This window comes from Camelus bactrianus, chromosome 8 (genome assembly GCF_048773025.1).
Source record: "Camelus bactrianus isolate YW-2024 breed Bactrian camel chromosome 8, ASM4877302v1, whole genome shotgun sequence".
Classification (NCBI taxonomy): Eukaryota; Metazoa; Chordata; class Mammalia; order Artiodactyla; family Camelidae; genus Camelus; species Camelus bactrianus.
In genome coordinates, this window is record NC_133546.1 from 39,314,060 (window position 1) to 39,446,203 (window position 132,144).

General features: G+C 39.3%; 5 protein-coding genes across 6 annotated transcripts; 1 reads left to right on the forward strand and 4 right to left on the reverse strand.

Moving 5' to 3' along the window:
• Window positions 1–8,102: 8,102 nt before the first annotated feature.
• RWDD1 (RWD domain containing 1) lies at window positions 8,103–24,089 on the reverse strand. Its single transcript, XM_074368458.1, has 7 exons — window positions 23,798–24,089; window positions 17,929–17,994; window positions 15,619–15,749; window positions 12,153–12,296; window positions 11,314–11,446; window positions 10,739–10,801; window positions 8,103–8,384 (listed from the first exon to the last, which is right to left on the reverse strand). Exons 1-7 carry the CDS (start codon window positions 23,868–23,870, stop codon window positions 8,263–8,265), a joined length of 732 nt encoding a protein of 243 aa, XP_074224559.1. The 5' UTR covers window positions 23,871–24,089; the 3' UTR covers window positions 8,103–8,262.
• A 1,823-nt stretch (window positions 24,090–25,912) lies between these two features.
• Window positions 25,913–38,735, reverse strand: CALHM4 (calcium homeostasis modulator family member 4). The gene is made up of 2 exons (XM_010965460.3): window positions 36,985–38,735; window positions 25,913–33,780 (listed from the first exon to the last, which is right to left on the reverse strand). Exons 1-2 carry the CDS (start codon window positions 37,537–37,539, stop codon window positions 33,394–33,396), a joined length of 942 nt encoding a protein of 313 aa, XP_010963762.1. The 5' UTR covers window positions 37,540–38,735; the 3' UTR covers window positions 25,913–33,393.
• Window positions 38,736–45,260: 6,525 nt separating this feature from the next.
• On the forward strand, window positions 45,261–87,633 carry TRAPPC3L (trafficking protein particle complex subunit 3L). The gene is made up of 5 exons (XM_010965459.3): window positions 45,261–45,598; window positions 49,313–49,410; window positions 52,217–52,316; window positions 80,469–80,654; window positions 83,981–87,633. The coding sequence occupies exons 1-5, from the start codon at window positions 45,557–45,559 to the stop codon at window positions 84,098–84,100; spliced, it is 546 nt and encodes a 181-aa protein (XP_010963761.2). The 5' UTR covers window positions 45,261–45,556; the 3' UTR covers window positions 84,101–87,633.
• On the reverse strand, window positions 69,087–78,226 carry CALHM5 (calcium homeostasis modulator family member 5). Its single transcript, XM_010965457.3, has 2 exons — window positions 77,122–78,226; window positions 69,087–73,580 (listed from the first exon to the last, which is right to left on the reverse strand). Exons 1-2 carry the CDS (start codon window positions 77,659–77,661, stop codon window positions 73,191–73,193), a joined length of 930 nt encoding a protein of 309 aa, XP_010963759.1. The 5' UTR covers window positions 77,662–78,226; the 3' UTR covers window positions 69,087–73,190.
• A 19,039-nt stretch (window positions 87,634–106,672) lies between the features above and the next one.
• Window positions 106,673–109,747, reverse strand: CALHM6 (calcium homeostasis modulator family member 6). Of its 2 annotated transcripts, none has more exons than XM_074368930.1 (2): window positions 109,176–109,747; window positions 106,673–107,169 (listed from the first exon to the last, which is right to left on the reverse strand). In XM_074368930.1, exons 1-2 carry the CDS (start codon window positions 109,257–109,259, stop codon window positions 106,747–106,749), a joined length of 507 nt encoding a protein of 168 aa, XP_074225031.1. In that variant the 5' UTR covers window positions 109,260–109,747; the 3' UTR covers window positions 106,673–106,746. The 2 variants fall into 2 exon arrangements, with proteins under 2 accessions (XP_074225031.1, XP_045380515.2); XM_045524559.2 differs by lacking the exon at window positions 109,176–109,747 and adding an exon at window positions 107,870–109,151.
• Between the last annotated feature and the right edge of the window lie 22,397 nt (window positions 109,748–132,144).

Here is a 132,144-nt window from a genome sequence, read left to right on the forward strand (position 1 = left end):
AGATGACCAGTTATAGCGGGAACTGACATCAGGTTGACACATCAGTTACCAGGGAAACCAGCAGAGGAGGATGCCGCTCACTACCCCTTTGATAAGCTACCATAGTAGAGATGTTCTGATCTAAAGATTAGAACAATCACCAGCTGGGGCTAGCATGTAGGCACTTACTGCATTTACTGACTAGGCTCTATGATAAGAGGAAAAGTCAGTCATGTGAGGAGGATGAAGATGAAGCCCGGGCTGTGGAGCAGGGAATGTACAGAGAGCAAGAGAACAGCCATCTTGGGGGGGCCTGATGATACACTTGGGTAATCATGTTTTAAGCTCCAGAGGGGCTTGTAGCTATATATATATATATATATATATATATATATATATATATATATATATATATATATATATATATAATGCTTCTAAATTACTCTCATCCTTCTGACTTAGAATCATTGACAACTAACTGCCTTTTTCTTGAAGTCAGGCAAGATAAAGATAGACATCTGCATATAAACTTCAGAGAAATCACCATAACAGCACATATATGGAAAGTCTTCATGCCTGATGTTATACAGCCACCCAGAAATATCATGAGACATTTAAAATGCAATGCAGGAAAACCTAACAGATAGCCACTGCCAGCCCTCATTTCATCTGAAGATGCTTGGAATCTGACACCTAGAAATATTCTCAACCAGCTACCTTCAGGACTCAGAAAGGGTATTACAGTTTGCGCCAAACAGTAACCATTAGTTTTCTTTTGTTTTCATAAAAATATGCCTTGTTAAATACCTGATTACCTGAGCAATATAGACCCAACTTGGTGAGCCCGCCTACACCACCACTTCCTGAAATGCCTGTACTAAATGAGCAGATTGCCAGGACTGTGAGTCTGGTTCAGCGAGACGAAGCAACCTACCCACTTAACTTTTGGCTGTGAAACTTCTTGGGAAAGTTTTCAAAGATATGGCCAAGGGGATCTCAGAATAACACCCACTTCTCCACAGCTCAGGATGGTATATAAACCTCAACTGCCAGGCTGTCTTTGAGTCTTCATGTCTCTGTAGGGCTCCCATACGTATGTAATTAAACTTGTTTCTCTCCTATTACTCTCTCCTATGTCAATGGAATTATTAGACCAGCCAAGAACCTAGAAGGAAAAAAGGGAAAAATTTTTCACCCCTACACAGAAATGAGATTATTCACCATAAGAGTCAGTAGAAATGAAAACTTACCTTCTGATACAATGCAAGTGAGAATAATTGTGCTGCTGCCAATGGAGAAAGATATGTATGAAAGTTAAATATTTCACAAGGATATTTGATGATTGACAAATTAGCAGTGTTCCCAGAAACAACACTCCACTCAAGAGGAGGGATTAGGCTGATGCTGGTAGTGGAACTTCCAACAGCCTGGTGTAAATGATGAATCCATTCACCACAAATCATGGGTGGCAAATAGATCAACCAGCTCAATGCTACTCAGGGGTGCAGGGAAAGGTTCAAAGTCTGTGCTTTAGACTAACTCCAGAAAGTTAGGATGGTTTTGCTTGCTGTCCCACTCATGATCCTCTCTGTCCATAAATCACGAGTACAACAGATTGAGTTGTTTCTACTTTAATAGCCCTACTATTGGAGCCTTTAAATCTTTGTGCTGTTTTCTATTAAAAGGATTGAGACTAAGGGTAATGTGAAAAACTGAGGAGATTAGAAAAGATAGCCATGTCTGCAAAGAGTTATAGGCTTACTTTGAAGGACTGGGCATTTTTCCAAATTCTACAATAAGCTTGACACAAATATAATACACAGTGTTCTGTGCTGTGCAGTTCCTTTGCTGAAGGATTGCCATTTTCTTCTTGTGATACTGTATTGCTGTAGTATTTCATTACATGTGACAAAAGGTGCCTTTACCATCTCATTTGAAGTGGCAAACACCTTTCTTATTTAAGGAAGGCTTTGTTTGCTTTGATTCAACAGTTCAAGAGATTGCAATTAGAAACCTTTCTTTTGTTTCCCAGAAGCTGGCTCTTAGGATAAATGTTAGATTTCTCTTACTGGGGCTGACTTGTGACTAAAGTTGGGAATGACCCAAAAAGCATGGCATAAAGTCAAGCTGGTGGCAGTGGGGGAGGTGTGCACACAGTACCTGGGAATCTGGGTGTACACGCAGCCCCGTAGGGTATCTCAAGTCCCATGGGTCTGTGGGTCGTCTTCTTGCTGAAATCATGGCATGGACAGCAGGAAATGTAATCCTTCTATTCTCTTTGTCTGTCTCTTCTCTTGCTTTTCCCTCCCCCAAGTTGCAGAGTCACTTCACAGAAATCCAGGTTTCCCCAGATTAACTGAGGAGCCAGGAAGATTTTCACTAAACACTATGCCTTTCCACCTCCTTTGATAGGGAGGCCACCACTCTGCCCCGACAGCAGCCATGAATCCCTCAGCTCCTGTCTCCTCTGGGGTCCATTCCACCCACTTACAGAGGCACAAATGGATGGATCTCTCAGATGCCCTGGTGTGCTGTACAGAGACAGTTTTCTTTGGTTATGGATGTCCAATTAATTATAAATCAAAGGAGAGGGGACAGGGAGTATCATATGCTACCAAGATGCTGGGTCATTCTGTATTTCTCTTATTCCAATGAGTGTGGTCGAGAAAGAAAAAAAAAAAATCTTGTCTTTCTGAAATTTTTTCTAAATGGGGGCTGAAGTAAAGTTTAAATGCAGTACAATTGTTTCCTGGAAAAGCAGGGATGGAGGAAAACTTAGGCAGGGAACTAAGACAGACCACATTCCAAAGAACAACTACAGGTGCCTGTTTTTCTGTACAGAAATATTATACATACGAGAATAGAGAGAGAATCCTATCTGGGAGTCAAAATTTTGTCTGAGATCAATCCAATCTAGAGTAGCTTAAAGCCCATCATGGTTACTCAAAGCTCCATAAAATTCTATAATCAAAACCCTATCACTCAAGTTCTGTCTCCAGGACAGTGGCATAACCCCCTTCAGCCCATCTTTCAAAAATATACAAACTCTCTGGACAAGTGAATTGAAAACCCACAACTAGATGACGATACCAAAGAGGAAACAAACCCTTTGTGGAGGGGACACAAAGCCTTAATAAATGGCCATGACAAGGTATATTTTCCCGGGTTTTGTTTGTTTAGTTTTGATTTTTGCCCTGGAGCCAGCCACTGTTGTCCAACAGTACTGGTGATTATAACGCAGTAGATTCTTTAACCACTAGGTGGCACTTGTGAACCCAGCATTTTTAAGACTACTCAATTTTGTTGCTAAATGGAGATACTGTCCTTTTCATGCTCAAAAGAGGTATTTAAATTTAACATCATTTATACACTCACTAGAACAGGCAGTCTTAGGAATACACCTTGTGCTTAGCAAAAGGGGCTCTATTATGAACAAAAAGTTTCTTACGAAATGGCAATAAGGTATTTGTATCCTGTGGTAATTCAGAATAAAATTCTCACAAATTTCATTTCTCCCATTCACAACCCTGTCACATAAGTGTGGGCATGTGCTTATCTTTGCTTATTTTTTCCATCATAAAAAATATGAATAACTAACTAATAAATAACTAATAAAAGAAGTTCATCTCACTTGCTCCAATGCAAGCACTGCTATCTTTTTGACTAACTCTTAATATTCTTGAAGCATAACTCCAGGACCTGAATGATTTCCATACCCACAGGGATTTTTAAGAGTATTATGCTTGTTTATTAGCTTGTTTATTAGCTAAGGGACTTGCACCCTTGAAGCTACCTCCTAGCACTGATTCAAATTCAAGACTAGGCTTTAATCATATTATCTCAATTTAATTCTCCTACAACAAAATAAATAAATTGCACTCCATGCCTTAAGCCCTGTGTGAAAAAAATTATTTTCTATTTTCTATACTAATTCATCTTATTCTATACTTTTCTTCCCATTAACAAGAAAAATAAATAAATAGTAAACTATAAATTAAGATCATGTAACTCCTCCAGTGTTAAGCGTGGACTTGAGGTGAAGTTAATTAAGGCATTTTACACCCTCTGTTAGGCTGTTTCTCTTGTCCTAGCAGATAGTCCCTCCTTCCCAAAAGGACGTATGACACGGGAGAAGCTTAGAGTCTGCATAATGGTGGAGGGAGGTTCTAGTCTGGCCTATGTTCTGTCTCCTTGAGCTTTGCAGACCTCCAGGAAGCTGTTTCTCATTCCACTTGGGCGTCCAGCCCTGGGGTCTGTTGCATGAAACTGGCAGCCATTGCTGGTGACCACGGACCTTGCTGTGCTAAGGTCTCAAGTCCCTCCTACTCAGGAGCCTCCTTCTATTACTGGATTATGAAGGTGAAAGACGGTGGAGTGGGAAAGGTGAGAGGGATTTGTAGACAAGGCCCCGTGAAGAAGTTCACTGGTAACTGACCAATTTTGATCATGGTCACTAATGTTCCTTTTTTAATAACTTCTTCATGTTAAGAAAGTATAATAATTGAGGATCAGAGGTTATGCTATTTTTTTTCAAACTTCCACAATTAGCACACGAGCCCATTATTCCAATTCACACTCTTTTTTCACCAGAACCATCTCAGATATTTTCATACCAAGCAACACGTTATATTTCAGTGGTGAACAAAAATACTAAGTATTAAATATTAAATCCTCACTGTTTCCCTTTCATGCGCAAGCTCCCTGGGGCTGGCTCAAAGTGTGCTTGCTTTATTATCAATTGAGCACCGAGGTCTGGAAGAGAGAAATCTTAACCTCCCTATGTAAAAAAATACATATGCACAGACACATTTCTGATCTCAAAACAGAATCCCATAATATCAGAGACACAAGATAGTAAATGCATGCCTTTATTAGCATCAGTATTCACCTTTTAAAACAAATACCTTTAGTAACAGATCCTAATGTCTTAAAGTCCTTTAAATAGAAATGAATCAGTCTGATACTTTAAAAACAAAATTTAAATGTCACTAGATACATCCTGATTAATATCAATAAGTTTATTTCAAAAGTATAGGTGGAAAATATTCTAGATCTATATTTTCAAAATGGTCAAAGGAGTTCCACAAAAATCAATCTATTAAAAATACCACCGTATTTGGAGTATAATTTATTTTTATCTGATGACTATATCATATTGAAGTAAGTTTGGACTGATGTGATTAAGGCCAATGACCTGTTTTTTAAAGTCTTGGGCACGTGGTTGCAGCCCACACTCCTGTGATTTCATGCCCTTCACTACTTTACCTTAACCATCTGCTTGGGGCTGGTAACAACATGGCTTCATTTTGTTCATCCACTGAGCACTTTCATTTATGCCAAGAAGCCCATTTGACCTGAAAGCTCTACATCGTTTCTCTTCCTGGTCTTTCTACCTAATATTCTTGGGGATGGAGACCAGGAAACCCTGAGAGCCTTTTTGAAATACCAAGGATGACGGTAAAGTGAGTGAGGCACTTAACCTCAGGTGCAAGATTTAAGGAGATGCATAAAACTCTGTAAGTAAGATAAATAATATTTTAATGCAGTATTTTTGAAAACGAAAATTAATTAATATCCATGAAAAATGAAATATCTAAACTTTAAATAATTGCTGATTTTTCCTTTTACCTCAGGTGCCATTATAGTTCTGCATAGCACTGTTATTTGAATTTTTGGTTTGATGACCCTTTATAGTCTTGAACCTTCACCAGCATTTTCCCATCTTTTACTAACGAAGGGGATTCAGTGCATCCAACTTACCTCCTTTCTTTCCAAGTCCTTTGATGAGTTTGCCCAACAAAGGTAACATGAAATAGAAGCCTACAAACTTCACAATACACGTTTTCGGCAGCATTCTGCCAGTTGTTACCCTGATACAGGGCCTAAAGCAGCTAACAAACTAGTATCATTCACATTTACATATTTATATGAACTCACACTTCTTCTGTGAAAAACTTCCCATCACTTTAGACTCAATGGCATCTCTCAAATTACTCCATACAATTCTGAACTTCGTGACTCATTCTGACCTATAATCATACGATGCCTCCCTTTGTTGCCTGTCACGTATACTCTCTGAAAGACAAACACTGAGCTACTTGTAGTTCACCTACATTCTGTTCGCACCTCAATAACACCTAACAATGGGCTAGCACATAAATATTGAACACCCACAATCTCCTTTCTTCTTGAATCCAAGAATGCATCTCTTTACCTCTTGGCACATGTATCTCTGGAGGTTGTGACAGTACAACTGATGATCTCATCCTCTTCACTGGTAAGAGATGTTACTGGTATCTCTCTCGGTTTTACCTCAACTAGGAAATGTTCATGTAACCTTTCAGATGTGTTGCCTTAGATTAGTTTTTAGCCACTTTTTCCCTAAGGCATCCTTGCTGGCAGAACGTGAAGTAACAGAATCTAGAGCATTGTTCAAAGCTGCAGATGGCCGATAGAACATTTTTTTGAACTTTCATATTCTATTTTTAAAATGCATGAGATTTTTGTATTCTATTCCGTAATTCATTCATTCAACAATTAGGTACCTCTTCAGTGCCATTGTTCCAAGGATACAACAATTAATACACATATTTGTGTTTGTTTTTAACCTCGTGATACTGTATACAACTCAGTAAGAGCAGAAAAACCAAAACAAAAATTTCCCCAAATCCAAGAGCAAAACTGATCATCCAAGATGGGCCAATTATTGCGCCAAATACCGCTAGTCATGCTATTATACATCCTGGGATTATGTGTACTCTGGTTTGAGAAGCCGAGTCCTTGGTTAATTCCCAGAATACAGAGCCAACAGGAAAGTTCATATTTACTCTGGATGAAAATATTTGGGAGTATTATTAGAACAGGTTGTCTTCATTTCTATTTCATTAGATTCTGCCTACATTCTGAAATGACAAAGGTGGAAATTCAATTCCCCGAAGAAAATGTATAAAATGTAGACTTTAAAAATTTACGTGAGCCGCAAGTGGAATCATTCTTGACATTTCAAGGTCAAGTCCTCATTGACCTCAGTGCTATGTTGCTCACCATTGCTTTTCTTAACCTTAACTGAGTCATTCTTTCAGGTTCTTATGCAACTCCTGACCAACTGCAGAAAGCATCTCTCCTTACAAAAAGCAAAATCTCACATAACAAACTTTTGGACTTCTCTCTGCACAAAAATATTTAAAATTACTGCTATTCCTTTTTGTTAGCCATGATCAACACTGGTGAAGGTACTGAATTTCTCAATGATAGTTTTGTCTTAACTACATTTTGATCATAAGGTCTGACTCCAAAACTAAACGTGGGATTGACATTACTGCATTTGTGGGTATACAGCATATGCATTTTTGAATGGAGGCAGCTATTTGCAATAGTACAAGTGATTTCCTATGAGGGTTAAGATTCATTTCTCCAAAACTGCAGTGACTGGATAACTTGCATGAAGCCTAGTTTTCCTACTTGAAGCCCCCAGGTCAATCATTTCAAACTATTACGAAGGTTACATGAAAATGGATGTGTGCTACCCTTGCAGGCAGTGTAAACCCCAAGAATTCAGATCACTTCCACCTGGTCAATTAGAAGTCAGGGAACATCGTACTTCACAGACAACTGTAGGATAGCGGTTCTTAACCAGGGGTGACCATCACAATCACCTGTGTCACTGGCAGATTTCAGTTTTAAAATTCTGATTGAGGTTTAGTTTATTAATTTAAACTGAGAAAGGCCTAGGAGTACACACTTTATAATAATTCCACAAATGATTCTGATTCAAATATTACTATAGGACTAAAGTCCATTTTATTCCTGACTATAATATGGGCTTCTGGTTTTGTTAAGACTTAAATTTATCATGCCCTAAGGCTAGAACTCAGAAGGTTCACTATTCTGTTCACCGCAGTCTTCTATCTTATATGAATGACAACCCTTAGAATCCAAAGCCACCACGGTCCCCGGTATAGAAGCTCCAAGTTGGTCCAGCCCCTGTATGTAAACCCACACCTGTGCACAGCAGCAGCCAATCTTCTGGTCTTGGTGTTACAGGCAGGATCTCTCTCCAACATTAAATGACTTTCAATATGTGACCTTCTTCCCACCAATAAGAGGAATGGAAGATTTTAATATTTGAAATTTTAAGATCAGTTTATTAAGTTCAATGATGAAAGCTATCAGAAGAATATTCTCCTGAAAATTATTTTTTCTTAGAAAAAAGAAAGGAAAATCAACACCCTCTCAGCATAGCCACAGATGCTGTGGCAGTCAAGCCTCTCCGGGGACAGTTCATTAGTCAGTCAGGTCACTCTCCGGGTCAGCAGGATTGTAGTCTGGATCATCCTCGTCATCCTCCAGATCCAAGTCATCCATCTCCTGGAACAAAGACTCATCTACCTCCACATTGTTTCCAGCTGCAAAAGATGGAAGATTTCACCTTCAGTCATACTCAGAAATAAAAGATACAACTCACTGCCAGTGCCAGAGACCTCCCAACGTGCACGTGAGGTGCAAGGAATGAAACCCCAAACTACTGCTGTAATCACACCAACGGCCATCTGTACTGGCCAGCAAACACTCACACACTTCAAAAGCAACTTCATGCTTCCAGTTTAGAGTCTAAAAATCCAGCTATTAAAAAAAAAAAAAACCTTTCTAGAACAAATTATTTATGATCTGGCATGTTATGTAAGTTGAAGACGACTATGACACACCCTGGTTGCACAGAGTTGATTATCACTGACCATAAGACCTGTACCTGGAGTTTCTCTCTTCCAATACTGGAGATAACACACATCATTAAAGCTCAATTACACTTATAATTAATTGACACATCTAACTTGGTCTTCACTCTCACCCATTCCCCTGCAACCAATGGTATGTCTTTCCTAGATTCCAAATGTCTAAGCCCTACAAGAAACAACACCCTGGCTTTGCATTAAACATCTTCACTCTTCAGTTTGTCTGTAGCACATAAAAGCAGGATATTACAGTACTCTTAAGTCACCAAAAATTTTGTTCACCCTCTTTCCTTCCCAGACTCTAGCCCTCTGACATTCAACTCAATAAGGAGTCCTAAGAACAGTTCAGTAATAAAAACACAATTTGTTAAGTCCAAGCCAAAGAATAACTGACGCTATCTGGGAGAAGTAGTGAAGGGGCGCAAAGAGCAGATGACATCTGAAATATTTTCATGATAAATTTGAATCCACCAAGAAAAGGAGCCAGGATGAAGTGATTTTAGGTAGAAGGTTATGCAGAGGCCGAGAGAAAACCTAAGATGCTGAATACCTCCAACTGGAACAAGAGATTCTTGAGGAAAGACATCTGGTGATAACACAGATGGAGGCCAAACTAAAAGATTATGGAGGTCAACCTTTGCCTCTAAAGAGCAGAAAGACATCACAAAGCATTTTCAAGAGAGAAATGTCACGATTACACATGGGTTTTAGAAATGCTGCCTTAGAGGTAGTGAGTGACAACAGGGTAGATAAAGACCCTGGGAGGAAGAGATTGAAGCAGGGAGCTCATTTATGAAGCTATTACAAAAGTCCAGTTGAAGAACAATAAAACTTTCAAATCAGGAAAAGAGAGTTGAAAAGACATTTCAGAGGCAGAATCAACAGAGAACTTTTGGTAAGTTATTGGATATGAAAAAATAATCCATTAGACAGGGAAAAACGTCAAAAATGATTAGACAGTAAAACTTTTCAAGTTCAAGAGAGAATGAGCCTAAGCTTTCCGGATTCAGAATTTCTCAACAAAACAAAGTAAAATAACCTCCTAAAATGAGAGGGAGGACAGATAAGGACATCCCTGTTTTTTGTTTTGGGGTTTTGTTTGTTTGTTTGGTTCGTTGGTTTTTTTGAGACTAAAAACTTCAGAGCAAGAATGTAATAAGGTATTAAAAAAAAAAAAGCTGAGTGTCAGTAAGAGCCCAGCTCAGGTTAAGAGGCATGATTCAGCAGTGGGCCCCATCAACAGTTGATTTATAATCTTCTCCAGAAGACAGTCCAGGAACGAGGCTGAAAGGCAAGATGCTACAGGACCCCCAACTGGCATGACAGGCGTGACAGAAGGATGACGGAGTGGAGACCCCAGGGTGCTGCTGGAGTGCTGACCGAGTATGGAGCCCAGTTTAAGAAACACATACAGGCTTCAAGATCTGTGAGGACAGGGAATTTGTCTAGTTGTTCTCTGCTGTATCCTCAGCAGCCAGGACAATGCCTGGCTTATAGCAGGGGTGCAGTAAGTATTTGTGGATGGATGGACATGGATGAATGAAGATTAAAAGAGGGTAAGTAAGGGTTAGGATGAAAAAGAGAAGAAAAGCATAAGGGACTAGACGTCCAAAGACAGTAGAGTGGTATGAAATGTAAGATTTCTGGTTAGACAGCATGCTAGGAGTTCTGGGATTGAGATTTTTATACAGCTCCAAGACAGATTATGCATTACAGTTTCCATAGATCCGTGATACTAGAAATTTGAGGAAACCAAGTCACCTGAGTCACAGTGAGTTGATTTATGACCAGTTGTTAGAGGCTAATGTGACCACACTGTTTACCCAGTGCTATCTTTGATAAAATATACTTTAAAAAATATATTGCTATAGTTTCATGTATAATCACACATTAGAATTTATTCTTCAAAATATATTTCTTTACAGCCCTGGGAGGAAAAATTATATATTAAGTAACCACTCCAGTTTTCCTGGTTTAATATTAAAAATAGCACATTATGTACATGTGGAATTCTAATATTATCTTACCATCTTCCAAGAACTGGATATCAGATGTGTCGAGATTATGATCTGTTTCAAACAGCTGTCTCCCTATAAGAAATAAATATATTTCAATTTGAATGGCAGAGTTTCCTTCCATCTTCCCTACAACTTTTTCAAAGGTACAATAATTAAAGAAAACAAGTCTGAAAACCTATTTTTCTGGGAATTTCAATAAATTTATGAACTTAGTAAGGAGCTAAGAAGCATACAAAATGCATCTGCATTAAAATGAACAAGTTAAAACTTAGCCTACCTTAGAGTCCTAGAAAACAAGTGGGTTTGACTCTAGCACTCCTAAGGCTTATGATACTAAAAGTCATGCTAGCTGTATCTTGAGATCTATCCATTGCAATATTTAAATGAAAGATAAGCCAAAAATTAATTATAATTATGTGTGAAGAAACATCATCTTACAGAGAGAATGCTTTCTATTTCTGTCCTAGATGCCTAAGTATATTATTTTCTTATGAGAATCTGTCCAAATTATCCTCTTGCTATATAAGAAGTAATATAAGAGGGTTTAAGGGGAACAGGAAATGGGGAGGGGGTGCAGGTCATACCACTTAATTTATTTTTTCCTGCTTGTTCTTCTTCTTTCATTCGTTTCTTTTTAATTTCCAAGAGTTCTGCATCAAACTTGGCCTTCCAATTTAAGAAATTCTCAATTGTAACTGGAGTGCCATGAAATAATTGCTTAGAAAAGAAGAAAGACATGTCACCAAAAAACGAGATTAACAGTTTAGAAAATAAAGCCTAATGACCTTCTAGACAAGTGAATATAGCCACTTGTAGGAAAAACACAGAAAAATGGCTTCAAGTTTTAAAACATTTAGTCTGATTTCTGCTTGCACTGGCTAGTCTCATTAGTTTTGGCAACTTACTCTGGAAAAGTCATTTTTATTTTTATTACAAAAAACAAAGATAATATACTATGTATCCCCATTGCTATTCACTGTTATGAAGAAAGCTGCTGCTGTCGGTTATTAATGTTTTAAATATACACCAATTCACAGCACTAACAACATAGCTTATATTTTTCACTTCATTGCAGAATCTAAGGTTTTCTTTACATTAAGTAACTATTTAAATCACTTTGGTGAGGGCTTTACAGTTCTAAACTCTATACTGTAAGTAAAATAGTTTATATTCCTTGATTTTACCTGCATGAGCTTTTCTTTACTGATTATTAATCATTACTGTGCCATGCCACCTACTAAATGAGGGACCTTCTAAAATTTTACTTAGTAAAGCTTTGCTAAAATTTACTTGTTTATTTCTGTGATTCCCCAAAAAATTACTGAAATTTCCAAAGGCAAAAACAAACAAAAACAAAAAACCAAACAACCAAAAAAAAAAAACAGATTTGAAGAATGAAAGAAAACATGCCTTTTAAATATACCTTTTCAGCTTCTTCTGCTTCTTTTTCTTTTTGTTTCTTTTCTTCTTCTCTTCTAGTTTTCATTTGATCCACTATTTCATTTAATTTTTCTTGCACAGCTGTCACTAAAGTAAAGATCATCACCATACCAAGGTTTTCTTCTGCCTATGTAACCAGAAAAACAAAGTTGTAGTAAGAAACATAATTCTCAGAAAAATAAAAACAACTAACCAATGGGAAAAAAAGACCTTTCAGCATAATCACTAAACTCCATATGTTTATAATATGATTACTGATTATGATTTTATCATTATATATCAGTTATACCATAAGTTCAGACACCTGGATCATTTAACAATTGAGTATATAAATAATAGTATCTCACATTTTTAAAGTCTTATAATTTGCTATATTCAACTTAAAATATGTATTTCAATAAATTCTACTTAATAAGCATAAATGTAAGAAGAATTCAGAAAACGTTTTCCTACAATAGCTAACAATATTGGTTCTCCAGCATGTTTTCATTATTTTAGTTCTTTGGGGGTATTTTAAGAGCTGAGACAATGAACTGAATTTTGAAGGCAAAGTGATTTCCTAATATAATAATAAAGAATGTAGATACTTTTATGATTTATCTTTATGTACCTTTTTTTCTTTCTATTTGAAATGGTTTAAAACCAAATATAAAAGCATCTCCAACTCATCATAAGCTCTATCACTACCTCTTATCTATTCTTAAATGTCATTTAAATCCACCTACTGTTCTCCGTCAACGCTGTTATTATTCCCTAACCCAGGGTACCATCCCCTTCAGTTTGTAATATTACAAGAAACTCTTAACCAGTCTTCTTAAAATCTCTGGTCTTGTCACCTCTGACATCAACAGAGTTCTCTGACATTTCAGTACACACAGAACTCATCTATTCAGTCTCTTGCTTAAAAATCCCTCATTAGCTTCCCAAACCTGTAAGGAGCAAGACCATACATTTTAAACAGTTTAGAAAATCCTTTGGGAATTAACCTTTTTAGTTCTAACACATGTTACCACCAATCTCAAATTCTAAGATCAAGTAATTTTAGAATGACCGGAAGTTCCAGAAGGAAATAATCTCGATCTCTCTCTCTGTCTCCCATGCCTCGTAACAAGCTTACTCCTCCACCTTCAAACTCTTCTACTCTCTTTATTGCCTGAAAACTTTTCCTTCAGTCCCAGCTTCACCTTGGAAGCTTCTCCAGTGCCTCAAATCTATGCCCACTCATCCAATCTTTTACTTCACCCATCAGAGCATTTTTCACAGAGAATCATGATTTCCAGTTTGCTGGTCCATGTCCTCACCAGAGTATAAAGTCTGTGAGAGGGGGAATGGTATCTGGCCACCTAACTTAACCCTGATACATTTCAAAGACAAATCCCAGTAGGATCTCTTTTTAAAAAGTTAAGTATTCCAATAGAAAAGCAAAAAAAGCAGCATTCATATGAAAACTAGACAACTAGAAGTTATATGAAGACTTCCACATCACTAGTAATTAAAGAACTTCCGATTATAATTATGTACTATTTCCATCTTACCATCATTTTTTCTTTCTAAATGAAAATACCTAGTGCTAGCAAAAGTAGGCAGACACCTCAATGGCTACAGTGAGAGGATAACTTGGTACAACCACTTTAAGGGTCGACTTGGCAGTATGTATTGAAAGCCTGCATAACCTTTAATCTGGCAATCCTACTTCTAGAAAGCACCAGTATACTCATCAGTAATTCATTCTTTTCATTTATTCAAAAAATATTTGAGTGTCTACTATGTGCCAGGGACTAGCGATTCAATAGACACCCCGCTCTAAAGATTTACAAATGGTGATATATATAAGAATGTTCAAAGAATTATGTATTAAATCAGGCAAAAATGAGAAATAAATTCAAGGTGTTTCAAAAAGCACATGTGTAATTACACATACATCCAGTGAAATGCTATGAAGTTATCAAAAATGACAATCCATATATATGTTTACTAAAATGGGAAGATGCTGATATATATTGTTATGTGAAAAAAAGAATGTCACAAAATACTACGTATAGGCTGACCTAACCTGGGGTGGGGGAGGGAGACTATAAATATAAGCATAAGTAAAAAAGTCTGGAACTATATCACACCAAAGTGTTACTAAGCAGTTACACCTGGGTTACTGAGATTAAGAGGAATCTTTATTTTCTTCTTCAGATTTTATGTATTTTCTGAGTTTTTTGTAATATAAATTAATTATTCTGATAACTAAAAATTAATACAACTATTTTTAGAGAAAAAATACAAATATATTCCCTCAATACATCAGATCTCAGTTAAGTATCAGAAAGAAATCAAAATTTCCTTTTTGAAAGGAAGGAGCTTGAGTATAAATAAAATATAAAATGTATATTTAAAAAAATCACTCAGCTCAAATAACTTACATTAACACATGACTGACTGAATATAGTATATTGTCCCACACTGTCTCCACCGTTTTTAAATGAAGCATGTTAAACCAAATGATATAACTTCATACTGGGTAATGGAGTGAACAAGGCCCAGGATCAGCATAAATTAACATTTGAGAAATCATGTTTCCCTCTGCATTCTCCAACAGCTCCAGATATTTCTAAAATATCAGTATTCAGAGCACCTCTACTCCTTGAAATATACAAGTCACATTTAAGGCGGAGACATGTTTTCTGTCAGCTCTTCTTAGAAAAACGAACAAAACCAGGATTCCTGCTTTTAAGATGGTGGAGTAAGATTTTAGTTGCCCTCCCTACTCCCTGCTCTGAAGAATCCATAAAAATTCTCTACCTAAACAAGAGAGAGCTTCACATATCTGCCATGCCCAGAGTAAGGAGCCATCCCAACAGAGAACTAGCCAGGAAGGAACTTTCCAATACCCATTCTTTTTTTCCACACAACATCTTCTTTTGGAGGAGTTATAAACCACTGCTGCTGTTTGGAAGCTTAGGGAGAAGGGGAGATAGGAAAGAAAAATGTATCAGTCACCACCCCTCTTACCAGATTGTAGGCAGCTAGCCTGCAGCAGGTCAGAGGGGTTGGGAGTTTTAGGGTTTTTTTAAGAGCTGGAATTTTTAAATGCACATGGGACTAGACATTCTGAGAACCAAATCAAAACTGTGTTTATAATTTATAGTACCTAACTGGACTTTTTATCACCTTTTTATCACAAAAATCACAGGGCTGACTGAATTTCAAACAAGGGTATAGGGAGAACTTCTCTTACTCAAATTTTAAAGTGGAGAACAAAAATAAAAATGCTTTGTAAACACACACACACACACACACACACACACACACACACACACACACACACTCTCATATCCTGAATTCTGCTTGTTTAATATATGGGCTATACATATTTAATACCATTTTCTGACTCTTATAATTAATATATAATATTTAAGGCCAATAAAATAATGCCATTACAAAACTTGTTATTTCCTTACCTGTAATGCTAATAATTTCAAAATGTCTGAGACATCAGTATCTTCTAGATTTAACTGGGAGAATATTTCATAAAGGGGGGCTTCATCTGGGTATTTTTCACTGTATGTAAACTTGAGGGTAGCCTGGACAGCTGAAGACACAAGGTAAGAGCTTGATATGAATACCATAAAATGTAAAGTACAGAGAGGTCAACATATTTGTTGAACCAATAATTATTTTATGACGTGTCAACGAACAATTTTCCTACAAAATAACAAGGTTACTATGAGACCAGATAGGTAATCACTAATTCAAACAACACATACCACAAAGATAAGTGAAAACAAATCACAGGAACACTAAAAGTCACTTCTAACATGAAGTACATTCACTACGCGTGAGTATTTCACCGATTTCACCATACTGCTTGTCTGAGAAAGAGAATGAGAGACAGATGAACAAAAGGCACTGAGTATGACACACAGAAAAAGTACTTCCTTAGGCTCATTTTCAGGTCCCTACCAGAGACAGTTTCCAGAGCATATCTGACTTCAGCCCTGGAGTCCATGTTTCTATCTGTACAATGACAGCAGGCATTGCTAGAGGACACGGTTTTCAATGGACAGTTTGAGAGGTTATCTGAGAAACTTTTACCCTGACTCATCCATACGTTCTCCCTCAGGCTTTTGGCCTGTGCCAGTTTACAGATCTGACACTTGTAGAGGTGTGAGATTTTCACAGGCACATTAGTGCAAAGTATCTCTCTGCTACCTGGCCTGATGAATTCTCAATTTCGCCAGGCAATGTGCAACTGAGTAGAAGTGCTAAACATTTTCGGTTAAAACTTATTAGTCACAATGACCCTTTGTCTAGATTTCGCCGTTCCTGTAACTCATACTTTAATTATTAAAACCTCCTGATTTTGGTGATTTTAACTGAAATCTAGGTTTTTCTCTCCTTGGGAAGGGGGAAAAAAACACCTTAAAATGTGCCAGTTTGATATTTTGTTTTAATTTTGTGTATGATGAACAAAGAATTTCATGTGTATGATGATTAAAGAATTTTATGAATCAACGGATATAAGAAAGAGTGTTAGGTCAGTAAGAAATACAATGTCTTTAAGGCATTTTTCTTCTTTTTTTTATTTAGTACATTTCTAATTTTATTGCTAGAACATTCAGAAGGTTTTTTTTTTTAAATTTATTGATTCTACTATATGATGTAATAGACACTATAGAAAACTTAGGAATATATTAAGGGAAAAATAAACTCAATAATAATCCCATCTTCAGGGAGAGACCACTGTTCTCATTTTGGTATATTTAAAGTATCTTAAAAGTATTTCTTAAAGATTACTTTAAAGTATCTTTCTATGCATATATTCACATTTTAAACAAAATGTAAAAGGATGCTCATGTTATAGCTGAGATTTTATATACATATTTATAAATAATATCCATCTATAAAAACATATGTAAATAACTGTATCCAACATCTTTTTAATTCAGAGCTCAGTAATATCTCAATGCTAACCTCATTTTCAATTGTACAAGACAGATTGAGAGTTATCAAGTGATACCACTAATATTGGTATTACTGACTGCTCATGGCAGAATTTCAGTTGGCTAGCTTAACAGGGGAAAAAAAAAATCCTTGGGTTAACACCAACTTAATATAATGTCTATCAAATTACAACATTAACTGAACTGGACTAAAGGTGGAAACAAACTTCAGACATTCCTCCCCTGACGTGCCAAATTTAAATTAATTTACTTAATTTTTTTATTAGTTTTACAGCTGCTTTATTTCAGTTTGTATAATTGTCTTAGTTCCACAGTTATGTTAATACTGGCTTTTATCTGGTTTTATGTATATACGTATTTAAATAACAATAGAATATCCATCCCTAAAGAAAGGAAAACATGCAGATTGGTATTTATCCAGCCCAATTTATAACAGCAAATATCCAGTAGACACTTCAAATATCCAAACAGGAAAAAATCCATGGTATTCAATGGACTACCACACAACTACTAAATTACGTGTGTGTCCAAACTCTTGTTTTGGACAAAAATCTCCTGCACTTTCTCTATCTGCTGTATTGTTATGTTTGTTTCACTTTTAAAAATTAAGTTTACTGTGTCAATACACCTCTTGACTTCCTCTCTATTATTACATAGTAAATACTGACTAGAAACCCGTAACATTCACACTAGATTCTCAACAGCACCTTAGCATTCCACATGTGCAAGGCCCAGCACAATGGCTGCAGGATGAATAAAATTCCTGAGAGGCTTAGGAAAACTGCAAATATTTTTGATTAGACTTACTTTCATCATTTTCTCCGGCCTCAGATGTCACGGTAATGGTGAAGCTGGGTGGATTTTCTGATAATACTGCAAGAAAATATACACAGAGATAAAGTTATTAAGATGCTTCCCAAGGCACATGCTTTTGTTTATGAGCAAAATATCAATATCCAGTCCTGGAAACGGATCCCTAGCCTGTATTTCCCCTTCCACAAATACAGACTGAACAGAACAATCAAGTGATAAAACGTCCATCAATTTCTATTTAAATCTACAGTTTTCTTTAATCCGAAAAGAACTCTCTATACTAGACACTCTTGTAGTTATACCAAATCAATTAAAATAACTAAGTAATTTACTTTTTAATCCAAAATTTCCACCTATATATAGAAAACTACATTCTAAAAAAATTCCCAAATGGAATGGCAAAAAAAAAGTTTGATGTTTCTCATTAGAAACTACCCACTGATAAATACTCAGTATTGCCATTAATTTTTAAGCTTATATATTCTGAAGCATAATTCAGAATCTCCATGACAAAGGTGAATATTAAGTTGTCAGAGTTTGTGTCTTCTAGCTATCTCTTTCTCCCACGTCATCTCTAGAACCAAATTTCATAGTTCATACTTACAAATTATTGAGCCTCTACCATGTTTCACAGAATTATAAAATTATCTGTGAATCCAAACATCAAATTGCTTACAGTTTGTTAAGTGAGACATGTAAGTCAACATTTACATAAATAAGAAAGCTGTATATACCATTTTACAGCTTGATGTCTATTTGATACTATACATCTGTTTATGATCTGTTCCCCCACAAGAGTACTGTACTAACTCTGAGAACTCCTAGGTTAGTGCCTGGCAGTATTGAGAAACTCAGTAAATTTTGGCTGAATGAAAGAGCTAATAAGCTAATGGAATGAAAGGAGAAAGACAGTAACAAAGAAAACTCGTACTTAGAACCATTACAAGAGTAAACAAGGAAAACTCAAGCCACTCGTGATTGTGGCTGAGCCCACGAGAAAACTCTGTGCTTCGTTCCAGGCCAAGGAAGCACTGGCCCCGTCAAGGTTGGGAGCAGCTCAGCGGCCTCTTTCTGAAATGAAAGAGCACAGGGATCCCTGAAGAAGTCGCCACGGAAACTACTCAGCTTTTCCTACTTGAGAATTTCTGAAGTCTTCGTAAATATTCATTATCAATCAGATTTTCAAGAGATACGCCCTCATTTTAATGGAAGTTTAAAAGTACTTGAATCAATGACGAACATCTAAGATTAGTAGAAAGGTGTTTGTCAGGAAGATAAAAGACTCACTGCACTCATATTTTAATTGGCCTCAGCAGTCCAGCCGATGCTGAAAAAGTAATTATACCTAAGAGGCAATTATAATAAAGCTTTTAAATATGACTGGCCCTACCCTTTTTCTAACAAATGTGTGTAAATATATTTCATTCTTATTTCTTTTCATGACCAACGTTAGCATTTACATGTCATAAACTGCAAACATTGCAACTATAAACATAAGGGTTCAACCCAGTGACATTCCAACTTATTATTTTTTAGGGCTCCATGAGGCTGTAAGTTAGGGGTCACCTACACCCAACAACAGCTAACATTTATTGGGCATTACTCTGCACCTGTACTGTTCTATGCATTTATACAAAGATCCTTTATTTCTCACACTAAAACCATTAATTTTATACTGTTACCGTATTTCACCAAATTTAAGACGCCATCAAGTATGTGATGCACCCTACCTTATGTACCAATAAGAAAGAAAAAGGAAAACGCCAACTAAACTATGATATGCAATCGATTATAAGATAACATCATATTTCAGAGATGTTTAAATGTAAAAAATATCTTAGAATCAGCTAAATATAGTATCATTCCAATTTTATAGATGTGGAAACTGAGATAAAGAGCTTTTAAATAATGTGTCCAAAGCTATACAGGCTAGTAACTAGCAGAACTGAATAAATTTACTGTATAGAATTTCATTTAAAAGGAAAAAAATTTTTTTTCAGCTGAGAAATTCCAGGGAAGTCATTTGAGCTAGGCAGTGAATTAAGGCATACCGGTAAGTATAGATGGAGAAAAGGACTGTAGGTCGGAGAAACATGGCAGCAAGGGACAAGCTTAAGGAATACACAAGGAATTAGAAATTATTCCATTGGTGGATGTATGCGTGGTAAAGAAAACAAGTTGAAAATACAATTGAAAGTTTAGCGTGGACAGTGATAGCTTTTTTTAGCAGCAGTAATAAGGTCAGAATTCTATTTCTAAACATAGAGGATAAATCTAGCAACAGTGCATAAAATGGAAAGAGAAAAACAAGGCTAGAGGCAGGATGAAACTAGGTAGCCACCGAAATCATCTCGGCAAAGTTAATTAGGTTCTGAACTAGGCTGGTAGCAAAGGGAATAGCAGGGAACAGGGAAAAAATCTAATATGCTGATGGATGCCAACTTGAATTTGCAGGCAGAGAATGTGCCACAAACAAAAACAAGAAACAGAAAAGAAAACCCATATATATTTGAAGGACACAGAGTACTTTCAGTTAAAGGTATCAAGTACGCATTCAGAAATGGGCAAATGGAATTAAAGAGAGTTGGGCCTGATTTTAATTTGGGAGTCATTAGACTAAATGAAGTCGCCAGAGAAAATAAAGAGAAATAAGGGCCAATTTCAGCCATGTAAGGCATTCTGAATTGGGGGAAAAAAGTAGGAAGAGGAAAAAGTGCCAGATATTAAAAGAAAAGCAGCAACCACAAAGGTAGTAACAAACTCAAGAGAAGCCACCTGAGTACTGAGATCCAGGTCTGACATGGCAGTGTCTACAACATGCCCTGTGTGTCTGTGTAGCTGGGGGACGGGGCAGGGGGTGGGGAGGAAAGGGCCTGTAAGATCACATCTCAGTCGCTAACAGCGCCCTCTGTGATCTGGCCCCTGCTTACTGATTTGTCAGGTCTCATTTTCCATGACTCTCACTTCTCACTTTAAACTCTAGCCATACCCAGCTACTGGTCCTTTGAACACACTTTGCTCTCTCAGTCACCCTTCTGCACACTTGCCCCTTCCCCCAGTCTCATTCACACAACTCCTCATCACCCCTCAGTCCTCCAAAACAGTCCTCAGATTGTCCCTTCTCCCTTTGCTCAGGCTGCATTCTACACATATCTCCATAAAGCAATCATCCGCTGTGCTGTAAATTACTTATCTGATGTCTTTCCCCAAGAGACTGAGCTCCTAACAATAAATACAGAAAATATTTAGTAAATAAGGAAACCATATAGTAAATGAGGGCATGGGAATGCTAGTAAGAACATCACTGAACTGCCTAACCTTGGAAGCCAGACAGGACAGGGAGGCAAGATGAACAGGAAAGAGTCTGATAAAATATCAGTCTGTGAGAATTCATGATGAGAGGCGTGTTCAGTAAAAGCATGGAAATGAAAGAACTGTAGGGCTACAAAGTTTATAGACTAAAGAGAAATTTCAGAGGCCAAAATTTTAAAGATGGCATTTCTAAGGTGTGGCTGTAGCCCCATGCAGTTGTAGAAAATGGACTATGGTCGGCTGGATTGTGTCTCTTCAGCATCCACAAGTGGGTCACGATACACTTAACAAAGGATTCTTTGTCAGCACTCAGCCATTTATTTAAAAAAAAAAAAAAGTATCTACATCCTTCATCAACAGCATTGGGCATTTACCAAATCTACTGTTAAATGTGATTCAAAATGAGATACAAAAACTACCAATTAGTGTTCCTTGGCAAACTGACACAAGCAAGCTCTCGTTCTTAAAGTTGCTATGAAAATATTAAAGTATGAAATCATCAGCATGAAAGAAGGCTGTAAACCAGTAAACCTTGCAAATCCTCAAGATTTCAAAAGACCAAACATGAAAGTATGTTATTCCAAAGCCCCCTGCCTCTTCCTTGAGGTTTCATAAAGAATCTGATTGTAAGTAATGCAAAGTTTCTAAAGTATTATAAATCAAGACTTCTCACTTTAATTTGTTTATTGCAATTGTAGGAATGCTGATAGGAATCAGAGGCAGATGGACTCAGCTGATACTGCAGATTACTTGATGTGTCAAAGATTCACAAATTGTCTTTTGTTACCCTGGCTCAGAATCCTCAAGCACTTTCCATCTGACAAGAATTTCACATACTGAACTATATCAGAGCCTGGTACAATTTGAAAGAACCACACAATTTGAAAGAAAAAAAATTTTAGGGTTAAAAATGTATCACTTTTATAAATGTTTACGTGCACAGTATATAATGAGTGATACCTTACGTCCAAAGAAATGAAAAGAATAGCACATCTTACGCTTTCTTAACTCTGCCTACCCTGTGTTCATGCCTGTAACATTTCCAGTGTTCTAGAAATAACCAAATGTCTCGGTTAAGAATACAATAACTGACCCTATATTCTATTTTATTTAGACATTGATATGTAAGCAAGGATAGAGAAGGGAGCCAGACTCCATACACACTCACCCAGTTAATGACACTCTCAAACCCCGCTTCACTCATCCCCTTAACATCCTCACAGCATAGCTGTACTGCTGGTGAGAGAGAACATGAACAGGACTGGAGCTATACAGGGATAGCTGAGAGACATCTGCCTGTTGGCAAAGCAGAACAAAATTTGCTACTGTTGCAAGCAGTGATCAAAAGGTGGAGCTAAGAAAACTAAGCTAAGCAATGTAAAGGGAGAGGGGTTGGAGTTATGAGTTAAAATAACATACCTTACACTCTGAATTCTGACAATCAATGATGGACAGCACTCAAAGGAAGGGATAGGGAATGTAAATCCCACAAACCTAGGCAATCCTCACTCATATTGGCTTTATTACATCACCTCTCAACAACTGCGTGTAATGTGAGAAACCATATTGATATGGTTATCTTGCAGCGTCTTCAGAAATTATCTGAAGAATGGTTTAATACAGAAAAATTCTCTTCCTTTAAAATATACCTAATAAACTTCTCAATAACATTTTATATTAGCCCAATTTACCAAGTAATCTTCTGCTCCCCCACATCCCGGCTGCAGCTAGATCCCAAGTCCCAAATCTCTGAGTACTAGTCCTGCCACTAACTTGCTGGCCAACCCATAGCAAAGCCACTTACCTTTCCTGAGCCTCCATTACCTTGCTTGTAGCAAGAGGAAGCCAGGTTAGGTGATAATCTGATATTCTAGCATTTGTCTAATTACGCATGGTCTTACAGTGAAACTGAAATTTGGGCCACCTCATTCATTGGGCATTCTGCAGAATGTAAGGATGTTTAAAAAAAAAAAAAAAAAGAAGAAGAAGAAGAAGAAGAAGAAGAAGAAGAAAGAAAGAAAGAAAAGAAAAAAACGACAAACTTCAGAAACAACGCTACTCTCAAAACTGATTCTGGGTAACTCCGAGAACTCTGAATCCCATAAACTTTTAAAACACCACCGTACGAAAAATAGCTTTCTACCTGAATAAAGGTGAAAATGTGAAAACTGACACTTCTGCGGTTCTGCAAAGACTACTTCCACTTGGGGTATCTATTTTCGTGTAATTCTCTAAACCTCGCGCTGCCGTTAAGTGGCACGGAAACCAAAGTGCCCCCGACTGAATTACAAGCCTGACACTCCAGGGCCCTCGCAGCCTCGCCCAGACTTCCAGATTTCAGGGAACAAACGGAGAAGGGGAAACAGCCGTGGAGTTACTAGTAAGTGCCTGAACACTCTGCGAGAACTAGAGGAAAGAGTGGCGGGCGAAGAGGCCATGCGGCCCCGCTGTTCGCTTCTCCATCCTGGTCCGGGACGCCGAGGGCCGTAGCGACTGCGGCCGGTCCCACTCCACCCCTGGGTAGCTGCGGGCCGGCGGCCGCGGAAGTCACCTGTGAAGGAGTCAGGGTAGATGGACTCCAGAGCCTCCAGTTCGTTGCGCTGCTCCTCGCCGTAATCTGTCATCGCGGCCCTCGCTGCAGCCCATGGATGGCCCAGACACCCAGGCGGCGCGCAGCAGCCGGGACCGCGGCCGCGCCGGGAGAGCTGGCAGCGGCCAGGCGGGCGCAGGCGCAGAGTCCCTGGCTGGGAGGCCCGGGACCCAAAGCCAGGCCAGGCCTGCTGAGCAACAGCCCGGCGCCGGCCTCCACCTGCTCCCTAGTTCCGCGTTCGACTGATTGGGCCTGGCCAGTGGGCCGCCTGTCCCACGCCCGCTCGGGATTTGCTGATTTGCTCGGATGATGAAGGCGCCCGGTCTGGCATTTGCCACGGACACCTAAGGATCGGTTTCTGGGCTTTGCAGGGCCTGAGCCGGAGAAGCCCCTCAGCGCCGTATCCTCGCTCGATGTGTCTGGGCTTAAGGCCGGCCTCACGTGCCAGGACGTGACGGTGTAGCGGGTGGCTGGACGCTGGGGGCGAAGTTCGTCATTTCCGGTTTCCGAGTTTCGACCCTGTAGTGGCGGCCGGGTGGTCAGATACGCTGAGCCAAAGGCTCAGAAATGTGCCTTTGCCTTAGTGCTGGCTAGTGGTGGGGTCCTGGTGAAGCTTCTCGAGCCTTCGCGTTCTTGGGGCCCCACGGGAGTGTGAAGGCCAGTGGGTCCGGAAGGGTCTGTTCTGCTGAATAGCCAGAGTGAATCCGGGGAGAAATCAGATGGGAGTCCGGAAGTCTGGGTTCTAGATTCAGATCGCTAGGCTTCCGTTTTGAGTCTGTAAAATGAACGCGGCTGGACATAGATTTAAATAGGTCTGTGATTGCGTATTTTCTGTGAATGATGTAACAATTTTGATGAGCAATGTAAAAGTAGCAGTTCTCCGAGAAATACTTCAGAACCTTTGGTTTGGCAGAATGAAACTGAGGAAGTGAATCTCAGTACTACAAGCCTCACTGACCTCCACTCCTTGCTTATCTCCTACAGTCTACTCTGACTCAGCACAGCAGCTAGAGTTAACCTGCTACAATGTAAATCAGGTCATGTCACTCTTTTGCTCATAACTGACCCCCCCCCCCGCCCCTTAAAGACCCTTGTATTTAACAGTATAAGCGCTATGGAATCTGACTCCCTGACCATCACCTGCATCTCCTGTGATCTCTTAACCTTATTTCCTACTACCCTGCCACCTATTCCGTGCTTCAGCCACACTATCCTCCTCGCTGTTCTTTAAAAATGGAAGGCAGGTTCTCCCCCTAAGGAGGGGCTTGCTGTTCCCTCTGCCTGGAATGCTCTCCCCACCCCACCCCCCGCCATGCCCATGTCTTTCTTTAGCTGTAACTTGTTCAACGAGACTACCCCAATCACCCTACTTAAAATTAAAACCACTTCCTTCTCAGTACTTCCTTTTCCCTTTACCCCATGATATTTTTCTCATGACACTTTAAAATTACACTGGGATTATTTATAATGTTTATTCTTTCTCTCCCTCTACTAGACTGTGAGTTCCATGGGGTCAGGGATTTTATATACAGTTGTACTTTAGTACATAGGGCAGAGCAGGACAGAATAAGCACTCAAAAAATATATATTCTCTGAATAAATGAGTGAATCCAATGGAGTACTAACATGATATGATTCTAAACGCACTGGACCAGGGAGTTATAAAACTAGTTTAAAGCCCTTCTTTATAGTTGACTTACCAAATGCATTTGTATAAGATGCATCCTCTATGGGTCTCAGCTTCCAAATCTATGAAATGGGGGAGTTAGGCAAAAATGATCGAGATAATTTCTAGATTTAAGAATCTATGATTCCTCAAGATCTTGCTTACATTGGTGATAGCTGTGTACTAGACTTCAAAGACAGTGGTTAACACCTCTGATCCAAGGTGTTAACCACAAGAGTGGTGTCTGTGAGCGGAGTTGTTACTCCCCTAACAGTCTTGATGCTAATGTTCTTGAACCGTTTGGCAAGATGGTGACCTCAATTCTGAGCAACCACAAAGTAGGGACAACATTGAGTTTTAAGTAGGCTACACTTCCACATTACCTTGCATCCAAGGATGAAGTATAAGGTGGACAGACTTGAAATAGCATTTGTACATGTTCCTTTTCTCTCACCCTAGTAATGATCATTTTGATCATTTGTTTTCTTTTACTTTTTCTTCTCTTCCTCCTCTTCCCTCTCCTCTCTCTCTCCTCTGTCTCTCTCTGTCTCTCCCTCTTCTCTGCATACCGCCTCCCTCTCTGACATCTGCCTTTGCTTTGGATTTGAAAGGGACTAGGTGGGGAAGGAGGAGAGAAAATGAAGGAGCAAAAGAGTTATGGAAGAAGATAGGGTTAGTGAAATGCAGTATGAATTTTATTAAATGTGTGGAAGGAAAATAAACTTGAGAGTTAAAGTGGAAAATTAAAATTTAAGTCAAATCACCCTTTCAGCTTCCTGAAAAAAAAATATAGTGACAGTTGAGTCAGGGATGACCCTAAGGGTGTGCAGGGTTCTGGAAAAACATTTTGTGGGGTTGAGGGGCAGGGGAGATTCCTTATCTATATAAACAATTTTATTAAAGGATGTATTTTAAAACTTCGTGGGCTCATGTGAGATACAGTGATTTAGTGATGGAGGTTTAGAATAATAGATACACTTGCACATTTGTTTACTGTTTAATCAGTGTTCATGGAGATACTCTACCATGTCCATGCACAGTCTCTTCCTGGTCAGATGGAAGAACAGTATCATCTCTATGTTCTTTATTGTCAAATGCATTGTTGCTATCTAAATTCATATCTCCCACAATGACTAAACAAAAACAAAAACAAAACAAAAAGTAGCACTGTTGTTACTACTCTCAATGCCACAGCTCTTTGTAGTTTCTATTGAAACAATATAGTTCTTGCCTCTGCAGGATTCTAATACCATTTATGTAATGCTGACGACATCAGTACTCATTAAGCTCCATCAGCAGCATGCCGCTCCTGAACACTGGCTTCCAATGATTTTCTCCAAGAATGTGCTCTCTAGGTGAAGTCCATCCATGCAGTTCTTACCCAAAACATGCAACAAAATGGGAATGGTCATTTTTCTAGTCACTATCTTCCAGAAACGTATTTTCTTGATTTCTGTGGCACATAATCACTGTATTCCTAGACGGGGATCTCTTTGGGTGCTGCCTGCACCCTGTCTTCCACACAGAGCCACAAGTTGGGAGGACCGACCAGGCGCCTTTGGGCGGAGCCAGAAGAGCCACCCAGTTAGTGTGCCGGAATGCGCTTGACCCACCCGGCAGAGCACAGCGTCACCGCACAGTCAGCAGCCAGAGAGGACAGGGACCCGAAGGGCGAGCTGTAAGCCTCCGAGGGCTTGATAACGCCCCGCTCCACTACCACCCACCCCCAGGCTGATCAGGGGCGGACACCCCGCGCACAGCCTACCCTGGATGCCCGCGGCGCGGCGCGGTGAATAAGGACCTGCCGCCATCCCGCCAGCTGGGATGCTGTAGACGGAGATGGGCTTCTCTGGTCGGAAAACAACGGGCCCTCAGCGCGCCGAGGGCAAAGGGTCCGGAGGTGCGCGGAAGCAAAGAAACCCGCCCACGCTGTCGGGCCCTAGAAAATTTTCAAGAATGAGCTCAAAACGCAGAGCACCCTAACCGCAGGCAGAACGGAACTGTATTCTTAACTACATTTTATTATTCTAGCTCTGCCACTAGTAACTAATGGTTTTTGCTGTTGGATTTATCTTTCCCGCAAAATATACACCTTTCTCACGGTATTCTTACGACCTATTTAATCGTTAATGGAGAAAATGTACTTATTTTGTAGGCAGCTTTCTCAAATTCATGTTATCTCAAGGTGAAAGAATGGCAAGCATGAACTGGTCAATAATACGACCATTATTCTTGATTTAAGAAATTTGCTCAACTACTAAAGCGCCACATCGATCCAGATTAGCTTTTTCCCTTTGGCTTTTGTTTTCCCATATTTCAAGTGCTAGATTATGTCCACATTATGAAATAGCTTATAATATATAATTCTGTTGATGTCACTAACTGGCAACTATAGAAGAAAAATATATTTAAAAATGTTTATTTGTGGTTTACACTGAAACATCTATTAAAAAAACACATAAAATGTGTAAACAGCTGTTCTTTTTTGCACTTTAGAACACTTTAAAACATGAGACCACATTGTATTTTCTATATTTATAAAATATTATATTACAGATGTATGTATTTATTTTCCAGGAGCAACAATTTTGCCTACGGCAGAGCATCAATGCATATAGAATCATAGAATGCTTAGAAATTACCCTGAAGAGGTCTTAATCCAGAGGGTCTCATTCATGACAGGCTTGCGGGTTCACAAACTCCTGAAATATATTGGTGTGTGTGTGTTTGTTTTCTATTGCCGCTGTTTCAAATGACCGCAAACTTAGTAGTCAGAACAATGTAAGTTTATTATCTTATAGTTCTGTAAGAATGGTATGTACTTCTTACTGTTTGACACAGATCAGACACAGGTCTCTCTGGGCTAAAATCAAAGTGTCAGCAGGGCTGTGTTCCTTCTGGAGGCTCTAGGGGAGAATCCGTTTTCTTTCCTCCTCCAGCTTCTCGAGGCTGCCTGCCTTCCTTGGCTTACGACCCTCATCATCTTTAAAGACAACAATGGCTGAATTCTCAGGCATCACTCTGACACTCCTTGACACTCCTCTTCCCTTGCCACTTTGCTTTTTCTCTGACTGTGATTCCTCCTCTTACAAGGACCCTTGTGACTCCAGTGGGACTTCCAGGATAATCAGTGTAATATCCCCATCTCAAGAGCCTTAACTTGATCACAGCTGCAAAGTCTCTTTGCCATATAAAGTATAAAGTAACATTCACAAATTCCAGGGATTAGAACGTGTACATCTTTGAGAGGCCAGTATTTAGCCCACCACAGCATATAAAATCTGAGGTATGTGAGCCTGTGTGCGTATGCACAGTGTTATGTTTCTGGATAGTTCTTGAAAATAACTTAAGCCAGAACAGCTATTCAGAGGGACCTGTGACTTAAAGTAGTTTAATCACTCACTCCCAGAATTTGATCATCCTCCCCTATCTCTAGTAAGGGAAAATTAAAGTCCCAGAGAGAATGACTTATACGAGATCATGTGAATGGTCAGAGTGTGATTTCCTGACCTCATGTCGACCCTTTATAACTACAGCCTATTGAAAACAAGTTGACAGATTATAGTGAAGTCTACCACTCCCTGCACAGGAAAGAGAATACCTGAAATTGCTGGGCAAGCTTGCAGTTAGTCTGTAGCTAATAAAATCAGGGCTACTGGCTGTTGGGTAGCTCGGATCCAAAGTTATGCCTCAATGACAGTGGACAAGTCACTTTGCTAAGAAGGGCAGTACCTTGAAAGTGAGCCATTATACATGCAGATATAGTGGAAGTGGAAGAAGAAGGACTCAGACATGATACAGCAGCTTATTGTTGAAGCTCAGGATGTCTTAGTTATCCATGGACAGAAGTAGGAGGAGAATCCTCATAACACCTGCAAGTCCCCAGGAAGTTTGTAATGCTTTCCGTAGCTGCATTCCAGCACAGTGCTACAGAATGCAGTGTCAGAAGTCAGACGTCTGGGGCTGGATTCTGGCTCCATCACTCACAGGCATGTGACCTTTGGCAAAGTGCTTGATTTCTCTGTATCTCAGTTACCCCACCAATAAAATGGAGGAACTTATTTTATTGGGGTCAGATAGGCCTGGATTCCAATGATAACTGCAATTCACTAGCTATGGTAATGAAATAATTATATCAATGAGAAAGCATTTTATTTGTATAGGATTTTGCACAAAATTCCTTCACGTTCTCTATGTTATTTAATGTCACTTCAGCAACTCATTTATAATATGTGACTCTCTTTACCAGTTTGTTGTAAGCAGTAAATGGAATCATTTGTTTAAAGTAGCTAGCATAACGCGTAAACGCTACACATTATTTTTACCGCTTCTATATCACCACCACCACAGATGGGTGCAGCTACCTGTCTGGACCACGGGGGGGCAGCAGAGAAAACAAGACGAAATCCACTTCTTTCCGACGTTCTGAGGTTAGAGAAATTTAATTGTTACTTGGTGGTTAGTACAGAAAAACAATTCAAGTCAGGAATTTAATAAAAAAATGTTTCTCTGGAAATACCATCATTGCTCCTTGGTCCAGAATTCACATTTCTGGATATGTGCCTCACACCTCTGGGAGCCAGTGGTGCGGCTGTCTACTCTGATAGCCTGCTAACGTCTGCTCTTTAGCGACCAGTGTCAAATTTTGCTAGACTTATTATATCTCTAAACTTTACATTTTGAGGTAGTGAATAGCTACTGAGTCTTTGGTTAGCCATGATATTTCAAAGTTTTAAGATTAATGTTATCTCCCTTTGTGCTGCAAGCAGAATGCAAGAAAACTCTTTGTAAAATCACATTGTTGTTTCTTATTACAATCATGCATTAGAATTTTTTAATAGAATTGGAGACTTGGAACAGAGAAAGGAGACAAAGAAGATGATTAGTATAAGTGTGATTCTGCAATTCAGCTTTGGAAAACATAACGCTGAGTAAAAACACATCTGAACTTTGGGATTGTATTTGTCTCCTGGAAAGGAGGCAACTTGGATTGTGGTGGGTGGATGAGGGAGCTGACAAAGCTGAAGTTAAGAAATGAGTAAGTCTGTACGTATGCCAGACCACAGCATTTGATGTAGTGGCCAGAAGCATTTGGTAGCAAAATATAAGGTAGTATTAGCACATAATTGATGTTAATTATATGTTTTAAAATTATATAAATCTATTAAGCACAAAGGGGAGGAAGTACAATCTTCTTAATGGAAAAGTTTTGTCTAATTGGCTATGGAACAGAAGTCTATGCTGGACGAAAAAAAAACTTGGAAATTTACTTTATTAATTTGAAATACATAATATACAATAAAGCTCAAGGATGTGTACTACCATTTAAATGTTCATATAGAGGCTATAAAGTTCACGGAGGAGCCAAACTTACAATCTGGAATCTACAGTGGAAGACCATGATTCAGTGCTTCAAAGTATAAACTGTATGTAATACTCGGAAAGAGAGTGATGTAGAAAAGGCTTCCAGAATCTAGTGGAGAGAAAATTTCCTGGTGTCCATATACAAACAACTATTACTTTCTTCCTGGTGATGCAATGCGTTAACTTCATACACTCTGATTTTGCTAACTGAAAATCTGACTGAAGAGTATTCTAGTTTTTGTATGTTATTCTGTATGTCAAAGTATATTCACTGAAAACTAGTAAGATAATCCTGATCATAGTATAAAATGTTGATTTAACTAGTGTGTCCCAATACAAAGGAACTTCAGAGTCTCAGGTAAATTAAGGCATAGAATTTTGGAGCTGGAGGAGACCACAGAGAACAAAGTGGAGGTAGCCTTTGATAAGTACACAGCTCATTTATAGCAGGGGCAGACGAGGGCCCTACGTCCATACGTACTCCTATTTTTTTAAGATCCCTCTTGTGATGCCATAGCTGAACTATATATAGAATTAGATGACAAAGTGGAAAAAGTTTCCTTGGCTACTTGAAAAGATCAGTACATTAACATTCTTTTAAAAGTGGAATGGCAGCAAATGTCTTTAGAGAAAGCTCAGAGTCAAACTCAGTGATATTTTCCTTCCAGTAGAAATAACCTGAGCCTCCCAGCACTCCAGAAGATTGTATACTTCTTGACCTGTATTCATATAAATATAAATATCTTATTAGATTTAGAAGGGACCTCAAGAATGTATTTGGTTCAGTTCCTTCCTTTCCAGGAGGTAAGATATCATTATCCCTATTTTGTACATGAAACAGTTGAGTCCCAGAGAGACTAACCAACTTGCCCAGTAACTAATGGGAAGGGAGGAACAGGTCTGCTGTCCTAGCAAAGTACTATACTATGTGTCTCTTACTGGTTAAAAAAAAGATAGTTTTCTTAAAATTCATTTTTATTTGTTTCCATTAAGTTTGAGGGACCCATAATTTCACACAAAATACTCTTCCATGATTGTGTAGAAGTAGATAGTAACTGATTGCATTTTAGACAGTCAATTTCTCTGGTCTCCTTGAAAGTGAATCTTGAAAGTCAGCTTGACTATTCCCAGTTGGCCCATTGCCCAGTAAGCAGCCATAATTTTGGTTTTAAAAAATAAAGAAAATCCCTTATTTTGCTTATTTTGGCCAATGAATTAGTTGTTTAAGTGAATGAGTCAAAAACCAGTCATGAGACACTACATATTTCAGAAAAAAACCAAGATAAAATAGGAAACTGTCAAATATTAGAAGTGAAAGTTAGATAGGTCTTCCTTTTTAGAGTTCTAGATAATGGACATACGAAAATATAGGTTGCAGTCTTGCTTCCTAAAGTGGATTTTGAGTGCAAAGGTGCAATTTGATAATGAAAAGGCACAAATGTTATGGTTACCACGGGGGAAAAGGGGTAGGAAGGGATAAACTGGGAGTTCGAGATTTGCAGATACACATTACTATATATAAAATAAACAAGTTTATACTATATAGCATGGGGAACTATATTCAATATCTTGTAGTAACCTATAATGAAAAAGAATATGAAAAGGAATATATGTATGTGTATGTATGACTGAAACATTATGCTGTACGCCAGAAATTGACACAACATTGTAAACTGATTATACTTCAATTTAAAAAAAAGAAAGAAAAAGAAAAAAAAAGGCACACATGGTATCTCTATGGTGGAGCACAGGGGGAAAGCTTTCTAGAATAAACTTTATATATCAAAGCTATAAAAATGCTCCTAGTCTGGAGGTGCTACCAATGACATTTATGATACTAATGAGGATACGTTATGCATCATCTTCCCCTGATTATGGCAGGATGACTCAAGACCTTCTTGACTGGGCTTCTCCTTTACATGTTAACAGTTTAGAAAGGGCTTTTATCCTAGTTCCCAAAAGGTCAGATATTTAAGCTTGAAAAAAGAGGAGGAAGCAGTGACAAGTTCCTGGATATTATAGAGAGGTAGAAATTGGGGGGAAAAAAACCCCAGAAATTAGAGACAGGGAAAACAGTGATAGAAGACAGGGACTGCAAAGAGGAAGATGAAAGTAACATTTATTGGCACCTATTTTATGAAAGGCGCTATGCTGAGTACTTTGCTTATATTATCCCATTTAATTAGCACATATAGCTTTACAAGAGCTCTGTGAGGTAGCTACTATGTGCAGGTAACAAAATGGCACTCAAAGATATTAAAATTTTTACATAGCTAAAAGGTAACAACTAAGATTCAAATTTTGACATGACTTCAGATTTCATATTGTTTTCATTAGACCAGTCAGACCATCAATGAAATTTCAAAAAGAGATATCAGATAAATTGACTTTGAAAATAGCATTTAGGATGGACTTATGTAAACAAATATCAGAAGAGAGAAAAAAAGATGAAGAGATTACACTGCAACTCCATCATCATAGAAATAAAATAGCTGTTAAGCAACCTGAGTTGTGAAAGGTTCTATAATTAAGATTTTAACTCAATATCTCCTGATTTCCCTTCCTCATTATCCTCATCCACCCTGTCTCCCAGGAAGCTATAGTGACCTTGCAAGTCATCACCAATGCAGAGAAAACCGGGTATTGAAATATCTTTCCAGTCCCGACACGAGGGAATACGAATGTGTTTGACATCTTCAGTTCCAGGAATGAAGCCAAATAGCTTCTTGATGCGCTGCGTGATGAGGAGCCGCGAGTGCTGCTCTGCAGCTTGTTCAAAGAGCTTTCTCTCATTGCAGAGGTGGGTGGTCCAGTAGTGATGCTGCAGAGAGGTGAGGGGGGAGCAGCATCTCGCCAGACAGCAGGAGACTAGGACAGCAGTGGTTGCCAGGGTGATCAAAATCCAGCCTAGCATCTTCCCATAATTATTAAAAAAAAAAAAACAGAAAGCATCCATATATCAAATAGTCAAGAAACAGCCATGGGAGGAGGGATTCCTACAAAACTGAGAACTAGAATATGGGTAAGAAATGTGTTTTTCTCATCTTTAACATATTAACAGGTGCTAATCATTTGATCCTGGTTGCAGGGATGACATAGGGTATAGGCTCAACCATTTCACCTTGGTTTTGGGATTACCAAGGATTTTGACCCGTTAACATGGAATAGATTCTAAATCCCATCCTTGAAGTGGCAGACACTATAACCTACCTTTGTATAAGGTATGTAAACTACATTCTTTGATTTTAGCTCAAGCCTACTTTTCAACTATCAGGTATAGGTCCATGCATTTGGGGGGCACTTAATAAATACTTGATAGTGATGGTGATGGTGATGAAGATGAGGGTCTGGTAGATAATTATGGTGGTCTCATTACATGTCTTCAATGATGTGCCAGCAAATATTCATTGACATTTCTTCCTGAATTGCTCCTTCCTTTTCTTTTCTGTGACCAAAGAAAGCCAGTGAGCAGACTCTCATGTCCCTAAGGGTGTAACACCTATTATTTCTCTTTTCATTTTCCTCTCCCTTCAAATAATCATTTGTTGGCCAGTTTTATGATTTGTTTTTGAAACACACTTTGAAAGGAAAAGGAACTAGATTTTATTTGCAACTATTCACTTCTTCCACTCTTAAAGACTGATATAAACAGCTATTTTCTACATTAAGAATCCTTTTTTTTTTTTTCATTTTCATTATTCTTTTTTCAGTATTTAGTGGTTGTTATGTAGGGTGAGAGAGACGAGGTCCACAGATTTAGGGAAACCAGCAGCGTGCAGCCATAGTCTGGAAGGTGAAGGTCTCTTCCCCAGCTGTGACTCACCAACAGGCCTGGAGTTACCAGTGTGCACAGCAGGATAGCTGTACTCTATAGAGGCTAAAACCTACAAAGTGATACTCATCATAATTTAACTTAATAGAGGCCAGCATAGCAGAGGAAAGGTCATCTCAGTTGCCCATTAACTCATCAGCTATCATTTATTGAGCCCCAGGTTGACCTCCCACCATGTTCTGGGTATGGTGCTTGGTTACTGGGACTCATATGTGAATAATTTTAGATACATTCATTCTCTCTGCAGTCTTTAAGCTTAAAAAGGGAAACAAATTAACAAGCCAAGAAATATGGTAAAATAGGATAGTTTTTGATATGAATAAATACAAGGCCCAGGGAAGCACAAGGGAAGAGAAATAACTTATTTAAGGGAAAGAGTGTCAGGGAACACTTCCCAGAGGAGATGATGCTCAGTCTTAAATTATTAAAGAGGAGTTCACCAGATGCAAGAGGTTGAGGAGAATTCTAATGAGGGAAGAAGTCAGAAAAATAAGAGTGCGAAGAGTTGGGATAACCTCATAAAGTTTGGATTCACAGGGTCATAGGAATCACATAGGAAAATGGTCAGGGGCCAGATATTGAAGGATATTGTATCTCATGCCAAGAATCTGGATTTATGCTTAGGCTGGTAGAAAAACCACTGAAGGACTTAGATGGGTGGGAGGGGTAAGGGGGAGGCCGATCACTCAGTTCTCAGAGTGATGCCTGTGGCATGAGTATAGAAAGTAGATTGAAAGGGGGTGAAATTAGTGGCTGGAAGGTATTTTAGAAAGAGGTATGGGGCAGAGAAGGGATTTGAGCTTAATCTGATCTGGTGGTCAACCCAGAATAATCCAACATAAAGATAATACACATTCCTCAAATGAGATTGAAGTTCAAGGTATTTACAGAAGGTGGCCTGGTGAAATAGAAACATCATGATCTTTGGATATCACAGTCAGCCATTTATTAGCTCTGTTAACTTATGAAAGTTATAAACTCTGTGAGCTTTGGTTTCCTCGTCTGTCAAATGGGGTTGATTATACCTTTGTCTTAAAATAATGAGGATTAGAGTCAAGATATGAAATATTTATACACTAAGTCAAAAGCATCTCAAATGTTAGTTTTTCTGTCACTATATCAAAAACCCCACTGGCTGGTGGCATTCAGAGCTGTAAAACTGTCTCTTCACAGAATTGTGTGTATCATTAAATAAGATATTTTATTTTGATCTTAGGAGCAGCTTACCATTGTGTATTATATCTTAGTTGTTTTACAAGCAAGGACATTTTTTAAAGTTAAAACTGCCCCATTGATTTTTTTTTTCACTTTTCAAAGCTCCTCTGCCAGAGCTTTAAGGCTGGCGTAAATAGGTGGAGGCAAACCCTTTCCTAATGAGATTTCTAATTTTCCTTAAACTAGGCCAGATGTAACATTTCAATATTCTGTATGTTGACGGCAAATTTTTTCAACTAAACAGCATTAGCACTTCTAAATTTTAATAGCTGAAAAGTGACAGGTCAAAAAATGCCTTTGCAATAAGTAGTTTAAAAAATGTGTTTTTACTGCATTGCAGTGATTTGAAATGTTTTCCCCCCAATCCCTTGGAGAAACTGATGAAAGCCAATGATTCTTTCTCTACTGACAAAAATGCACTTTTACATCTTTAAATTTAACCTGTAAGAGCAGTAGGTTTAGGGCCTCCTCCCTCTTCACTCCACCCCCTCATACAAACCTATCTAAGGATACTAAATTTAGAAGCATCATTCGAGTTTTTTTGGGGGGGAGTTTATTTTTAATCATAATTAATCTTTCTGTAATTTTAGATAAGATTTTAATATATAAGAATGCATATTTTAAAATATTTATGTGCAGCAAGATGAATTTAGTTATATAGTAAAAATAATTTTAATAACAATATCTAAAATTCATTTTAATATAGATTCTGAACACAGTACTGAGCACTCTGGATGCATTAGTTCATTTATTACTCCAACCCTATGTGGTAGATCCTACCAATATCCATTATACAGCTCAGAAATGTGAAGTGTGGATGAATTATATAATTTGCATAAGGTTTTGCAGGTTAATAAATGGCAAAGCAAAACTCAAACCCAGGTCTGCTGACTCCAAAGCCCAGAATTCTGACTATAGCTTTGTCACTGCTCAGTAGAAATCACTTTGATGAATGGCGTCTACTCTGTGTTCTACCATCAGACAATATGAGAAGCAGCAGGGATGTGAAATGTTTCCAGCGACTATAGTTAATATGGGAGAGAGAGCAGAAAAGAAAAATCAAGAACTTACTTGTGACTGATATCTGTGCAGAAGAGTAACTTCATCTCTCACCAGGATTATGTCCGCTGGAGCTGATTTGCAACATGGAAACCCTGCTAGGATCTCTTTTCGTTTGCTGGCGCTGATGTTGTGAAACACTGGGTAATGGTCCACAGATGCGAATTCACTTGCTGCGCATTCGTAGTAGGTGCCTGTCAGCAAGGTCACTGCCAGCCACGTTAAAGGAGCAACAAGTGCCCTCCCAGTGATGCTGAAGAACCGAAGGCAAGCCAGCTTGCGCTCCAGGAGGCTGATTCTCCGCGGTGGAGGGACACAGATGCAGTACTCACCGGCAATTGTCCACGTCTGGCTCCTCAGAGCATAACCAGCAACCAGAAGTATTAAGGCAGGGATGACTAGAAAAGCAGAACCATAATAGAAATTTTTCCCAATCTGACAGGGACATTTGAACGTGAATGAGGAGAACAGCTGTTGGCCACCAATAGTCAATGCAGCAATTAGAGAATTGATCAAAGTTCCACTTCTCTGCAGAGAAGATACAGTATTGTTGAGACCTCGGCTCATCGTTGAGAAGCTCTTACTCAGATCAACTTGTAGCCCTTTCTGATCATTAGACTCCACCAGCTATAATCATTTTATGGGATCTTACTGGTTGAACTGGTTGTGTCAATCTACCCAACATCCTCACATGTTTAAAGGATTCTAGCATCTTGTGTACTTTGTGATTCCTGAGCTAATAAATGCACCTCAGATTATAGCTGGAGGGACCTGAAGGAGAGATTCATCTGGCCTGAGTGATGGGGGAAACTTCTTCAGTGTATCTTTCTACTGTAAAGAGGTTGGCTTGCTTGCAAAACAAATTGCTGTCATCTTTCAATGTGCTGCTTTGTGTGACACAAAATGCTCAGCACCAGCAAATAAGGCATTGGAAGCAAAACAAAGAACATTCCTACCTTTGCACTGGTCCAGGATTTTGTTACCATAAAGTTATGGCATAAATAATAATGGAAATTATCAAATACTAGATTAATCCAAAATCTAGAGCTGTCTGGAGCATCTGTAACGTAAGAGTTCTGCCAGAAGATCCCAAAAGCTTTTCCAAGACAAAGCTTGGGTAACCCTAAAGCCAAATCACAACAAAAACATTCTAACTTTGCATAAAAATGTGTTTGTGTTGACAGAATACAATAACGTGTTGCTTTAAAAGTTAAGCTGCAAATATGCTTATATGGTATCTTTCTGTCATATAAATATGTAATATTTGGGTAATTAATAAAGTTATATATCTATAAATAAAATGGCCAAATATGTGAAATGTTTACTGTGTTTATTTAATCAACAAATATTTATTGTATAACTTCTATTAAAAGGCCCTGGAGTAAGCTTGCTTGGGCTCACAAAACTTGAATAAGATGTAAATTTCTCTTTTCAAATAAACTCTCAGCTGGATAGAGTTAAATACATAATTAAGGAATTGAAACATAATGTGAAGGATTTCACCCGAAGTGTGGTATAAAAAGACAAAGAAATAAAATAATACATTTTTTAAAACAGTTAAAGAAAACAGAAAACAGGTTAAGCATCTCTATGATCTGTGTAATAGGATCTCCAGAAGAGAAAATGAAGGGACTGGCAGAGAAGCAGTATTGGAAGAGAAATAACTGAGAATTTTTGCAGAATTAAAGAAAGTTCTTACATCAGAAATGTGTTATATATTCAGAGCAGTGTACCTAAAGACAAGTTTATATCTGGACACCTGGTAAAACTGTAGCTTGTGAAAAATAAAGAGATATTCTTAAAAGATACCAGAAAGAAAAGACAAATACCCTACAGAAAATAACAACAGACTGATAGCATACTGAGCAGTAAGGACAGAAACTAGAAGACAGTCTTCCAAGTGCTTAGTACCAGCTCAACTACCTATCATTCAAGATAAAGTAAAATAAAGGCACATAAAGACGAAAGGAATTTACCATCCACAGACCTTCATTAAGAGAATTGCTAAAGGATGTAATTCAGCAAGGAAGAAAAACAAACTGCAGAAAGACATGGGAACCGAAAATGATGACAGGGACAAATGTATTTATTAAGTTTCTTTAATTATTAGCTGTGGAAATAACTACTTTTTATTTCAAAAGATACAACTAAAGTAATCCATGGTTACAATAAGACATCACTACATATCTACTAAAATGGCAGACACTTGAAAGATGCTCCATTGGTCTCCAATTACCAAACATTGGTAAGGATTGCAGAGCAACTGAAACTCTTATAGACTGATGTTGGAAATGTAAATGGAAACAACCACTTTGGAAAATTGACAGTTTCTTTAATTTGCCTGCCATATAATGCAGGCACTTACCCCTAGTTATTTACTCAAGAGAAACGACAGCCTATGTCCACATGAAAACTTATGTATGAATGACCATAGCAGTTTTATTTATAACAGCTGCAAACTTGGAACAATACAAATGTCCATCAACAGGTGAATCAACAAATTGTTATATATCCATTATAAGGGAATACTACTCGGCAAAATAAACAGAATAAACAATTGATATAGACAATAATAAGAATTAATTCAAAATAACTTTCTGAAAGGAAGAATTCAGGCAAAGGAACATACACTGTATGACTATATAGATTCTTAAAAGTATAAATTAATCTACACTAATAGAAAACAGACCAGTGCTTGCCTAGGGAGTGAGGGAGGAGGAATAAGAAGAGAGGGATTGCCAGGGGGTGGGAAAACTTTGGGGACTGTATCAGTTTGAATCATGAGCTTTTAACTGATGTAGGTGACTGAGTGGTGGATGGTACAGAAAGGCCAATGCCATCGAAAGAAGAATTTATTATTTATATTTACCAAGAGAAGGAGGAATGCCAGGCCACTCCGGGCCACATGGGAAGCACCAGGTTTGGGCGGAAGGCAGAAAGGAGGAGGGAGAGCCTAGGCCACGGGGAAGCCTGGGGCTTCTGTGGGAAAGGCAAGGCAGGTCCAGGAAAACAGCTTAGGGTTGTCTGATTTAAACAACTCTAGTTGGCTTTGGCTTCCATGGGCAGCTACTGCTGCTTGTCTTGTGCCTGGTCCTGGGTTGATTTAGAACAGACGAAATACTGACTTGGTGTATGAGAGTTAGACAAGAAAGTGAGTCACAGTATGGATTCCAGATCACACAAGAAATATAAAATACATTGGCTGTTAGTCTGGCCCTGTAATTAAGGAATGAAAACAAAGAATCAAAGGAAACACAGTCAATACAGCAGTGATGGAAATATTAATTACACTGATTGATTTGATGGCTTCAGGGGTGTATACATATGTCAAAGCTCATCAAACAGTACATGAATTATATCTCAATAAAGCAATACAGATCTTACATATAATTATTAAATAATAGAAATACAGTGCCTAGATCATTCAAAATGGATGACACAAAAAGAGAATAATGACAGGAAAAGAAGTAGTAAAGAAAGAGAAAAGGATGGTAAAAAGAAAACACAAAATAATAGTAGAAATGAAACCAACACATCAATAACCACACACACACAAAATTTAAAACAGCTAACAATTACCAAGTACTTCCTACACCCCAGGCACTGTTCCAAGAACAGCATCTTATTTGATCCCTGTAATAATCCTATGAGGAGGTACTAATACAATCCTCAGCTTTTTTACAGATGAGAAAACTGTGGCGTGTCAAGATAAAGGAAATTGCACAGGGCCATAGAGACAGGAGTGAAAAGGCCAGGACTAGCCATGCTCTTAACCACCACACCAGAGCTGGGGTAAATTCACCTACAGAGTGATTAAAAATAGAGTCATGCTGCTTTCAAGTGACACACCTAGACTACACACAAAGTGTGAAAAATAAAGGTACTGAAATATACCTCACTGGGAATAATAATAATATCATTATAAGGCAAAAATTACTAAAGGCAAAAAGAATCAAAAGGGCTAATTTTGAACACTTCATTATAATAGAAGGAATGATCCATTATGACATATGACAATGGTCGGCTTGTATGTTTTTGACTGCATAACTGAAATATATAAAGCAAAAACATTAAATTATAAGGAGAAATTCTTATAGTCAGAGAGATATTTTTAACATATCTTTATCAGAAATGATTGATCAAGTAAACATTAGAAAGGATATAAAAGATGTGAAAGAATCAAATTAGCAAGCTTTGATAAAGATGTAGTGCTCCATACCCTAAAAATTGAGAATAAGCATATTTATAAGCTCCCCATTAGTCATTTGCCAAAATGCATTGATCATGTACAAGATCACAATGTAAATTTCAGCATTAATGTCCAATAACAAGGAAACAGATTTTAAATAACTATGGTAATAGAATGCCAAGGAGTAGGGACTGACAATCTATGGTTCAGGGACCAAACTGACCCACTGCCTGTTTTGTATGCCTTTTGAGCTAAGAATGATTTTTCCATTTTAAAATGGTTGGAAAAAATTTTTTTGATATTTTGTGACTTGTGGAAATTACATGAAATATAAGTCTGAGTGTTTATAAATAAAGTTTTATTGGCACATAGCCACGCCTGTTCCTGAATTGTCTATGGCTGCTTTCCCCCCACAACAGCAGAGCTGAGTAGTTGTGACAGAGTCTGTATGGCCTTAAAGCCTAAAATATTTATTAGCCAGCCGTTTATAGAAAAATTTGCTGCTCCCTATTATAAAGCTGTGAAAATAAAATAACTAGGATGACAGGTATGGATAGACATACATCTTAAATAACTTTGAAAGAAAAATGCAAGCTGTAAGAAACATGGAGTATGAAACATAATGTTTCTTTTAAAACATTAAAGTCTTAAAAGAAAATAATGGTCCATATTCTTTATGGTTACTAACATCTGCAGGATTTAGAAACATATATAGGAATAAAAAATACCAAGTTCTGGGTAGTGGTGACCATTGAGGAGGAAAGAAGAGGATTAAGAAAGGTACAGGCTATTTCAACTGTATCAGCACTGCTTTAATGCTTAAAGCAAAGCCTGAAGGATACATAGTAAAGCTTGGTAGTAAGTACTACATTTTCCTTATGTTTATAATTTCATATTTTAAAAATTCATTTAATAGGGTAAAGCAAGTGGAGGAGGAAATTGTAGACCATTCTTTCAGGGAGCAATGTAGGAAAGGATGGAGCATTGATTGATTGACTGAAGTCACTATTGAGGTGTCAAAGTCTGCTGTAAAGGAGTTTGTTGATGACAAATTCTTAAGCTTTTATTAAAGTTTTATTATTGTTTACTGTTGAAAGAGCTAATGACTGCATTTGCAGAACCAGCATGTAACTTGTCAATGAAAGTAACTGATTACATCCATGAGTAATCAATTTTCCTTGGGGTTTTATAGCCAAATGTTCTCCTTGGTAAAGGTAGCTTGTTGTTGCCTGTCTATTCAACACATAAAATGTCTATTCCTCAGCAGGGATTCACCAGCTCATTCACTGAGTATATGCTGGTACCTGGGGCAGGGAAATCAGGTCTGACAGCTAGAGCTGTCCTCAGCGGGGTAGGAGTGCTGAGCAAATTAACACTGATTCTACGTAAAGAATTTCACTTATAATAAGCACCAAAAGCAGCCTTAAATAGAAAAAGAAGTTGAAAAGGATGACAAGCCCCTGGACCAGATGTTATAGTAACTGAAAGTGGCTTTGCCTTGCCTGGGAGTTTGTGGATGATCCAAATGGTGCACATACAGCTGACACATCAGTAAACGCCCCCTCTTTAAGCGTCTCCCCAGTTCTCTACTCAGCTGCCGTGCCACCTCCCACAGGACCTGAACAGGGGAGTGGCCCAGTTCACCACTAACTTGTGTTGACTGGCTGCAGTGCAGATATATTGGTATTGAAGAATGTGTCATTTTTCCAACCTCGGCTCCAAATTCAGTCCTCGGCTACAGAAAGAACTCTTAATACAAGAGGCAAAATTTCTCTTCTGCATTATTTTTAATGACTCTTCTTCCTAGTTTGCTGCCAGGGCAGACATTATAGGTCATCTACCTGTTTAAAACATAACCTCTGTGCTTTCTTTCATTTACAGGAAGGGCAGTTTTACATTTTAAAAAAAGAAGAAGAAGAAGAGCCTGTGGGACACAAGGTTCACTCAGATCAGAAGAGCTGCTGCAGGCAAGTAGGTTTCATAGTCTGAACACCAGTAAACCAGCGTCCCAGCCAGTGCCTGCGGCTGTGCCTGTGCAGGTCCTGCTCTTGCTTGGGTGGTGCTTGGCAGGGGCTCCTTCTGAAAGCCCCGTGGTCCTGGCTGCAGGGGCAGGGGAGAGGGGGTGACCCATCACTCCAGAGGAAGAGCTGGCTTTTTCTAATGAACCCACAATGTCCCAAATTCTCTTAGTGGCCCTGATATCACCATACCACAGCCACTAGAGTTTAGTGAAATAGATTCCTGTGTCATCACTTCCTTCCCACCAAGTACGCAGGCCTTCTCTGTTTTTCTCAGGGATCTCTCATTCAGAACCCAGAATTCACCCCATACTGGGCCCAGGGACATGCTGTCACCATACCTTAGTAGCTGTGGTGAGTCTGCTTCTAAAAGATTTTGCTCTAACACATTAGAGTATGTGCAGTAGAAAAAAAAAAACAAACATTTTTTGCTTTGGAGTCAGCAAATTTAGCCCAAATCCCTCTTTGTTGCCAACTATCCAGCTAACCTTGAACACGTTTTTAACCTCTCTGACTTTTAGGGGATACATTCCTATCCTAGAAAATGGCCATGATTACAGTACTGACTATTACACAGATTGTAGTTGAATTAAACTGGGAGGGAGGGGAGGAAAAATGTGTTGGAAACTGAAAAGTTTATATAAATGTAAGGTGTTATTAATCGGGTATGGAAAACCTCCCACACCCCCAACCGAACAAAACTGATTTTCCTGATAATGGTGTCATAAAACATAGAATTCCATTCAATATAGCCACCTACAAAAATAGTCTCTAGTCACTAGTGTTTATATAGTGCATTATCATGTTTTATAGCACAGATTATTTCTTTGATAATCACAATTATTCCATCAGGTAAGTATTATTATTGCCATTTCCCAGATGTGGAAACTGAGCCAAAGCAATAAAATAGCTGACCCAAGGCCACACAGCCAGTAAATGGTTGCAAGCAGCTTAGCCTGAGCCTCCCAAATGCTCCTGGGCTCTTTGAACCACACCTAGTCTGTCAGTGTCGGGCTGCACCTCGCAGGCCTGCAGGCCCGTACTCACCCTGCTTCAAGACGGAACAAAGAGCCTGGAGTCAGGGACAGAGACATCAGTGGTTTAATGGAGAGGGAGAGTTTATATATCTGAAGCAAGGTCCTGGAGCACACCCTGTGCGCGGTGACAGCAGGCAGGACGTGGTGGCAGTCTTCACTCCAAGGCGAGCAGGGACGTCAGCAGTTACAGGGGGAACTGAGGTCAGGTTGGCTCATTTGTTACCAGGGAAACCAGCAGAGGGACACACCCCTCACGGCCCCTTTGATAAGAGCACTCTCTAGCTGGAGCCTGGGGCGAGTACGTAGGAAGGCCAGTCATGTGAGTAGGTGGAGGTGAAGCAGGCACTGGTCAAGCAGAGGATGTACAGAGATCAAGAGAACAGCCACTTTAAGTGGCCTGACCATACAGTCCTTTACAGGAAGAATTTTCCAGAACACATAGGGCTAATTGACTCAAGCTGCAAGAAATAGGAAGCTGCTTTCTCAAACTGAGTGTTCTGCTTCCATTTCTGGAACAGGCTTGATCCCCTGCACCCTGCAGTTGTCAAGATGAGAGGGTTTCTTGTTTTAACATTAAGTATCTATACTTCTGCATAAATAAAGATAGCCTTTAATAGCTAACATCTCGGGTACTTTCAAATAAAAGCTAAGGGCTTGCTTGCTTTCTTTGCCAGAATCGTTATGCATTATTAAACTGGAGAACACCCATTTTGAGCAAGAGTTTTATAAGAAAATATCACCACCCAAATTCTGTCATATCTTGAAATTGCTGCTTATGCAAAAAAAGTTACCAGATGTATTTGAATTTTGTAATCACTCAATACAGTGATCTGTGATATCTGTTAGTTAGGGGATAAGGTGATACCCATTGGAATTGTTGATTAGGTTTGAACACAGGATTCAGTGCCTACAGATTGTTGATCCTATCTCGAATTCACACAACAATCAATTCAAAGACTGAATAATGCTAACATTTAGATCTATCTTGCATTGTGAAGGTTTCTGTTAGTGATTTTAAAACAATGCCTTGGCACGAGAGCAAAACACCACTCCTACACTCCCCTGGGCTAAAGAATGTTCAGTAGCTGGTGCTGCCGTTTTGACTCTCCACTATCAGCTTTTATGCTTCTTGATTACGACTCGTCCCCACAAGTGAAGCAGCATTTGATTGTTGGCAAGATTCATGGCTGTAAGACAGTCTTATTTATGATTGTTTTCTCTTCAGTTCAGCAAAGAGCAAAAGCAGTTGAGTGCAGAGGTAGCACCCGGTCTCAAAGCAAGGAGAAACTGGCAAACACGAAGGGACAGAGATTGATACACTTCCTTCATCGTCGCATACAATGTCTCGTCCTGCACACAGAAGACCAGAATACCATAAAATAGTAAGTTCTTTCTATAAACATATTCTCAAAGAGATTTTTTTCCCCTGAAGCTGTTTTCTTGAGTGATTTCTGATTTATTTTGAAAGGTGACGTTATTAAATAGACTTTTTCAGTGGAGCAGGGGAGTGTTTATTGGAGAGAACCATAAATGACACTTCTGGGGATAGTTACAATGATCTCTTACATACTGAGAGAATAATCGTCTCTTTATATATATTTTAAGGTCCACTTTTCTGACTAATTATGTCTATGCAAGCATCAAATTTTTCTTTTGTCTCTAACAGAAAATAGAAAAAGATTAAGCAATTCTTTGTGTGTTATATTTGTAATTTGTTGTATTTCAAACTTCCAGAAATAGGAAATGAAATGTATAGCAAATATTGGTTAAATTAAGCAGGAATATGTTATCCAAAAACTTGGGATTAAAAGATTGCCTCTAAAAACATAGTTCCTAATCTTCAATGTCAGTGATTATTATTGTGATTTGCTGCATGCTGTTATACTTTCTGTATATTCCATGTTCAGAGTTATTTTTAAAACTTAGTTAGTTGCAGGTTAGATTTGGATAAATATTGTTCTTTAATCTTTTATTACAGTTTAGAGGCATTCAGAAGTTACAGATATGAAAACTCATCATTAAGTTTAAAGCTCTGTTAATTACTTCAGAAGACTGATGGACATTGCATGAAATTAAGTAATTTCAGACGTGAATACTTAGAATTGTATGACTAACCCATGTGCACCACAGTTGAGAATGCCTGCAGATGCCCCCTCTGACATTCTGGGCTCTTTATTTATTTTTATGTGGAGCTGTCAAATGCCAAAAAATATTGGACGTAGTTCATATTGCACCTAAAATCACTTGATTTATATATCAGTTAAAACACATTTTTATCCTGGTATATCCAAAACCTCCTGAAATAAATTACTGGTGTTCTCTTTTTCATACGTGAAAATGATTGCTTTTTATTGTTTTTAAAACTATGAGGCTAAATTTTTGTTGACCTTTCTTCTAATCAATCGTGTGGATTTGAGACCCCCTGGACATGCAGTTCAAGGTACGGCCTTTGGCCATGAAGTAGAATAAAGCAGCCTGGCCTTTATGGGCACTGAGCTTGAAACGCAACTGGAAGTAAAATGTAGTTAGTACCCCACCACCACCACCACCAGAGTGAGAGAGAGAAAAGAAAAGAAAATGCTATTATTTCAGTTTAGCCTTAGCTATAAATGGGCACAATGTTGAAGTATGGCACAGAGGTAGGTATAATTTTATCTCCTTTTCTCTCTTTTTCAAATACTTTTTACTGCTAGTGGCAATGACCATTATTCTTCTCTCTCTCTCTCTCTCTCTCTTTTCTTCACCTTTGCTTATTTTTATGCTGTAGCATTGGCACATAAAAGTAATTTATCTTCTCCTGTGGTTCCTTATACATTAGGCAGATATTTCATATAATTAATTTACAGGCATTTCTTGTGATTTATGAGTAGATTCTTGGAAGATTCAAAAAAGAACAGAATTAAAATTGACTACATGATAACCCTTCAGTGCTTTGTTTAACAATTTTTTTGGTTCAAATCACTTGCTTTACATTCCTGGTTTCCTAGTAAGACTATTAATGCTCTCATTATTTTCCCATACCTGAATTGTGTATATTAGTCCTTAATGTAATGTCAAGTAATGTATTTAATGTATATACTGTACACATTTATGACATTTTGATTTATCTTTTTCAAAACAATGTCCATATGTGCCACATACTATTTAGATTCTGTTTACTTAAAATTTATTTAGTTATAATACATAGTCTACCCAATTAAAAAAACACATCTGTCATGACACAAACCCATACATAAGAAAGTGGGTACTAGTGGTATTGGGCCAATTTTAGAAGTATTTATATCAAAATTATGTAAGATTTTATAGGAGTCACTTTTGTTAAGTGAACTATTTTATTGGTTTTCTGAGCTATTTCTGCTCATGATTTAAGAAAAAAACAATTAAATACATATTATCAGGCCTTACCTTCCCTCCACCCCGTGTTAGGCTACCCAAGATACCTGGGCCCAGAGGTCAGGACACCTCTTCTAACCTGGAATCCACATTTCATGAGATTACAAGATTAAGCATAAAATAAGATTATGTTCAACAGTGGTACCCCTCCCTACCCCATCTCCCATTCACCTCTGCTCCAAACAGTGCTCTCTTTTGTGCACCTCGGAGATAGTTGCTGTCAGAGGGAGCCTGCGGTCGCCCTCCACTCTGGCTCTGTCAGTCGCTAGCTGGGCAAGTCACCCACTCCTCCTGAAGCCTCATTTCCTCTTCAGTAGGACAGAGAGCATTGGAACAAATTATCTGTAATGTCCTCTTCTCTTGGTATTCAACATAAGATGCAAAACTGTGAGGCTCTTAAAAGGATTGATTGAGCTTTGCTCTTTCTCTTTTCCATATTTTCAACATATCTATGCTAAACCAGACCTAAATTATCCTCAGTTTTAATTTTCATCTTTAATTCACTCTGAAAATGGACATATTTTGGAGATCCATGTGGAAAGTGCAAATTCTCCTTTTTTCTCTAAGTATAAAGAAAAAACTCACAAATTTGTTGCTATAGTTGGATTCAGCCTGATGGTCTCCTTGGCTGATCTGGAACCCATTAGGAATTTTTTTTTCAATTTTTTTTTTTATTGTATTACATATTTTTTTGTTTGTGGGTTTTTCTGAGAGGGAGGTAATTAGGTTTACTTATTTTTTTATTGCTTCTTTTTTTATTGAAGTATAGTCAGTTTACAAAGTTGTGTCAATTTCTGGTGTACAGCATAATGTTTCAGTCATACATATACATACATGTATTCGTTTTCATATTCTTTTTCATTATAGGTTACTACAGATTGAATATAGTTCCCTGTGCTATACAGAAAAAACTTGTTGTTTACCTATGTTATATATAGCAGTTAGTATCTGCAAATCTCTATCTCCCAGTTTATCCCTTCCCACTCACCCCTGGTAACCATAAGTTTGTTTTCTATGTCTTTAAGGCTGTTTCTGTTTTATAAATAAGTTCATTTGTGTGGTGTGTTTTGTTTTGTTTAGATTCCACATATGAGTGATATCATATGGTATGTTTCTTTCTCTTTCTGGCTTACTTCACTTAGAATAATGATCTCCAGGTCCATCCATGTTGCTGCAAATGGATTACTTATTTATTTTTAATGGAGGTACTGGGGATTGAACCCAGAACCTCGTGCATGCTAAACTTGTGCTCTACCACTGATTTATACCCTCCCCCTCATAAGGGATTGTGCAGACTCACGAGACATCTCATGCAATTATTCCTTCCAACTGAAAACATGGTCAGCATATACCAAAGGCCATTCTAGAACAATAAGAATTTATATCAGCAATTAGTATTTTAAAAAACTTCCTCCATAAAAATGCATTGCAAGTTATATAATACAAGCAAATGTGTAGAATGATGTTCTCATGTTAAGAAATTTCACTGCTCTTTGCCTGTGAGCAATGTATCCAAATATGGGTACAGTGTGTTCTCAAAATTGAAAATTGTTGTAGTAATTAGGTGGGGGGGAGTGTGGAAAAAATAAACAGATGATCTCAAAGGTTACTTCCAACTAGATAATTTTGTAAAAAAAAAAAAAAAAGAGCAGTATATTGTTCATCACTTTGCCTATAACATAAAACTATCCCTTTTTCCTCAGAACAAAGATCTCTTTGTCCTCACCTATGGAGCTCTGGTTGCCCAACTCTGTAAGGATTATGAAAAAGATGAAGATGTGAATAAATACTTAGATACAATGTGAGTAAAAGTCTTCCATTCTTGTGGAACATAGTAACATAGTTGTTTCTTAACAACCTCTGTGTGTTGCCCTCCTCTTTCCACTTTTCTTGCTGCATTTCACCAGCTCCTCTTCTATTTCAATGAATCACATCTTAAATTTCTGACAACTGCCATTTGGGTTGCCATAAAATATAAAGTAATACGAGGGGACTTTTATTTCAGGAATGTCAGTCATGCAGTGTTTTCTTTTTCATTAGAAATCATTTCTTTGCTAGTCGCCTATAAGCAAAGGATGTCGTAAAACTGAAGTTGTTCTTTAAACAATATGGTGGATCATCAAATTTGATTCTTTTCGGAGGTCTTCTGTTCTAACACAGTTTCTTCCAATGTAAACACGAGCTTACACAAGCATGGACCATCTCTGGAAGGATATGAAAACAAGAAAAAATACTAATGGTAATTGCCCAAGAAAACCGGGAGGCAGGGGATTATGGGAAGAAGGTAGATTTACTGTTTCCTGCAAAGTGTGTTTATTATTTGAACACTTTTACCATTACTATGCTTTACTTAAAAATATATTAAATGGAGAAACCCGTTCCTTCCTTTTAAAATAAAGCCCATTTTCCTTTATTTATGGATATTTCTCCTGTACAAATTTAGCCTTTAGTTTTCAGAAAAATTGTATGATCATCATATTACCTCCTAAAAATAAAATATTTGCCAGTATATTTTGAATATCTTAATTATGGGTCCTGAAAAGGACTCTAACAGAGCAATACCTGGAAAACTTGTACTAGTTAGAAGATTTGTACCTGTACTAGTTAGACAGGTTGAAGGGAACATTCAGCTTAGTTAAGCGTTTTGTAGCTTTTTAAAAAGTTTCATTGTATTCTCAATTGGAATACAGAAATAAGACAACATTGAGGAAAGCTTGAAAGATTTTTTTTAAAACCCTTGGTTTCCTCTCTATGTTTATCCTTTTTTACTGGAAAGTTATTTTTCATTGTCCTATATTTATTTTTATTTTGGTTCACATACCTTTTTTTTCCTTTTTTTCTTTTTTTTCTTTTTTTTTTCATTTCTTCTTATCCAGGGGTACTTCCTCAGTTAAACTGTAACAGTGGGAGCTTCTTAAGCCATTTTATATTTAGGTCACTCTTAAACATATGATAAAGCATTTTCACAAGTTACATTATTTTATTTATGTTAGGTTAAATTTGCATGGCTTTGTGGAACAGCAGCATAAAATGAAAAGAATCATTTATTTGACTAAAAAAAAACCCTTTGGTTAGTTACTTGGGTTCACATTTTAGCGAATACGAATGAAATATTAGGTAAAGAATATATTTTGAGAGGCTGTAGAAAAGCTTTGTCTTAAGAAAAACAATAATTCACATTTGGAGTTCTTTAATAGCTTCTGCTGAGAGCATCTTACATTTTTAATTTGATAGATACAAATCTACTTTGCAGAAACATACCCTTTGACCAAAGCAAGATATGTATGTGTGCGTGTGTATGCATATATATTGCACTGACCACAAAATTCTGCCTTCCCATCACCGTTCCCAGGGGCCGAGCCTACAGATATGCATAATAATTATAAAACACTGGAAACATTTTTTTTTAATCCTGGTGCAACTATTTCTATAAAGTATACGTTCTGTTCTTTAAAAGGCTTTTCAGTGTGAACTTTCTGGCTAGACTCACAAAGTGTCTTTCGTGAAAGGCAAGTAAGCTCAATTGAATATTTCTATCCACTCAGAAATATTATTGAATAATCTCATAGATTTAGTAAATTAATAAGCACTCTGACATCCATCTCCCCCCGTTCCCTGGGTCACCAAATATCCCTCCACTCACCACTTTAGACCCTATGAAGCAAATACTGCCCTTCCAAACTGTGGTGTCTTTTATCTTGTTGGGCCTTCTGTTGCTCCATTCAAATTGTTTCACAAGTACATGTAGCTGTGAGATTAAAAGACCAATTTTATGCCAGTGATTTAGCAAAAGCAGTCTTCTTTCTTTTTATTTCCGCCATCAAGGTCTTATTTCCTTGACTAGATTGAAAGTTCTTAGCTGCCTTGTAAAGGTGTCTGCTCCGTTGTGTTGTCACATCTCAATACAATGCTTTCAGAATTGTACTTTGAGTGCTACTCAAGCTGTTTGCTGTGGGGTGGAGCTAACACATTATACAAATACCTCCTCCCAAGTTCCACTGATTCAGTTTCCCTGGAATAAAAAATGAATTTTCTGAACTTCGCTATTTTGTTTTTGTTTTCACCAAACTTCAGCGTTCTAATGGCTGAAACTTGCACTGGCAACAAAAATTGATTTCTCCATTTCCTTCTTTCCCTCTTTCGAGAGCACATCCCAGACATGCCTGCTCTCCTACCATGATAACTATGCCAAGAGGAAAACGAGCATCCAGGTAGCACACCTGTAGTAGACAACAAGTTAGCCAGAACCTCATTCTGTTTCTGACAACAGCTAATGATGAGAAAGTTAGTTGCCAATGGGAAGCACAAGGCTACAAACACCTATCTCCTTTAACTTTAATTTACATTGTCAAGTTTGGGCCAGCCTTGACTCCTCAGACGTTTTCTGCTTGCAGGAGACTAGTTAATATTTCCTGGGTGGGTTGTTCTCTGCTTCTGTGGTCTGTGGGACACATAACAAGTGCCAAGTCTCCACTTGAATTTTCAAGTTAGGTTTACTTTGTCATTTGTTTGTGCAAGTGCTAAACAGATGAATCCATTCTTAAACAGTGATAGACTTTACTGATTACTCACATATTTTCAGAGCACACTCTTTCCTTCCTTTGCAGGGGATACGGTATTGGAACACGGCTGATAGAAGACTTTCTGGCTCGGTCATGTGTGAGAAGATGCCATAGTTATTCAGAAATTACAGACATAATTGCCCAGGTAAATGCACTTTTAGCTCTGGCAATATGTTTCAGGAATCTCTGATTTGTCCTGAGTTTGGTGGTTTTCTGCTCTGATTGAACAAGTTCCATCTGTATTTGTTTTTAGGTGCTAAGACAGGAGATTCTGAATGAAAAGCATTTTATTTCAGCCCAGAGATAAAGCTACTGTGAACAGAGATAAATGCTTCCAAGCTTTTAAATGTCTATTGATTTTTCTGACCACATGGTATGTGTGGAATGTATGTCCCACCCTGGGAAAAATGTTTTGAGAAGGCAAACAGAAGGGGTTATGAAAGACAACCTTATAACATGCATACCCCAAACCAATTTCTTTGTATCATTATTTCTAGCTCATGAAAGGAGGTAATCTTTGGTTATCTCAGAGAATATTGTTGTAGCCATTTCATTCCTGGAGCAATGTTTTCCCCAGAGAAGAGTTAAGCTTCCTGTAACTATCTGTGCTCTAAGAACTTTCACAGCTCTTACATGAGAGAAGCAACTTTGAATCATCCAGCACCAGCTTGAATTTCTTAGATATAAGATAAGATTGGGAAATGCATCTTTAGGTGGAATTCATTTAACCTGCTTACCTGTGGTTATTAACCTAGTGTTGTTCATTTGTGGGAAACCTAAGAGGCATGCATGACCATGAGATATTTATGGGGTCCAGTATACTGCCTCCAGCCTCTCACAACTGACCAGTTAAGCCAGTCTCATTCTTCTTTTCTCTCCTGATCTTCAATATTATTATACATTGAAATACTGACCCTTCCCATGCACTATGTAGAACTATTACTACATAATGCCTTATGATTCTAAATGCAGTTGTACATATTTTTTGTCTTTCATTCTTACAGTAGCTCTGTGAATTAGGCAGAATAAGAGTTATTGTTCCCATTTTCCAGATAAGAAAACCGAGTCCCAGAAAGAATATGATAAAAGTTGAATACTATGGGGAAGGAAATTTTGTACATTCAAAAATGCAATCCAAGTGAAAGATTTTTCTCACTTATTGTTATTATTACTTTTGATATTTCATGGCTAGTGAATCATGTAGTTGAGAGTGAAATCCAGGTCTTCCAGTCCTAGTGTAATAAGTTTACTACATCATAAACAAGTTTAAAAATTCTCTTTCCATCTTTAATGTAACTAAGGAGTATATTCTTGTATACAGATATAGAATATAACTGAGATTCTGAAGCAGTAGTTTGAAAAATGAAATAATTTTTCACTAAACTAATTCTATGGGCAATACTACAAGAATAATCTTTGTTTTAATGGGAAGCAAATGTTTGAAGTATACAAATGTAGGTGGTTGTGTTAAAATGCCATTGGGATTTTGATAAGGATTGTACTGCATCAGTATATCACTTTGAGTGGTATGGACATTTTAACAATAAGTCTTCCAATTCATGAATATGGAATGACATGCTATTTTTTTCATATCTTATTTCATTTCTTTCATCAGCATTTTGTAGTTTTCAGTATACAAGCCTTTCACCTCCTTAGTTAAGTTTATTCCTCGGAATGTTATCCATTTTTGATGCTCTTGTAAATGGAATTGTTCAGGAGTTTTGGTGGGGAAGGGAGTAGTTCACTGTTAGTGTAAAGAAACACTACTGATTTTGTATTCTGACTTCGTGTCCTGCAAGATTGCTGAAATCATTTATCAGTTCTAACAGTGTGTGTGCGTGTGTGTGAGCGCGAGCACACGCGTGTGTGTATTCTTTAGGGTTTTCCATATCTAAGATCACATCATGTGCGAAAAGAGAGAATTGTGCTTCTTCCTTTCCAGTTCGGATGGGTTTTCTTTTTCTTGCCTAATTGCTCTGGCCTGGACTCCCAGCACTATGTTGAGTAGAAGTGACGAGGGTAGGCATTCTTACCTGCTCCTGATCTTAGAGGACAGCTTCACCACTGAGTCTGTCAATGGGGAAAGGATAGTCTCATCAACAAATGGTGCTAAGAAAATATGCAAAAGAATGGACTTGGACCCTTGTCTCACGCCAGACACAAAAATCAACTCAAATGGATTAAAAACTTAAACATAAGACCCCAAACTGTAGGGGGAAAGCTTCATGACATTGGTCTTGGCAGTGATTTCATAGATACGACACCAAAAGCACAGGCAACAAAAATAAAATAAACAAATGAGATTGCAACAAAATAGAATGCATCTGCACAATAAACAACAGAGTGAAAAGGCAACCTATTGAATGGGAGAAAACATCTGCAAACCATTGATCTGATAAGGAGTTAATCTCCAAAATATATAAGGAACCCTATAACTCTATTTAAGGAAAAACTAATAACCTGATTAAGAAATAGGTTAAGAGTTTGAATAGACATTTCTCCAAAGAAGAAATACAAATGGCCAACAGATATATGAAAAAATGCTCAAAGTCACTAATCATCAGGGAAATGCTAACCAAAACCACAATAAGATGTCACCTCACAATTTTCAATGTGGCCATTAGAAAAAAACAGAATTGTTGCTGGGGAAATGGAGAAATGGAATCCCACTGCTGGTGGGATTGTAAATTGGTGCAGCCACTGCGGAAAAGAGTCAGGAAGTTCCTCAAAAAGTTAAAAATAGAATTACCATATGATCTACCAATCCCACTTATGGATATTTATCCAAAAGAAAATCAGGATCTTGAGAAGATATAAGCACTCCTATATATTCAACATAGCACTGTTCACTGTAGCCAAGATGTGAAAACAACCTGAAACTTAGTCAACAGATGACTAGATAAAGAAAACGTGGTCTACACATACAATGGCATATTACCCAGTCTTTAAAAAGAAGGAAATCCTGCAATAGGCAACAACATGGTTGAAGCCAGTCACAGAATGACAAATACTGCACGATTCCACCCATGTGAGGTACTTAAAATAGTCAGATTCAGAGACTCACAGAGTGGAATGACGGTTGCCAAGGCCTGGGTGGGGAGGGGACATGGAAAGTTACTAATCAGCAGGCATAAAGTTTCAGTCCAGCAAGGTGAATGGGCCCTGGAGGTTTATGGTACAGCAGTGTCCCTATAGTTAACAATAATGTACACTTAAAAATGTGTCAGAAGGGTAGATCTCATGCTACTTATCACAATAAAAAGAAGCTTTAAAGAAACAGGTCTGCTTGGTGTAAAGAACATGTTACAGTGAACACTTTCCAAAAATCTTTTTTTCTAAAGTTTTCGTATCGTTTTTGACTTTTCTGATGTCATGTGAATTGTCTGCTCCTCCTATTGTCCGTGAACAGGGAAAAGACCCAGATCCACTCACACTCTTATGCAAGACTTTTCTTACTGGTGAAGAGAACATTCTGTCACCCTCGCCCTTCTCTTGGGCAGAGGGGTTGTCTCGCTGGCCTTTGCACTTTCCTTCAAAGGCCTGACTGCTTCCCTCTTAAGCATTTTCACTTCTGCAGCAAAATGATGTCACCCAGTTCAGGAGCAATTTCACACAGATGACAGGTCAGACTCTAGTTACACACTCACCCACTAACGCTTTGCTTATAATTAGTAGCTTTCATTAGAAGGTCTGGCCTTCGGCGGCATTATGTCATTAATGCCTGTAAACTCTCCTCAGAGGACGCAGGTGTATAATGAACCAGAGCTGTATGTTGTGGAGAAGTGGGGCAAGGCCAGAGGAAGTTTGCAGAGTCACACGCTGCGCGAGGAGCACAGCAGAATCAGGACAGACCCCCACGGTGTGACTTTTGTTTGGCTGCCCTCTCAGACCACGCACTTACACAGAACACCATTACCATCCTTCCCCGGTGCCTACTATATACCTACATACCGTGGCTTCCACAGAACTCATGATCACTGTCCTGGTTCGAGAAGGAAAGAGAGGGAAACAGAGAAAGAGGATGTATCTGAAAGGGGCTGACTAGATGAGGGAACATATGCCCATCTGAGTGAAGTGACTCCCAAGGGCTCGCCAGTGAAAGACTGCGGGAGGAACAGGTCTCCTGACTTTATGCCCTGCCTACCCTCCTCTGCCTCTGAAAGGGTTCAGCTATGTGACTTCAGGCATTAATAACATTCCCCTCTCTCTTGTTTTCCTCATTTTGCCTTTTCCAAAAGGCAGACAGACGGTCACTCTATCACTAGGCTTAAAACAAATACTTTTGACAGGCTTTGGACCTGAAATTGTGCCATCTACTGGGATGAAAAGCAACCTCACTCATCCAATAAATATTTGCCAGCTTTACATTTTACACACAAAAAAAGAGATAGGCTATTTCTAAAGTCATCTTCCTGCAACATTAAAATGTATCCATTTTTAAATGTGATTCTGTATATACAAGTCTACTTTTTGTGGTTATTGCCTCAAAGCACAACTTCAGATTTTAAATAAGACATTTTATACAGATTGTCAGCAGCATCATAACATGATATGTTGCAGCATATGGTATTTAGAAACGTGAGTAATACAGCGCCTTTCTTCAGAAAAGCTCAAAGTAGTTCCCACCTATTATCTATTTTTCCATTACCAGAGCCCTGTGAAGTGAAAAGGGCATCTGTCATCAACCCCATTTTACTGATGATGTCAATGAGATTTAGATGATGTCACCACACATAGTAGAAAGTCAAGTTAGAATTTAACTCTTCTCACCTTATTCCAGTGCTTTTTCCAAAAATTGTTTTTTAAAAATATACCTTTGAAGATTTTCTTCTATTATAATCATTGTTCTGATCAAAAATGAGAATGTGGATTTTGCAGTACAGTTACCATAGCTGATTTTAATTGTAGTAATGAAATATTAGAGAGTTGAACTGTAACTTAACAGGCATAAATCTCTTTATTTATTATAAGAGCAAGTAGAAAATACAATCGTACTTCTCTCTGGTCTAAGGTCTAAAAAAACAACCTCCTTAGTTACACAAAAATATATTTCTTGGTTTCCAAACACATTTATGATAAAAGTTTTATTATTAGGAGAAGCTAATTAGAGCTAAACTTGATCATTTAAATCAAGATTATCCAAAAGGGTAGGCTTGACAAGAAGTATTATAATGTTACCTTTTAAAAGTAATTTAAACAGGAGAAGCTCTGATCCTCATCAGATTCAGAGCAATAGTCTAATCAAGTCTAATGTAGTAGAGATTAAAATCTGAGTCCACATGCTGCTCAGCCACATTCCTGGTGTGTGACCCTGAGCAAGTCATTTAGCCTGTCCAAACCTCGATTTCCTTATCTGCCAAATGAGACCTCTTTCACTGGTAGTTCTGATTTTCAGGTGTTGCTTTCCCGAGCTAAACTCTGGACACAGAGCTATAATCGTAAATAGCTCAGTGTGTTGGTTGTATCTTCCAAAGCATCCCTTAGAGCAGCCATTCCTGCCAGTTACTGACAGTGTTTACAACTGCTTGGCTGGGTACAAGCTCTGTTCATCAAAGCTGGGAAAGCTTTTTACCATCAGGTCAATGTCATTATGATGGTTGCTCCAAGGGGTAGACAGGAAATTTATCAGTTTTCAGTATAAACATCAGATCATTGGTGCTGTCACTAGAACGTGAAGTTTTTAAACAGAGAAAAAATATGATATAAAATACATTAAAAACAGAAAAAAAAAAAACCCTAAAACTTGAAATTCTGATTCTTAGGTTAAAAAATTAGAACCCAATATATTGTGCTTGTTGGAAATTCTGGAAAGCAAAAATGAGATCTTTTCCTTTTAACAGAATAAGTTGAAATTTTACTATAATTAAATGATGTGAGCAATGATTTTTTTCCTGGTGAGTGATATAAAATCAATGAAATAATTGAAAGAAAATGTTCATAGGAGACAATATAAATGAAGATGTCTAAAAGCAGGGAAGAAAATCTAAATGGAGGATGTTATAAACATAAATTCCAAGGCAAAAGATTTAGGAATATAATCCAGAGAGGAATCTAAATGGCAGAGGGATTTTTTCCCAAGTAATAAATCATTTTTATTTCAATAAAGTGGTCTGTTTAAGATTAGGGTTGAGTCTGTACAGGATTCCAGCAAATTACATTTGCTGGTCATGTTTCTTTTATCCTGCTTCTGATCTGAATTCACAAAGCTGCCAAGGCTGATTCTACTCAAGTAATTCAAATATTTTGAAGCCTAACACTCCGGAGTCACTTTAGAATGGTGGCAGCTCCACAGCCATAGAATTGCAATTTCCAATACAGATCTGTACACAGAAGCACTGATTTAATTTTTCAGCAGGGACATCCAAATCTAACTTTATTAGACATTTTCTGAGGGGTGTGCCACAGCTTAGAAGGTGAATTAGTGAGGGGCTAGTCAGGAGACAGAAACCACATAATCATTCCAACAAGAAAGGTTTAATATAGAACATTATTAATTATTTACAAGGCACAGGCTACTAAGAAAGGAAAAATGTGCTAAAGAATACCGTAGTGCTGAGAGAGAATACCCAAAGGAGGAACACATTTTGAAGCGGGCCCTCTTCCCAGGGCTGGAGTTCAAGTATCTTCGGAGACCTATGCTTGTAGCCCATGGATGGGAGAAAAGGCCTCTTGGTTGCCAGGCTGAGACTGGTGGGCAGGGAATTAAGGATCAAAACCGTAAACAGGAAACCCCCACGGGGGTATAAGTGGGCCGAGGCTGGCAGTGAGGGAACCATGGGCTGGAACCAGCCAGCTGGGAAGTGAGTGCCACTGGGTGTCCCATGCACTGCCAGCCACCATATCTGACAGGAGAAAACCAAGGAAGAGAAGTCCCTTCTTTCAGCTGTGTCCCTACACAATCTTCTCCTGGCAAAGGAGCCATGTGTGTAAGATCTACCTCCAGCATCACAAGCCAGGCAATGAAGAGTGGGTTTGGAGCTGAGAGGCAATAATCCGACAACCAGCACAGAGGCATGAGCCACTGTGACTGTTCCTTACATTTCTAGGGCCACTTTTTACTTCCATGGCCTTACGTTTGACCCCACCCAAACTGCTTGCCCACACAGGAACTAGTCTTGCCTCTAAGTGCAGCTTAGCAGGGTGGGACCAACATCCTGCAACTGAAATGCAGAATAGACTGAAACCACAATTTTCTATATGAAAACTTTTCTTCTGAAGTAAAGACTTCCTGTTGAACACTGAAATTTATGAAATATAGCCACTGCTTCTTTTGTTTGGTTGGTTGGTTTTTGTTTGGTTTTTTATTTTATTTTTTTATTGAAGTATAGTTGATTTATAATGTTAGTTTCAGGTATACAACAAAGCAGTTCAGTTACACACATACGTACATATGTATTTTTTCTTTTCAGATTCTTTTCCACTATATGGTATTACAAGAAATTGAATATAGTTCCCTGAACACTGTTTTTTTTCCTATGAATTTCTCTTTAACAAAATATATGTTCTCTCCCACACAACTATTAAATCTACTCTATTTTATTACTATCATTAAGTGCTACTAAATGACATTGTGGGCCAAAAACCCTGGAATACAGCTGGCCAATAACTTACGCTTGCTTCTCTGGAAGTCCAAGGAAGGGAGACGCAAGACACAAAGGCAGATAGAACATCAGCTGCCACCCAGTGAAAGGTATAGCAGGTTCTTGAGGCTGACTCCTTTGCTGTATAAGCATCTCATAGGTTTTACAGAAACCAGGTTCGTTTTCTGGAATGTCCATAGGTCTTCATGGGCCAAAAGGTGACACGTACTTTGCATTGCTGGAGGCAGGACTTGCAGAGTCAAAATGAGTAAGTGAACATAGCAGGACAATCTTAGAAAGGTAAGGGAACTCATGATCAACCTTACTGAGAACATCTTTATTATGAAAATAGAGCAACGTAAGTCTGCATTTTAGTTGAGTGTTTCAGTCACTCTGAGACATACAACACATACAATGCGTTTTGTGCCTGTTGCTCTTCCAAGAATTTGCTGCTGACCAGCTTCTTTTGTATGTATTTCTATCCTCCATCCATGTGAAGCAAAAATGTTTTAAGAAGAAGAACGGAAATAATATAAAATTTTCTCGAGTTACAAAAATACACATAAAATTTGACTTAATACTTTCTTGTATTATCCAGTGAAGTTATAGTTCATTTCTGGGAAGTATCATTATCCTGTGAAGTTATAGTTCATTTCTGGGAAATTTCATCTCCCCATCACGTCTGTAAGCTTTTCAAAGGGAGGAACAATTTCAGGCATTCCTGGGGTTTGGCCCACCGTGCCACGACAAACCAGCACATTGTAGACATTCATTAAACATTGTTGAAGTGAATTTAGAAAATATTTGAAGATTTTTTAACATCGACACACTGTCGCTCCTCCTGTTCTGTCCAGAAGAGGGCAGTGATCCACACTCATCTCCAAAGCAAAGACTCCTACCCCTTCCCCTCTCACCTCATTCTCACTACCTGCAAAATCCCCTTATTTCAAGCAATATTTGCTACAGTGAAAAATCCAATGCTCCAAAAGTGTCCGGTTGCTCACAATAACAAATCAGCAATAACAAGATTTGAACTACAATAGGACCCTGGACAGGAAAATAACTGACCATCATTAAATAATAGACAGTGAACTCATCTTTATAATTTTATTGAAACGTTTATTTTTTTCCATGACTTATATGAGTGTAGACAGTTTCAGGAGAAGAGGAAGATTCATTCTTGCTACACTGATGTCAACTCTGATTACAAAATGCAAACGTTAAATAGATAATCAAATCATCAAATATTATATTTCACTTAAGTTACTTAGTGGGCACATATCTCTTCCAGTTTATTATGAGGGCAAATAGAAAATACAATTGTACCTTTCTCTGGTCTGAGATCTAAAGAACATCTCCTTAGTTACACAAAAATATATCTCATGCTTTCCAAACACACTTATGGTAAGTTTTATTATTAAGAGAAGCTAGAGACAAACTTGATTGTTTAAATGTCATTTTTATTTATTATGGAAAATATGTGAAATGTATCCTGAAACTTACCATGGAGCCAAATTGTGTTAGGTAGACTCCTTTATGTTGCTCGCATTTGGATTATGCAGGTCAAAGGGGTTTATTGTAAGGACTTTCTGGGACACAACAGCTGGACCTCACGGAAGAACAGAAATTCACTGCATCTTGTAATCCCAGCAGGTGACATTTATGGTTCGTTACTTCTGTCTTGGGCCACTTTGGTGACTCAACCACTCTCTGATTATCATGCTCTTACAGCTACGTACTAATAGCTTTCTTCTCTTTATCTTCTCTTCACCTCAGTAATTCTGCTGCCTCCCAGTTTTTGCTGCCTTGTGATTTCTGCTTACTGTCTTTTCTCCAGGTATTTTTTTGTCTTCTGCCCAATCACCCAAACTGTGACTCTCTCTGTGTGTCTCATATTCATATTCCCAAAAAGAGAGTCTGTAGCCTGTGCAGTCAATCCCTACCCCTCCTCTGGGTAGAGCTTTCATGCTAAGCTACTTCCAGGCCCATAGCCAGACTATGGACTGACCATCTATGCTCTCAGATGCCCATCCTAGTCCATTACCTGTGGCCAAACAACAGGGTAACGAGACACAGAGCATGGCCATCATAGGGAACCCCTCAGGAAGAGGATTTGGGTATGAAAAACATCCTGAGATTTCCCAAACTGGGGTAAAATAATTGGCAAAGACTTTGTTCTTCCTTTCTAGGAAATTAGTAGCAGTATTTTATTTTTGGCATGACTTTTTTTTTATTGAAGTATAGTTGATTTACAATGTTGTGTTAATTTCTGGTGTACAGCATAGTGATTCACGTACACACATGTATATTCTTTTTCTAATTCTTTTCTATTGTAACTTGTTGTAAGATATTGCAGCTGGTTCTCTGTGCTGTACAGTAGGTCCTTGTTGTCTATTTTTTATATAGTAGTTAGTATCAGTAGCAGTAATTGATAGGCCTTACTTTACCCATGAAACTTCTGCTCACTTTATTCATCTTACTGACGCTGGTGTTTGTTTTCCTGTGGTCCAGAGGCTAAAATCCCTGTACAGAATAGTGTAGCTGGCTCCGTTTAGCATGCTAACTATAAGGTATTGAAGTAGAGAATTATCATTGTTACGCATTTTGCAGGTAATAATCAAGTAAGCAAACCTTTCCAAAAAGCAGATGTTTCCCCTAGGAAGCAGTCCAAGTGAAACTGCATTGTTGGTTGAAAGTAAACATCTTAGACCATTAGCCAGAGTTGGGCAGACATTTCTCAGAACAGGAAAGTCAGAGGGATGTTTTGGTAGAAGGGAGATAACCAAATTCTCCTAAGAAAAATGATGTTGTACTACAACAGATAATATTGTTTTTCTTTTGAATTTCTTACAAAGGAACCAATCATAAAAGTTTGTTATAAAAAGAAAAAACAAGTTTGTTTGGGTCCTCTAATCCTATGGGACTTTTGTTTCTCTTTTTCTAAATCTTTTGCAGTTCTTTCTCTTGGCATTTTGTGTTTTTTCAGAGAATGTTACCAGAGATGACCTGATTTTTTTTTTTTTATGTGAATAGGAAAACAGCCCAGGTGAAATGAACTTGAACCACTTTTCAAGTCACAGACATCACTGTATCTTAGGGGTTTTGTTTTGTTTTCTTTTTTCTTAAGAACAAGACAAAGCAAACAGTTTTGTTCCTTATGCTTCTGTGTTTACTTTCTCTCCTTTTTTTTTCTGATTCTCAGTGTCTCACCGTGCACATTTTTAAAAGAGATACTTTCCCTAGAAGTCACCATATTTCACAGTTGTGAGCATAAGCCTAAATAGACTGCACCCAGTACCACGCACGACTCGCAGACTGTGTTGACGTCATAATTGGCGCACAAAATGGGGATGCTTTTTTCTGTTCTTTGAACATTTTTTTTCTTGTACCAGGATGAAAATTTAAATCAATTTTAAAGTTGCCTCCATTCCCACACCCTCCCCCGACAGCGCTCACACACCCACCCACACCCACACCCACACCTTCCTCTTATGCACAACTTACTTTAAGGGGAAGCCCAAGAAATGCAGACCGAACGGCATAAAACGGAGGGAGACTTGGGACATTTTTATTGCTGGGCAATGCTTGCCCTTTGCTGAAATCTCTCCCTACGGTGGAGGACTGGTTTTTTGCTGTGATGTTCCTCTCAAAAGGTAGCTCGTTCGTGGTGCCTTCACCGCCTCGGGGCTGGGAGCACACGACGACCCCCGCCGAGTGGGCCGCAGCACCAGATGGTAATATGCCCTGGCTCAGCCTCCCCGTTCTGTGCTCCCCCCACACACACTAGTGGAGACCAACATCCACTCAGCTGAAGTCTACTCCGCCTCAGGCAACTCAAAGCTGTATCAAGATAACCTGCCAGGAATCCCCACACTGCGGGGTGGGAAGGGGGAGAGGGTGCAGGGTGGCTCCCACTCATTTCCCCTCCATCAGACAGCCGACTGCTGTGACTCTGTTAGTTACAAAGACAACCCCGCCCCCATCCTAAAATGTTTAGGCATCTTGCCACTGTTTTACATTAGAATAATTCGTGAACAGATGTTTGAGACTCTACCATTATGGTACGGGCTTCCCACCCGCACCCAAAAGGTTGAAGTGGGAAACAGGTCCTGGAATGGTAGAGCCCTTAAGAGTCTAGGTTGCATTTGGGAGCCAGGCATTCCACACTTGTGACCCGTGTAGGGAGCTGAAAGGGTGGAGCGAAGCCAAGTGGCACGCTCGGCGTTAATCCGAAGAGTCTGGGCAGACCCGGAGGGTCAGGTTCACAACCAGCCGGGTGGCGACTGGAGACCAGGTCAGAGAGCGGTTGTCAGCGCAGAGCAGGCAGGGGCGAGTCCCAGGGCTGAAGCACCGTCCTGGCCTCATTGCCAGCATCTTCCTAGGATCACTGCCTCCTTTCATCCTTCAACCAAACAGTGGAGGCTAATCAGATTAAGCCTAAATAGAACACCTTTCTTCACTATTACTATTTTTCAAAGCCTAACTCACAGTTTAGTGGTAGGGGCCCGTTGAATTGCCTGACTTTTTCCAACGTATGATATTAAAATAAGTGGGAGCCCTTGATAGACAGGGATTGAATTCCACAGAAGTCGCAGCACAGCACCACACAGCATTCCTGAGGAGGCTGGCCTCACAGTTAGCTGAATGTCAGGCCATTTTCCTACTTATTAACATTTTTAAGCAGGGAAGATGGGAGTGGAAAAAAATAGAAAGAAAAACCCCTTTATAGTCTGAAAGTTCACAATATTTAAAAAAAATTATGAATATTATCAGTAAAAGGAGCACATAAAATTTTTTCAAAATTCTTATTATTTGATGCAGAAATATGACAGACGAATTATTTAAAATGAGAAACTTGTTTAAACAAACAACCAATTAGGCTTAATTCTCCCCTCTGAGTAGGCAAGAACGGCCTTATATAAACACCCACAAGTTTGATCTATTCCCCTTTGTACCTCTGGGAGGGGTGAAAGAAGAGAAGTAGAGGAAGTTTTCTTTTGTGGAAAAGCTTGTGTGCATAACCACAAGTCTGTGGCTTCTGCAGACTAACTAGGTACAACCCAGAAGACCACACCAATTACTTAGGGCAGATTTACAGTAGAAAGGTAAGGCACCTGCAGGAAAGTTACCCTTAAACGTTTATTATGACTCCATTTGTGTAACATTTTTCTTTAGTCACAGAGAAAAATACCTCTTAAGGCTCAATTTTCAGTAAATTCTGCAAGTTATCTCCCCTTACCTAAGAATGCCCATCTTCCACTTCTGCTTATGACCAGGTCTTACAGGAAATCTGGCTTTATCTAGGCGTCTCATTTCCTCAGCACTATTACCAAAGATGTTCCAGGAGAATATTTCAACCTTCCAGATATCTCAGTACATGAAAATCTAGGCTGTCCTAAGTTTCCATTGGAGATTCTTGGTTTTATTTCTATTGCTTAACTTATTTGGATGACGTGCACGAGAGACTGACTTATGAAACAATCCTAAGTGTGTGGATTGAAAATAGCAATACTGTTGGGAGCATTTTGTTCATTTAACTATTTACAATGAAATTCCTTACCAGGAGATGAAAACTGTTGAGGAAGTATTCTGAGAAACAAAATCCCAAAGGGTAAAGCAAGATCTGTCAGTGCCTAAGGATTCAGAGACACTGGGAAGCCCAGCCATGCTCTGGGTCATCCCTGCTTAGTGTGACTCTTAGTTGGTGTTAGAAGTAGGATCTTGTCCAGACTGGCTCTGACCTCTCAGTGATGCCCCAGGGTAATGGTTGTCAATCCTTACTGCTCTATAGAATCACTCACAGCTTTCCCCCTACAAAATCCTGATGCCCATGCCCCCATTTTGACCAGTTAAATCGTAATCTCTGGGAATAAGGCCCAGGCATCAGAACTTTTTAAATGCTGCCCAGGCAATCTTAATGAGCATTACTCCTTTAGAGCAAGGGTTTTGTGTTCCTTGATGCTCTCAGGTGATGGCTGTAGGCACAATGTGGCATGTGAGAGCTGCTACTCCCAGTCCCTGAGTCCAATTCTTCCAGAATTACCACTTATTTTATCTCCTTTAAGTGTTTCAAATAAAATAAAATGTCATTGAAAAAAAAAGTGGAAAGAGTGGAGAGATATAATCAAGGAAAGTCTTGACTGAAACAAAACTCACCAGTGGTTGGGAAAACTAGCTTATGTCTTGGGGGGAAGGTAGGGAGAGAAGCTGTGTCTTCTAGGACCTCCACTCCAAAGAACATGGAAATTGATCAAACACTAGTTTGTAACTGTATATTTGTAACCATATATTTCTTTAACTGCTTTACTTCAAACACAGAGTCAGTGAAACCCATTCATAGTTAGTCAGCTGTTTAAGGAAGCAAGGCTTTTTAAAAGCATTAATTACTAGCCCTCATGTGTCCTTCCATGGCACAAATACCAACAAAACCTCCAGGAGAAATCGTCTCAATCCCACCAGCAGTCATTACTGCAGAACACATCCCTTTATGTTAAAAATCTAAGAATCAAATATTGTTACAGTGCAACCAGTACTCATTTTATAGATTATGTGCTCTGCCAAAGGATGTGTATATTTTGATGTATTGTTCTTAAGCAAAATCATTCATTATCATCTGAGTTGATACTTTATCCTACTTTTGAAATGCTGTAGATAATGTGATTAGGTGAATTAATTCATTTTCCCCAGTTTAACTTCAGTTTTCATTACAATTTAAAACTTTCAAAGATTTTTCTCTGGCATTGGTATGACTGTAGGGCCAGGAAATCTGAAACTACGAAATGATGGCTGGTCAAAAAGAAAGAGGTACTCTAGAAGATATAAAAGTTAAAGTTTAGCGATTATTCTGTCTTTTCTGAACTTTCCACTGCTGAAAATTTCTTCTTTATCAGTTGTCATTTTTAACTAAAGAAATAAAATAAGAAGTGGATCTCACTGATACAGTAAACTAGAAGCACAGTTTGAACATAACTGTCTCAAATATCTAGAAACCAAAGGTGAAAAAGCTGTGCAGAAAGGAAGAGAGGCCAGGGGCTCAGACAGAGGCCAGAAAGCTTGGAGACAGACATCAACTCCCTGGAGTGCACCACGAAGCCAGCTCACTGGGAATTCATGTGCCACTGGCCTTGAGATTTAGGATAACAGAATTGAAAGAAACTCTGACATGTACTAATCCAACACTCTAATAGTACAAATGAGGAAACTTTTTTAAAGATTAAATGAACACTTGAGGATACATCAACCTGAGGCAGCAATTATGTCCAGATTTAAGCTCTATCTCTTACCTGTGGCTTAACTTTTTTGAAATTTAGTGTTATTCATAAAAATGGAAACAATAATACCCCCTTCCCAGTATGCTTGTGAGTATGCTTGTGAGATTTTAAATGTAAATCATGTGCAAAGTATCCAGCACATAATAGTTTGTTAATAAATTTTAATATTGTCTATCATCTTTACTGGAGTAGCAAAATTTAGCATATGATCTCTCTTATAGCTAGACAAGCATTTTTTCTGCAGAGCTCAATTTTAACAAACTGAACATTGAAAATATTATTTGAAGCTGCCTAAAAGCAGGGGTTTTTTCCAGACTCAAATAAAACATTTTATATTTGTTTTTTTAATTGAAGTATAGTTGATTTACAATGTTGTGTTAGTTTCAGGTGTACAGCAAAGCGATTCAGTTATACATATGTATACAGTCATACATTTATATATTCTTTTTCAGATTATTTTCTATTATATGTTATTATAAGATATTAAATATAGTTCCCTATTTATATTTAGTGCTATATACAGTAAGTTCTTGTCATTTATCTATTTTATATATAGTAGAGTATAAATGTTAATCTCAAACTCCTAATTTATCTCTCCTCCCTGCTTTGGTAACCATAGTTTGTTTCTATGTCTGTGAGTCTATTTCTGGTTTGTAAATAAGGTCATTTTTTAGATATCACATATAAGTGATACCATATGATATTTGTCTTTCTCTCTCTGACTTACTTCATTTAATATGATCATCTCTAGGTCCATCCATGTTGCTGCAAATGGCATTATTTCATTCTTTTTAATGACTGAGTAGTATTCCATCGTGTGTGTGTGTGTGTGTGTGTGTGTGTGTGTGTGTGTGTGTACACCACATCTTCCTTATCCATTCATCTGTCGATGGACATTTAAGTTGCTTCTGTGACATTTTATATTTGTAATAAAAATATTCCAAACTCCAAAACGGATTAAACTAACCTAATGCTCTTGACCAAAATCCTACTCAAGTAGCTATAAGTACAAAGGCCCTGGCACTTGCCTCACCTCCAAGTAGCAGCGGCCTCCTCCTGAGGTTACTCTCCATGCTCAAGTCCAGCCTCAGTAGCTCAGCTTGCCCTTTTGCCTCTCCTCAAACCTCACAGTGTCCCAGCACACATTTTGTACTTCATTAACATTTAGTTAGAATCCAATGCTATAAATGATTAAACTGGAGCCAGATCCTTCCTTGTGTCAGCTCCTCAGGGCAGTCTAGGCTCCCTTGGGGACTTTGGGCAATGATGGGATTGGGTTGAATACATGATAATGATCAAGGAAGCAACCACACAAAGGAGAAAAATCTTCACCCTCACAGCTGCCACATAAAAGGTGCATGAACAGATCCACTGCTCCTTGCTATTTACCTCATGGGTGAGGGGCTACAAATGTCAAAAAGTCAAGTATTGACTCTATTCTGGTTGCATGAGTGGGAAAAGGAGAAGGAGAGGGTAGGGGTAGGTGATACAAAAATTGAGACCCCAAGATAACTTAGTTGTAATTTAAAATTATTATTAAATCAATGAAATTCTAATAGGAACATAGCAGTGGCCTAGTTCTGAATCCAAAACCATAAGGTTTCTTGAAAATTTTACAGTATAACAAGGAGAATAATGGGAAACTCACAAACTCCATTCTCTTGAAACAGAAAATGTTTCTCCATAATAAGAGTATAGCTTGTGGCAGGGAAAATTGATCCAAAAGACCTATCTGAAGGCATATTTAGTAATGTTACTGGGCTTTAAAGATGAAGAAAGAATTTTGTGAGAATAGAGGCAAAAATATCATGTTAGTAATGAGTTAAGATGGCACTGGATTTTTCCTTAACAATATTCAATCACAATGGACAATGGAGTAACACTTAAAATATATCCAAGTAGAGAACCAGCAAAACTGTCCTTAAAGTATAAAATAGGCCAATAACTTGAATATGTAAAACTCAGGGACTAGGATTCCTGAGAACCTTTTCTGAGAATAATACTAAAGAATAAACTCCAGGCAAACAGGGATTGACTGTCACAGCTTCAGCAAAAGAACTGTGGTGAACACATAATTTATTTTATTGCATAACTATTATGAAAATTTTCAAACACACACAAATATAAAGAGAATATGTAATAAGCACCATGTACCTACTATTGAGCTTCAATAAGTATTAATATTTTGGCAATCTTATTTCAACTTTCAGCTCTTCCCTTTTTTGTGCTAAAATATTTTAAAGAAAGTGCTAGACATCATTGTAATTCATATATAAATATTTCAACATGCATCTCTAGCTGGTAAGGACTTTTTTTTAAAAAAAAAAAAAAAGTGTAAACCAACATGCTACTATCATAAATATCAAAATGAACAATTCCCTGATGTCATCTAATACTCATTTAATACCCATTCATAGTTCCCTAAATATTTCAAAAATATGCTATGTTGGTTGGTTGCTTGAAACAGGACACAAATAAGACCCACATGTTGCTTCTGGTTGTTATATATCTTATATCTCTTTTATTCTATTTTATAAATGCCATTGGTCTATGGAAAACTGGGTCACATGTCAAATAGAATGTCCTATATTGTAGATGTACTTGGTTGCTTCCTTGTGGTGCTAGTTAACTTGTTTTCTCTTGCCTATACTTCCTGTAAACTAGTAGCAAGAACTAAATACTTGATTAGATTCAGATTTAATTTTTTTTCAGGAAACAGTATTTCACAGGTGGTACTTTGTATTTACTCTTGCACTGCATAACATTAGGAGGCACATAATATGCGGTTGTACCATTTTTAGTGATGCTAAGACAGAGTGGCATTCCAAGTGGCTTCAAGTTGCATGCTTCTCACCCATCACACTTCCAACAAGTTGTTGAGAGATTATTATTTATTGTCTAGATCCATTATGTCCTTAGGGGTTGCAAAATTGTTATTTTATAATTCTGAAAAGTTCTACAAATAATAAAATAATCAAGAATCAGTAAGGTAGAGGCATATAAAATTGATGCACAGAAAGTAATAGTTTTTTCAGGTACTCAAGTAACCATCACTTGGAAGATATCACAAAAAAAATGAAACCATTTGTACCAGCAGCAAAGAATACCTACAAATGCACACTTGCAAAACTTATGTGAGGAAAACGTTAAAATATCCCTAAAGGATGAAAGGTAGTGTTGAGTAAGTGGAAAATAAACGGAAAGTCACCCCATGTTCTCAGACAGATTGATGACAGCATAATGTGTAGTTCAGTAAGATCTGGGGCGGGGCCCAAGATTCTGCTTTTCTTGTAGCCTGCATTCCCCAGCATGGCCAGCTCTGTGTCTTAGAGCAGTTGTTCTCAAGATGTGATCCCTAGCCCAACAGCAGCAGCAGCACCTGAGAACTTGTTAAAAACACAAATTCCCTCACATCACCCCAGACCTACCAAATCAGACAGTCAGACGCAGCAATCTACATTTTAACAAGCCATCCGAATGATTTTGACATGGCTTAAAGTTTGAGAACCTCTGCTCCAGCACTTCTAAAATCTAAGTTGCACAGGAATCACCTAAGGTCTAGTTAAACTGCAGGCTCAATTCAGCAGTTCTAGGTAGGGTCTGATTCTGCATTACTAACTAGCTTCCTCGTGATGTTTATGCTGGTGGTCTGAAGACAACACTGAGGAGCAAGACTGGAAGACCCATCTGTTCTGGCTTGCTCAAGGCCAGCCTGGCTTGTACCTCCCACTCCCATTTTTTTCTAGACATTAATGACAAATAATATGTTTATTTTCAGTTGAATTTAACCCACAGCAGTGTGTTCCTCTCAAACCAAATTTAACCCAAAATAATTTAAATTGCACTTCAGGCTTTGGTGGAGACAGTTCGGAGAGGTACCTATTCATCATCTATCAGATCATTTCATGGAGGAGATACTGCTTACTGGAATCAAAAGGGAAAAACTAGTAAGGAAAAAACCTATGCATAGGGCGAATTTTGGTATAAGTCTATATATCAATGCAATTTGCCTCTGATCTCTCTCTTTAATAAATTCTGATCCTCATGTGTTAGTGTTCAGGCTATCTTACTTCATATTGCTCCAAAATTTGATGGCTTAAAACAACAAACATTTATTTAAGCTCATGATTTTCTGGATCAGGGATTTGGACAGGACATAGCCGGGACCCCTTAATAACATCGGCAGCCTCAGATGGGGTAGCTCAAAAGTCTGGATGTCTGGAGTGACTTCCCTCAAACCGTAGTTCTGGGGTCTTTTTTCTGGCTGTTGGTTGGGTTCCCTGATTCTGGTCCACGTCATGTCTCCTGAGGCTGGAATGTCCAAAATGGCTTCTTCACTCGCATGCCTGGCACCTAGGCTAGAACGACTCGAACAGTTGGGGCTGGCCAAGTACCATCTGTCTCTCTCTCTCTCTCTCTCTTTCTCTTTTTCTCTCTCTCTCTCCTCACTCTGTCTCTCCACTTGGCTAACTTGGTCTTCTTCAGAGTTTGGGAAATTCAGGGTAATTGCTCTTCCTGTCTGCTGGCTGGCTTTCAGCAGGCTGAGCACTGCCAGAAACCAAGGCTTAACTGCAACAGTTTTGCAATCTGGCTTAACTTCTGCTTCATTCTATTGGTTTGTTAAAGCCAGAATCAAGGAGAAGGGAAAAAGACCCATCTCTCAATCGGAGCCATTGAGCCATATTTCATTTACCATGGTTTGGTTTGGTTTTGTTACAGTGAAACCCAGATGCACCAAAGAAGGCTTGGTTAGAAGCAAAATAAATGCAAAAAAATGCTACCTGTTAAACCTTTTTAGAAAGTTCATATCAGCTCATAGAGTCCATGGTTAGCATCTCTTCCTAACTCTGCCTTCAGTGCCATCACCTTGGTAACTTGAAATTGCATCACAGAAATTGGCAAACACTTTGAATCAGGGCTTTTTTTTTTCTCAAAGAGCCAGTTGTTAAACATTTTATCACACACCATGTTTAAAACCCAAGTAATATTTCAAATATTGCAACTCCCAGCCCCCATCTCCCATTCTCCCACCTACACACACAACCTGACTCTGCACCTCCAAGTTCCCCAGGACATGTTCCAGGTCTTTTACCTCCAGGGTCCTTCCCCCAATCTGGGATAAAGTTCCATGGTAATAGGGAGTTCATTCCCAGGATTCTCCAACTAGGAGGCAAGGACTCTCTGTGGCGGGAGGTGTGAGTCACAGCATACAACATGGTGCCTCTTCTTTAAATATCAATTCCACTCAGAGATTTAAAGGGAATTAATATATATATTTAAACTAACATGGATGTATTACATAATAGACTGCAAAATTTGCATTCTGTAGGGGCCCACAAAAAAGTTTTTAGTTTCTTATAAAATCACAAGGAAATAGATGAACTTTAAGGTTGAAAAAAAGTTTTAACATTAATATTAATGTATATGTCTTTATATCAATACAGTCATAAATATATGTGTGTGTATACATGTGTGTGCTTGTGTGTATGTGTATGCATGTACTTTTTAATGTAGAAACTGGTCCATGAAGGCAAAAGTGCCTAGAGCCCACAAAAATCATAATACAGCCCTGAATATAGGGGTCTACTTTCAGTACAGAGTTGAAACATGTGAAAAGCTCTGAATTTTAGGTATCATATCCTTTCAACGTGTTATTTTTGAGAAACGAGGTCTTCAGATTCCAAAGAAATGAATTTCAAGCCATTGAATTTCATACATCCTTGAAAGGCAGTAGGAGAGATTTACAGAAGGATTTCCACTGTGATTACACTGCAGATCCCACTGTACAGCTGTCTGTTAAGAGTACCTCGCTCACTCACTATTAAGAGTACCTGCCCCCAGATGCCATGACCAATATTTACACAGAGCAGCAGAACTTCTTGCATGAGTCTCACTGTCAATCGTAAAATCTTAGAACTTGAAGCCACTGAGCCCAAACCCCAACCAATGCAAAGGCACTTTTGTCACCACCCTTGGCCAGTCATTCAGCGTCAGTCTGAGCACTTGACGCTGTCTGCAGTGGGAGCTGTAAACCTGCTTCCCTTTGGGTAATTGTCTTGTAAGGAAACACTAAATGTGAGAAAACGCAGAGATACTCAGGTAGCTGGTGACTGTGGGAAGATGTCAGAATGAGTGTACTGTTGGACACTGCGAGTCAGTGATGATGAGCTACACGTTGTGGGCAGTACCCACAAGCACCATTGTGGTCTCATCGTCCTCAGGGCTATGTTCCAGACTGTCCTCCACCACCCTGTGGAGGGTGCTGTAGTGTTGCCGGCTTTGGTGGAAAGAATGCAGCTCTGAAGCAGCCTCCCAGGCTGCAAAGGTGGGCAAGGGGAAGGCATCTGGCCTCTTGTTTTCAAAGAAGCATTTCAGGTTTCTCTCGCTCAGCTTTTTGGCATAGTCCAGGAATGTATTTTCCAACTGCTCCTTCTCTTTTTGTGCGTATGTCTTCCAAAAATCCAGCTGAAGGTAGCTAACTTTAGATCGGCAGCGAGTGACACAAGTGGTGAGCAGAGAGAAGAAGGATGCTGAACAAATCAGGAACCATCCTAGAATCTTAGAAAGAAAGAAACATTGAGGACATACAAAGCTCAGTCACTTCTCAGGGAGCGGTGGTGGTGTCATTGGAAAGTGTACAGCTAAATTAATCCCACAGTCATTGCCAGACCTTGGTTGAAGTCCTTCATCTTAATTATTAACAACAGTTTTTTACAGTCAAATAAAGTTATGGTTTTCCTAACCTCTAGTCTCCATCCTACCCACCATTGCTGATTTGCAAAGAAACACCCGGAATGCAGGCAAATGGAAAAGAGCAAAAATAGAGATTATCCAAGAACTGGACAAGCCAAGCCCTCAAATGGTACTAGCTATTAGAGGAACGAATTCTGTGCATGAGTAAATGTGGTCATGTGAGCAAATGACCAGTTCCTTAGCCAGGTGTTTTCAGGCCTTGACAAACGCATATTCATGGATAGCGAACTGATTTTTCCCGTGTTACATTGTTTGCAGAGAACAGCAGACCCTCCCTGAGAGAAATACCATTACTCATTATCCATCACACAGTAATGCAAACATAATACAACACGGAAACTGAGGCTATAAAAATTGGAAGCCTTCATAAAAGCTGAAGGAAAAAAATAGAGTCACTCCGAATCTTCAGCATTGCTGATTCTGAATTTTGGTAATTGGAAAAAACAGATTCCTCTCTGAATACAATCTGGCTCAGCTGGGTTTTTTTTTTTTTTTTCCCTCTGAATTCCCAAAACAGAAGTCTAAACAGCTCAACTTATCTTCTAAACTTTTTTGTTTTTGTTTTCACAAATGGAGTTACTTTCATGTGTGGGCAACTAGCAAAGCTCTTTCAAAATTTCTCTTAACATGTTAGTTAAATGTTCCTTAGTATTTCTCACCAGATAGGCCTATTTGAACAGAGAATCAGCAATCTGCAAATGAACCCATTCAGACCATAACAGAACCACAAATAAGCTCCAAAGCTTTAAACCAGTGGTCCCCAAACTCTGACTCAGACCATGGAGGTCATTGTACAGGATCTCAGACCCCACTTGTGTGCCTTTAGCACTTGCTGGGTTTTAATCTCAGCTTTCCCCTTTTACGGGTATTCTCTGTGCCTCAGTTTCCGTATGTGTAAAGTAGGGGTTCCCCACCTCAGAGGGTAATTGGGGGGGGTTAAAATGAGGTGATGTAGACATATACGGGATTCAGTAAGTGTCAGCTACGATCACCTCCTGCTATTTTTCAAACGTATGCACGTCTATGTAGAAGCATTACTGAATGCAGGGCATCTTTCTGACATGACTCATGAATGAGGCTTAGCTCCCATCGTGTGAAAGTCCTTCTGTTTACTTTAATCACTCGTGGTTGGCTACCTCAGATCTTCCTCCTTTCTAACCTCTACCTTTCTTTTCCCGCACAGCCTATCCTCCTGTAGGCCAGTAGACCATCTCACCTCAATATCTGAACCAATTCTTCTGAATTATAAACTATTTGATCAGCTCAGACTCGTCTTCCCCCCACTGGATAACTTTAGCTTCTCCTTGGTCTCACCTGAGTGCTGAACACTGTCCTCTTGCTCTTCCCTAATTCATGGTACCCAGCCAGAATCTGACTGGACATGGTGGATGCTCCTCCCCAGCCCTCAATAGTGTCCCATTCTGCACGGGTCTTCTCCTTCAAACCCTGGCATTTTTCTCATCAATTTAGGACACTTACAGTGTGCCAGTAGCTTTATGCCCATTTATGCCCATTAACTCTATACTTCCCAGCAACCCTCCAATGTAGGTGTTATTACCCTCAACTATGAGGGAACTGGGGCTCAGAGGGGTCAAACCGGTAGCTCTGGGCCCCATAGCTGGTGAGTGGCAGAATCAGGATTCAAACCCAAGGTTGACCAATTCCAAGATGGAGTTCTTGCCACTACTCTACTCTCCCTTCCTTAAGAATAGAGAGCCATCCAGCTGTAATTCTTGTTTTTCTGCCCCACCTATGGATGGGGCACTTTTTCCACCCCCACACACATACCCAACTGTTGGTCTGGACTGTTTGTTGCTGCTGCCTGTCTGAAGCACTGCGGTCAACACCTGCTCTTGATATAGCTCCCTTTGCCAACATCCCTCATGCATCCCCCCCTAGGAATCAGCCCCCAGGTCCTCTTCATTCCTCCGAAAGGTAAACAGATCAGTGTGCCCAGGCTAAGCTAGGACAGGATGTGCATGATTTCCTTACACCTGTGTTTAGAGAAGAAGAAACGCTCACACAGTGATAAGAGTTTGGATCTGGCACTACATGAATGGAGCCTGGTGCCTGAGGACACAAATCATACAACATAACATTTGTAATTAATACCTTCCTTCAACAAAAGAGGGAAGACATATGGGAGCCTGGCATGTTTTTATCTAAGATGTGCTTTATGCATTAAACAAAAGATTTTTGTTTGGGAGCATTTTTAGGTTTCTCAGTTTATGAAAAGAGTGTGACTATACTGTCAACCAGTTTTGGAAAGTCTGATTTTAAAAGATTTTGCCTTGCTATGTTGTTGAAAAGGCAAGTCTGTGATGAAAAAGTAAAATTACACTATTTTTACCACCTTTCATCTTAAATAGCATTTCTGACAAACTGTGAATCTGTTTATGTACTCTTATTGCTTGTTTGGGGAATGAATTCCTACTATTCACAAGTAAGAATTCAGTCTCTTCCTGAGGCAGGGCCAGGCTCACATCTGGATTTGTGCTCACATACCAGGAAGGGTGACAAGCTACTTCCTTGAGTCAATCAGCTAAAGCTGCAATTTCCTTCTCTTAAAGAAAATAATGCCCCAAATCTTGAGCTTCTAAAGTGAACGTAAGAACCTCTTTCGCTGTAGAGTACAGAGAGCATAGGATGCAACCTTCCCAGAGAATATAGTCCCGTTTCCCTGAAGTCTATTTAAAGACTGCCAGCACCCACTTTGTACAGGAAATCCTTCTCAGTCTTGACAATATTTATGCACAGAGATAGCCATTGCCAGAAATTAAGGGAATCACTACACTAATTGTATTATGTGCAGCTTTGAAAAGTGGTAGCCCCGTTGGCTCAGCTGTATTTTAATAGATGAATGCTACATGTGCTTTTGAGAAGCCAGTTTGAAAATAATTGACAAAAGGCAGTAACTTCTAATTACAGCTCTGTTGTTAACACTATTATGAGTTAGCCTCATGCATTATTTACAAAGTCCGCCCCAACAGATTGTTTTAAAGTGCTTAAGCATTTACATATGTATAACTCAGAGGCTATTTCCTTTTCTGAAATGGAAAAGACAATGCAATCAGCAATTTTACTAGCCATCCAAACTCTAAAAAGCATTTCCTGAGATTGTCTTAACGCTGCACCACATTCCAGTTTCCATTTCAGCAATTTTACTAGCCATCCAAACTCTAAAAAGCATTTCCTGAGATTGTCTTAACGCTGCACGACATTCCAGTTTCCATTTAGTTTCAAAATGTTCTAGCAGGATTCAGGCTCAGCCCTGACTTAAAGGAGTACAGAGAGAATACATCAAGCTCACGCTGCAGGGAGAGAAAGGCACTTTGTCCTTTCTTACCTGAGACTGGGCTTGCAGGGACAGCTTCAGTTCCTCGTTGTCTGTGGGGGTCATGCTGGTTTTGCCACAAGATACTTTGTGAAGTTCTTTCCAGCACTCTGTGGGTTTGTCCTTGCAGATCAGTCTCAGGAGTCTTGAACTTGTGGTCCCGCTCACAGCACATTCATAGAAAGTTCCATTGAGCAAAGCCACAGAAAGCCACATCACTGGAGCCACCAATGAACTCAGAGTGATCTGGCCAAGGACATGGAAGAAGCGGCAGTTGTGGCCTCTGGGGAAGATTTTCCTGGGATTCACACAGCAGCCTGTGAAGAGTTTCCAGGACCTGTTGTTCAGAAAGAATCCCAGGATCAATAACACCCAGGCAGGAGCAAAGAGGAAAACCAGTCCGTAGACCACGTTCTCAGTGCTGCAGGGACACTTAAAAGCCACGAGTGAAAAGAGACGCTCACCTCCCACGGTCAGCAGAGCCATGAAGCTGTAGCCAATAACCGTCTTCTGGTTGAGGAGGAACTTTACAATCCCCTGAAAAGCATCCATTTTGGAGGTACTTGGAGGGCAAAGGCTTTGCTCTTATTTATTGGCAGAGAAGCTGTGGCAGCGGCCGAGGGTGGAGCTCTTTCTTCATTAGAAACAACAGTCCTCCTTCTCAGACTGATTTCAGCCAGATAAGGAAGCAGTGTCATTCCCCAGGAATGAATGTTTCCCAACAGTGCTCAGACAATGCCTCCTCCTGGTGGATACTGGACCATGACACCAGAGCCAAAACACTGAGAATGAGAGTAAATTCAAAGTGAACAGCCTCCATTTCTATGTTATTTCCATGTGGCTTGGATTGAAAATCAGAAAGAAATTCCAACTCTTACAAATAATAATAGCCTAGGAATTTTCCAACCAGAGGAATCAACATTAGCAGAAACTGGGTTTCAGCCAATTGATTGAAAGCCAAATCAAGTCTCCAAGTCTAGAGTTTCATGATGGTATTTTTCTCTTGCTACTGAAGACTTTTGCTTCTTTAACTTAAGATTTGGAAGATTCACTTTATATCCTCTTTAACTGAATAGTGACTTGAACTAAATTTTAGGATTTGGGCCATTTGAAATTTATTTGGAAAAGTTCAGAGAGAGTTTGAGTGTTGAATAAAAGACACAGTGAGAAGGGTCCTCATTATTTCTTTCCTAAGCTATCATAGTAACTTCTTTTTTTTTTTTTTTTTTGAGTTACAGTCAGTTTACAATGTTATGTCAATTTCTGGTGTATAGCACAATTTTTCAGTCATACATGAATATACATATATTCCTTTTCATATTCTTTTTCATTGTGATCTACTACAAGATCTTGAATATATTTCCCTGTGCTATACAGTATAAACTTGTTTATCTATTCTATATATACCTGTCAGTATCTACAAATCTCAAACTCCCAGTCTGTCCTTTTCCACCCCACTCCCCTCTGGCAACCACATGTTTGTACTCTATGTCTGTGAGTCTGTTTCTGTTTTATATCATAGTAACCTCTTGATTGGCCTTTCTGCCTTTGACCTCATGCCCACCCTCCTTCTCGTCCCTCAGTCCATCCTCCATGCTGACACGAAGGAGATCGCTCTAAAAGAGAAATCCAGGTCTTTCCCCTAGCCTACCCCCACCTTGGGGCTCCCTACTGCCTGTTGATAGATGCCAACTTCCCCTGAACCTCACCATGGTATTCCATGCCCTTGACATGTTCCTTCTACCTGGAATATCTAACCTCCCCCACCTGACCTTGTCCACCTGGCAAATGCTCACTCAGTATTCATGAACAGGGTAGAAGCTTCTTCCTCTGTGAACATTTCAAGGGCTGCTTCCTAACATATAACATTGTGCTTGCAGTGCTTGTCATAATTGCAGTTATTTGTTTAACATCTGTCACTGCTTTTAGACTATGAGCGCACATAAAACAGGAACTACATCTTATTAAATTTTGTGTTCTGGGTGTAAATATGATGTCAAGCACAGAATGTATGCTTACTCAATATTTTTTTTTTCAAACAGTAGTCGAACTCCACTGTGTGCCAGGCACTCTACTGGACAGGCGGTGCTCAATGAGTACTACTGAATGAATGAGTGAATGAATGAATGCATGGTGAACCCTTTAGTACTTCTACTTATAAATAATTTAAGGAAATTGTCTCCATTTCTGTCCTGCACTGCTTTTCATTTTAAATTTAAATTAATCAAATCACTTGAAAGACAACAACAATCAGGATGACAAACTTCCATTAATAAACTTTAAATTCCAGGCCTGTGTATTTTGTGAAAAGAAAGTCCTTTGGACTAGAAGCCAAGGAACCAAGTTCTAGTATAAACTTGGCCGTATCGTTTTACGTCTCTGAACCCTAGCTGCCTCATTTGTGAAGCTGGAGCTAGAAAAGAAAGTCTCCAGGATTTCCTCAGTCTCTACATTGTAGAATTCTTTAAGCCCTTTAAAACAGCAGGCTTTTCTGAAAAGCTACTTTATGACTCATCTATGTGCCTCCCACCACTACCCCTTACTCCTTTGCAGGGACTTGTCCTTAGTGACATGACTCCCTCCACTTCCCAAAACACACCCTTGGGTCTAATCTTCCCACAGCACCCTCCGTCCTCTACTCTGTCCCCTTCCTATTGTGGTGGCTGTGTCTTGGGTCCCTTCTAATTCGAGACTTTATCCTTTACTAGGCTCATGTGACAAATAACGTGCTAGTATACTGACGATTAGTAATATTTTAGTTTCTCATGCTCCTAAAGGGTATTTATCTTTTTAATTTTTTATTTTATACAATTTTAAAGGTTACTTTCCATTTACAGTTATCACAAAATAGTGGCTATATTCCCCGTGTTGTACAGCACATCCTTGTAGCCTGTCTTACACCCAATAGTTTGTACCTCCCGCTCCCCCACCCCAAACTGGCCCCCCCCCTGCACTGGTAACCCCTAGCTTGTTCTCTATATCTGTGAGTCTGTTTCTTTTATGTGATATTTTTTAGATTCCACACATAAGCAATACATACGTATATCTTTATCTGACCTATTTCACTTAAGGGATATTTATTTTTGAAAATTTTTTTTCAGAAATAATGCCTTAGCTGTTTCATAAGTCATATTGCTTCCAAAGGAAACTAGTCCTTTAGGATATTCCATAAAAATGAAAGGGTTTAAGATTTGCACAAGTCATAGGGTCCGTAAATTTCAAAGCTGAGTGTGAACCACACTTCCTGACTACAGACTCCCCGAGCTTCCCTTGTTCCCTGGGTATGTGGTATTTAGGTGCCCTCCTAATAGTTATTTGTTCTTGACCAAGTTTTGTAATTTTTTTTTCCTCTTTATTAGGTTGCTTTCAAGATGTACTTGGGGATCACACCAAGTGTGACCTGTAACAATTCCAGCAGGAATGAATTTTCCCTGATTCTAGACAAGAATCCTCTGGTAGAGTTTGTGGAAGAGCTCCCCGCTGGCCGATCCTCTCTGTGCTACTGCAATTTACTCTGTGGGATTATCAGAGGTGCCCTGGAAATGGTAAAGCTCGTCCTTTATCCTGCCAAGTAGCTTCATCATCCAGTCATCCAGTGCTGTGGAACTAATTACCCCCAATGTAGCCACTTAAAACAACAAATATTTATTGTCTCACACAGTTTCTGAGGATCAGAAATCTGGGAGCAGTTTTGCTAGGGCGTTGTGACTCAGAGCCTTTCACAGCTTAATGCACATGCAGTTAAGAGGCTGGTCAGGGCTGCAGCCTCTGAAGACTTGACTAAGGCTAGGGAACCCACTCCCAAACACTCACACAGCCTCCATGCCTTGCTGGCAGCGGGCTAAAGGCTTCATAAAGTTCCTTGTTACATAGGCCTCCTTATAGAGCTAATTCCAACAGGTGCTGCCAACTCTGCTGCAGCCTTGGAGGGCACTACCTAGGGCGTGAACAATAGGAGGCGGGATCTTTGCTGGCCATTTTGGAGGCTGGCTTCCACCCCTGAATTGTTCATTGATGTAACTAAGACAATGCATCTGTTGCATTGGGCATACAAAGACAAGGACACAGTTGCTGCCCTTCAAGAGTCGTCTGTCCAGGAGAGAAGTTAGATGTGTAAGGAAGTGTGGCTTAGGGCTGTGAGAGGACCTGGGATGGGGCGGGGGTCGAGGGAGCAGGGAAGCCTTCCTAGGAAAACTCTAAGCTGACATTTGAAAGATAAAAAGCAGTTAGGTGAAGGTCTTGGGGTAAGGGGAAAATAATATTCCAGGTGAAAGGAGAACCGTGTCCAAAGGCACAAAAAGAATGTTTCACTCAAGGAAAAGGAAGCTGGATTAGTTCAGTATGCATCCTATGTAGACCGAGAGAGGTATCGTCACGAAAAAAGGAAGTTTACATTCTTTACAGAGATCTGATTTTTTTTTTAAAGGGAGATTCATATGACAAGCTTTGAATTTGGATTTTTATCTTGAAAGCAGCAGAGCTTCCCATTATAGGCTTATAGGGGAATGATATCTTGAAATTTCTGTTTTAGGAATTTCATTACTTCATTAACAAAGTGAAAGTGTACAGGAGGGTACAACGCTGGAGGGGGCAGGCGAGCAGTTAGGAAGCCCATGATGGTAACTCTAAGAAAAGCCAGAATAAAGCGCTGAGAGAAGGAGAAGAGGGGAGGAAACCAATTGGAACAACATTAAGAAGGTAGAACAGACAACACTAGGTCATCAGTTGCCTGAAAGAGAGAAGACTGAGAAAGAGACCCAGGAATTATTTTTAGGTTCTGAGCAACCTGTAGGTATGGCTGTGCTATTAACCAAGAGAGCAACCCAGGAGGAGCACACCGGGTTTGGGAGAGACGAAGAGAGCTGTTCGATTCGGAAGCTGCTGGGATTGAGGTGTGACACACACACCAGTGGCAATATCCAGGAAGCAGTTGTTAAACATGTCTGGAAGTCACAGAAGTGGGCTGGAGAGCCACTGAGACTGTCAGAGAACGCCTAGCATTGTGTGTAGGGCAAGAACAGATGGAGCCCTGTGAGGCAACAAAACATAATGAGTAAGTTGAAGAGAGAATACAAAGGCTGCAAAAGATACCAAGAAGGAATAATCAGAGGTAGAAGAAAGATCAGGAAAGAACAGAGATAGAAACACTGGAAGAGAGCATTTCACAAAAAGGGAGTGATTCACCAGATCAAGGGTAGCAGAGAGGCATGTAAAACAGGATCTGAAAAATAGTCAGAACACTTAAGGACCGAAAGATCAAGAAGGACCTTAGTGAAAGGTGTTTTGGGAAAGTAGAGGAAGAAGATGATGTTTTAAAGACTGAGGAGCCAAGGGCAGCAGAGAAAGATGTGATAGCCAGCAATGTCTCATTTTTCCAGAAGTTTAGCTGGTTACAAATGGTGAGACCAGATGGGAGCCAAAGACTAGACATGTGTTGACCTACCCAATAATGAGACATGCATATAATGTTCACTTATATGTAATAATTAGGGGAAGGATATAATAACAGTTAAAGCCAAAAATGTGAAATCATAAAAATAATTTATTATTCACACAAATCCTCCATGCTTCTACCCTGTTATTTTTTTAGGCCGTGAAATCAAGAAAGGGGAAGGGAATTGTTCTGGGAGCTTCTAGGCAAAGCAACGAACCATAAAACCAAGTTCAAAATAGGATAAAGGAGCCTCCAGCTTTCAAGGATAACAGTTGATTACGTGCTGAATGACAAATCTGTTTCAGACCTCAGGTGGCCCCAAATACCCAAAGAACTTCAATGTAGTCTTCTTGTTATTTTAATTGATTTTCAGCTAAATTGTAACAAAGACAAAAAGTGTCTTACGGGAAAAGAATTTTTTTTTTCTATATTTCAGAGTGCGTTATACATCCTTCTCCTGGATGGCAGGCAACACAAACGCATGATTTTTGCACCCTGTACAAGCCAATAATTTGGCTTCTCGAAGTCTATGGTTTAACAAATCCAGGCTGGTTGGCTGAGGACTTTTTAGTGAGAAGGGGGGGTGAGTCAGATAAGACTGAATAACTATTAACCAATTGCCTACTAGACTCAAGCCTTTTCCATTTATGATTTGCTTTTACTTGGTAATTTTTGCTTATTTATCTTATTTATCCCAATGACTTAAAATAACTGAGCAGGCCTTCTGCTGAGGATAGTTCAGCAACACGCTGCTCTTATGTGAGTGTATTTTAATGACTAGAGCAGTAAGCCCTGAGGGCTTACTTCAATGTCTGGGAAAAGAGGAATGCTCTATAGTGGGAAAGAAGGCCTGGGTATCAAATATTCACATCTACAATTTCAATCTTTAATTTTATACTTATAATTTATTTAGTTGGTATTCTTTCAAAGCTCTCAAAGCCATAGTGATTGCTAAATGTTGTTAGGAGAAGTGATTATGCTATTTATCTAATGACAGAATGATTTATAGCCAGTCAGTTAGAGAAGAGTCGTTTAAGAAGCCTTTATCCTTGAGGTTCTGCTTGGCGAGGGGCATCAGGGCAAGGCTATCTTTAAGCTGGGGACTTGTGTTCTTCTTGGGATGGATCCACAGTTTAGACCTGCACTGTGAGCAAAAATGGGTCCATGTCCTGGGCTTGCCCCAGAATCAACCAGGTTGGGCCTGTCCGGGTCCACCCTTCTCTCTGCAGACTCCCACACAGAGCTGACCACAGCCAGACCATCAGTGGAGGACACAGAGTAAAGGGCCCTTCGTCCACAGAACAATCTCTTTTTTTATCATTCCATAAGGAAAGTCAGCTCTTTATGGGGTAAATAAAGCTGAAGCAAGAGACAGAAAAGTTTAGAATTTTTTAAAAACCTGAATGATGCAGACTTGTTTGTTTTTTTTTCCCCTAGGTTCATTTGGCTGCTGATGTTACATTCTTGCAAGACAGACTAAAAGGCGACAGTGTGACAGAAATAGGAATAACATTTCTAAAAAAGTTAGATGAGAGAAAATACAGACGGAAAAAATGAAGAATAGCATGCAAAATGCCACGGGCTGGCTGGTTGGGGAATTAATATTAGCTCAACATATATAGCCATATAAATTTTGAATTGCTTAATAGCATGGAATTTAAAAGGCGTATAAATCAGCTAGAAATTTGAAATGCAGAGCATTAAGATTTAAATCTTTTTCTCTTTGCTTATAAATCACACATTTTCAATTTCAAGTCCAAAAGATTTCATGTACAAATAATTCCTTGTAAGATAGCAAGCATGAATTCTACATATTACATAGTCTGTCCTAAGAGTGTCTCTGTATTTCACTTACTTACGGTAAGAAAAAAAAGTTTACCACTTACACAGCCGGTGTATTTATCCCTTCTTAGTGGAAAAAAGAATGAAATGATACAATATAAAGTTCACTCTATTAAGACAATTTCTAGATATTGTATATTGCACTACCCATAGAAACAGTGCCATTATAACACTTTTCCATATTTTTAAGAAACTATAGATAGATGATTTTTCTCATATTGGTTTGGCTTATAGCTTCAGCCTCCTGAAGCTACTCTTAGTTTATAACTATCAAGGCAAGCTATTTACTTATATGCTAATTCTGAAATATTTTAAAATAGCTTTTAATTTTAATTCATTTAATTTTGAGACAGCTGATATTAACGAAATCCTTTCCTTTTCTCATGAAATATTGCTGATGGTCAGGCCAGGAAATTCCTAAAATGAGAGGTAAATAATGTACTTTGAGAATACTTTCTTACCTCAAAGCTTATTCAGTTAGACCTTTTGGTATCATTTTTATCCCCTGAAAATCATACAAAGTATATTTTGTTTGTAACCAGAACATATTTCAAATTCAAAATGTACTGGACAAATAAACAATAATCTTTACCAGATCACGAGCATACAGCAGTCCAGAAGTAGAGAACTCAGATTACAAGTAAAAGTTACAACTAGTGGGGAACCATTAGTTAAAACTTGCATAAGTGATACAGTAGTGATAGACCTCAACTGGGACTCGGGAGCCTGAACATGCAGCCCCAGTGCAGTTTCTAGTGGTGTCAGCTGATCCTGACTGGTGGCTGGTCCAGGGCAAGGCATGTCATCTCTCAGCCTCTCTCCATCTGTCTGTCTCATTTATCTGTAAAATGAGAGGATTGGACATAATAAATGTCAAAAAAACTAGGAGAAAGAAGACTGGGGGAAATGGTTTGTTCCTCACCTACCCAGATGTCTCTTCAAAAGGACGCTGAGGTAGGTATTAAGGACCAAACAATATCACTTATGCAGCTGCAGCATCAGCGGAAGTATTTTCAAGCCAGTTCCGCAGAATACCAGGAGTAGTATCTGGAAGAACGTTATCTGATACCAGAAGGGATATCATAATGCCATGTATTTTAAACTGATGCCTTCAAGAAAAATATTTGCCTACAAGCCATTCCAAAGCTTCTTTCAGGATATTTCCATCTCCTGCTCAGTGTCCTCTTTCTCCGTAATAGTACACTCACCCCTCCAGGAACCCACAATATTCATGTCTATGGGCCTCCCTCTTAGGTCGTCACCCAACTAGCTGTCTTGAAAATGTTCCATGCCCTGGAGTATTCTCCTACCTGTCTACAGCCTCCTTTCCTTTCTCCCTCAACCCAGCCGTCAGAATTCCCTTAGCCCAATGTCTTCATTCCCTACCCTTGAAAGCAGCTTATCTAATTCTCTCCATGATGCTGAGTGTTGGAACTGGTGATGGCTTCAGAGTGAGGTTTGTTCTCCATCCCTTTTCTGTTTTCTTCACCCTGGGGAAGGAAGCAAGTCTCCTGGCACTGAACTTACGCTATGAAAGATGATCTATATAACCAAGAGAATGTCTTATTTGTATTCACTAGGTGCTCTATCTTGAAGAATGTGAGAATCTAGAAAGTATTGTTCATTAGAATTTTGACAGCTACTTATATAGATTTTCTAATAGCCACATTAAAAAAAGCAAAAAGATAAATTAAGGTTAAAAAAAGTTAACAAGTTGAGGGGAGGATAGAGCCCAGAGGTAGAGTGTGTGCTTAGCATGCATGTAGTCCTGGGTTCAATTTCCAGTACCTTCATTAAAAATAAATGAATAAGTAAATAAATACCTAATTACCCCCCCAAAAAATTTAAAAATAGAAGAAATCAAAAAAGTAAAATTAAAGGTAACATTAATTTTAATAATATATTTTATTTAGACTAATTATCCAAAATATTTAGCAAATAGAAAAATTATGATAGACAGTTTACATTCCTTTTGTACTAAATCTTTGCACTCTAGTGTAATGCAAAGTATTTTACACTTTTAGTGCATCTCAATTGAGGCTAAATTTTCAAAGCTTACAGTGAAACGCAGTCCTACCAAAACAAACTGTGTTTAGAGTTGTTTAGTAGCTTCAGTTTTTAAATCTAAATTAATTAAAATGAAAGTAGATTAAAAGTGCATTTCCTCAGTCACACTAGTCACATTGTAAGTATTCAGCAGCCGTGCATGGCTGCAGGTACTCCCTGTACAGCACTGGTCTAGCACTCCCAGGCAAAGATCTGTTGCACCTCCCTGTGGGGAAGATCCAGGTTCACAGAGAGAAAGAGGAAATGCGAAGAAAGAGAAAAGGTAAGGAAAACCAGGGGAAAGAGATCATCAGAAATCCATGAAATGCTTTCTCTCCACAAACTTGAGTGGTGATCCAGAAAAAGAGGAAGGTTTCATAGCAAAAAGAGTTTGCACACCATCCCCTGGGCTCCAAATGTATTTTCACTGCTTTTATGTAAAGTTGAGTCTTTCTAATATGGAAGTTGTACAGCGTAACTACAGAGTTATATGATTTTTTTTCTAATTTCATAAAAGCCTTCACTCTGAACCCAAAACCTTGAGCAATGTAGAGATGTTTATCATTTCTGCTCAGCCAAAAGAGAGGAAAGGTTTAGGGGCAGAGAGAGAGTTTTGTACTATTCAAATGACCTCACCAGATGGTTGCCTGAGCTGTTTACTGAAGGAGCCTGCTTCAGTGCCTATTCACTAAAAGCTGCCAGGAAGTAGACATGCCTACCCTCAGCAGCCTGCACATTCATTTTTTGCCTTCTCAAATCTCTCGGTTTCACCCATGAATTATTGGAAGCCTGGATCTCTTTAGTAGTTGAAATGGATTGTTCTGAATAAGTGGAAAGTTCCCTCTTCTTGTTTATGAAGGACCAGAATAAAAATTTGGAAAACCAGATGCTTGAAATGAGAAGAAGACGTTAAAACTTTTGTAACCAAAGAAGCCACTATAACCAAGATCTGCTAAGTGTTAAAGTAACGTCGTTACTGCTGAAGGATATAATGTTATTCAATGTTAAGAGTTTCTTCAAGACCTACTGTACAGCACAGGGAACTATATTCGACTTCTTATAATAACATATAATGGAAAAGAATCTGAAAAGAAAAAATACATATGTACGTATGTGTATAACTGAATTGCTTTGCTGGTCACCTGAAACTAACATTGTAAATCAACAACTACACTTCAATAAAAAATAGAATTAAAAAAAAATCAAGAGATTAATAAAAAGAGTCTCTCCTGTTGGGACTGTAGACTCTGGGCAGTGGTAATTTCTCCTCAGTAACACTGAAGGAGTCCCTGGTGAAAGTAACCTCCCAGCCCCAGAAAGTTGGCATCACAAAAGACTCCCTCTTAAAAAAGAAAGCCAGGTTTTGTTTACTCCTCCTGGTTGCATATTCCTTAAAAAAATCTGTCCAGCTGCTGCACTTCCTCATTCTGGCAAACCTTCCAGAAATTTAGCTGGACATGACCAAAGGTCAACCAGCAGTGGCTACAGCAAATAATCAGCAGAAAAGGCATGTGGCCAGTGTAATGTACCCATCTATGCTCTGAAAAGGAAACACTCAGTTCTTATTCAATCAGCAGTAGTTACCCTAAAACTGAAAACAAGCCATAGCCACAACAATTATCAGCAAAATACTATTTTTCAAGTGTGTCATTAAGAGAAGACAAGCTAAACAAAACACATCAACAGTTGGAAATCCTTCACTACAAACAGTTAAGAAATAAATGTCCTAGGATAATTCCTTGTTCTCCCTTAAACTCAGACTCTGTCTTTCCCAATTAAATCTTTCTTTACTTTTCTTCCTTCAGTTTCGTCTTTCATGTTTTCTTCCAAAGAAATCTCCCTGCAACTCCTTTACTTTCTTTTTTATTCTCTCTTTAATTCCCTTTATTTTAATTATTCTTCATGTAATGGACATTTGTTGGTTGCCTGTATCATCCCTTCTCCTAAAAGAACGACATTCTTCTGTTCAGGTGCCCCCGCTTTGTTAGGCAACCATCTACTGCAGGGAAGTCATCCACAGCCCCAGCTCCACTGCTGTCACCTGGTACAGCAGCTCTTTCCCGGCTTAAAACCACCCCCTTGCCAGCCAGGTCTAAGCCAATGGCATTCCGCAGACTTAGAAGGGAACAAAGATGACTGGGTTGAAGAGAAGAAAAGCTTGCCTGTTACATGAGGCAATAACTCCAATTTTCCTTTAAGCGAGTAGAGCTGGGTTTCTGTTACAGTAATGCAACGAAGTTCACTGTATGATAATATGTGACAGGTCAGATAATTTGCAACACATTGGAGAATACCAAAGAATAAAACGTTTATTAGTACATTTTTCACATGAATGAAATAAAATGTGGATTTACAACAGCTCTTTTCCTCACAAAGAGAAAAAGATTACAGGACAAAGAAGACAGAAAGCAGCATTAGAGTGTGCATCTGTACAGCCCAGGGCCCAGAAAAGGGAGATTTCACAGAAAGAAAGGAGACATTTTAAATCAGTGGTAACTCTTTTAAAAAGAAAAAAAAATCATCCTTTTCAGGTCCTAGCTTCAATTGTTCCTGCTGAAAACTTAAATCACATCAGGAGTCACTTGAGGATTCCAAAGTCAGAACAATTTTCTGATTTCTGGAGCCTCCCAGTGGCCTGAATCTTTCAGGCCAGCAGACTGTATTTAGTGACTTTCTATTTCTGTGTAGCCCGTGAATCACACAGATTGCAGTGATTTAAGGGAGGAAATGCTCACTCCCAGCCATCTGTATATGCCAATAATAGAAGCACCTGGAAATGCTGCTTTCTTGGATTCAGTTAAGATTTTTATCAGTTGCTAGGCACATTAATTAGATGTATGTCACTTAAATTTCATAACAGTCTGTGAAGCACAAAGGTGGTAACATAGAGAGAGAAGGGGTTGGATATAATGTACAAAGGGGGCTACATTTGTCTGCTTTGAGTGTGTTAAGACGAGGGGTTGGTGAGTAAAGGGAGTTGGCAGTGTCTCCCGAGTATCTAGCTTGGGAGACTGAGCGAGGGACCGCAGGAAAAGGAAGCAGCTTAGGAAAGAAGTTACAAGCTTTGAGTATTTTGAGTTGGAGGTGACTGAGACATCCAAACATCAGACACTCAGAGGTCTGAACTGAAGGTGGACTTTGGCATCTTCGGTACAGGAATAATAATAGTAAAAGCAGAGGATGCGGATGGCAGCATCCAGGGAGAGCATGGACTTCAGAAGATACAAGGAGCAAAGTTAGACTCTCGAGAGATATCACCATTCAAGAGGCAGCAAGGGAAGACGGAGATGGGAGAAACTGAGCCGCCAAGGCCGAGAGAATTTTGAGGAGAATAGAGTGAGCCAAGGCATTAGATGCCACAGAAAAGCCAAGAAAGTTAGTCCAGAAAAGGGACATTGGATTTGATAAGGAGAAGGTCTTTGCCTCCCAGTAATTACAGGGCAAGACGGAGGCAGCAGCCTCACTGCCAAGGACTGAAGGGTCAGTGGAATGTGAGATGCTAGAACAGATGATTGCTTGACTGTAAATGGAAAGAGATGTAAGATACTCTTTTATTTTTAATTTTTTAAGAATGCAGGCATATGAAAATATAGGAGAGAGGGACGATTGATGAAGCAAGGTTGTTAGAATGTTGAAGGGGACCAGATCATAGGAGAAAAATTTGGCTCTGGACAGCATAAAGGCGACCTCTTCCTCTGAGGCAAAAAGTGGGGATGGTGAGAGCGGGCGTAGAGAGAAGTGGGCCTGGGCGCACTAGTGGAGGACTCGATAGAGCTCATGGCCATTGGCCTCAATCTTTCCTGTGAAGGAAGATTGAAGGTCTTGGTGGCAGGCCCCTACCCGTCCTCTCAGCACTCACACCCAGAAGTAGAACACACAACGCCTTTACTTCCCCTGTGCGCTAACCAGCAATTCTCCGCCCTCACTCCAACACAACGGGGAAAACGCTGACAACTGGGAATAATGCACAACCTAGAAGTTGAGACTTATGTTTCATTCATTGGCCTTACTGAGGACTATAGCGCAGGATACAACCTCTCAGCTCTGAGGAAGTGGTCCAAAGAGGTAAAGGAGGAGCCAGGGTACAGAGGAGGTTTTGCTGAAAAAAACAAAACAAAACAAACAAAACAACAAAGCCACTTAGTCTAACATCAAAAGATTACTTCTAATCACAAAAAATACCCACAACAGATTCAAGTTAATGATTTCAGTGCTTTTTTTATGTATGGGAAGATGCAAGAGTCTGGACTCATTGAAAATCTTCCTTTGATATGCATCTTAACTGTGTAGGGCCAGTATCCTGTTTTTCTCTGTCTTTAATTCCCCTCAGGGCGCACCCTCCAGGGTAGCTGCAGCAGCTGCCAGGATGATGGCTGAAAACAGTCATTGATTCATTGTTTCCTAAAGTGGCAGGCAATAATTTTTTTGTTCACAACATCCTGACTGGATGCACTGAGACTCCACTGATCATAAGCTGGATTCCCTCTGTCTCAGAAGGAGACTGGGAGATGTGGCTGTGGGCTCTCTTAAGGAAGTCTTCCAGGCAGTGAGTAGATCTGTGGCTACAAAGTTGCCCCAGGTACTCTTGCATTCTGAAACTGCTGATGGTACACACAGAAGAATCCCCACTGAGGAAAGCCAAAGAAAGCCACACAACTGGACTACTAAAGCTTGTAAGGTAATTTTCCAAAAATGTAAAAGAAATGGTATTGTTCCCTTTTGGGAAAGATTTTCCAAGGGTTCATGCATAATCCTGTAAAAAGCTGACAAACGCCACTATTGATAAAAACACTCCAGGAAGTGCAGCACCAAAACTAGAGCCAGTAACTAAAAAGTGTTGATGGACATAATTTTTACAGCTGCAGAGACACTTAAAAACTAATGGAAAGAAGAGAATCCCCACCCCCTTTGCCAGCAGTCCCAAAAAACCATAACCTATGACTATCTTGTAGTTGCCTAAGATATTTCAGACAATATGGAATAGCTCCAGGTCTAAACAAGGTACTTTTTAATTCCTTTGAGAGGTGAAGAAGTGCATCTTTTCTAAACAACTGCTGAGTGGAGTCCCTCATGAGGATGTCAGATCAAAATGAATGAATAGGGGAAAGGAAGCCCAAAGCTAGTTGATTGAGTTTAAACAGCATGAGAGGCAATTCTTTGCCAATAATTCAACTTCTCCAGGCCCAGTGGTTGATTAAGATGGTGTCTCTATGCATGGACCGGACCAGTTGTCTCTTGGCAAAAATTTGTACTCTATAATTTAAATATAATTGAACATGGTTGAACCAAGTCTCAGTGATATGCTTGGTAGCTACCTTAATAGAGGTAAAAATGTTTGCAGCAAATTTGGTTTGGAAGTAGGGAGACAGACTATGAAATAACCCAGAAAGTTCTTTCTAGCTCTGGGATGGTAGATTTTATGGAAAAAGCTGTAAAGATAAAAGCTTGGTACCAAACATGATCTGGGAGATTATCTGAAGTGTCCTCCTTTTTAAAAATTAATATAGTTACCGAGACCTGAAAAGTTGACAGTGATGTCATGAGGAAGACCTCAGCGGAGAGCAAATTAAATAAATAACTACTAATCGATGGAATTGCTTATTCTTACAGAGACACAGGCACACTCCAGTTCCCATGACCTCCTCAGGGACCTTACTAGTCACTCACCTGTTTCTACCTTCCTCTTGGCTCTTTCTCATACGTAAGCCTAAAATATGAAAATATGCTCAAATGTCTAATCCTAAAAGAATTCTCAACACTGCTTCCTCAACAGGTCACAATGTCTCCTTTATCCTTTAACTGGCAAACTTAAAAAAAAAAAAAAACAAAAACAGATGTAGCAGAAAGAATGGTCTATGGACTGAATGTTTGTCTCTCCCCAAATGTCCTATGTTGAAGCCATAATCTCCAATATGAGAATACTTGTACGTGGGACCTTTGAGAGGTAATAGGGCTAGATTAGGTCTTGCTGGGCGGCCCACGTGATGGGATTAATTCTCTTAGAAGAAGAGAGACACCAGATTTCTCTCTCCCAGCCCTGAAAGGCTAGAAGAGGGCAGCCATCTGCACACCAGGAAGCAGACTCTCACCAGACACTGAATCTGCTGGCACCTTGATCTTGGACTTCCCAGCCTCCAGAACTGTGAGAAATAAAGGTGTTTTGTTGTTTAAGCCACCAAGTCTATGGAATTCTGTTCCAGAATTGATTAAAGTGGTCACTAGAAGTTTTGTTTCATCTCAAAACACAAAAATATTCTTCTCAAAAAGCAGATTACTTTGTCTCCAGTCATAGGATTTTTTAAATCAGTTCAGAAAACACTGGAAGATCTTAAGTGAAAGTTAACATCACATAAATATTCCTTTCTGTACATGTAAGGACCATATTTGAGGGGCCCCTGGAAAAGAATCTTGTTACCCAAGCCTAACTCGCCACATGACAGGCCAATAAATCGAGAGATGAGGTGTCAGGCACAGAATAGCGACTTTATTCAGAAAGCCAGCAGTGGAGAGGACGGCAGACTGATGTTCTGGAGAACCATCCTCCCCCAGCCAGAATAGAGACTCCTTTTATATAAAAAAAAAAGGGGGAGGAGGTGTGGTTGGTTGTTGCAAACTTCTTGGTGTAGGCATTCTTTGCTCTTGCGGCTGTCCACGTGGGCCAGCTCATGGTGCTCCTGCAAAACCTCCAACAAAACTAATGTTATTCTCTATTCTGCTACTTGTTATCTTTATGTGAGTGCAGAGCTAGCAAGACTAAGCCTAGACAACAGGACACAGCGGTCAAAGCCAAAGGAACAGATCTAACATGGAGTCAGATTTGTTCTTTTCTATTACAATTGACATTGCAAGAAATGTCAAGCACCTATTAGTAACATTGATGACATTTACAGATTCTCTCCATACATTTCAGTGATTGTTTTAGTGATTATCTGGTTTTTCTTTTCTTTTAAAATTTACCTTTAAAAAAACAGACAATTTAAGGAGTCAGGTAAGTGTGCAAATTACCTGCCTGCCTCCCCCTCCTTGACCCCTACCACTTTTGCCTTCTACCATTTCCTGCTTCACATTAGCACCTCCTTTCTACTTCCATAACCAATTCTTCTGGCATTTACTTCATTTTTGTACATAAACTGCTCATATAGCTGTTTCTTGGTTTTTCAGCTTGAGGCATTATTTTTTTCACTTCCACACAAGAAATGTAAGGCTTCCTCACACACAGCCTCTATCCTAACCACACACACACATACGAAAACTTCCTGACCTCCACCTCTTCTAGTATGGTGTGATTAGGGTTAGATCAATATTCAGTGGTTACACCACATGGCTGTGTAAACTCTCCGGACGCTGGACCACGCAGCACACTAATAAGAGTAGGTTTCCTTTCCTCTACAGCTTTTGGTTTTCCTTAGAATTAACAATACAGTAGTTTTTACATTTCCTTAGTTTTCTCTATTCTTATCACTAATCCTTAAACCTTTCCCTCAATTGCATAAATCTCCTCTCAATATTTTCAAACACATTAAGCTCTGTATCAATTTATCTTCTTAAAGAAGTCTCTCTCAAGCCTTTTAATGTTGTCTTGTTGCTCAGCTATTGCAGTGGGGAAAAACTGACTCAAAATTTGCAATAAGATTTTGACATCGCTGAGAACTACAGTGCAGGAAGGCAGAAGAAATCACCAGACAGTAGTTGGGTATTTACAAATCCCAGTTCCTTAACCATCTAAATCACAGTCCTTTTTGCACATGAGTACAGTGTAAAATGCTCTCCAAAAATTGTCTCATGGCCAGCAGGAGTATCAACCTATGACACTCAGGTCAGAGAAAATGAGATGTAATGTCATACAGCAATATGTGATAGGAAGGACTTTAGAGACCTAAGTTAGCAAATTTCAAGAGGTTATAAGGAGGAAAGGTGTGGTTAAGTGGTAGCCTGAATGCTTAGTATGCACAAGGCTCTGGGTTCAATTCCCAGTACCTCCATTTAAAAAACAATAGAAATAAAGACCTAGTTACCTCCCTCCCCAAAAGGCTATGAATTAATTACTTTTCACTGTGTAACAAATCACCCCATAATTTAACAATAATCAATTATCTTATAACAATAATTAATTATCTCACAAGTGCCAAGAATTTAGGAGCAGCTTAGCTGGGTAGTTCTGGTTCAGGATTTCTCTCAAGGCTACAGTCAGGATGTCAGCAAAGTCTGTGGCCATCTGAAGATGGCTGGAGAGCTAATTCCAGGGCTGGAGGATTTAATTCCAAGACAGGCCACTCATGGTTGTTGGCAGGAAATCTCAATTTCTCACTACATGGGCTTCTTTAGAGGCTGCTCCATCACCTTCACAACCAGGCGATTGAATTCCACCAGAGAGCAACCCAGGAGAGAGAAAGAGAAAGAGGCTGCAGCTCTTTCTACGACCTAGGTTCTGAAGACTGATACCTTCACTTCCACTTTTTTTTTTTTTTTTTTTCCATTTGCTAGAATTGAGTCACTGAGTCCAGCCCCCAAATCAAGACAGGGAATTCATCTCTATCTCCTGAAGGAAGAAGTTTCAAAGAATCTATGGACAATGCTTTAAAAATACCACATGCTATTTAAAAGATGTCACAGTAATTTTCCAGTAAAATATTAGGAACTCATAAAACTTTCTAAACTTTGACTAATCCATATAGGACTAGTGTTATGGGGGTTGATTTTTACCATCATTTTTGTCTTTTCCTCTTACTATCATCTTAGAGAGTCCCTTCTCCTCTGTCTTCTCTGGGATCCCTTGTTTCCTTGATCCTATGACTTTCCTTTCTTGGAGGAGTGCAGACCCTAGGAGCTTCATGATAAAGGATGAATAGGGGATAAAGTTTGTGAAACCATGATTGTCTAACTTCTAGATGTTTTTCAGAAGTTTAATGCCGTTTGATTTTTGATTCTTTGTGTGTGATATCTTTCTGCAAAACTTTAGGGTCTTTTAATCCCCATTGTTCCAAAATTGCACCATGATGTATCTGTGTCCTTCCACTGTGCTGACCACCTGATGAACTCTTCCATCTAGAAATCCACCTTCCATTTGGTGAAAACATATTGAATTATTTCTATCCATTTTCCTTGCTTTTCCCTAGACTCTTATTAGTTGGATGTTAGATCCCCTAGACTGGTTCTCTAATTTTTTTTTAACTTTTCTACTTTTCTCTCTTTTCTGTCTCTTTATCTTAATATTTTACTTCCTAGGAGATTTCCTCAAGTCCATCTTCCAAACCTTCTCTTACATTTTTAATTTCTGCTATGATATTGTTAACTTCCAAGAACTCTTTTGTCCTGTAAATGTTTTGAATACTATTCTATTCTCATTTCATACAGATAATGTCTCCTCTTATATCTCTAAAATCGTTAATGGTAGGGTTTTTTTTTTTTTAAGTTTTCTTAAAAGTGCATAGTTTCTGTTTCCCCCAAATAAATTTTTTCATTTGTTTTGGCTTGTGTCTTTCATACTTTTATCAAATCTCTAGAGCTTCTTAGTTATTCATTCATATTGAATAAAATATGAAATTTGCTGGAGCATGTAGACTGTGGGCTTCAACATAGGTTGATAAATTGGGGGATTTATTTTATTGTTTGTTTATTTTAATAAACTTTTAATTTTAGAATAATTTTAGATTTATAGACCCTGGAAGCCATTAATTTATTTTCTCCTCTTCTGAATCATTTTATGAGGATTCATTGGAAGTGGGGTATAGATTGGAATAAGAACTTTTTTTCCCAAAGATTCCAACTTGGTGAATTTTCAACTAGGAATTTTCAAGGTCCATCAAAGTATATTCTTTCTACTCCAGTTCCACTCTGTCTCAGCCCTGCTGGACTAGGCTTGACCTGGCTTTGACATCTAGTTTCAGAGTTAAATACCCTACTTTCTGACTCTCTCAATAGCAACTGAGTTTCAGGGAGTTAGGGAAGGAAGGTAGCTGTGGGAAGGGTCCTTAAGAGCTTGGCTTCTGGACATTATCTGGCTCATGGGGCTGTAACAGGGGTGTGTTAATAGTTTCTGCTGGTGTTTCTTGGCCCAAAGCCAGATCCCTCCTATGGGACACAGAAAGCAGCTATGCAGTGAGGTCTGTTTGCTTGGATGCTCTCTTGAGTTTATCCTTATTTGGTGCAGGATGGTTTGTGGTGGTGGCTGTTCTGGGCCCAGGCTTTGGCCTGCAAGCAGGCAGGCTGGCTGTGGGCGGGACAGTATCCCTGGGCAGCTGCTCTGCTACGCTTTGCGCAGCTCCAGTCACTTCTGGGAATGGAGCTGGAGACAGTTTAGAACAGGATTGGCTGAAAGATTGTTTAAGAATTGGTCGCTCAGATCTCTGCCCCCAATCCAAGCAGCTGGGCAGCTGCTTTTCCCTACCTGAGCAAAACAAGAGGCTTTTAGTCTTCTAGAGAGAGTTTTTCAAAAAATCTTCTGAAGTGAGGGACATTCCTGTGAAATGACATTTCACTCGGGCAATGAGGTTGGATTTGTGGAAGAGTGCTGGCGTTACATCTCAGGGCTCAGAGGGGGCAGGGATGATAACTGAGATAAACAGCTCATCTTTAGAAGGAGGGGAAGACAGAAGGAGAGAGAAAACAGTGGCTAAAGAATTTTGCATTTTAAATTGATGCACTGTAAGCACACCAAGGAGTCGGGATTGCTACTCAAGCTGCGGAAGGGCAGATGCATGGAATCCTTTAACAATGGACTAGTTGAAGGCAGGGACACTATACTGAACAAACGGGAATCAAAGTTAAAATATACATGCTGATTTTTATTTCCACAGCCTTCCTCCTCAACCTGGCTCTCAGAACGCTGGCATTCAGGCCTATATTCTCCAGCCAGTAGGTCAGAAGAGACATATCTAGCAAATGTGACTACTAAAGAAAAGATTTCCATAAAATGACATATTTTGAGATTCACATTTACACTCCCCAGCTTGCCATACTGCTGTTGCTTTTAACTCCGCCTCCAGCCCCATTCTCAGAGACTGGAGCTGCTAATTCCTGAGCCTTTTGTATAGATTCCGTGATACAAATCATAGTGCTTATCTTTCTCCAGTTCTGGCTTGGGACTCAGATTTCTCAGGTCTGGTAGGACAATCACCATTTACCATCTGCTTTCCAACTTCCAGAAATTGTGTTGCCTTTTTCTCTCCTGTTCTCTGGTTGCTTTACAACATGAAAAAAAGATCTTTTTGCTTGGGTTTGATTGTGATTTAATATGTACTTTCAAACCGACAATTTTAACTAGAAGAACCTCATTTGGTTGCCTTTCAGTGCCAATGATGATGGTATTTATCAAGTACTATTTTTTAAAAATGTAAATTATTGAATCTTGAATCAGAGTGAGGATATAAAGGATAGAATAAAGGTTTAGATTTTTAGAAAATAAAATGACTATTTTTATAGAGAGAGCTTCACCACACATCTGCAGGAAGAGTTAGGCAGCTTTTAGCTGGGATAAATGTGCTTAGGAGGCTGGAATTCTGTTGGTATGAACAGTGGCAAGCAGATGTAAAAAAGAATGTGGACTCGTTAAAAGTTAGTCCTCTTAGATTGCACAGGAATTGAATACAAACAGTTGTCTCATCAAGAATTCTTGAGCATAGCTGGAAGCTGAGAAAGGGGGTTAGAATTGTTTTGATTTTTAAGAGAAAAAAAATCTGTTTTTTTTTTTAATGCACTGCCCTTTTTCCAAGTGCTTTTAAGTACCTTTAAAGATGCCTAGACACATGATGATCTAGTCTTCATAAAATAAACTATGGCTTAATGAATCCCCTGTGTATCCATCTACTTGCTTGGCCATTGAAATGTTGCCCCACAGCTGGACCATGTCTCAGACTTGAGTTCATTCAAGTAGCTATTTTAGGATAGACTATGTGATTTGGGAATACTGTGAAGTAAACCAAACAACAGTTGATGTTCCATCTGCCTCTGATTATCTGAGGTACTGTTTCCCAAACTGTGTTCTGTGGACCATCAGTAACCCAAGTTGTTAGTGGATACTCCACAAAAAACAAAAAAAACCTCTTTGTCTTTTAAATCTTGTTTCTTTACCAAATGCAAGGAAATTTTAAATATATTTGTAGCATTGTTTTTCTTTTGCTATAATCTGCCTTTAAGAAATGGAGTATCACACACAAAAGACCAACAAATAACATTAAAAAAGTCACACGATTTATGAACACATGGTTTTCAAGTCTAGGAATGATAATGTATTTACCTAAATGCAACCTCTAATTATTGATATATTATGGATGGTCATGTGCCTTGTGTCTTAAAATTCTGAGAAACATTTATGATGTTTAAATTCATTTCTTCTTAATAAAGATTTTTAATCTTTCTCATTTGTTTTTTATGTTTTGTTGTTGTTATTTTTTTAATTTACAGAATAATATCTTTTTTTAATAAAGGATTTGGGGGGGTAATTAGGCTTATTTATTTATTTACTTATTTATTTATTTAAATGGAGGTGCTGGGGATTGAAGCTAGGACCCTGTGCACGCTAAGCATGTGCTCTACCACTTGAGTTGTATCCTCCCCTGCCAAGATAATCTCTTTTTTAAGTCTTCAGAAGGCATAAAATCATGCTGGGAAGAGAAAACACATAGTTTTAATATGATACGAACAAGTATACGATCAAGTGCTACAGTGAGCTTGAGAGGTAAAATCTTAAGAGTTCAGAGGAAAGAAGTTACTATTGACTGATGTAGTCAGAGAACACATGGAGGAGGAAGTCTGCTTCAAAACGGGGCTTGAAAGATGGAAAATACTGTGTGATGGGAGATGGTCCTTCATGGGCCTGTCATGCTCTTGTATGTCTTACTAGTATTCCAGGAATGCAAGGCTCTGCTTGCTTTTTACCCACGTCATTTCAAAGGGTTGTGTTTGCAGTTTTCCTCCTTGAGAGAAGTAATCTCCCTCTTGGACAAAAGGCAGCTTGGTTACTACTTCCTCTAAAATGGGGGTGCCCCAAACTTGGTGTTCTCTCCAGCAACACAACCCACATTGTGTACAGGTAACCATCTTAGCCTTCTGTGTTATTCTCCCTAGTACATGGCAGCAAAGGGAACCAATGCAAACACGATGCTCATGCTGTCTGCTCTGCTGATACTAATATAGATTTTTGTCATTGACCCAGAGATTTCTTTTCTTCTGCCAGCCTCCCTGATATAGTAATGCGCTATTAGCTTGTAAGTAAGATAAAATCAAATCGCAGACACATTAGGATAATGACAAAAAAGAGAATCACCGAGTAAAGAGTTATGAATAAGCCTTCCACCTTGTTTAATGGGTGTGGTAAGATGTCAGAAGTCAGATTAAATCAGAGATTATATATTGGAGAATACTGAACAATAGGGGTAGACAGGTGGGATGGAGCAGGGGACAGGTAGATTTTAAGGGCTTTAAATGACAATGCTTTGGACTGAATACGTGTCTTTCAAAATTCATGTGTTGAATTGGTTTGCCTTGATCCACAATGAATGTCAAAATTAAATATTTGTGAATATTGGGGTTTTTGTGACAGTCACTGTTTAATACATGAGAAAAGGTGACCAGACACTGCAAACATGCTGGGAAGAGTTCTGAAAGAATTCATTTCCATAGCACTACTGGCTTGAATTAGATTCTTAAGGTGCCACTCTTCTAAAAAAAAATCCTACACACACTGAATAAATCATTACATTGACAAATACAATTACCATTGCCTAGAAGAGATTGAATTCTAAAAAAGACTGCTTCTGAGGGACAAGCTATTGTGGAGAAACCCTGAAATGGCACCTCCAGGGCGGGGTGGGCTCCTTAGGACTTGGTGCTGGGTACCATTCCTAGAGCAGCACTGTTCAGTAGGAATGGAATGGAAGGGCCTTCACCAGGAGGCTCTGCGTAGCCTGGGAGGTTATTATACTTCTGGTAGGCTCGACTTTTCAGTCTTTCCTTGAAGAGCAGAACCAATTCACTATCAAGCCTTAGATACACTACTTCCTCTTTTATGGAAATGTCTCCAAATGTTCGTAGGCAGCATTGATACTCTCTTTTCTCAAAACACTTTGTTTATGTTTCTATTATCTTATATTTTATTCATATTCCTATTGTGGTTAACGGTTTACTTATTTGCTTACCAATTCCTTGAGAATTCCTTGGGAGTAAAGCTTATTTCTCTCCAATCCAGTTAGCCTACTGCCTTACAAGAATAACAGTAAGATCTGTTTATTGAGCATTTTCTAGGCATTATCCCACTTAATCCTCACAAAAATCATCTGAGTAAGTGATATGATTATTCTACATTTCACAGATGCTTAAACTGAGATTTGAAGAGATGTTTAAGGTCATATCCTTACTTGAGGCTGAGCCAGAATTATCAACCCAGGGCTGTAGACTGAATGCTTGTTTCCCTCCAACGTTCATACACAGAAACCTAATCCCCAATGTGATGGTGTTTGGAGGTGGGGCCCTTGGGAGATGATCAGGTCATGAAGGCAGAGCCCTCATGAACAGGATTAGTGTCCTTATGAAAGAGACCCCAGCTCCCTAGCCCTTTTCACCATGTGAGGACACAGGGAGAAGACAGCCATCTATGAATCAGGAAGTAGGCTCTCACCAGACGCTGAATGTGTTGGTGCCTTGATTGCAGACTTCCCAGCCTCCAGAACTCTGAGAAGTGAGTTTCTGTTGTTCATACACCACCCACACTGCAGTACTTTGTTTCCAGTGACTGAGCTCTTAATCAGGATATTGTAATGACTCCCACGTACAGTAGGTATTCCAATATATGTCTGGATGTTTCTTGAATGACTGAAAATAAATATTAAAGATGTTGATGGTGAACATGAAGGCACTGGTTAAATGCAACAAATTTGGCAAGGGGAATCACTGAAAAGTGAGCTTCTAAGTTGTAAAAACTTTTGGCTTTTGAATACAGAAGTTCATTTCTCACCATTATCAAAAATTTTATCAAACCAAGTTTTCTTGAGTAAGTATTCTCCTAGCAAAACAATCAAAAGTGTACTTGAGGCACCATAAGAGAACTCAGGTACATACACACACACACATTCACATACTTCCTATCTGAATTTAATTCCACTCCAGCGAATTTTATTAGCTCTTAGGCATCATTCCCCTAGTTCCAGGGCTATGGCCATCTATACTGTAAAAGGGAACATCACTTCCCCTTTTTTAAATCAGCATATTCTTGCCTTTTGTTGACTATACCAGACTGTCCAGTGGTTTGACTGAGTCATCATGTGATTTAGGTGTTGTAGGAAACGCGTGAGGTGGTTATTCAGCTCATTCAGGGTAAAAGCCAAAGTCCTTACATTGGCCCAAAAGTCTTAGGTGATCTGCCTCTGCCCCCTTACCTCTCCGACCTCATGGCCTGCTTGTCCCGTAGCTCACTATTCCCAGGTCACACTGGCTAGCCTCTCACCCCTTCAAGTCTTTGCACAAAGGTCACTTCTCAGTGAGGGAAACAGCTCTCCAATCTCCAGCATTTCTAATACCTCCTAGAATGTTCTTTTGTTCTTTACAGAATTCTTCTCCCCTTTACATATCCAATTATCTACTTATTTATTATGCTTTCTGTTTATTATTTCTCTCTCCCCTTGGAATGTAAGCTCCAAAAGGTCAGGACCTTTGCCGTTGGTTCACTGATGTAATTAAAGGAAATAAAATATGCCCGGAACAAAGTAGGCACTCAATAAATATTTGTTGGTTTAAGTGAATGATATAATAATGAAATCTTAGAAATCAAGAAGAAAAAGACAGAAAACCCAAATATTAAAAATTGGCAAAAGATTGAATAGGCACTTCATAGAAAAAGATATCCAATATCTTAGCAAACATAGCTCATATATATATGGCTAGAAAACAAATGAAAAGATGCCAAAAATCTTTTTTTAAATTTTATTTTATTGAGTTATAGTCAGTTTACAATGTTGTGTCAATTTCCTGAGTAGAGCACAATTTTTCAGTTATACATGAACATACATATATTCATTGTCACATTCTGTTTCACTGTGACCTACTGCAAGATCTTGTATATATTTCCCTGTGCTATACAGTATAATCTTGTTTATCTATTCTGTACATACATGTCAATATCTACAAATTTCAAACTCTCAGTCTGTCCCTTCCCACCCCCCTCCCCCAAAACCTTTAATGGTTAGGGAAATGCCAATTAAAACCACAGTAAGAAATACCATTACAAATTCACCAGAGTGACAGAAGTAAATAACTGGAAATACCAAGTGTTGCAAAAGTGAGAAGCACTGGAAACTCTCATCGTAGTGTAAATTGGTACAAGCATAATGGCAAATAGTTAACATCATCTAGCAAATTCCTAGGAGCATACCCTGAAGAAATACCTGCACATGTACACCAGAATATAAGTACATGAATGTTCACTCCAGAATTCTTCATAAGAGCCAGAAACTAGGAACAACTGAAATGTCCATCAGCAGTTAAATGGATGACTATATTGTGGAAAATCATGCACGGAATGATTCATGCATGGAATACTATACAGCAATCAAAATAAATAAGTTGTTCTACACATATTATGGATGAATTTCTCAAGCAAAATCAAACAAGAACATGATAAAACAATTCCTGGAGGATGATTTAATTCACATAAAGTTAAAAAACTGACAAAACGAAATATTACATTTTAAAAATGCAAAGGTACACATAGGTGGCAAAACTATAAATAAAAGTAAGGAAATGATCAACCTCCAACTTCTACAGGGAGAGAGTTGGGATCATGAAGAGGCACATGGGCAGGGGTTTGGGGGTGTTGGAAATGTCCTGTTTCTTTCCCGTTTGGGATGGTTACATAGATGTTTGCTTGTAATTATTCTTTGTACATAAATGTTTCATATACTCTTCTCTATGTTTGATATCTCGCAATTTTTAAATGACAATAAATTGCTTGATCTTGTAGTATTTTTCTTTCCTTTGGAAGTTTTTTTTATGTTCACTGCCTGTGGTAAAGGGTCTTGACAGACCATACCCCTTTTTTGATACAGGTCTCTTTCCTTAGGTAAGAATATAATATAACCAATTCCACAGTCCTTACACTGCAATTTATAAGAGACAGTTCATATGTAGGTAATGAAGAGGAAAAGATGAAATAAGACAACTAAAGGCTGAGCTTTTGGGGCAGGTCTAGAGTTGGACATAGCAGGCACTTGGCGGGAGTTGGCTACTGACAATGCAGGCAGTGGAGGCTGTTGCTGGGGCTGACGCACACAGGGAGCATTTCTTCATCCTCTGTCTTAGGACGATGTATTTACAATAAGCCACGTGGTAGATAAGATACAGGATATTGCAAAACTCAGGGGTTCCCAGATGTTTTTCAACCAGACATTTGTGTCCGAGGCTAATTCTATCTTCAGATGCTTTCCTTGGGACTTGCTTCTTTAATCAGTTCACAGAGCAATGATATTTCTGTCCATGGCTTTGGATGAAGCAAAGAGACCATGCCTAATCTTATGTTCCATAAATGGTATCAACTCACCAGTACTCAATACATTGTGGAATCATCTCTTAGAACAATAGGGCTGTTTTTCAGCAAATATTAATATTTGTGTCTGAATTTCCTCTAAGGTTGAGGCTTCAGAGCAGCATCAAGCTGGGGTGATTATGAAGAATCATTTACTGAGCCAGCGAATACATATACACTGAATATAGAAATGCTTCTTGAGTTGGGGCCATTGTCAGAGGAGTGATTTATCCTGCAAAACAGTGGTGACCATGTTCCCACCTTAAGATAACTGTGTGGTGTTCTGATTTCACTGTTCAAAGTGGTCACAGCCAGCAACACCTGCCAAGTTTCTGAATGAGATGAAAATTCCTGTGGATCACTAAGGGCATCTGTATCTTTTCTGGTCACATGGGCACATGGGTTAAAAGGGGGTGGTGGTGCAGAATCTACCCCAGTAATAAAAATAGCCAAGTGGCCACTTTGAACCACATGATCCAGAGATCAGCCCCCTAGATTTGGTTCTGCCTTCATTGACCATGTGGCCTTGGACTAGTAATGTGACCTCTCTAACCTTCATTTCCTCACTTGTAGGACTGAGTGATGGGTCTCATGGGTATCCCACAAACTCGTGAAAATGAAATAAAGAAAATGAAGAAAAGTTCTTTGTTAACGGTAAAGCCCTATACCAGTATAAGGGTTCTTTTCAATCTTTTCCAATCATACAGTTAATATTCATGATTTATTATTTTAAAAACCCAAAGATCAAAAGTGCATTAGGTTTTAAAAATTCCCTGGCCCATTATCAGTCTCCAGAATTGACCAAATTGGACAATTTGGTGTTTATCTTTATATACTTTATGAATGTGTGCAAATATATGTGTACACGTGTGTGTGGATTTTTTTAACAAAAAAGCGATCAAATCCTACTAGTCAGAACACTATATAGTAATTTTTCAGGAGGTAAAGTGTCATATATACACATGGAACAATGTTACTTTATGTGAAAAAGCTGCAGAACTACATTTATAGTATGTTAATATTTGTGTACACATAGAGTAAACGGCTTCCTCTGGGGAGAATATATTGCGAAGGAATGAGGTGATTTCCTTTTTCCTTAACTCAGTCTCTACCATTATCATTTTTTTATCTTAAGCATATATACTTCCACAATAATTATTAAAGACTGTTCAAAAGTGGAGCACAAGTCAATAAAATGGAGAAAATATGATAGTATACAGAAGTGTAAATGGTAGACTAGAAAAAAAAGTATTGAAGGGAAGAACATATAAAGGAAATTTTAAAATGAAATAGAGGAAGCAAAAATGAAAGTAGGCATGATATGATTTTTGAAATTATTCAGTAGGGAACAGAAAAAAACTGATTGTGCAAATCCTGTAGCCAACTTTTTGCAGTAGATGACTCTCAGCAACAGGATATTCAGCCCTGCTGACTAGTCCTTTTTAATGGCCCCTGTGCAACAAAGAGCAAATAGAAGCAGGTGCAAGCGTCAGCCAAAAGGGTAAATACAGTCTGTGCTCAATTGTTTTACCGTTTAAAGTTTTCATGTGTCATTTTTTTTAATGCACAAAATAGCCATAAATCTGGAGAAGGGGCAGGAATGACAATCTAATGTCCCCTGAAAAGTTCCTGGCATTATCAAGCAACAGAATTTTATCTATAGATATTTTTGTTCTCAGAAACTCCTTGCATCTTTTCCACCAACAAATCCTGTCAAAAATCTACCTTGAATCTGTCTTCCTTTTCTATCTTCATCAGTATCAACCCAGTTCAAGTTCATCCCCACCTATTTTCCCTGCAGTGGCCTCCTGATTAGTCTCTCCCTCTTCCCCTGCCATTCCTTTTTCCACAAGAAAAGCTGATCGATCTTCTTGAAATATTCCCAGGATGAAAACCAAAACCCTTTGCAAGACTTCAGGGGGCTGTGTGTTCTGTCCTTTGCCCATTTTCTGCACTCGCCTTTAAGGCTTCTAACTATACTAAGATCTTTCTCACCTCAGTTTTGCACTTACTGTTCTGCAAATTGAAACATTCTTCTCCCACTCTACAGATTTCAGTTCTCACAGACACCCCCAATCCCCTACTCTCCAATCTAAATCAGCTCACAATTTGTATTTCTCTGTTTATTTGTGTGGTATGAGTTCATCTGACTTCTCTCTGTTGAAATTGTACTGTTTATAACACTATCCTCTCTACTTTTGTGCATATTTGAAATTTACCATAAGATACAGCTTTAAAATGTTGCCTCTGATCCTACAAACTAAAAGCAACAGTTATGCCTGCAATTAGCCTAGTTTCTCAAATTTTGTATTTCAGAAAAAAATTTACTTTCCTTTTCATGATGATACTTTTGTATTTTTGTTTAGTAACCATAGCACAGCCATAAAATGCCAGTATTTTAAAGTTCCAAACGACGTGCCGACTGCATGAAAGTGAATTTGAAATTAACATCAGATAACCTAAGAGAAAGGTCTGAAGTTAATCGCTCTTTTGCTGTTTTTGCTACTAAATTCTTTTATTTGAAAGCAGCATTATTATTCAGTGAAAAAGATCCTAGACTAGGGACGTAAAACTTCTGATCTAGTTCCAGTTTGTCACTTTGACTGAACCACTTAAACTAGCTTCCTTTTTTAAAATACTAAAATAAAGAGGTAAAGTTCTAAATTTTGATTTGATTTGATTTAATATTCTATGATTCCACAATTTGGAAGACAAAAAAAAAAAAGGAGTCAAACAGTACCAATGTTTATTTTTTTCATGAGTCAATAATTCAAAATAACTTTTTACCTATTCGCTAAAAAGGTCATAAGTCAGTAGTGCTCTTTATACCAGGTGAATCTACAAAGCCAAGAACAGGAACCACTGCATCTCCTTCAGAAGATCCGATACTCTGAGTCTTCTCTTTTCTGTTAACATATTTGTGCAGCGTGCTATAGTACTGTTCCTTGGGATTGAAAGTATACAGTGACGAAATTTGCTGCCAGTCTTTAATGCTTGGAATGTTGTATTCCTTTGGATGTGAGCACTCAAAGAAACATTTGATATTTTCTCTTGCCAATTCGGTTGCATGCTCTGTGGCTTGAGCTTTAAGGATCTCCTGCTCCTGTTCCACATAGATTTTCCAAAATTTCAGCTGCAGGAAACTAACTGGAGATAGGCATCGGCTGACAGAGGTACAAATCAGGAGCACGACGATAACCACTGCTATCAGGACCCAGCCCGTCACCTTAGGAAAACACGACAAAATAGCAATTTAGTCACTGTTTTTTAAGAAAAATTTAAATCCTCAGATAAAGTTTGAACTACTCATAGTTACGATGATGAGCAAGCAACAGTTCTAGGTCTCAATCCCTTAAGACAAAGAAGTGGCAGTGACCTCTCGAGCCCCTCAGTACAACTGCTTGTTGACAAGACAGTCATTTTCCAAGTCACGTCAAAGGCCCAAAGAGGAGCTTACATGTTGCTCCCCTAGAACTCAAAACGTGGAATGTCGGCAAATCAAATGAGACAAGCATTCATTTCCAAGAACTTCTGAGCTTTATAAGCCCAGAAGCAGTGTGGGGTGATGGCTTTAGAGCCAGGAAGGCTCATTTTATTGTAGCAATTCTGGCTGGACAAATAGCTTGACCTAAACTCAGTGTACTCGCTATAAAGACGTAAGAGAATAATAAAGGGGGTAAAGGGCCTAGCAGGGCTCTGGCCCAGGGTGGGTGCCTGACACTACCTGAGTGCTTTCCTCTCTTTCATCGTTTTATTTAAGCATTCCCCTATTGGCTCATTAGAAGCCAACAGCCAGTCTGGTCTGTTTTCGGGTGTCACAGTTGGGAGAAAGGGCACGGATTCCGACCTCCCCGGTCTGCCTCGCCAAAGCCGGTCCGTCTCCGACGCCCCTCCGCGCCCCACCCGCATCCAGCGCGGGCGCCGACCTGCGACTGGGCAATGAGCTCCTTCCGCAGGTCCTGCACGTCGGGCGCCTTGGCCTGCTGGCAGGGCACCAGCGGCAGCTGGACGGCGCAGTCCGGGTCGCGGCCGAGGCACAGGCGCCGCGCCAGGACCGGGCTTCCGCTGGCGGCGCACTCGTAGAAGGCGCCCCCGAGCAGCGCCACCGACACCCAGGTGAGCGGCGCGACGGCGGCGGCCGCGCTGAGCTGCGCGCACACCAGGGTGACCCGGAGCCCCGCGCCGCAGGCCGTGCGGGCGCCCGGCGCGCAGCAGCCGGTCAGCAGGCGCCAGGTGCGCGAGCTCAGCACGTAGCCCAGGAGGAAGAGCGCCAGCGCCGGCACCAGCAGGAAGACCAGGCCGTAGGGCAGGTTCCAGGTAGCGCTGCACGGGCACTGGAACACCGCGGTGGAGAAGATGCGCTCGCAGCCCGCCGTCAGCAGGGTCACCAGGCAGTAGCCCAGCGTGCTGTGATGCTTGAGGTGGAGGTCCAGCACCGCCCGAAACTTCTCCATGGGTCTCCCAGCCCAAGGCGCCGTGGACAGGCCCGGATGCTTCTGCCTCTTCGCTGCCCGGCTCCTCGAATCATCTGCAGGGTCTGGGGTCAGGTCTATCATGCTCTGCTAAGCAGCAGCTTACGAAAAAGGAGGGCTTCTTCGGGCTTCGTGAGCTTTCGCTTTCTTGTTTCGACCAAACTAGCAGTGGCAGACCTGAGCACACATACCATCGACATCCCCAGTGCCCGACCCTCCCCCTTTTCGGAGGCAGATGCACAGGTGCCCCCTAATTCCTCAGTTCAGGAACTCAGACAAAGGATAGGCCCCATTCCACTGTAATCTTGTTTCCTCCCAGCTGACAAGGAACCCAGGGACTTTCCTTGCCCTTAATGACTCTGTGCAATCATCAGATGGAAATAATACTTCTCACTAGGGCAAACTGCAGAAAACACCAGCTTTTCATCTGTTGCAGCCACTCTGGCTCCTAAACCCAAATCCCAGTCGGACCAAACAATTAGCAAAAAACAAAACAAACAAACAAAAAAAAACCTTATCATTTACAGGAAATATGATTCCAGGACAAATTTCCAGTTTCTCTTTCATAAACTAAACCGCAACAAAGCCGTGCTCAAGTTCTAGTACATCCATGAAGTTCTGTCCCTTTCCTGTCCCCCTTCTGAACAGAACTACCACTATTCTGTCCTCTGTCTGATCTCCCACAGGACATTAGCCTGGGTATATTATATTTTCTGCCTCTCTCTTTCTTTTTCCAGGTAAGTCCTAACATCGTCCTTACCTGTAATAGTGTCAAATTTTTACTCAGTGACCACCAAGTTGATTGGCAGGGGAGAGGGGCACATGGTTGTTCAAAAAACACCATCTGAACCAAAAAAAATTCAAACTGCAGCTACAACTAATTAAAACGTTGTTTCCTCCACTTTCAGTTTCTAAAAGAAGCCTTCCCCTGACACAAACTGTAACTTAACCACTTCTGTGAAACTGAGCCTTACTCTGGGTGGCTCTAGAGTGAAGTGAGGTGTACTTGAAAGAACGTGGGTTTTGAAGTCAGGTGCATTGTGCATGTTTTAATGTGTATGTGTGTGTGTGTGTGTGTGTGTGTGTGTGTTTAAGAAGTCAGCCCCTCTAAGACTGAGCATCCACACTTGTAAAAGCAGGGTAGTAGTGCTCACTTTTGAAGACTGTTGAGACGAGTAAATTAAGTAGCATCTATCTGCAAAGCACTTTTATACACAAGATGTGCCTATTAACGAATGCTCAGTGTGAGGGATCACCTCTTACACTGCAGATTTGGAAAGAGACAATAAATAACTGTATTGTACATAATTTAAGAATCCAAATGAATACTCGATTTTAGACCAAGGATTGTTTTCAGTGACTCAGTGATCCTGCCCTGCCTTAAGAGAACTGGTGTGCCTGTAGCTGTCGTTTTCACTTTCACGAGGGTGTCTGGATATGGAGTCTGGGTGAGCAGGTCACAGTGAACTGGTCACTACTTGAGCCCAGCCACTAGGCTTGCCTTGTTTATCGGGGAAGAATAAGCAGCCTATAGAACCAAGTGAATTGTTAGAAAAGGGGCAAGAAACATACTATTCTTTTTTCAGTCCAACCTGACTTCTAACCTCCCACCACCAGTGCCTGGCACAAAACCACAATTTCAATAACATTGTGATGAACAGCTGTTCTCACTGTGTGAGTGTTGAGAAGCTGTCCCCAGATCACAGTCCTTTTTGTCATGCAGGACAATGGAGGCCCTATTCTCTAATATTAGACTAGGTACCACCCTGTAAACTTGCATCAAAGTTGCATATGTTAGGCAAATCACTTCTGCTGTGACTACCATCTCTATAATCCTACACCTGCAAAAAAATCTTCCTTCCCTATCCCTTGGGTGACTCTCTTCTTACTGCTGGACTCTTCTTCACCTCCATCTTACTCCTCTGAGATGTTGCCCCCACTTGCACACTTTCCACATACCATCATGAACAAATCCCACTGTATCCAAAACCTTTATGTAGATGGCTTTATCCAAATCTCCCTTAATTGTAACCTAACTAAAAGGTACCTTCCATTCTCTTGATTGAGATTGATGCGTTCTCCACATTCCTCAATAAGTGAGGGCTGGCTTTCTCCCATTGCTACATCTAAACCTGGGCTTTTCCCACTACTTCTAACAGTTTATTCTCCATCAAGGCTCAAGCTGTTCAGCATGACCTCCTTCGCCACCTCAGTCCCACTCTCTGTTTTCATTCCCTTCATTTATTAAGACTTTTGCGTCTGGTGACAGCCTTCATTTTCTTCCTAGCCCCTGTCAAGGATTTGGTTTCAACTAGTTTTAGTTACTATATCGACTAGAGTAATTCATTTGTTAATCAATTTATTAATTAGTTCATTTTTCTTTCAATCATTCGTTTAAATGTTTAATAAGAACCCAGGCTATGCTAGGTACCTATAATTGGTATTATTGGATACAACGAGGAACAAGACGAACAGATACCCTGCCTTCACTGAGCTTCTGTTCTAGTGGAGAGGATATGGGTAATGAAGGGGAAAGTCCTCAAGGTTATGCAGATAATAAAAATGAAATCATATGGAACAGACTGTCCTAAGAAAGCTTTTGTGAGGAGAGGACATTTAAGCAGAAACTGCAATGACAAAGGCTCTGGGTGTAAAGAAGCTTGGTATTCTGTGGTTCGAAAGACAGCCAGAGCGATAGGAGCATTGAGGGGAAGGAGGAAGGTGGTGCGTCGCGAGGGCAGAGCTGCGGGTGGCAGGTCAGGTTTAGGGGCTTCACAGATCAGAGTACGCAGTTTACAGCCCTGCCCCTGAAACTCATTGCTGACTGAGCTGCATCCTCGCCCATTACCCTGTCAGCTTGTGTCTCCAACCAGCACCTCTTGGGGTGGCTACCACTGTGCTCCTCCCGTCACAGAGCTCCCAGATACCGATGATCACTCTGTACTTATTAGAGGTTTCCGTAACTGTTAGAGTCCAGCTGCTGCCTGCCAGCCTGCATTTCCTCCCAGCAACTGCATTTGAGTCTAGTACCCTGACATCCAGCCTCACCATCTCTGGAGCAATGGGTGGTTCTAGTTCTGGGTCTATTGAAGAGTCTCCAACCCTTTACACTTGGCCCTGTTCTGAGAGGACATTGCCCAGAAGTTCAGTGGAAATAGAGTATTGTAGTAACTCAAGAGGATTCAAGAATTTTCTCGGACAGTGCACTAAATAATATTTGAAAGAACTTTACGCTTTTGAAAACCTATAATTTAACACAGATTTACTTTTGCTTTTAAGAAATGGGTGAGAGATTCTCATATTAAACACCATGGAAAAAACCAATGGTTATGGGTTTTTATTTTATTTGTTTAAACTATAGTATTTATTTTCTCTGCACTATCATTTTCAGTGTCTGAAATGGGTACCAGAAACCACAAAACATTTTTCAGAAAAGAAAGCAAGAGAAACTCTTGAGAGGAAATGCACATTCACACTGTGAACCTGAAAGTTCCTTGTGGTCATCTTCAAGTGAGCTAGTTCTCAAACAATATTCTCTCTAGCTCTCAGGAGAACTCAGACCAATGAGATGGCCTGCTTGATTCCAGCAAACTGTCAGTCCTGGCCCCAAGACCCACGAGAGTAAAATCAAATTAAGGTTCATATACCTTTTAAGTATCTGCATGTGCAAGACACAACTTTAGATGCCAAAATAAGAAATCAATTTAGAAAGTCTGACATTCTTAAGCTTAGAGAGTATCTTTCTGCATGTTATAATTTGTGGATATATTGTTTACATTAAGTAATGTATTTGAAAACCTGAAACCTGTTATTATCTTAAGATTTTTGAATGTTTATAGAAGTTCTTCCTCTAGAAGTACAAAGCAGAAGGAGGGAAAGATCAGACCTTTTCCTGAGCAACAGGAGTGACAATCCCATGACATTTCAGATAACCTTTTTATATATCATTTTCCTTTTTTCTTAGCATAAATTTCCTAACCTATCAGAAAATTTTAATTCCCTGATTACATACCATCCAATTTTTTTTTCTTACAGCAGATGATTACCTCTGAGAACCTAGACGTAGTCACTCTTTGTTGTCACCACCAACAGCATCATCTGATACCATAAAAGGCTATTAAAGTTCCCAGTTTTCCTTCCATGGCTCTTAAAACGTACATCTGCTAGGATTCTTGGTAAATTAAATTGTATTTTCCCATCGACTCAGATAATTATTTTAGAGGTGACTTTACCATGGGCTAGAACTTCACTGTCAAAGGCCATTTATACTTTGCTTCGTCACAAGCCCAGTTCCCCTGAACTCGAATTTGGCTTGCTAGTTTATGAAATATGATCAAAGATTTGGATTTCCAAAGATAATAATAATGAAGAACAAATAAAATTAAAGGATTAGGATAAAGAAAATGACTTAATAGGAGAAAATTTGGGTTTCTTCAAATTATAAACGTCACGATTGCAAAATGTCAAAAATTTAAGTCATCTCAAGGGAGAACTTAAACTGATCTTCCCAAAAAGAATAAATCACCTGAAATATGCTGCATATTTAAAACAATCACAATCAAGGAAATGTTGTAGAGAACTATTTGTGTAAATTATGGTGCATCTATGTAATAGAATATAAAGCAGATCCACAAGATTGAGGTCGATCTGTGCTGGTATGCTGAAAAGACAGAGTTGACATGGTAATCGAGAAAGGCAAGCAAAAACACTGTGTGCCATACAATCCATTTGTGCAAAAAAAAAGAAAGAAAGAAAAATTTTAAAAAGATATGTCTCTTGCAGTTGCATACAATATTCTGCAAAATTCAAAAATAGTGTCAAGTATTTACCCCTGGAAAGTGGAGGAGAGAGAGCTGGGAATTGATGTAGAGAGAGAAACTTTTTGAATATCTTTCTTTAGTATTTGATATTTTTTAACATGCATGTGCTATTTCTACAATTAAAAATACTAATATAAAATGTCTTGATGTACTGAGAAGGTCTAAGGATCAAGTGTGGAAAGATGCTTTTTCAGTCTCTTCTTTCTCCATCTTTCTTTGCACTCAGGGCTTGTATCAAGGGCTGTTCCCTGAACCTGGAACTCTAATAACTCACCTCTTGTTGCCAAAAGTAATAAATCCTAGTGAGAAACTGACTGTGTTTGAAGAATGAGGAAGATAAAGAACTGAGTGTTTGAGAACTGAAAAGTGTCAAAACTCAGTAGGAGAATGAGAGGAAAAGACCAGATTTCTGTCTTTTCCATTGGGTGGCGTCTGTCCAAGCCTTGGGGGGATACACGATGGAAAGAGCCATCTTCCTCGTTCAGACAAGGCTCCAACTGTGCTCTGTGGAATCTTCTGCATGCCCACTATTGGGATAGAAACAAGGCGGAGGGGAAGGTGGGTGCAGTGGAAAGGAGGTGGGTGTGCAGCTGACTTGTGCAGCCCCTGGGGAGGACAGCCGTGAGCTCAGCCTCCAGCAGTTTAGAAACCACCATCTTCTCTCTTAAGTGTTGAGCCAGACAGGTTTTTCCTGAGTTTTAGTCAAGTAGGGGAAAATCTGGAAAAACTATAGTGTGTTGGTGAGTTAAGATAATTGTTTAATGCTGGCTGAGAACTGCTCCTGACCATGAGCAACAGAGAGTTTGGGAAAGGGAAGTGAGTGGTTCCTATCAGACAGAATTCCAGGCATCCCACTATCCCTTTCCTGGTCTAAAAAAGGTGCAAGAACAATTTTTTTTTAAGGAGGAAAGGAAATACCTTTAAAGTTTTATTATTCTCTTTTCATGGAAGGAGAGAGTTCTGGCAGACATTAGAAAGAACTTTGGTCAATTATACTTCAGTTAAAAAAAATGTGGACACTGGGAGGAAGTGCATCGAAAGGCTACTGATGCTATCTCTGTGGGGTGAGGATTATGGGTGCTTATTAACTTTTACTTTATGCTTTTATGTATTTCTAGTTGTCTGCAATAAACTTGAATTGCTTGTAAAATTATAAAGAAAACAATACATGTCATTTATAAAAAGCACTTTGGAGGTTTATACTGAACTGAAATGACTTCTGATCTATACACACTGACAAGTTATCTTCACGGCTACGGACAACCAAGCTGGAAGGACACGACTGTCTTCTCGATGGAGCCTGGCCATCCCGGGCGCCCACATGCCCTCGCTCCAGCTCTGCGAGCTGCGTGCTCCGCCCCTTCGGGATGTAACTCTCCGCTCTTCAGCAAGTGCTCGTCCATGGACGACAAACAAATAGGTCATGGTGTCTGTCTCTACGTGCTTTCCCTTAGGCAGTATTTGTGTCTTTGTCAATGTTTGGTTAATTATATAAACCCCCGTCCCCAAGGCATTTCCAGTTCTTTCTTCCTGTTTATTATAGACAGCGCTATGATCTGAACGTGTTCCCCCCACCCCAACCCACCCCACCCCAAATTCATTTGTTGAAATCCTAATCCCTAAAATTGATGCTGCTAGTAGGGGCGCCTTTGGGAGGTGCTTACGTGGCGAAGATGGAGCCTTCATGAATGGAATGAGTGCCTAATAAAAGAGACCCTAAAGAGATTCCTAACCGCTTCCACCATGAGAGAACATGGAGAAGGCACTAGCTGTGAACCAGGAAGAGAGCCCTCACCAAGTGAGCATGCTGGTGGCGCCCTGATCTCAGACTTCCCAGACTCTACAACTGTGAGCGATGAAGTTCTGTTTTTTATAAACCACCCAATCAGCGGTATTTTGTTACGCAGTCGGAGCAGAGGAAGACATCCAGTTTTAGCAGCGTCATTAGATCCAGCCAGCCTCTAGGATGTTCTGTTGTCCTCTTCACTGTCCTCATGCCAGCCTGTTTGCTCATTCATTCACTACACTCTTGCCATACTAATTTTGTTTTAACTCCTCAGATATAATGAGCTCTTTCACGCCTCAAAAATCTTTACACTCAAACCTTCCTCTGCCTGGGATAGCTCTGTTAGTTCCTTCCCATCCATTAAGATTCAGCTGAAACATCACATCCTCAGAAAGGCCTTCTGCATTAAGTTAGCTATGTTGTCTTCACAATAACCCCCAAATCTTGGTTGCTTACTATAGTACATGTATTTCTCATTTCCAAAATATATGCTCCAGGGCACCTGTCTTTCATGCACTTATTCTGAATACATAGCACCTCGTCTCAACCCAAGGCCTCCTCCATGATGGTCAGAGCAGGAAGAGTGCTGGGGGTGGGGAGGGGTGTCTCCCAGCAGCCATTAAATGCTTCAGCACAGGCTTGTGGTCCACCTTATCACAAGGGCACAAGGGCATATAATCTTCTCATTTGTCAGAAGGAAAGGCATGCTCACTATTCACGGGCCACTCTTCTGTTTCACTCTTCTTCCCCCACCAGAACTCACTAACTTTCTTCCCCAAAGAAACAAACCAAAAGTCTGAACCAGTCATGGCATGGAGCTCACAGTCCAGAATCCCTGGGGAGCATGTGGTCATCTCTACATCAGATCCACATGGGGCCCCTCTTCGTCTTCAGACTAGGACTAACCGTGATGGGTGAACCTGCTCCACACAGGCAATGCCCAGGGGAGGAACAGGGCCAGGACAACCACAGGACACACTACATCCTGATAATGGGAGAAATGGGAGCAAAGAGTGGGCCCCAACTGACCTGTTACAATTCTGAAATTTTCTCCTGGGTAAACACCATAGAGGCCCCTGTCACGGGGACTAGAAATGCTCTCTAATTCTCATGATTGCACCCTCTGGAAGGTCTTCTGTTACCTTCCTTGGCCACATACTTAGTGGGCATTTGCCCTTCTTGGGGGCTGAGCAATCTTCTTAGTCCGTGTGCCGCTTGTACAGTGTTGGAGACCGGAAGTCCAGGTGGGGTTGTGATTCCTTTGACAGAAAAATCTCTCCCAGGATTTCATAAGCTTCTTGTCTTTTTTATTTCAGTAAACTGTATTTGCCAATACCTACACTCACAGTTGTTGTCAAAACATGGTTCTCTGGTCTACTATATTGTTTTGCTTTCTTGCTTCAGTCTCTCTCTGTATACAGAGATACAGATACAGACACATCTGTCTCTCTCTTGCCATTACAGGTACCCTGAGTAAACATGAGACTATGGTTTTCTGTAGAAAAGTCATGTTTTGACCTTTGTCCTAGCTTTTTATCCAACTGAATATCTTAATTGTATCTATGTTATCAATAGGTGTGGAGACTCTTACTTTTAATTTGGCCTCTCTGTGGGCTTATTTTAATGGACTTTGTCTTTCAGGGCTTCCTCAATTTCTGTCTTAGTGTTTGGAGTCTAAAACCTGTCAGGTTTTCCAATTTTGCAAGCCCCAATTTTCTGAATTATCTGTATGTTCATCTCTACTCACAAATCAACCAGTTCCATTTTGAGCTTATAAAGCCTTGCCAAACATAGCCAGTAGCAACCAACACACACTAAAATTATTGTTTTCCAATTTTTTCCCCTTAGAGTGACATTTTTTTTTTTAGCTACATAATCTTCTTTCCAAGTCAGTGCAGAAGTCAGTTTTATCAACAACCACATAAGAAAAATTGCCATCTCTCTAGCTTCCATAATCAGTTTCCATGCTGTCTACCACTGGACTGCTAATGTATTTTAAGAAAGGAAGTGAAACTTCTTTAAGAATCTAATAATAAAATACAGAAAAATAATTATTTACCTTTGGTTTCTGCCTACAGCTAAAGTACAAAGAAAATCCCTCCCTTAAGGAAGTCAGTTATGTGTAGAAATGGAAAGATGGTGGAGAAATGGGGTAAGTAGTAGGGGCGATGAGAGATGATTTTTATTATGAAAGTGCCCTGTTGAGGTTCCAGTGTCTGGTCAGAACTAGTCATAAGGCTCCACCTAACTGCAAGGGGAAGGGGAAATATGGTCCTCTCCCATGCTCTAGAGGCAAAGAGAACTGGACGTGGTTGAGCCCGAGGAGTCTCTACCACGTCTTCTATTACCAGACTTTCTAAATCTCCCCATCCATCCCTTGATGTCATATTTGTTTCCTTATTACAGATAACAGTTTTATAATCTTTTATTTCCTCCTTACTATGTTTTTCATCTCTGCAACTAGATTACCCATTTCATGAGAGCAAGGATCATGCTTGATTTAATCCCTTTTTTGTTACACAGGTCTTAGCATAGTACTTAGGACACTATAGGTGTTCAATAGCTATTTGTGGGGAAAATGAGTGAATGAATGAATGAGAAGCAGACTTGGATGTTCTCTACTCTTACTTCAGACTCAGCACTGTGGCTGCTTTATTTAGCTCAGGACTTGAGCCCTTTTGCACATGCTATCCAGCTCAGAATAACATAAAGCATCTTGAATTGCCAGCTTTGTGACAAACAGTAGGTAAGTCTATCCAGACAGGAATAGGGAAACACTAGGGAGATGACAAGGCCATCGGGCAGGTCCTAGGTACAGCTGCAGAGCCAGCTGGACACCCACTCCCACCCACTGTCATCAGAGTCTCCAAGCCACAGCGGGGGATGGTAGAGCTGGAGGCCTTGGCAGAGCAGACTTGCCCATGGGTTCCTCCTGTCCTCCTTCCCACCCAGATCAGCCTGGTTACTCAGCAGAGTTGTCTGGTGTGTCATGCTCGACTTCCCCACTACCGTCCCCTTTCTCTGCCATCTTCCCATACCCACACACAAGTGAATGGCGGAGAGCAGGGATTCTTCTTTGTGGTTCAGCTGTTGACAGCAACCAAAGAGAAAGAACTATTTTCCTATATTTTACTATTAGATCCCGGAAAGAGGTTTCACTTCCTTTCTTGGAAGCAATGGACCAAGACTGAATAGATCTTGTTGACACCTAGAGTCAGAGCTTGACTATTTGTGACTCTCCTTCGGCCTCTACCTGACCCCCCGCCCCAAGTAGTGCCAGGCACCTGCAGCATTTCCCTTACTGAGTTTAGTTGGACTATTAATTACACACTTCTGGCTCTCTTCCTAACTCTATGAGTTCATCTGAGTCTCCTTTCCAGGTTCCTCCACCTCCCAACCATTAATATTGGTGCTCAGTAAAGTTCCATCTTTTCCACATAAACTTCCTGAATAATCTCCTTGGTTCCACCACTGACTAGATGGTGACCTTGGGCAAGTCAAATGACCTCTTGGTGCCTCAGTTCTCTCATCTGTAAAATGAAAATAATAATATTACCTGCCTGATTGGGTTGTTGTGTAGATTAAGTGAGTTGATACATGTAACACTCTTAGAACATTGCCTGGCACACAGTAAATGCTCAAAAGGTGTTGTCAATTACCCTTATTATTCTCCTTTTCCTTGGCTTTGACAACCAACTGTATTTCCAAACCATTTCCAACTATTTTGAAATCTCATCTCCCACCCCTCCTTTTCCTAAGTTCTAGACAGGCATTTGTGATTGTCCAGTGGATATCTCCACTTATGTGCCCAGCAGTCACCTCAGACCCAAAACAGAACTCACTTTCCCCTAGAACTTATTTCTCCTCCAGAATTTTACTATCAGTTAAGGGTATCAGACTTTCAACCTAGAAGACTCAGTGCCACTCCATTGCCTGTGCACTTCAGTTCTCCCTGAGGACTGTCCCTTAGACTGGACCTCTCCACCCTCACTGAAAGTAGACAGTCCCTTATCACCTCATCCCACTCTAGTTTATTCCACAGAGCCCTGTCAGAGTCAACTTCCTGGAAAAGGAATCTGAATATACCCTAGAAACTGTCCTGCACATGTGAACAGGGTAAAACACCTCATAGCAGTATTGTTTGTATTAGGCAAAAACTGGTAAAAAAAAAAAATAATAATAATCAAAGAGCAAATATGCAACAACAGTAGACAAAATAAACTGTGATGTATTCAAGGAAGAGAATGCTATACAGCAATGTAAATAAATACTGCCATAGCAACAGTCAACGACAAGGATGAACCTTAAAAACATAATGTGGAGCAAAAGGAATCAAACACAAAGAATATATTCAGTATGACTCCCTTCATAAAAAAATTCAGAAACTGACAAAACTAAACATTACTTTGAGGATGTATACATAAATGACAAAACTATAGAGAAAAAGAAGTGCTTAGGAATCACAAGGAAAGTGGTTATTATCTTTGGGGCTTGAATAGGATTATGACTAGGGTGGGGAGGTGGGATAGAGGGTTCACAGTGTTATATTTCTATACCAGCGTGAGGGTTACAGAAGGGCTTGCTTTATAAGGGATGTTTGTGTCAGTAGTCTTCTGACTACAGGTTCTATTTCTCAACTTGTAAGGCTGGAAAAGAAAGAAATCAATTGCATTATTTTCCAGTTGAAAACCCCAGTGTCAACAGGACAAGTTTCATACTCCTTGTGTTGGCACAGAAGCTCTTCCCAGTCTTGCTCCAGCCATCTCTGCCCCACTCCATCCCATGCTCCTCAGTTTCCAACAACAGTGACCCCCAACATTCCTGTACTTAACATATCATGATTTCTTCAACTCTCTGCCTTCTCACTCACTCTTACTGCTGCCTTGAATGACATTTTCCTGCTCTTCCCCTGGCAAACTACTCTTCTCCTTTCATTCTTAGTCTGATGTCATCTCTTCATTGTAGGCATCTTCAAAATCCCTATGAGTTAGTGGTTCTGTTTCTTTGCTCCCCAAATGCACCACAGTCATTCTTAATGAATCTATTACAGCATTCCTTTCCAGTGCCCTGTCTCTCCCACCAAACTGGGAGCTCCCAGAATTCCAGGACCTCCTCTTATTCATCACTGCATCCTTCAGTAAAATCAGTCATTCCCTTGTCCACAACTCTCCTCTCAGACCTGGAGTAGCCCTCATTACACTGCCTATTAGCTTTATCTCCCTACAGAGCTGTCTCAACCTATGTTATACAATTTTTGTGTTGAAAATTAAAGTGAGATAGTTTAAGGAACCCAGCACAGTATTTAGAACATTTTAGCTTCAGTTACACTTTATGTTGGTGACGCAGACATGTGCTAGAGGGCGCTAATTCACCACATACTAGGCTATTGTGCTCTATGGGCCTTAACACTTGACTTGTTCATCTAACCAAGAATCAGGTATTTAGTAAGCAAATTTTCAGCTATCTTTATTCAATGAGATAAATTAATATAATCCAAACGTTGAAGTCCATTAACTTACTTGAAACTGTTTTCAGGAAGAACAGTCCAACAGCCAGATTGATGGCATCATAAACTTGTTTATTTCCCAACCTAGGGTTGGTCCAACTAGCAGTGGAAAAGCAGACAATGGTGATTTAGGCAATGCCCTCACCTGCACTAATGTGAAGAAACGCCAGACAAGGTGTTTTCTCAACTGTAAAATGAGACTAGGTCATCTTTAGGGCCCTTTCAACTCTAACATTCTATTATACACAATTCTAGCTTATTTTTTTAATTGAGGTATACTTTTTTTTTAATTATTGAAGTATAGTCAGTTACAATGTATCGATTTCTGATGTACAGCATAATGTCCCAGTCAGGCATATATATATACATATATTCGTTTTCATATTCTCTTTCCAATTCTATCTTATTAAAGAAAGGAACAGGTATGGTCTCCAAAAAGATAAACACTCAACGAAGAAGTGGCAAAATTCAATCAAAAGCGAAAAACGAAGAAATTTTAGAATCTTCCAAAACAGAAGACAAAACAAAAAGTTCCATTTCTTTCTTCTATATAATGCTGCAGTTTAAAAATCAATGTGAGTGACAAACAACTGGATGTCTGAAAGATGTACTGATTGTAAAATATTTTTTAGCCTCTTCTATATCTTCACACCTGTTAGTAATTATTTCAGCCAAATGTTTGTCTTCTTTAGGAGAGGGGGATAAAGTGGGCTTATTTTATATAAAGTATTAGCTGGCCAATTGAAAGCATTATACTAGTTTTACAATGACTTCACTCATTTCAAAACCACAGACATCTATGACTAAAGGGCAAAGTCCAGAAAACAATACTAAATTAAAGAAGGATATAGAGAAATTAATAAATAATTTATTTTTATATTTATGAAGCTCTTCTACTTTGAAAGAATCGAAATACCTCAAGATGAGACTAGAAACAAAAAGCAGACGTCTGATTTTGCACTGATGGTCTATCTTATACTCTCTGTAAGCTGTCCTGCAGGATCCGAAACTATGACAGAGTTGTATTAATTTCTAAACTATGGGGATGTCCTTTAGTCTACTTTATTTTTAACCCAAAAAAAAAAAAAAAAGTGCTTGCTCTTTTCAGCTGCACAAGATTAAAGGTAAAAAATTTTGGTGAGACTAACTGTTCTGTTGTAACTATGTTCATAACTAAATTATTATAATGTGGCATTTTGAACATTCCAATAAATAAAGGCAAATATTAAAACATTGTTTTATTTTGAGCTTGAAGCACTAGCCCATAATAATTGCTGGCTGTGTGTCTCTGGTCACATTTCTTAACCTCTCTGGGCCTAGCTTCCTAATTTATAATATGGGACTATAGCTATTATCTTCCTTACATCCTTACAGAACCGGTGTGCAGATGTGTGCAGAGTTCTTGAACTCCACAGGCTTCAGTAAGATGGCTATTATCACCATTGCTCTCCAGTATGCTTTAACATGACAGTGGTATAAACATGGCCTGGGCAATGTTTTCATGAATCCTAGCACATTTTATAAAATAAGCCTGGTATGGGCTCTATCTTATTTACAAAACAAAATTTATTTTACAGAATTATCAAATACTCTTTCATTGCCTCCTTCTTCCTCTGGCATCTAAATTATTTTTTTAACGAAGAAATGATCTCTCCTCAGCAGTGGATTCACAGAGGTCCTCTCATCATCCATGAGGCTCAAAATATCCACTAGGCAACACAGAAACTCTATTTAGAAATGGAGAAAACATGCGCTAACTTACATGAGATACTCCCTTCACAGAGTCTTTCTCAGGAAGTCTGGTGTGCTCCAAGGTGCCATGGTGTGACTCTCCACATGTATAGGTGTGGCCGTAAAGCCAGCTGAATAACCAATCCTCCCAGCCACACTGGCCGCCCACATCCCCTGTGCCCACATCACATTGTCTTCTGTTCTCTAGGAAGTCAGCTGTGCTGGCGTGGCCTCGTTTGCTGGATTACCCAGTGTCGTGCACTTAAAAGGCATTCTCATGGCAATTGCTGAACCTTAGCAACAGTCTGTTGATTACTGGTGGTTTACAACATCCCACGCAAATGGAGTGTTATTTTAAGTTGTGCTTTGGCATCCAGGCTTTCTATCCCACTTGGGCCCACCACATGTATAACAGCCATATAGCAGCTGCATGTGTATCTTAACATCTGTCTTTCTCATGTACTTTGTCCTGGACATTCCATTTTAGGGCCACCATATAGCCCAGAGGTGACAATGTTGAAACAGCTCCAGGATCTAGTGTGTGGGAGGTTAGTGATGTCAGCTTATTGTGAGAGCTGGAGCTCTATATCTTAAGATCTTTTGAGGCCAGAGTCTTCTGTGTGCTCCACTCATGTGTTCAGCCAGTCAGTTTCATCATGTGTTTTTTGAATACCATGTATGTGCCAGGTACTGTGTAAGAATCATGAATTTACAATGAGCAAGAGACACAATCCCTGCCCTCAAGGAATGTAGTCTAGTGGGGAAGACAGATGGAGTAGCAGCTTTTATAATCTCTTTATATGTCCTAAGTGTGAGCTACCCAAGGGCAGTATTCAGTAATAGCAATGTTTTAAATTGTTATTGCAATTTATATTCAACTTTGATAAAAAGTTCTGTGAATTTATCTTTCAAAGTAATCATATTTTCCTCTCTTCAATCCTTTTTTTGTATTAAGAACAGAGCTTTCCTCAATATCAAAAAATCTAAAAAAACGCAATCAAAAAATGGGCAGAAGACCTAAACAGACATTTCTCCAAAAAAGACATCCAAATGGCCAACAGGCACATGAAAAGATGCTCAACATCACAATTATTTGAGAAATGCAAATCAAAACTACAACAAGGGATCACCTTACACCAGTTAGAATGGCCATCATCAAAAAGTCTACAAATAATAAATACTGGAAGGGTGTGGAGAAAAAGGAACACTCCTACATTGTTGGTGGGAATGTAAATTGGTGCAGCCACCATGAGGAACAGTACGGAGATTCCTTAAAAAACTAAAAATAGAATTACCATATCTAGCAATCCCACTCTTGGGCATATATTGAGAGAAAACTCTAATTCAAAAAGATACATGGACCCCAATGTTCATAGCAGCACTATTTAAATAGCTAAGATATGGAAGCTACCTAAATGTCCAGTGACAGATGATTGGATAAAGACGATGTGGATATGTATACAGTGGAACACTTCTTAGTCATAAAAAGGAATGAAATAATGCCATTTGCAGCAACATGGATGGATTTAGAGATTATCATACTAAGTGAAGTGAGTCAGACAGGGAAAGACAAAAATCATATATCACTTATATGTGGAATCTGAAAAAGTGACACAAAATGAACTTCTTTACAAAACAGAAAGAGACTCACAGACATAGAAAACAAACATGGTTACCAGGGGGAAAAAGGGGTGGGAGGGATAAATTGGGAGTTTGAGATTAGCAGATACAAACTACTACGTACAGAATAGATAAACAGCAAGGTCCTACTGTTCTTAGCACAGGGAACTATATTCAGTATCTTGCAATAACCTATTATGAAAGAGAATATGAAATATATATGTATAACTGAATCACTATGCTGTACACCAGAAACTAACACAACATTGTAAATCAACCATACATCAATAAAAACAATTTTTAAATAATAAAATGCTTTTAAAAGGTCCAAAAAAATGAACAGAGCTTTAAAAATATACACAGTGCTTAAAGAAATCTCCTCAGAACTCTAATAAATGGCATGGACGCATCCTTCTGTCAGTAAAACAGATTCCTTAGAAAGTAGAGTGAAGGAGCTAAAAAATTAAGAGTATCTGCACAGGAAGGCAATAAAGAGAGAAAAAAGAAAGGAGAATTTCTCTTATTTTACCAGTTATCTCTTATCCTGGACAAAATTAAAAAGCAATAAATAACAAATGCTGAAAAGTAGAAAAAGTGGAAAGTAGGGAAAACTGACAAGATGTTCCCCTCACACAGAAAGGTATTTCCAGTACCCTGTTATTACTATTTCTTTGAAAGAAAAAGAAGGTGCCTAAACCACCAAAAAAATTTGTGTTCAGAAAATAACTCCTAAATATATATTAAAATCACTTTTCATTGTTTAATTTGGAAAGTGCTGGGATGACTGAATTGTTTTTAGAAGCTCTTGCCTTAAGAAATTCTACCTTAAACCAAAGCCTCAAAGACCCATCCCACATCGCTGGTGTTCCCTTTGGGACTTAGCACTAAAATTATATGATTCTTCTGTGACACAGACTTCCCAGTGAGACATGCAGAAGCACTTTTACTTTTCCCATTTAGAAGGTATTCCAACTGCCTGGATTAATCAAAAATGCTCATACAATTGGCTCTATTTTAAAAAATTAAAGGAAGGGGTTAGAAAGGACCTTCTTCTCAGCCTCCCTGTCTCCCTTCCCAGTCTTGTTTCCCACTCTCCATGACACACCCTACACTTCACCTACTCCAGTCTGGGGGAAGTCCCTGAAAGAGGCAGGAAGGAAATAGAAATGACAGGAAGATTTGGACAGTTTTCTAAGTTTATTAAGGGACAGTCAGGTGATTGGGGCAGAGCCAAGGCAGGTAATCTGCTCTTCTAAAGTCAACGGGACTCCGAGACACATACATCCTGAGGGGACTGTGATTCAGACAATCTTTGACCAATGCTTTGACCAATGCTAATGTTAGAGCAGGCAGATAGCTAGATATGAGCAGAGAAAGAGGGACACAGACCAGATGGCAGGAATTGGGCAGAAAGGAGGGGCACAAGCCAAATGCAGGAAACCACACATCATGTAAGCACCTGGGGTCCCTGGGCAGAGAAAGAAAAGCAGGAACCTTTGGGCTGATAAGGGGCCATACCTTTGGGGGTGATGAGTGGCCTGGAGACCAACAAAGAAAGGTGAGAAAATGCAGGAATTTCCAGGGTCCAAATGTAACCTTTTGCTCATTATGCCCTCATTTCAGTAAAATTAGCCTTGCAGATCACAAGTTCCAATCATGCACTGACTCCATGACACTTCCAATCCAGACTAAATAAGGACAAAAATCCCTCTTCCCTTTGGGAAGGTGGAGTTGGGATGATAATCAGGAAATACGACCCCAAGCCCTTCCCTCCTCAATGACTATTCCGCCCATTCATTTTTACACCATATGTAACTAACTTGCCAGAGAAACACAGGGCAGCCACTCACCTGAGCCTGCCCGCTCTCCCCTTGAAAGCGTACTATCCATCCTTTAATAAATCTTCACTTTACTTTTTTTAACCACTATGTCTTATCTCTGAATTCTTCCTGGGACTGGACAAGAACCTGGAACACTGGCAACACATCCACCGGCAACACTCCCACAAAATGTACCTGCCCTTGGTCACATGTTTTGCCTCTGGGCTCTGCCTTAAATATCCCCTCTCTAGACTTAGTCAAGGGAGCTGATTATCTCCTACCTAGCCTCATCATCTCTCCCCATTGGGGGCATCCTCTACATTGAAGCTAAAGTTTTCTTTCTATAAATATATGATATCACTTGAAAGATCCAAATTTTATTTACAAACCAGAAATAGACTCACAGACACAGAAAACAAACTATAGCTACCAAAGGGGAAGAGGGGGAGAGGGGAGGGATGAACTAGGAGTTTGGGATCAATAGACACAGATTACTATATATAAAATAGATAAACAACAAGGACCTATTGTATAGCACAGGGAACTATATTCAGTTTCTTATAAGATACAATGAAGAAGAATCTGAAAACTATACATATATAACTGAATTGCTTTGCTGTATACCCAAAACTAACACTGTAAATCAACTATATTTCAATAAAAAATAAAACTTTAAAAACCGTCTTCACAATAATACCAAAAACATTTCCCCTGAGCAGCAATCATGATTTCTATTAAACTTACTTCCTAATTGTCAAAAATTTGTACTTTTAAAAAAATAAGTTGAATTTTGCACTATAAAAGCAATACAACATTTTCTTTCAATCACCTAAAAAAAAGTCATGACCTCAACTCCTGAATGCAATCACTAGTCAGTTAGGTCTGTTTTCCCTCTAACCTGCCCCCATACATTCCCCATGCATACTCTTATTTTAAAAAAACAGTAAAGCTCTTTCTCGACTAACAATGGAGTTATGTCCCAATAAAAAAATAATAAAATTGTCTTTTTAAAATGCAGGTCTGATTATTTAAAAAGAAAATCCTGCCATGGCTCCCCATTGCTTGTGGTGATTTCCGACCAGAGGGAAACCCTCCCCTAGAGCAAATATTTGGAAAATAGGCGCATATCAGCACCACCTCAAGGATTTTTTAAAACCTCACACACACACACACACACACACACACACACACACACACACACACACACACGGATGTGCAACATCATCTCTCCTCACCTGAGTCCTTTCACCCTGTTGAAAGTTGCTGCCATGCTGGCTCGTAGTGGGCATCTGTTGTATCCCTCACTTAGGCTGAAGCATAAAAAAGTTGAGAAGCCCTCACTGCAGAATAAAATCCAGCTTCCTTAGCGTGCTATACAAAGTCCTATGATATCTTTCCTCCCCGCTTTCCTTTCCAGCCTCATCTTCAACCACTCCTCATTACATGCCCTGTGGGCCAACCACGCCAGTCTGGGTGAATTCTTGAACGAGACTTGCTTTTCCACATTTCTGTTTCTTTATGCTATTCCATTTATCCAGGATGCATTTCTCCTCCTATATAGCTAGTGATGTTCTATTTAACCTTGAAGAAGGCACCAATAATTCAGCCAGAGCCCATCCCGGGATTTCAGGCTTGTCCATCTCCAGCTGGATGGTTAGAAAGTATATAAGTTCCTGGACCCATCTCTCCCTTCCTGTTCCTACTTCAGCAGCCACATCTCAGGTAATTGCAACTCAATTCTTCCAACTGGCTTCTCACCTCAAAATCCAAGTTTGCTAGAACCCAGGGGGCCCTTGTAGGATCAGGTCTTGTTCCCACCCTTCTCCCCTCGCCCACTCTGCTCCAGCCATACTGACTTCCTCTTCCTGAAAGACACCAAGCACATACTGGCTTCAGGGCCTTTGTCACTGCTTTGTCACTGCTGTTCTGCCTGGACTGCTCTTCTCCTAGATGTCCCTGTGGTCCATGCCCTCATGTCTTTCAAATTTCAGTGCACATGTTCTCACATCTGAAACTTCTTTTCATAGAGTGGTACTGGTTCACCGTCACTTCACATCCCTTCTTGCTTTATTCCCCACAGTCCTTATCACTCCTTGACAGGGTGCATTTTTGTTGTGGTTGTGGCTGTTTGCCCTTTCCACCCACCCACTCTTCACATCTGAACATAAACTACATGAGGACCAGGTTTTACTTTGTCGTTCTCTCCCAAATCTCCAGTTCCTAAAATAGTCCCTGGCACATAGTAGGTGCTCAATAAACCCATGTTATTGTCATTCTTGCTATTCGTCAACTCACCTGAAAAAGTGATGTGGGGCTTCCAGTTAAACATACTGGGTTCAATATATGAACTTATTTCTGATCCTTCCTGAAGCCCTAATAAATTGACAGTAAAGGCATTTTAAAAGTGAAAAAGAGATGGGAATGGGGGCATCAATAGAACCTATTCTGACTGTCCTATTTAAAACTACACCCTCTCCTCAATCTCCTTATCCTGCCTTTCCCTTTCCCTCATAGCACCTATTATCTTTTAATAGATTATATAATTTACTTAGGAATTAGGCTAATCTTTCAGACCCATTCCCTAGAATTTAAGCACCAAGACAGGATCTTTATTTTATTCACTGATATAGTTATCCTAAGCTCATTTGTTGATGTGTATTCTAAGCACCAGAACAGTGCCTCGAGCTTAGTGGGTGCTAAAAAAAATATTTGTAGAATGAATGAATGAAGAATAGAATAATTCTAGATGGATAAATGGTAACTAAACAGGAGGCTGAAATCCAAGCCAGCAAGAAAGTGGGATTGGAGTTGACACAAACAAGCCAATTGGCTCAGCAGAACCACAAGGACATTCAGGAATTGGCAGTAGGTACCTCTGAGAGTGGGAAAGCATTGGAGTGGAAGATGGCCCCCTAGCGGACAGACTACACTCAGACTCCAGTGGGAGAGGAGGCCTTGACTCCCTGAGACTGAGGAGAGGGATTCTGGTTTAAAGACAAAGAACAGCTGAGTGGAGGCACTGTAATCAGAGGACATGTTAAATGTCCACTTACGAAACAGTGAGAGCCCCAGTCCCCTTCCTCCACTTGACTTTGAGAACACAGGCAGTTAGGCCTATTAAACAGCTCCCTCCTCCAGCATCCCTCCCCTGAGCTAACTAGGGAGGAGACTGGAGACTTTCTCTCCGGTTAAAATCGCTCTGTCCAAGAGAAAACCTGGTAACTTTTCAATGGCAGCACCAGAAATGGGAAAGACATGCCTTCATGACTCTGAGGAAAAGTTATTTCCAGACTAGAATTGCTGGCTAAGTGGTCAATCAAGTGAAGGAGAGAATAAACATTTTTTTCAGAAATGGAAGGAGGCAAAACTTTATTCCCCACTCATCCTTTGTCAGGAACCTCAGGGAAGACATGCTCCGCCAAAACGAGACACTAATGAAGAGCAAGGAAAACACGGGGTTCAGGGAACAGATCTACACAGAAAAGAGGCACAGAGAGTCCTCAGAATGATGGAGAGAGGAGATTTGAGGACAACCGACATGGAAGGAGGGCCCTAAGAACAAAGAGAACTGCCAAATTCTACCGATGTGATTGAACAGAGTGAGGAGATTCACACTAACATTGGAAAGCTTGGAGGTGAAAGGAAACTGCTTGACAACTAAGCACACGAGAAGAAGAAATAATCATTAACTCATTAGCTCTGGGGAAACCCAAGTTGTATATGAGAGGAAGTAGGAGAGTAGGCTACACGCTACACTGTGAGTCTTATTTATATAGTTTTAACATGTAAACACTGAATACTGACTTGGCCCCAAATTATGATAGCTCTGTTAGAAGGATGAGGGTGAATGAAACAGGTAAGAAGGGGAAGATGGATAAGAGAGCTAAAATCCTCCTTGTCATTGGTAGGAAGTTTTAGAGCTTAACGTAAACAAGGACATAACAGACCCAACAGCTAAGATAGTCAGAAATTGGTTACTTCCGGGAAACATGAATCAAGAGTGAGAAGAAAGAGGGCAGGTTTTTAAAAACACAAGCCTTCTAGTACTGTTTTAATTTTTAAATCGTTTGTTTATAACTTATACCAAAAAAAAAAAAAAAAAGGAAAGAAAACTTGAAAACAAAAAGAAATTGCACAGCCAAGAAAAAGAACGAAAAAGTCATAGTGCAATTTCATCAACTTTTACTCTTCATGTGGTGACTGTATCTTGCTTAATAGAGTTCGAAATTATTAAAATAGAGACCAAAAATTATTTAGACTATGTGGTAGGAATGCATGATTTCTCAGTCACTTCCTGAAAACTTGTCAGTACTTCATTGATATGACATAGCATAAAGCTTGTACCTAGCTGAAACGTGGCCGGGAAAAATAGGTCATCTTTGCCAGTAAGCTATAAGCTGCAGAAATTGACCTCTTTCAACATGAACACAAAGAGGAAAGATCAAGTCACTGGGCTTTGCCAACAGAAATGAAGTGAGCACAGGAATAAGCAAAGACCAGCCCTTTTTGCTTGAGCCCCAGTCTCCTCACCTGCAGATTTTGGAGGCTTAATCAGATCATTTCAAGTTCCTTTTTTAGCACTAAACTTCAGGTTAGACCTTCACACACCTCCCTGTTTTATTTCCTGTATGAATCTATGACAGAGGTGACCGTCTGTCCTACTTCTCCTGGAACAATCCTGGGATCTGTTCTTTGCTTCTCCTTTAACTCTCAAAAGTGCCCAGTTAAGAAGATAAATCACATGGCCCTCCCGCCCATGACCATATCTATTTTAATCTGCTTTTGTGTTTCTAAGGAAAAACATGAATTTACTTTTTAACCTACAAATATGACATTTCATAACTTGCTTTCTCTTAAAAGTTTGGACAAATTTCCAATTCCTTTGTGGTAGTTTCTGAACCATCAAATTTTTTTTAAACAGAATAAGTTACCATATAAATTTTTCTTCTTAAAAACATTATTCAGTGTGTATAATATTCTGTTAAAACTATTTTATAATAACCTTAAAATATTTGGTACTTCTTAAAAATTATGACCAAAATCTTTGTAGAAGAATTAAAGTCAATATTCTAGGTGATAAAACAGATTTTAATTATTAAAAGCCTGAGAATGTCTTCCACTTGACTTTATTAACAATTGTAACAATGATCTCAAAAGACTGTTCTCTCAGCATATGATGGGTCTCATTAATTGTCAAGGCTGTTAGAAACTGATCAGTTATCAACCAGGGAATATGCCCCTTCCACTGCACAACCTCTGTATGCTCATGTTTCCCAAATTTTCTTCAAGATGAGGACTCAAAGCCCTGCCAATCCCCTGAACAACAGCTCCCATATTATCCAATGAACCTGAAACCCTCCTTTCATAGTGAGCAACACTGAAACAGATTTCATAATTGATTACTCAGTTTCAAGAGAGATTTAATATTTCTTTTCTTGAAGATACCAAGAGTTCCTTTGTTTTATTCAAATATGCACTATCCCTGATATAAAACATATCTCATTATGAAGAGCTGTCATTTGCCCCAACATTTTTTTAACTGAACCATTTAAGTCAATGACTGCGGAAATTTCTTATTCTTTTTCATTGAAATACTTTCTTAACACAAGACCCATTAGAAGGGGAAAAAAAACCTATTTAATTAATTTTGTTTTAAAGATACATGATTACCATATTTTAAAAAATTGCTTTAAAAATGAGCTGATGTGTTACACTAGATCTTGCTATAGGGACTAACTTCTTGTCTTCCCCAACCTAGTGAAAACAAAAGGAAAGCTGGATTTGGCACTGGCTCGCACCCTTCATCTCTATGAGAAAGTATGCTTGAGTTTTTGGATCCGAGATCAGGTTTGCTTGGTAGCCTCAAAGAGCAATTTATCTTTTTTCTCAAAATTTGCTTTTGATCATTTCAGACAATTCATCCTTTTTGAATGAGAAATAGTAGAAGACAGGAATGTGGAATGAGGTTAAGTAAACGGAGAATCTGTCACATAAAGCAAGTTTAAAGCCCTGTAACAGCATCCATGCAGGACAAACGGAAGCATTATTCTTTTGAAAACATTATTCTTTTAAACAGTGTGTAATGACATCCTCCCTAGAGACTTCTTCCATGAAAGAAAAAAAATACTTCCTCAAAAGTCATTTTCTAGATTCCCAGTCTAGTGAGGGAAGCACAGTGAAAAGTCAGACTTGCGTTTTCTTTAGGAAAGAAGGTTCAAAATTAGAACTGCCAAAGGGGGCTCGTAAGTTTCTCCGTGTTCTTGTTTTCTGTTACTTACCGGTATTTCCATGAATCAAAAGACAAGTAAAAGGAAAAGATCGCCATTACTGCCTTAGACCAATAAATCAGTGAATGTGTTCTCCTTGTAAACCTGAGCCAAACGTATTTTCTGTTTTCAAGGGAGAAATATATGACTATATGACTCAAATATGCTAAATATAAGATA

Bases quoted from the DNA above. Each gene is read 5' to 3' on its own strand.
- CALHM6 (XM_045524559.2), bottom strand. From the start codon at position 108,499: ATGATAGACCTGACCCCAGACCCTGCAGATGATTCGAGGAGCCGGGCA. The intron at 107,170-107,869 runs GTCGGCGCCCGC...TGTTTTCCTAAG, and splicing joins AGCTCATTGCCCAGTCGCAG to GTGACGGGCTGGGTCCTGAT.
- RWDD1 (XM_074368458.1), bottom strand. From the start codon at position 23,870: ATGACAGATTACGGCGAGGAGCAGCGCAACGAACTGGAGGCTCTGGAG. The intron at 17,995-23,797 runs GTGACTTCCGCG...ATTTTCTTGCAG, and splicing joins CTACCCTGACTCCTTCACAG to TATTATCAGAAAATCCACCC. The intron at 8,385-10,738 runs GTAAGATAATAT...CATCTTTTGCAG, and splicing joins TATCCAGTTCTTGGAAGATG to CTGGAAACAATGTGGAGGTA.
- CALHM4 (XM_010965460.3), bottom strand. From the start codon at position 37,539: ATGAGCCGAGGTCTCAACAATACTGTATCTTCTCTGCAGAGAAGTGGA. The intron at 33,781-36,984 runs GTAAGTTCTTGA...AATTATGGGAAG, and splicing joins TGCACAGATATCAGTCACAA to ATGCTAGGCTGGATTTTGAT.
- CALHM5 (XM_010965457.3), bottom strand. From the start codon at position 77,661: ATGGATGCTTTTCAGGGGATTGTAAAGTTCCTCCTCAACCAGAAGACG. The intron at 73,581-77,121 runs GTAAGAAAGGAC...TTTCTTTCTAAG, and splicing joins CCCTGCAAGCCCAGTCTCAG to ATTCTAGGATGGTTCCTGAT.
- TRAPPC3L (XM_010965459.3), top strand. From the start codon at position 45,557: ATGTCTCGTCCTGCACACAGAAGACCAGAATACCATAAAATA. The intron at 45,599-49,312 runs GTAAGTTCTTTC...CTTTTTCCTCAG, and splicing joins GACCAGAATACCATAAAATA to AACAAAGATCTCTTTGTCCT. The intron at 49,411-52,216 runs GTGAGTAAAAGT...CTTCCTTTGCAG, and splicing joins AATAAATACTTAGATACAAT to GGGATACGGTATTGGAACAC.